Source organism: Triturus cristatus, chromosome 2_2 (assembly GCF_964204655.1).
Source record: "Triturus cristatus chromosome 2_2, aTriCri1.1, whole genome shotgun sequence".
Classification (NCBI taxonomy): domain Eukaryota; kingdom Metazoa; phylum Chordata; class Amphibia; order Caudata; family Salamandridae; genus Triturus; species Triturus cristatus.
In genome coordinates, this window is record NC_140582.1 from 453,905,571 (window position 1) to 454,049,749 (window position 144,179).

Genomic DNA, 144,179 nt, shown 5'->3' on the forward strand with positions numbered 1-144,179 from the left:
TTTGATGTCTCCTCAATACTTTTTGGGCCCTTGCCTGTCCAGGGTACTTGACCCACCTATGCGAGTAAGGTGTCATTTTTAACGGGAGACTTGGGGAACGCTGGGTGGTAGGAAATTTGTGGATCCAGGCAGATTCCAGAACTTACCACCACAGAAATGTGATGAAAATATGCTTTTTTTGACAAAGTTTGAGGTTTGCAAGGGATTCTGGGTAACATAACCTTGTGAGAGACAGACAAGTCACCCCATCCTGGAATCCCCTGGGTATCTAGCTTTAAAAAATGTATAGGTTTGCTAGGTTTCTCTAGGTGCCAGCAGAGCTAGGGTTCAAAATCTACAGCTAGGCACTTTGCAAAAAATCGGGTCAGTTTTCACTGTGACAATGTGGTGTGTCCATGTTGTGTTTTGGGCCGTTTCCTGTCGCGGGCACTAGGCCTACCAACACAAGTGAGGAACCATTTTTCTCGGAAGATTTTGAGGAATGCGGGGTGGGTAAATTTTGTGGATCCACGCAGATTCCAGAACTTTCCACCACAGAAATGTGAGGAAATTGTGTTTTTTTTTTACAAAGTTTGAGGTTTGTAAGGGATTCTGGGTAACAGAACCTGCTGAGAGCCAGACAAGTCACACATCCTGGATTCCCCTGGGTGTCTAGTTTTCAAAAATGTATAGGTTTGCTAGGTTTCCTTAGGTGCCAGCCGAGCTTGTGTTAAAATTCTACAGCTATGCACTTTGCAAAAAAAGGGCCAGTTTTCACTGTGAAAATGTGGTGTGTGCACGTTGGGTTTTGGGCCATTTCCTGCTGCGGGCACTAGGCCTACCCACATAAGTGAGGCACCATTTTTCCCGTAAGACTTTGATGAATACGGGGTGGGTGGAATTTTGTGGATCCTCGCAGATTCCAGAACTTTCCACCACAGAAAGGTGAGGAAAATGTGGTTATTTTCACAAAGTTTGAGGTTTGCAAGGGATTCTGGGTAACAGAACCTTATGAGAGACAGACAAGTCACCCCATCCTGGATTACCCTGGGTGTCTAGTTTTTAAAAATGTATAGGTTTGCTAGGTTTCCTTAGGTGCCAGCAGAGCTAGGGCTCAAATTCTAGAGCTATGCACTTTGCAAAAAAAGGGGCAGTTTTCACTGTGAAAATGTGGTGTGTCCACGTTGCGTTTTGGGCCCTTTCCTGCAGCGGGCACTAGGCCTACTCACACAAGTGAGGCACCATTTTTCTCGTAAGACTTTGATGAATACGGGGTGGGTGGAATTTTGTGGATCCTCGCAGATTCCAGAACTTTCCACCACCGAAAGGTGGGGAAAATGTATTTTTTTTCACAAAGTTTGAGGTTTTCAAGGGATTCTGGGTAACAGAACCTTATGAGACACAGACAAGTTACCCCATGCTGGATTCCCCAGGGTGTCTAGTTTTTAAAAATGTATAGGTTTGCTAGGTTTCCCTAGGTGCCGGCAGAGCTATGGTTCAAAATCTACAGCTACGCACTTTGCAAAAAAAGGGGCATTTTTCACTGTGAAAATGCGGTGTGTCCACGTTGCGTTTTGGGCATTTCCTCTTGCGGGCACTAGGCCTACCCACACAAGTGAGGTACAATTTTTCTCTGAAACCTTTGGGGAATGTGGGCTGGGTGGAATTTTGTGCATCCACGCAGATTCCAGAACTTCCCACCACAGAAATATGAGGAAAATGTGTTTTTTCTACAAAGTTTGAGGTTTGCAAGGGTTTCTGGGTAACAGAGCCTGGTGAGAGCCAGACCAGTCCCCCACATCCTGGATTCCCCTGGGTGTCTAGTTTGTGAAAATGTATAGGTTTGCTAGGTTTCCTTAGGTACCGACAGAGCTAGGGTTCAAAATCTAGAGCTAGGCACTTTGCAAAAAAAGGGTCAGTTTTCACTGTGAAAATGTGGTGTGTCCACGCAGCGTTTTGGGATGTTTCCTCTCGCAGGCACTAGGCCTACCCACACAAATGAGGTACCATTTTTCTCATAAGACATTGAATAAATGCGGGGTGGGTGGAATTTGGTTGTTCCACGCAGATTCCAGAACTTTCCACCACAGAAATGTGAGGGAAATGTGTTTTTTTTTTTTTTAAATAAAGTTTGCGGTTTGTAAGGGATTCTGGGTAACAGAACCTTACAAGTCACCCCATCCTGGATTCCCCTGTGTGTCTAGTTTTCGAAAATGTATAGGTTTGCTAGGTTTCCTTAGGTGCTGACAGAGCTAGAGTTCAAGATCTAGAGCTAGGCACTTTGCAAAAAAGGGGACTGTTTTCACTGTGAAAATGTGGTGTGTCCACGTTGCGTTTTGGGCCCTTTCCTGTTGCGGCACTAGGCCTCCCAACACAAATGAGGTACTATTTTTCTCTGGAGACTTTGGGGAATGCGGGCTGGGTGGGATTTTGTGGATCCACTCAGATTCCAGAACTTCCCACCACCAAAATGTGAGGAAAATGTGTTTTTTTTTACAAAGTTTGAGATTTGCAAGGGTTTCTGGGAAGCAGAACCTGGTGAGAGCCAGACAAGTAACCCCATCCTGGATTCCCCTGGGTGTCTAGTTTTAAAAAATGCATAGGTTTGCTAGGTTTCCCTAGGTGCCCGTAGAGCCAGGGTTCAAAATCTACAACTAGGCACTTTGCAAGAAAGGAGTCAGTTTTCACTGAGAAAATGTGGTGTGTCCACGTTAGTTTTTGGAACCTTTCCTGTTGCGGCTCTGGGTCTACCCACACAAATGAGGTACCATTTTTCTAGGGAGACTTTGGGGAATGTGGGGTGGGTGGAATCTTGCGGATCCACGCAGATTCCAGAACTTTCCACCACAGAAATGTGAGAAAATGTGGGTTTTTTTACATCGTTTGAGGTTTGCAAGGGGTTCTGGGTAACAGAACCTGGTGAGAGCCAGAAAAGTCACTCGATCCTTGATTCCCCTGGGTGTCTACTGTTCAAAAATGTATAGGTTTGCTAGGTTTCCCTAGGTGCCGGAAGAGCTAGGGATCAAAATCTACAGCTAGGCACTTTGCAAAACAATGGTCAGTTTTCACTGTGAAAATGTGGTGTGTCCACGTTGCGTTTTGGGCCGTTTCCTGTCACGGGCACTAGGTCTACCCACAGAAGTGGGGTACAATTTTTCTATGAAGATTTTGAGGAATGCAGGGTGGGTACATTTTGTGGATCCAAGCAGATTCCAGAACTTTCCACCTCAGAAATGTGAGGAAATTTGTGTTTTTTTTTTACAAAGTTTGAGGTTTGCAAGGGATCTGGGTAACAGAACCTGGTGAGAGCCAGACAAGTCACACATCCTGGATTCCCCTGAGTGTCTAGTTTTCAAAAATGTATAGGTTTGCTAGGTTTCCTTAGGTGCCAGCAGAGCTTGGGTTCAAATTCTAGAGCTATGCACTTTGCAAAAAAAGGGCCAGTTTTCACTGTGAAAATGTGGTGTGTGCACGTTGGGTTTTGGGCCCTTTCCTGCTGCGGAAACTAGGCCTACCCACATAAGTGAGGCACCATTTTTCTCATAAGAATTTGATGAATACGGGGTGAGTGGAATTTTGTGGATCCTCGCAGATTCCAGAACTTTCCACCACAGAAAGGTGAGGAAAATGTATTTTCTTCACAACGTTTGAGGTTTGCAAGGGATTCTGGGTAATCAATCAATCAATCAATCAATCAATCACTGCATTTGTAAAGCGCGCTACATACCTGAGAGGGTCTCAAGGCACTGGAGGGGGGGTGCTACTGGTCGGAGAGCCAGGTCTTGAGGAGTCTTCTGAAGGCCAGCAGGTCCTGGGTCTGTCGTAGGATGGTGGGGAGAGTGTTCCAGTTCTTGGCGGCGAGGTAGGAGAAGGATCTGCCGCCGGCGGTGGTTTTTCGGATGCGGGGGACTGTGGTGAGGGTGAGGTTGGCTGAGCGGAGGCTTCGGGTGGGGGTGTGGAAGCTGAGTCAGTTGTTGAGGTAGGTGGGTCCGTTGTTGTGCAGTGCTTTGTGTGCGTGGATCAGGAGCTTGAAGGTGATCCTTTTGTTGACGGGAAGCCAGTGCAGGTCTCACAGGTGGAGTGTGATGTGGCTGTGGCGGGGGACGTTGAGGATGAGTCGGGCCGAGGCATTCTGGATGCATTGGAGTCGTCTCAGGAGCTTGTTTGTAGTTCCTGAGTAGAGGGCGTTCCCGTAGTCGAGTCTGTTGGTGAAGAGGGCCTGGGTAACGGTTTTTCTCGTGTCGAGGGGGATCCATTTGAAGATCCTGCGGAGCATACGGAGGGTGTTGAAACAGGACGCGGAGACGGCGTTGACTTGCCTGGTCATGGAGAGAGTGGAGTCGAGGATGACCCCCAGGTTGCGTGCGTGGTCCGTGGGTTCCGGGGCTGTGCCAAGTGACGTGGGCCACCAAGAGTCGTCCCAGGCTGATGGGGTGGGTCCGAGAATGAGGACCTCCGTCTTGTCTGAGTTCAGCTTCAGTCTGCTGTCCTTCATCCAGTCGGCTACGGCCTTCATTCCTCTGTGGAGGTTAGCTTTGGCGGTGTGGGGATCTTCGGTGAGGGATATGATCAGCTGGGTGTCGTCGGCGTAGGAGATGATGTTGAGGCTGTGCTGTCGTGCGACGTGGGCGAGGGGGGCCATGTAGATATTGAACAGCGTCGGGCTGAGGGAGGATCCCTGTGGGACGCCGCAGATGATCTCGGTGGCTTTGGAGCGGAAGGGTGGGAGGCGGACGCTCTGGGTTCTGCCGGGGAGGAAGGATGTGGTCCAGGCCAGGGCCTTCTCTTGGATACCAGCGTCATGGAGGCGTGCTGATAGGGTGTGGTGGCAGACCGTGTCAAAGGCTGCTGATAGGTCCAGGAGGATGAGGGCGGCTGTTTCGCCTTTGTCCATCAGGGTCCGGATGTCGTCAGTGGCGGCGATGAGGGCGGTCTCGGTGCTGTGGTTGCTGCAAAAACCGGATTGGAAAGGGTCCAGGATGTTGTTAACTTCGAGGTAGCGGGTCAGCTGTTTGTTGACAATCTTCTTGGTCACTTTTGCCGGGAAAGGGAGCAGGGAGATGGGCCGGAAGTTCTTGAGGTCCTTGGGGTCCGCCTTGGGCTTCTTCAGAAGGGCGTTGATCTCGCCGTGCTTCCAGCTTTCTGGGAAGGTTGCTGTCTCGAAGGAACAGTTGATTGTTTTCCGGAGGTGGGGCGCAATGGTTGCGCTGGCTTTGTTGAAGACGTGGTGAGGGCAGGGGTCCGATGGGGATCCGGAGTGGATGGAGTTCATGGTTTTGATGGTGTCTTCGTCGCTGACGCTGGACCAGACGGTCAGGCGACTGGTGCGAGTGGTAGTCGCAGGTGTGGTGGACTCGGTGGTGGGTGCGGGGGGTCGGAGTTGAAGCTGTCGTGGATGTCGGTGATCTTGCGGTGGAAGAAGGTGGCCAGGGAGTCGCCCAGGTCTTGAGATGGCAGGATGTTGTTGGTGTTGGAGCTGGGGTTGGAGAGTTCTTTCACGATGCTGAAGAGCTCTTTGGTGTTGTGTGCATTGTTGTCTAGGCGGTCCTTGAAGGCGGTCTTCTTGGCGGTCCTGATGAGCTGGTGGTGTCTGCAGGTGGCGCTCTTGAGGGCTGTGTAGTTGTCTGGTGTTCGGTCGTGGAGCCATTTCTTCTCCAGCTTCCGACAGGTGTGCTTGGAGATCCGGAGGTCCTCGGTGAACCAGGCGGCTTTCTTGTTGGTGTGGTTGGTTGTAGAGGTCTTGAGAGGGGCGAGGGTGTTGGCGCAGTTGTTGATCCACTGTGTGAGGTTGGTCGTGGTGGTGTCTGCGTCGGTGGGCTTGGTGGGGTCGGTGGGTGGTCTCAGGGCGAGGGTGGTAGTCAGTTGGTCCTCGGTGACCTTGCCCCAGCAGCGGCGTGGTAGCTGTTGGGTGCGGTGGTGTGTGGTGGGTTTTCTGAAGGTGAAGTGGACGCATCTGTGGTCGGTCCAGTGTGGTTTGGTGGTGTGGTTGAAGGAGACGTGGGGGCTTGCGGAGAAGATGGGGTCGAGTGTATGTCCAGCGGCGTGAGTAGGTGTCATTACGAGCTGTTTGAGTCCGAGGTTGGCGAGGTTGTCGATCAGGGCGGTGGAGTTGGCATCGTTGTTGTTCTCGAGGTGGAAGTTTAGGTCCCCGAGGAGGATGTAGTCCATGGAGGCGAGGGCGTGGGTGCTGACGAGGTCGGCGATGGTGTCACTGAACTGTGGGCGGGGTCCGGGAGGTCTGTAGATGAGAGTTCCTCTGAAGGTGGTGTTGGGGTCGGTGTGGATCTGGAAGTGCATGTGCTCGGTGCTGGTGAGGGTGTCATCGGTGTTCGTTGAGATTTTGATGGAGTCTTTGTGGATGATGGCGATTCCTCCTCCCACTCTGTTGGTGCGGTCTCTGCTGGAGATCTTGTAGCCCTGTGGGATGGCTATGGCGATGTCTGGTGCTGAGGTGGCGTTCAGCCAGGTCTCCGTCAGGAAGGCGACGTCGGGGCGGTGGAGTCTAGGAGGTCCCAGAGTTCGATGGCGTGCTTGCGAGTGGAGCGGGTGTTGAGGAGGATGCAGCGGAGGTGGTTGGGTTCTCGGGCTGGTGGTGTGGAGGGTGGGATGCTGGTGAATCTGCAGTTCCGGCAGGTGAAAGGCCCCTGGGTGCGTTTCGGGGTGGCCCGGTTGCAGGGTTGTTCTATTCTGGTGTTGAGTGCGTGGAGGGTGCTTGCGTCGTAGTGCAGTCTGGCATTGCGGGGGGTGTGGGGTCCAGGGGTTCTGGCGCTGGGTGCGGTCCAGGCGCAGACGGGCGCAGACGGGTTTGCCTTCGGCGCGCCCGCTGCGCGCGGCCGTTTCTCGGCCTCCATATGAGGGCAGAGGGAGGGAGGAGCAGCTGGGAGGTGGGAGCGGGGCGGCCAATGGGAGTGAAGGGGGCGGGCCACAGGGGCACAGCGGCGGGAGAAAACCCGGGGAAAAAACGGCGGGAAAAGACGGCGGGAGAGGGACAACTGAGCACAGGGGTACAGAAAGCAAAACACAGGGGCACAGAATGAAAAAACAAAGTGGCACAGAGTGCCAAGCGCAGGGGTACAGAATAAAAAAGGGAGCGAGCAGTCAGGCGGCAAAAGCGGCAACAGAGGTTCAACCCACAGGGGGCTGCGTGGCGGATGGGGGGAACGACCTGCCTGGTGACAGGGTCACAGAACCTTATGAGAGACAGACAAGTAACCCCATCCTGGATTCCCCTGGGTGTCTAGTTTTTAAATATGCATAGGTTTGCTAGGTTTCCCTAGGTGCCCGTAGAGCCAGGGTTCAAAATCTACAACTAGGCACTTTGCAAGAAAGGAGTCAGTTTTCACTGAGAAAATGTGGTGTGTCCACGTTGGTTTTTGGAACCTTTCCTGTTGCGGCTCTGGGTCTACCCACACAAATGAGGTACCATTTTTCTAGGGAGACTTTGGGGAATGTGGAGTGGGTGGAATCTTGCGGATCCAAGCAGATTCCAGAACTTTCCACCACAGAAATGTGAGAAAATGTGGGTTTTTTTACATCGTTTGAGGTTTGCAAGGGTTTGTGGGTAACAGAAGCTGGTGAGAGCCAGACAAGTCACACATCTTGGATTCCCTTGGGTGTCTAGTTTCAAAAATGTATAGGTTTGCTAGGTTTCCTTAGGTGCCAGCAAAGCTAGGGTTCAAATTCTAGAGCTATGCACTTTGCAAAAAAGGGCCAGTTTTCACTGTGAAAATGTGGTGTGTGCACGCTGGGTTTTGGGCCCTTTCCTGCTGCGGGCACTAGGCCTACCCACACAAGTGAGGCACCATTTTTCTAGGGAGACTTTGGGGAATGTGGGGAGGGTGGAATCTAGTGGATCCAGGCAGATTCCAGAACTTTCCACCACAGAAATGTGAGAAAATGTGTTTTTTTTTTCATCGTTTGAGGTTTGCAAGGGTTTCTGGGTAACAGAACCTTATGAGAGACAGACAAGTCACCCGATCCTTGATTCCTCTGGGTGTCTACTGTTAAAAAATGTATAGGTTTGCTAGGTTTCCCTAGGTGCCGGAAGAGCTAGGGTTCAAAATCTACAGCTAGGCACATTGCAAAAAAAGGGGCAGTTTTCACTGTGAAAATGTGGTGTGTCCACGTTGCGTTTTGGGACGTTTCCTGTCACGGGCACTAGGCTTATCCACAAAAGTTGGGTACCATTTTCCTCTGAAGATTTTGAGGAATGCGGGGTGGGTAAATTTTGTGGATCCATGCAGATTCCAGAACTTTCCACCACAGAAATGTGAGGAAATTGTGTTTTTTTTATATAATGTTTGAGGTTTGCAAGGGATTCTGGTTAACAGAACCTATTGAGAGCCAGACAAGTCACACATCCTGTATTCCCCTGGGTGTCTAGTTTTTAAAAATGTACAGGTTTGCTAGGTTTCCTTAGGTGCCAGCAGAGCTAGGGTTCAAATTGTAGAGCTATGCACTTTGCAAGAAAAGGGCCAGTTTTCACTGTGAAAATGTGCTGTGTGCATGTTGCATTTTGGGCCCTTTCTGCTGCGGGCTCTAGGCCTACTCACAGAAGTGAGGTACCATTTTTCTCTCAAGATTTTGAGGAATGCGGGGTAGGTAAATTTTGTGGATCCACGCAGATTCCAGAACTTTCCACCACAGAAATGTGAGGAAATTGTGTTTTTTTAAATAAAGTTTGAGGTTTGCAAGGGATTCTGGGTAACTGAACCTGTTGAGAGCCAGACAAGTCACACATCCTGGATTCCCCTGGGTGTCTAGTTTTCAAACATGTACAGGTTTGCTAGGTTTCCTTAGGTGCCGGCAGAGCTAGGGTTCAAATTCTAGAGCTATGCACTTTGCAAGAAAAGGGCCAGTTTTCACTGTGAAAATGTGGTGTGTGCATGTTGCGTTTTGGGCCTTTCCTGCTGCGGGCTCTAGGCCTACTCACACAAGTGAGGCACCATTTTTCTCGTGAGACTTTGATGAATACGGGGAGGGTGGAATTTTGTAGATCCTCGCACATTCCAGAACTTTCCACCACAGAAAGGTGAGGAAAATGTGTTTTTTTCACAAAGTTTGAGGTTTGCAAGGGATTTTGGGTAACAGAACCTTACGAGAGACAGACAAGTCACCCCATGCTGGATTCCCCAGGGTATCTAGTTTTTAAAAATGTATAGGTTTGCTAGGTTTCCCTAGGTGTTGGCAGAGCTAGGGTTCAAAATCTACAGCTAGGCACTTTGCAAAAAAAGGGGCATTTTTCACTGTGAAAATGTAGTGTGTCCACGTTGCGTTTTGGGCCGTTTCCTCTCGCGAGCACTAGGCCTACCCACACAAGTGAGGTAAAATTTTTCTCTGAAAACTTTGGGGAATGCGGGCTGGGTGGAATTTTGTGGATCCATGCAGATTCCAGAACTTCCCACCACAGAAATATGAGGAAAATGTGTTTTTTCTACAAAGTTTGAGGTTTGCAAGTGTTTCTGGGTAACAGAACCTGGTGAGAGCCAGACCAGTCCCCCCCATCCTGGGTTCCCCAGGGTGTCAAGTTTGTGAAAATGTGTAGGTTTGCTAGGTTTCCTAAGGTGCCGACAGAACTAGGGTTCAAAGTCTAGAGCTAGGCACTTTGCAAAAAATAGGGTCAGTTTTCACTGTAAAAATGTTGTGTGTCCACGTTGCGTTTTGTGCCATTTGCTGTCACGGGTACTAGGCTTACCCACACAAGTGAGGTACCATTTTTATCGGGAGAGTTAAGGTAATACAGAATTGTAGAGCAACTGTTATTACCTATTGACTTTTGATGCATTTCTGCCTTCCAAATGAAAGACAATTTGTAAGAAAGAAGTCTTTTTGAAAAATGTTCTATAATTCTCATGCTAGTATCGATACTCACAATTTCGGAACTGTGCAAATAGCTACTGTTTCTAAATTCTATATTTTGTTCCAATTTCAGAAATACATAGGTGTCTTTCATCCCAATTTTTCACTATATATATTTCCCCAAATTTATTGCTATATACCCAGTACTTAATAAAAAACTATTGCAAGACGCTGCTCAGTTATTGGCTCTGGGTTCGTCGGGTTCTTGTTGAGCCTACAAGTCCTATATATCCCCACAACCAAAGAGGTCCAGTGGATGTAACGGTATATTGCTTTCAAACATCTGTCATAATTAGAAGAAGTTACAGGTAAAAACATTGTCACAAACTGCAATTTTTTCACCTCATTTTTTATTTTTTCCTATGTTCAACTATTAGTTTCTATAAAGAAACCTTGAAGGATCCACACAAATGACCCCTTGCTGAATTTAGAATTGTGTCTACTTTCCTAAAATGTATAGCTTCCATTATTGTTTTCATACCCATTTATACCATTAACTGGAATAAGGTTGGAAGCACAAAAAATAGCAAAAATAGGCTATGTCCCAGTAAAATGCCAAAACTGTGTAAAAATTGTTGGTTTTCTGACAAAAGTCTGTCAGTCCCTGAAAGGTGTGAAATTTGTGATTTCAGCCCCACAAACCCTTTGTTGATACCATGTGCAGGGAAAAAAACAGACGCTTTCATTTGTAGCACTTTTTCCCATTTCCCCACCCCCAAACAAATTAGCTGTATTTTGGCTAATTGCTGGGTCCCCTCCAGGAGAATCCACAAAGCCTGGGTACCTTTAGAATCCCCATGATGTCAAATAGCCAAAAAAGAAACGCTTAGCACGGGGGAGGCCTAGCAGCGAAGGGGATAACGAACATCTTCGTACTTTCCCTCATCATGTATCAACAGCTGAGGAATCACACAACCTTATAGCTCTGTTTTGTGGACTTTAAAGCCACATTTCACAGTGTAAAATGTGAGAAACTATGGGCAAAGATAGCCATTTGAAAATACCACCACCTCTATTAAAACAGATGCAACTTCTGTACACTAACACTTGGGTAAGGATAAAAGTTTGGAATGGAACACTGCTTTCATGGAAAATTGGCACACACATAGGTGTAAAACAGGGATGTGTTTTTGCACCAACGGTGTTCAATAGTTATCTACCCAATTAGATAACACAATTTAATCTGGTCAACTCCCACTCCCCACAACTGGGGGCATTCCAAGTATCTAGACTCCATTATGCTGATGACCTGATTTGAATAGGCAAAACAGAAGTCAGTTTCACAAACTGATGGGCACCCTAGTACTATATACTTAGGGAAATGGATTGGAAATAAATCTGGCCAAGACAAAGCCAATGGCAGTAGGAAATAGATGAAATATCATTCCAATGTGGAATTTGGGTGGAGCTCAGATTAAAACAGTGATGGAATACCAGTGCCTAGGGGTTCTGCTCGACAATAAAGGATCTCTCACAACACATCTGAACCAACTTAGAGCCACGCGTTTGGCCCTAATGGAAGCTTTTTAAATGCTATTTAGATCTCTCAAGGGGCAGTCGCTTCTCCTAATGCTAAAAGTATTATCCACCAAAATCTTATCAATATTGACATACGGCGGCAAAGCAATCTGTGGGAGCAATGCCAAAATCCTAGACCTCACAGTTGCAAAAATATACAGGTATATCTTCGCCCTCCCCAGAAATTCATCACTGGGGCACATAAGAATGGAGTTTGACCTCACAAAACAATCAATAGCCAGGCGGTGAGCATTTATAAAAGCATGCTTCAGGTTGAAAAATGCAACAGAAAAACCCTAAATCAGTATCTTTGTCAAAAAATAAGAAAACACCCCCAAACTCTCGTGCAAAAAGCCACCTCGCCCAGTCACTTGCCAACCTAAACTTAAAGCCACTTTGGTAACTTCAGTGCATATACTCCATTTTCAAGAATTCAGTAAACAAGCTTTTGCCATCCCAATCCTAGGTCAAGGGCAAGCTCACCATCTCTAAACTCCCCCACGATTGGATGGTAATTCAGAGTTATAAAAAACTTGCACCTCAAACATACATGGAAGCAGGCTTCTCGATCTATTAAAAACAAAAATTAATGAAACACAGATTAGGAAACAGTCCTTCGCTTGACCATAATCCGTCTTGGTTAAAAACACCAGCAAATGCGGTTTGCAGGCTCTGTAGGACAATGAGAGAGGACTTCATCCATTTTGTTTGCATTTGCAAAAAACTGCTAAGCAGTCGGAGGGCCACATTGCTCCAGCTATTTAAAGAGAGGTGCATTTGTTCATGCAGACCAGCTATATTAGTTTACTTTGAGCCAAAGGACATAAGACTGATCTGCTAATTTGTGAAATTTTTAACAACTGTAAAATTGAATTTAAAAACACAAGAGCCAGCAGGAAAGGGGGGCTCAGGCTATGAAGCAGTATGAGATTAGACAGTGGTTTTCTGGTGAGTGGTCTTTTTTAAATTCTTGTCGCTTTTATACATATGTTGTGATAGTGCGATGATTTTAATTCATTGTGCAATAATGTATGGCTGACTTATTAAAATCAAAAGGTCTTGGCTAATGCCAGACTTAAAAAATAATTGGGCCTAAAAATAATGGGCTTCCTCATAGAACTTGTTCATCACCTAACAATAAGAAATGGACACTAAAAGTTAAATGTATGTTTGTGAATTCCAAATACTGATAAGCAGAATCAGTAGTTGTAGATTTTTACTGATATTCGAAACAGATAACTGCCTGGCACTTTGGGGAAGGGAAAGGAGTAAGAAAGGAGTGCAAAGATGAAGGAGCGATTGGCCAAATTTCATGGCACTTTTTTCCTTGGAAACACATGGAAAATTGCAACAAAAGGAAGGATTAAGTGCATTTCCGTGGTGTGAAAGCAAGGAAACAACAACATAATTAACAGAGATGTAATCTTGTAAATCTAATTTACATTGTGCCTATATGTTAGTGTACCTTCTCAATCAATCAATCAATCAATAAATGTATATAGCGCGCTACTCACCCGGAGGGTCTCAAGGCGCTTGGGGGGGGGGGGTCTGCTACTGCTCGAACAGCCAGGTCTTGAGTTGCTTCCTGAAGGAGAGGTGGTCTTGGGTCTGACGAAGGTGGATGGGGAGGGAGTTCCATGTCTTGGCTGCCAGGTAGGAGAAGGATCTTCCTCCCATGATGGCTCTTCGGATGCGTGGAACGGCGGCGAGGGCGTGGCAGGTTGAACGAAGCTGGCGGGTGGGAGTGTAGAAGGTCAGGCGGTTGTTGAGGTACCTGGGGCCCAGGTCGTGGAGGGCCTTGTGAGCGTGGGTGAGGAGTCGGAACGTGATTCTCTTGTTGACGGGGAGCCAGTGCAGGTCTCTCAGGTGTACGGAGATGTGGCTGTGACGGGGGATGTCCAGGATGAGTCGTGCAGAGTCGTTCTGGATGCGTTGGAGTCTCTTCTGTAGTTTGGCTGTGGTTCCGGTGTAGAGGGTGTTTCCGTAGTCTAGTCGGCTGGTGACGAGTGCTTGTGTGACCGTCTTCCTGGTTTCGGTGGGGATCCATCGGAAGATCTTCCGGAGCATGCGTAGGATGTTGAAGCAAGAGGACGAGACGGCGTTGACTTGTCTGGTCATCGAGAGGGAGGAGTCCAGGATGAAGCCCAGGTTGCGTGCGTGGTCCGTTGGTTTGGGTGCGCTGCCCAGGGCAGGGGGCCACCAGGAGTCGTCCCAGGCAGAGGAAGATGGTCCCAGGATGAGGACTTCCGTCTTGTCTGAGTTGAGTTTCAAACGGCTGTTCTTCATCCACTCGGCTACTTCTTTCATCCCTTCGTGTAGGTTGGTTCTGGCGGTGGCTGGGTCATTGGTGAAGGAGAGGATCAGCTGAGTGTCGTCGGCGTAGGAGATGATGTTGAGGCTGTGTTGGCGTGCGATGGCTGCGAGGGGGCTCATGTAGATGTTGAAGAGGGTGGGGCTGAGTGATGATCCTTGTGGTACGCCGCAGATGACTTTGGTGGCCTCGGATCTGAACGGGGGGAGGCGGACTCTCTCTTCTGTCTCTGTTCATAAAACAGATAATTTGCACGTCTGGTTTATGTGGTTTATCCAACTTGATTCTCATGCTATGTATCATATTTTTGCTTTTGTGTAGCAGGTTTCTAATCAAAATCTTCCCTTCTGGATAAATTAAGAATAATTAAATAAATCAAGGTGTGAACTAGTAGTTAAGATGCTGACTTTAAAATGGGTTTCTCTGGGTCAAATCCTCTGCTCGCCATTTGTATGAAAATCATGCAAAACTGGGCAAATCACTAAGAGACTCATTTAGCGTATGGCTGGCAGCTTACAACATCAACGATGGCCTTCCACTACTTTTTGACAAAAGACAGTCTACCATGCTTTAGGATCATCATCATGTCTATGGGAACCGGTCTGTTAAAAGTGCTCCCATTAGTGCACTTCTAGCACTCTCAGCCAAAAGGAAATGCCATCCATCTTTTTTTTTGTTTTGTAGACAAAAAAACAAAGTGGTTGTTTATATTTGCAAAACAAAAAATGAATGGCCCTGATGCAAAGGGAGCCCAGCACTATCATAGGAATCCTAGCTTCCCCGTCTTTAAATAAGCCTGGTGGGACAGGAGAATATAACATTTTCTAGCCTACGCAATAAGAATTTTCAATTCTATTAAGGACATGGAGACAAGGATTATGCTTCTCTTTCTTTGCTTTAATTTGACAGCAGCCAATAAGAAATGTTAAAGTGAAAAGGCTACACTTCCCATTAACACCCATCAACATAGTCACGTGCACCAATCATATAGCCATCAGTCCTATGTAACACAGACCACCATCTTATGCCCTTTTTCTTTGCCAAAAACTGAAATCAACTCTTCATAACTCCAGAATGCTTCAACGTTAGGACATCCAGCCAACTCAAAGAAACCACAGGACTTAACCGGAGTCCATCTTAAAGAACTTTGCTCCAGGGTGTTGAAGACCTCGTCTTTAGGCGACAATATCCACAGAAGCCATTAACCGCCGAAGTATAACTTCCGACCATATCCCGAACTCATTCAAGTTTACTTCTGATCACTTCCTATGAGGAAAAAAAAAGCAGAATCAGTAATCACTGACAACCATAAAGTAAAAACTCCATAACATAGAACTGGGTGGGAACTTATAACATAATCCATCATTATATCAATACAGTATAAAAACATATGCATACTTATTCTAGGGTGGGATAATACTCACTTCTGTGTCCTTAATAGAATTGGAAATTCTTATTGCGAGGCTAGAATTTTTTTTATTCTATGTCAGGACCGAAGGCTTTGATTATGCTCGTTGAAAGCAGTGCCACTACCACTGAAGCCATTTCCACAATAGGTTTATAGTAAAAAGACTTAAAAGTGGATTTGGATCACCAGTCCGATGCTTTCAGTATATCATTCAGCTGTGACCCAAATGTTAAAGGCATTGAGGCCATGACTCCTCTAGCCAAATGAGCACCAAATATGGAAGCATCAATCCCTGTCTTTGAAAACAGCCAACACATCCACCTGGCCAAGGTGGCAGCTGCTACAGGTTTAAAAGGTTTCTGTAACGCAATTAACAATTTACTCCCAATGTCAGAACGAAACTCAATAGTACCTACCTCATAAGCTTTCGAACATTGTACAACACACAATTTATTATCACCAAGGAGCACTGGATAAGAAACAGACCGAGAATTGGATTTCGCCTTCCTGGTGATGGTAAATGAAACTCCTGCTGGGGCGTATACCCTACTTGAGAGATCCAAGACTCGTACATCCTAGACTCTTTTGCTGGATATTAAACATAAAAGCATCGTCAATTTGGCTGACAATTGCTTGTGTGATAAATATTTATTTTCCGGCCAATTCTTTAAGGACTATATTAATGTCCCACAAAGCTGAATAGCTTGGTTGAGGGGAATTGAATATCTCTCATGAGCTTACACACCACCGGATCCTCATCGATGGACTCACCTTCCAATGAAAAATGTCCAGCTGAAATCACAGATCTAAAGTTATTAACTGACTTGGAATCCATACCTGAAGATACCAAAGAAGACAAAACTAATAACTAGACAGCAATCAGCTCCAATGGGATCTGCACTCTGTTCACGGCACCAACCACACCAGTGACTCCAGGCTGAGGAGTATTGTTTATGTATGCTTGAGGACCACACCTGTCTGAAGAGGCCCCAACATTCTGCAAAATGCCTGACAAACTCCATCTCTTTCGTAAACCCTCCATGCCAATAGGAAGAGGTGCCTGGAGAGGATTAGAGGATGAGGCTGTCCCACTGGTCCAGCAACAGGTTCCATCCAAACGGAATCAACACAGGCCAAACACAAGTTAGCTCGAGGAGCACCAGAAACAATGCTTGCGCTTTCCAAAATGGAGTCATCAGAACAATTCCCGCTTTCTGACGCCTCACCTGGGAAAGAAACCTGGGAATCATCATCAACAGAGGGAACACATAGCTCAGGAAGGGGGACCAGTCCTGAAGGAGAGCATCCGTCACTTGGGCCTCCAGGTACAGACAGTTACTGAAAACTATTGGGATCTATCGTATGATGCGATAGGGGCACAGATCCACCATGCAAGGACCACACAGGCGATAAACTGTGTTGAAGATCTTCGGGTGAAGTCTCCAACCAATGTAATCCCAGAGGTGGCAGGAATACCAATCTGCAATGAGATTACATTGCCCCAGAAGATACTCTGGCGCAACCGAAATCCATTGCTGGAGACAAAAATGCGGAAAGTATTTGGCTATCTCTGTGAGGAGGTGTGTTTGGTTTCGCCCAATTTGTTGACATACCAAACTGCAGATACGTTCTCCATCCAAAGAAGGATGCATCAGTCTGTCTTCCCAGGGAGAGATTCCTTATTGCAGAAGAACCCACTAGGAGTTCCAGACAACTAATGTGTAGAGAGACTTCCGACTCTGACCAGCGGCCCCTTGTGGGGATGTGCCCACATCTTGCACCCAAACCCCAGCAGCTGGCGTCCGATTTGATAATCATCTTCGGAACAGAGTCAAAGATCACCCTGCCATTCCAGGCTTCCATGTGATCTAACCACCAAGACATCTCCATCATGGCCTCCTTCGACAAGCTGACCTGGTCTGAATATTTGAGGCCCTTCTAGAGGTGTTTAATCTTTAACCGTTGAAGGACACAGTAGTAGAGAGGCACTGGGAAGATGGCCTGAATCAAAAATGATAGAAGTCCTATGAGCTGGCCTATTGATCTCAATTATATTGTCTAGCTGCACAAAACAGACCTCAATTCCTTCTTGATGTTCCGGATCTGCTGAGGGGAAGGACTAGCTGTGCTAAGACTGAGACTATCTGAAACCCCTGTAACTCTAAGCATTGAGCTGGGATAAGAACAGACTTTTGGGCATTGATAATGAATCATAGGTCTTAAAGGAGACAGATCACCCATTCTAAGTGTGTTAAGATGGTCTGAGGACTCTGTGCTATAAGAATAATGTTGTCCAGATTGACGATCAAGAGCAGTCCCTTTGACCGAAGGGTTTCCACCACCGCCCTTATTATCTTTGTGCTGCACCAAGGTTCAGAGGAGAGGTCAAAGGGGAAGATTTTGAACTCATAACGTTGCCTTGGTCACAGAAACTTCAGAAAATGACAATGAGGGGCATAAATTGTAACAGTCAAATATGTGTCCTGAAAATCCAAACGCACCATCCAGTCCCATTCTTAAAGGATGTCCCATAGAAGATGGATATCTCCATCTTGAAATGCCTGTACATAATCCAGGCATTGAAATCTTTCAGGGTTAGAGCTAGTAGTGACCCACCCCTTTTCTTCTCCACAAGGAAGATGGAGCTGAGAAGACCACAAGTGTGAGGAATTGTTTAACCTATAGCCCCCTTCTCTAGGAGAATTTATATTTCTGATGTGATGAAATCTCACTTTCGTTGAAAAAAAACATTTCTTTGGGCAGGGAGCTCTGGTAAGGGGTGTCATAGAACACCAACCGGCACCCTTCTATGTACTCGTTGACCCAGGATTCTATTGTCAACCTTGGCCTCTTGCGTAGAAAAAGACTGGTTCTGCCTCCCAAATAATCCTTTGAAAGAAGAATAAGTCTTACCTGTATCTCCGGATTCTTGGGAGGAGTTTTGTGCCCCTCGGTATCACCCTGTTCTTAAGTGGTTGTTTCGCAAGGGGCATGTGAAGGGTAAAAGGTAGAGTTGTAGGTGGTTTCTTGCCCACCATCCCTACCTCATGGGTAGTAATCACCCTGTGCACCTTGGTAATAACCTTGGCTGGATGCACGCCCTCTGAGATGTCCAGCCCTGCCAAAAAGGGATTGGTGGAAAACTTTCTTGAGAGACCCCTGGGTTTAATCGAGTGTACTATACATTGCTACAAACTTGGTCAATTCCTTAAGAAAAGTTGCCCCAAATAGGAAACCCTCCAGTACTGGACCCACATCAGAAGATGCCAACTTGTTCTATTTGGGGTCAATTCTCATGAGAATCGATCACCTGTGCTCTGTAGTGATTGTGCCGTTTGCGTTCCCTACTTACCGCATGACTTTTTGACAGTGACGGTTGGCAGGTAACAGGGGTCGAGGGCGGTGGGGGAACACATTTTTTTTTCAAAAAGCACTTACTTTTTGCGGTCGCCATCTTTCCTCCGCATCGGTCCATTCCCACGCCACCTTCTCCTCAGCTTCGGCGGAAGCAGGAAGCAGACAGGCTCCCTCCCCTAAGCCAATCACAATGCTTCAATGCATCATTGTGACTGGTCTGAGCGCCACGGCCTAGCGCTCGGATGGGGATTGGGAGCCTGGGCATGTTCCTCACCAGACTGTGTAATGCAGCCCGGTGGGCAACATGCAAAGTGTGCATGACTGTTTGGCCGACCTAAAAGGGCTGGCTAAACAGTCATGCACACTTAGGGAGTGCAAACCACTCCTCCCCATGTCAATCCAGCCATTCCCCACCCAAACCTATCCCCGCAGTGAAAAATAAAGTGATAATAACAGGGTTATTATAATTTAATTTTCCTTTCTACCTCTCTCAGAGCAGTGGGGCAAAGCTCTTCCGCCCTAGGGGAGGAGTCGCCCCTTTGGCCTGGAAAGTATGTTCTTGGATCTTAGTGAGAGGGTCAGTGACGTCCAATAATTTGTCCTGACAATTGTACCTGTCCCTGTCCAGTCCATTCTTGGGATCCTTGGAATACTTTTTAAGGAATGTGACCATAGTTGGATTCACCTCGGGGGTTTCGGTCACTTTGCCGAGAAGATCCAGCATGGGGCATTCAGAGTGCAGTCTGGCCCTGACCTCCTTATCAAATTTTTGCCATATGTGGGACGGCACATAATCAGCTACCTCTCGCGGAGGGAGCCAGTCGGTGGAGCGAGGGTGGATGATGTCACCTGGCTCAAAATCAAGCACCTTGGGGTGTTTCTGGGACTCACTGTGGTGAGTTTTGGCCTGTCTTTTGCTGGGACCTGGCTCGTTTTTATGGTCAGGGCTACTGGAACCCAAAGAGTCTGAATCCTTACATTTTTAAGAAGGAGAGAAGACGTTGACAGAAGGTGCGCTATAGTCATGATCCCCTGAAAGAGAGTCTGCCAACTTTTCGAAGGCTGCTGAGGTTGGTCCCCTTCCTGATTTGGCTTTGGTTTTGCCTTGTCCAGGAGGAGAACAGCTATCAACCCCAATTAGAGAGGGAGGAGTTGGGATCCATCCTTGCTGGCGGGTATAACCTAACAGGTGTTGTGTAATTGGGCCCAAATCCCTAACTAGGGCCTTGTTCATTGACTGCTGGACACTAGAATCCAGCACTTCGACCAAGTCCTGCTCCAGTGCACTTTCAGGGTCTTCATAATATTGGTTCATCTCCACTTCAAATGGGTCTTACAGGGCCATAATGCTGCAAAGCAGTCACCAGTTGCACCTCAGGAGAGAATGACCAACTACTGAAAAGTAGCTTCAAGGGAGGAATGTCACAAGAATAAAACCCCAGGCAGGCACCAATGAAAATATATATTTAGAAAGTGGAGGGAACAGCCTGCTACACTCTAGGTGTAAGCCTTCATTAATTAATCTGAACGCTGGATAATATCACTATCAGGACGCCTCACAGGGAGAATCACAGGGCCAGAGGCACAGGCTGGTGTTCACGAGCCGCCAACTCATTTGATCCAGACGTATTAATGAGCTTGGAAATCTGGGAAGAAAAAGCACACATGTGTGCTACGGCCTATGAAAATAGCAATAGAAATAAGGACTTGTGGCCGAGTAGGCCAGCACATTCTTTCTCCCTGCTCCCGCTTCACCAAATTAGGCTCCTGCAGCGTCGCCACTGAGCCTAGAGGCCGGAGCACTCAAAAAGCACCACAAAGATCAGGCAAACACTGTTTAGTTTCACAACAAATTAATACAGTTTGCACAAAGTAACATTATGGTCACGCGCTCTTCAATCAAAAATCATTATCTTGCGGTGTCCTGCACTTAAAGCGCATAGCCTGTGTGCACAGTAGCATTAGCAAAGTTTGCATTAATAAATGTTATATAATGTAGTGAAATAAGGAATAAGACACTGAAGGAGCGGGTTCCACTTTCTAGATTTACTCTGTAACCCTAGACAGATGTCTCTTTTTGTCTGCATGAAAGTGTGGAGGAGATGAAATAGTTAGCCAATCAATCATTACTGTTCCAACTAACTATGACTCTGAAGAATCACAGATTTCCAATCAAGTTTAGTAAGTTTATTACAAAGCCAAGAAAAAATAGACATACAAGCACCTCAAGATGAGGGTGTAGAATTCTTTGGAACTAATACAAAGCCAAACCTAAGGGTGAAGTTAAGACGGTGCAGCATGCACAGAATAATCAACTCCAGAATCGGGATACAGAAGATGATGGCTCCCATGCCCAAGTTCCCCGTCATTGGGGGTTTGTAGGTGAAAACCATTAGTCTATCCCTACACTACCACTAATGTGACATCCCTACTTAGCATTTCCCAGACAAGTTCCGTAAAGGTGTCAGCGCATGAAGGCTTCCCAAGAAGTTCACTCACGTTGAATGGGTCGAGTAGCATAACGCTACAGAGCTCGTTCTAGGATGCTCTCTCTCTCAAGGCAAGGCAGAAGTCCCCGGACTCTGTCCCTAACTTCAATACATGAACCTGCAGGTAGCATCCCATGATGCAACGCAACATTACACCATCCAAGCAAGCCACCCCCTTGTAGGTAAGTTTCCACGCAGCAGCGATGCTCCCAAGCCTTGGCTCGATGACCTTGATTCCCAGGCTCTCTCTCCGATGAGAAAGTACACTGTCCCTCATTATCAGCATCACTGTTTAATGTATCTTCTCCTCCCTAAGCCTAACTCCTAAAACAAAGACATTATTCTAACTAAAAAGGATGAATTTTTCCACCTGCAACAGAAACATGAGAAAGAACAAATTTCACATACACACGAAATTCACTAGCGAATCTAATACTAGAGCTTAAAGGGAAAAATACAATTCAGGCCTACAGAAATCGGCCAACATAAGGAATGACACGTAATTTCATAAAGCACATGTATAAATGAACGTTATTACTGAACATGATCAAATCAGCACATTACATAAGCACATTATTTGCAAGAATATTCATCAGCTACATATGTGAACCCTACACATTAAGAAGAATTTCGTCTAGCCTCATATAATTGCAATGTTGATTTCTTCACGTTTATACTGAAATATACCTAGCACTTCACTTTTCAATTTATCACAATACACAATCAAATAACCCCATGTTAGAACAATACAGGATTATATGAGGGTGCGAACTACCCATGATTTTTTTGCACCTCTACAAATGGAAGAGCAAAATTGCGCTCTACGACATTTAACTGGTTGTTCAGTAGCAAAGAAAGAAGACATAAGATGGCTGTTTGCTGTTAAATTGGGCTGAGGGATCTATGATTGGTGCATGTGACTGTTGATCGGTGTTCATGGGTATTGTAGCCTTTTAACTTTAACGTTTTAATTGGTCGGTTTCAAAATAAAGTAAAGTGAGAGAAGCATAATCGGAGCCTCTCGTCCTGACATAAAATCTACAGCTCTCCATTGCTTCTCCCCTAGTTTACAGAACTATGGGACGTATGTATCAAAAATTCGATTAGCCATTCTCAAAGTGCGATTTTTTGCGAATTGCATTTTGCGAATCGCTAATCGCGATGTAAATAAAAAGTCGCTAACTTTTTGCAATTCCTTAAAAATCACAGAATATTCTGAGAATCCTGATTTTTGAGATTCCTTAATTGCGATTTTCGCAAATAAGAAATCGCAAATGTAAGGAATCTGCAATTCAAGTGCAGCTTGATGACATCACACCCAGTAAGTGGGAGTGATTTGCTGCACCTGATTGCCTGAGGCAGAGTCAGAGGCTGTAAGGAGAGGCAGAGGAGTGAGCACAGCATTGAAACTGCTACAATGGAGTCACAGGACAAACAGAAGGACAAGGAGGGTGCAGGAAGAAAAAGAAAACAGAAATTCAGTGAAAGGGAGTAGGAGATGCTTATTGAGGAGATGGTGTGCAGCCATGAACTCCTATTTGGCAAGAAGGCACTCCGGGTACCAGAGTCCAGGAAGAGGAAGATCTGGCTGTACATTCAAGAAAAGGTCAATGCAGTTGGTGTGACCCAGCACACGGTGGAGGAGTTAAGGAAGCGCTGTTATGACATGCGCCAAAGGTCGAAGGAGAAGGTGGCAGCCAGGCTGGCGGAGGCCAACAAGACCGGGGGTGGAACATCTACTGCCACCGACTCAACACCCCATGAGGAGTTGGTGGAGTCAATCCTCCTGTCCGAGCGCGTCAGTGGTGTGGCTGACATAGACAGCTCCGACCATGCATCCACCAGCCAAGGTAAGATGCATGCCAAATGCAACCGCACACATCACCATCCCATTCACACAGTCAAGAATGCACCAAACACAAACTACACATGTCACTCCGGTCCACTTTTACCAGCACACACAGCAATGCATCATGGGAGACATAGTCAGATGCATAACAGTGAGGCAATGAGACATAGCAATGTTAATGCAGTATGTGAATTCATGTAAAGGGGAAAAGTGAGAGATAGCAGTTAGCCAATACAAATGTAAAAAACTTTATTGAGTGAGAAATGCAGACAAAGTCACAAAATCATATCTTCCCCTTTCCATCAGCAGCACAAGCCAGGACACAGGAAGACAGCGCAGGCTGCGAGGAGTCCGAACATTTGGATGACCAGGCAGTGCCACCAATGCCACCACTGGAGGATGAAACACAGTCCACAGGGAAGGAGGATGTACAGGCAGAGCCAGGGCAGCGTGTGACCCAGGTGCGTGAGCAGCACACACCCCAACATAGGGAGCTATGAGCAGTCAGACGCAGGTCAAGGGTCAGGACCAGCTGTGCCACTGACGAAGATACCACATTGTTCACAGGACTGGAGTGCAGCATGCTGCAGATTCAGCGCCTGCAACACAAATCAATGAGGTCCATTAACCGTCAGCTATGCAGAATGAACAAAAGCCTGCGCTACATGGGGGTGGGCATGATGGGCATGGCAGGTGCCATCCGTGAACTCTGTGCAACATTAAACAGGGACCAGGCAGCCAGGCACAGGGCTATCCAATGTTCAAACCTCCGTCTGCACAGCTACACCAAGGCGGTGAACTGCCTGTGCACTGCCACTAGCCAGCTGACACATCGCAGCGTCAGCATGCAAGTGGAGATGTCCCACTGCTGCCACGACATTGCAAAAGGCCTGGCGCAGGTCACCACTGCCGTTGAACAACTGCAGACAGAAAAAGCAGGTGGCACAGTACTCATGGCCACAGGGGAGAGTGAGGAGACATCCAGTAGGAGCAGTATCACCCCACCAGTGCCAGATCCACAAAGGCGCAGTGGGAGACAGGGTGCAGCACCTGTGGACCCAAGGGAGGGAAGGCAATCAGAACGGGCTGCAGCAGTCCGTCCCAGAAGGAGGTGAATTTGGAACAATGAGTCACGCAGATGGGTGAGGAAACCCATTCCTACAAGACTCAAGACTTGCCTGACTACCTGCACTGTGGACCTAACATGTGCTACGGACAGGGACACTCATTGTGTTGGTCAGACTGTATGACGAACTTTCATCCTGCAGTTGAAGGTGTGAATAAACACAGATCTGCTACAAAATGTATGTTGCCTCATGTCATCATTACTCACCTAGAAGTAGTTCTGTGTGGTCTCAGCCCGTCTCTGCCGTCCGGCAGCTGCCCCAGCTCCAACTGTTGGTCTGCCAGGGGGACCTGGGCCATCATCATCCGACGTATCAGTATCACTCAGTTCTATTGGGATGCCTTTTTTCATTGCTATGTTGTGGAGCATTGCACAGGTAGCCACAATCTAGCAGCAGGTCTCAGGGCTGTATTGGAGTGCTCCTCCACTTTTATGCAGGCAGTGGAAACGGCTCTTCAGGATCCCAAACGTCCGCTCTATTACACAGCGCGTAGATTTGTGTGCACAGTTGTATCTCCTCTCCCTTGCATTGGCTGGATTTAGGTACGGGGTCAGGATGAAGTCCTGCACTGCATATGCACTGTCACCTGCAGGGATGGAAACAAGAGGTGAGTCAATGTCCCACCCCCAAAGATGTACTGCATGTAGGGATGTGTGCCATGCATTTACCTAGCAGGTAGCCCTCACCAAACTCGCCAGAATTCAGACGTCTGTGTATCCCACTATGTCTAAAGATGAAGGAGTCATGAGTACAGCCTGGGTATTTGGCTACAATGTCATTGATGATATGTTTGGCATTGCAGATGACCTGTATGTTCAAGGAATGGAATGATTTACGGTTTCTGAATACATATTCATTGGTTGATGGGGGTGTGAGGGCCACATGGGTCCCATCTATGCAGCCAATTACGTGGGGAATCGTGCAATCTGGTAAAAGTCCAGTTTTGTTTGCTGTAATGCCTGTTGTGTGCTGGGGAATTGTTTGTGATGTTGTAGCCGCTGTAGCATTGCATCTAAGAATGCGTGGAAGAAGCTCGACAGGCAACTCTGTGAGAGCCCAACTGCCACTGCTTTCACCCCTTGAAAACTCCCTGAGGCCAGTAGGTGCAGTGAGCACAGGACCTGCACATGGGTGGGAATGGTTTGGGTCCTGCGTTTTGGATGTTCCAGATAGGGTTTCAGCTCCTCTATCAGGTCTAAAATGGTCTTTGTGTCCAGCCTGAACTTCTCATGGATCTCCTCCTCAGTCTGCTGGAACAGAGTGATGCGCACTCTGAAGATCCGTTCCTGTCGTATCCTCCTGTGTGCTGCTGCCGCCCGAATTCACAGCCTCCTGGCTATTACATATAGCGCTGCCATTGTGGAAGTCCCTTTTGCATTGTGGGCCTGTTTATATAGCTTGCATCTGGTTACCAACTGCATTCACTTGGTGGTAATATTGAAGTGCAAATTTGGGAATTTTCGAAATTCGCAATTTGAGATTTTTTCATACATTCCTTAGCGAATTCTTAAATTGCGATTTCTCAATTTGCGATTTTCGCAGCCTGCATATTGCATACTACGAATTTGCAGGGATATTCGCAGATTTCGGGCCTCGCAAATTAAGAAATCAGAATAAATTGAGGTTTTTTAATTTGCGATGTGAAAATGTGTCATACATCGTGTTTCTCATTTCGCATTCGCAAACGCTGTTTTTTTGCGATTCGCAGCGTTTGCGAACGCGAAATAGTTTCATACATATGGGCCCTCAAATACTAAGACATACATGGCTCCCTGTGCAGGAAAAAAAACTAATTTTAAAGTAAATTCAAAGCTTGCTTTAAACTATTTCTTAATTGAACTAGAGTTAGCAATCTTAAAGGATCTCAATGGTAAGATACTTCGGCAACCCGAAAATCTATGAAAGTTGTACATTTTCCTACGTGGCCTTTGTAAATCAGTAAATTAGTCCCCAAAAAAGGAAATATAAGATGTCTACTCGCCTATATGTATACTATTAAAGTGATGCCCACCTCCCCCTCCCCTAAAAAAATATGCAATATTTAGCCAATATTGCAAAAGGAAAATGGAGAATTCCGATCTACAAAAGCAGTAAAGCGGGCAGGTATTTGTGTAATAGGAGTTTCTGTAGGAGGCGGGTAAAAGAGAGGATCTATTATCCACCTTTTCTACGTGTTCACGACGAGACGAAAGAACATTTAGCTTGACCCCACCCGACCCTCGCAAAAGGAAAATGGAGAAGAGAAAGGCGGGGCCGGGATCGGCCCGCCGTAAATATGGTGGGGCACCGACCCCCTCCCCCCCCCTCGCCTGTGCACCCGGCGGCGCGTGCCACCGCGTCACCATGACGCGGTGGGCGCGCCGTGTCCGGGATTGGCTCGCGACGGTGACCCCCATGGCCCGGAAGCGATTAATGCGCTTCCGGGTCATGGGGGGGCTGGGGACAGGCCAGTTAGAACTGGTCTGCCCCCAGTATTATGATAAAAGGCTGGGGAGCGTGGGACTCGGTCTCTTTGTCCCGCGCTCTCCCAGCATCTGGACGCAGCCCTAGGAGGCTGCTCAACTACTTTGTTTATTTTTCTCTTGCTGCAGGTTCGTGTTCGGAGACGAAGGGAGGACTTTCCTGCCAGTGTCTGTATTCGAGGTTCCAGGTCTGGAGGTCGCGACTTGGCGTGTTTCCTGGCGGTGACTTGATTTCGAAGTCGTCCTGGCCAGCGCGAGTACGGCGGAATCAGTGCAGCTGTCTGGCATCGGTGGGCGGCGGCACGAGTTGTCGGGAGAGGCTCGTGAGGTTTGGTGCACGGCGTGCGCACGCGCCGATAAGGTATTCGTCAAGGGGGGGGGGGCCCAGGGGGCTGATCGTGCGGACCGGAGCGCGTAATCGGGTGTTCCTGAGCATCGAAGGCTATTGTTGTTATTGGCAAGAGCCACTGTGGTGCAATGGTTTAAAGGCTGAGACTCTTACTCGCAGGGTGTTAAAATTAATTCCTTTTACACTGATTATTTTGTGGTGAATTGTGCAAGTGCATGTTAAGACGATTCCTGATCCTGTGGGTGCAGGCAAAACATTTTGAATTTTCGTTGGCCTCATAATAGCATCTAGGGGCATACAAGTGAATGTTGGGGACTCTAATTTAATTGGCATGTTTTTGGGGCACATTTGGTGAAAACGTGTTTAATATTTTGCTATAGTTGTATGTTTGGCGCACATTTCTCCGCAATTACAGTGTTACCGGCCTTCATGTTTGAGTGTTAAGGGGGGCAGGTACAGTGGTTGCAATACTGTGATCGTAACATTGCGCTAAGCCTGTGTTGCTTGTTTTTCCCCAGGTAAAGAGCAAGTTGAATTGAGGTTTGGCAGGGATATTGAGGGATAGGCGTGTGGGTCATAGCATAGCATGTCAGGTAAGCGGGGAACTAAACGTTCTCGCATGGAGCATATGCTGGAGGCAATGATGCGTAGGATGGCGACTATGGATAGGAGATGGGGCAAGGTAGAGCAAATGGGACATAGCCTAGCTGAGCTCAGGCAGAAGGTGGAGGATCAGGGCAGGCCGTCCGGCAGGCCCAAGCGGACAATAGTACCCCCAAAACCGAGGGGGGAATTGGAGGCTCTCCCCAAGCGGGTTAGACACAAGAAGGGGAAGAATCAGGACCCAAAAATAGTGGACCCTTTAGAGACACCGGGAGGGGGTGGTCCTTCTGGGCTCCCAGTAGTGAAGAGATTCCTGATTTGTGCCCAACGTCCCAGGGTCAGCCGTGCCGGTATCTGCACCAGTTCCGGTGTCTCCAGCGGCTGAACCGGTAGTGCCAAGTATCATACCGGTTGTGCCCCCAACATGCCCCAATGCTCCAGTCTTGAACCCTGTGGCCCCGGCCCCAGTATTATCACCAGCAGGGGGTGGGCAGGTGCCGCTGGAATTAGCCACTCAAATAGCTGCAGTTCTTCCATGGTTAGGAAAAGGGGGGGTGTTGCCCTTGTCGGTGGGCGCCGATCCTTTGGCAGAGGCACAAAGAATGGTGGCAAAGATCATGGCGGCCCGAGCGGGGAACAGAGCCTGGGAGTGGATAAGGCCCCGCAATCACAGCCAGGGCTCCAGGAAAGCGACAGTGGAAAAGCCAAGACGGCGGCGTCAGCGGGTAAGGAGCTGGCTTTACCATTGTTGGGCGCCGGGGTGTTACCTTCCAGGAAGGAATATTTAGCGCGGCACGTTGCGCGAGATGTGAAAGAATTGATTTGGTCTGGGGCGTATGTAAAAATGTTTTCTTTGTTGGTGGACTACAGGGAAATGGAATATGCAAAGAGGCAGAAGGATTGGATGCTTCCCAGTGAGTTGTGGGCGGAAATGTCAAGATTCAGGGTAGAGGAGACACTGACAAACTGGATAAGGGCATTTTCTGTGTTTATGGCCATAGCGGCGGAACGTACACCCAATATGCAAGCAGAAATGGCATGTTACCAGAGCAGGGTGGCGATGACGCATGATAAATATGGTGGTGTGGGTTGGAAGGAATATGATATGAACTTCAGGAAGGCGAAAGAGTTTGACCCTTCACTCACATGGGACCGGGTGGATTCTATTTTCTGGTTTGACCAGTTTGGTCCAGGGCAGCCGGGCAGTACAGGCCAGAATTGGGGCAAGGCACACATTTCGCCGCCACATCAGCCCTTTCGGCCAGGGCACACCGGGGGCTCGGCACCGGGTACTGAAAAAGGGGGAAGGCGAAAGGGAGTGTGCTGGGATTTTAATAGGAAGTCCTGTACCAGAGCTCAAGGCACTTGTAAATTCAGGCACGCATGCGCCATATGTAATCACCCCTCTCACCCAAAGTCAAAATGCCTTAAGAAAGGGAACGCCTTTTCAGGGACTAGAGGGGGGAAGAAGCAGGACTGAGGAGGAAGGAGAAAAGGTAACGCATTAACCCATTGATGTCTTTGCTATGAACCCCTGGTTAAATCGGTATCCAGATCATGCCACAGCTAGGATGCTGCAGAAAGGTTTTTTGTATGGTTTCAGGATACCAGTTGGAGATTACAAAGGGACATCGGAGTGCAAAAATCAATTGTCTGTCAGATCAAACCCAAGGGTTGTAGTGCAAAAGATTAAGATGGAATTGGGCTTAGGGAGAATAGCCGGTCCGTTTGATGTCGCCCCGGTGCCAAATTTTGTCTGTTCTCCCCTAGGTGTGGTACCAAAAAAGGAAGAGGGGGAGTTTAGGTTGATTCATAATCTATCAGCGCCCAGAGGCAAGTCATTGAATGACGCCATCAATGAGGAACTTTGCAGTGTAAAATATGCTTCATTTGATCAGGCGGTAGAGATGTTGAGGGTTTTGGGACCAGGGGCCTGGCTGGCAAAATCAGATATTGAATCTGCATTCCGACTGTTGCCGGTGCATCCTTTAGACCATCACCTGCTAGGTTTTTCATTTCAAGGACAGTTTTACATGGATAGGTGCATGCCCATGGGTTGTTCGGTTTCCTGTGCTTACTTTGAAAAATATAGTTTATTTCTGGAATGGGTTTTCAGACAAGTGACAGGGCATCATTTTGTGATGCATTATCTTGATGACTTTCTCTTTCTGGGACCGGCGGGCTCCCAGGAATGTTCCGTGGCGTTGGAGGAATTCTGTGTACTCATGCATACATTTGGGGTCCCCCTGGCTCAGGGGAAGACAGTGGGGCCAACAACCACAATTGAGTTCTTAGGCATTGAAGTCGATTCAGTACAAGACTGTTTTAGGTTACCTGAACAAAAGATAATGAAATTCCGTGCAGCTTTGCAAAAGTGTTTGTTGAAGGATAAAGTGACGTTACATCAGTTGCAGCAGGTTGTAGGCCAGTTGAATTTTGCACTAAGGGTGATACCTATGGCTCGACCATTCTCTCGTTCCATCTCACAGGCCATGACAGGCTTACACGAAAAACACCATCACACACGACTGTCATCTGAGGTTCGCCAGGACAAATGCGGATTTGGATTGCATTTCTGGAGGGTTTCAATGGCAGAGTAGTGTGGCCCGGTCCCCCCACTACTTCGGCTGAGTTAGGTTTATGGACTGACGCAGCGGGTAGTGTGGGATTTGGTGCCATACTCGGGAACAAGTGGGTTGCCCAGCGGTGGCCGGGGTGGTGGTTCAAGAGTGGTTTAACAGCCAACATAGGTTTTTTGGAGCTGTTTCCCATTTGGGTTGCATTGACGGTATGGCCCCAGGATCTGCAGAATCAGTCTGTAATCTTTTGGTCAGATAACTTGACAGTGGTGGAATCCATCAATCAACAGGCGGCAAGGTGTAAAAGGATTCTTCGCCTGTTGAAAGAGATAGTGCTGTTATGTATGAAACTGAATGTACAGTTTAAGGCTAAACATGTCCCGGGAGTGCGGAATAATGCTGCTGACGCACTCTCTCGCTTCAAGATGCAGGTTTTCAGGGAACATCTACCATCCGCAGAGGAAACATCAGCACACTTTCCCGAAGTTCTTTGGCAGATTGGTGCCCCCAACTACAGAACCTTGTGGCTGCTAGCCTAGCTCCCAGGACCAGGAAAGCTTATGAAGGGGCGTTTTGGTCTTACTGTACTTTTTTGGGTCAGGACTGGGAGGATAGATGGGATACGTCAGGCGCATTCCTCTTGTTTTTAGACAACTTACATAAGGGGGGGCGCACTGTGGCGGAAGCCAGGCGACATGTAGCGGCAGTTTCCTTCTTTGCGCAGATCAGAGACACGAATGATCCCACAAATAGTTTCATTGTGAGAAAGGCATTGAAGGGGTGGTGACGCATCCAAGGTGCGACTCCTGACACCAGGCAGCCGATAGGGTTGGAGCGGCTGATTGCGCTGCTGACGGCGCTGGGCGCCATATGCAGTTCAGTGGGAGAGACTCTATTATTCAGAGCTGCCTTTGCATTGGCCTTTTATGGGGCATTCAGAGTGGGTGAATTGGTGGCACGCAACAAGCAGGATGGCCAGGGTGGGCTCCTAATGGAGTACGTGAAGATACAAGGTGACATTTTGCTTTTGACCATCAAAAAATCAAAAACTGATCAGGAAGCTTGGGGAGAAGGGGTGATTCTGCATAGGGCGCAAAATAACCCGTGTTGCCCGGTAATGCATCTTGAAAATTACCTCAGTCAGAGGAACAGCGCGTTGAGTGAATCATTGTTATTACATGCGGACGGTACCCCACTTACCATGTACCAGTTTAAAAAGGTATTGGACATGGCAATCAGCAAGGCGGGCATGGATCCAAAGGTTTTTGGAACGCATTCTTTCAGGATAGGGGCTGCCACTGAGGCAACGGCTAGGGGGTTGCACTCCAGTAATGTACAGTGGATTGGACGATGGGCTTCCAATAGTTATAAGCGTTATGTGCGGCTGCACATGTTGTGATTACACAATATGATTGTGTACTGATGCTTCCCTGTCTGTCGTTTTCTTCACAGTTTCTCAAACCTGTCACGCAGGGGGGGGAACTGCCATCATTGCAGCAGCAACATTCTCCTCAACAATCAGCAAAGCTACAGGTCACAGGGACACGTAATGTGTGGATTGTGGGGCATTCATATGTACTGCGTATGAAATCTGTTTTCCTTGCAGGTAACTATGGGAAAAGGGCAGAGCAGAGGGGTTTCACAGCATCTTTCCATGGAAAAGGGGGCCTTTGCCTTAGTCAGTTTAGGGGCTTTATGATTGATCTGCTGAAGAGACACAGTCCTCCTCCCACTATCGTTATTTTACACCTGGGGGGCAATGACTTGGTGATGTTGGGCAGGAGGGTCTTGTTTGAGAACATAATCTCTGAGATTGGTTGGTTAGCCAAGGCGTGCCAGGGTTGCTACATAGTTTGGTCGCACATGATACCCAGATTTAAATGAAGAGGGGGGGACTCTGTGAGAGCTTTGAACCGCTCGGTAAAGAGTGTCAACAATAAAATAGGGAAACTGTTCAGATCTTCCAAATTGCAGTGCATTGCACATGGGTGTGTCAGGGGGGAACCGTGCTTCTTAAAAGACGGGGTCCACTTGACTAGCTTAGGTAATGACATAATGTTAGAGAATTTCAAGGCCTGGCTAGAGGGTCTGAGAGAAGGGGCATGACCTTTCTGAGGGATAGGTTGGGGGGGGGCAGATAGTTGGGCAACTATGCTGGCCTGTGGCCATGACTAGTGAGCAGTAAATTTAAGGTCCTTAGGGGGCGGCCTCATTCTCGGATGGGGTCGCCCAGGGGGAGGGACAAGGGGTCTCTCCTATAACTCCAGGGGCAGTACATCCGGTTGGCTGGATGGGTGCGGGGAAAGGGGGGAGTCACGCTTTCTTTTAGGCTGGTTGGCCACCCCGCACTGGCATGGACGTCACTAAATGGCGCAGAGTGCAAGACCCGTAAAAAAATTGGCATGGAGTTCAGGGAACGTATGGGGGTAACCGGGGGGGGGGGAAGTACCCTCTCGGTAAGCGGGCCCTCTGCGCATGCACAACCCTACGGGGGGCGTGGTAAATTGATAAGGATGTGACACCAGTTAATGACCTTGCCGTAGGCCCAAATAGGATACGCAGAAAGTAATTAATGTATGATTATGATCATTATGTTAGATTCGGATAGGAGAACTATGTATTAGAGATATGTTGAGGTTAGCCATCTGAAATCTGTGCATATGAATTGTAATCAAATGTCGTGTTATGTTTCTGTGTATAAATTTGTGTAAATAATGTTTATTTCTTAAATTGTAATTTTGTTTTCATATTTTAATAAATACGGCCGGGGGTTGTTCGACCCCCGCCTCCAAAAAAGTCATTACCTATCATGTCCCTCATTAAAAATTGTGTTTATGCGCAGGGGGGGAATGGCAAATTCGGTAGTCCCAGACCATATTCCGATCTACAAAAGCAGTAAAGCGGGCAGGTATTTGTGTAGGAGGCGGGTAAAAGAGAGGATCTAATCCACCTTTTCTTCGTGTTCACGACGAGACGAAAGAACATTTAGCTTGACCCCACCCGACCCTCGCTTCTGGTGAGATTTTCTGTACCATCCAGCCCGAATTATCTATATGCTGCTTACTCCCTTTGTTGTGTTACTGTAGCGCTCTAGGTGAAACAACGCGGTCCTTAAATCCGCATTCCAGGTCCTTGCAGGAATGCCATGTTTGCAAACGAAATACGAGGAGGAACGAGCCGGAGACATCACCTGACAGAAGCATTTCCCAAGAACGGGCGCGTTTATCTAAGGCTTTTTTTCTTGGAATGTGCTGACAACTGGCAGAAAAGTGTCCGCGACATGCGCGAAACATTTTGCACCCTATAAAAGTCAAATAGCTTAAAAGCAGCAATGCTGGGGAGGAGCGAGGAAACTCGACGGCACGCCGGACGTGAATGACTCTTGAAACAGTACGTACGATAGATAAGGCCGTGGGCCCAAGATAACACGGTAGCAACGCATAAAGCTGTCAGAAGGTTGGGCTACGGAGGTAAACGGACAAAATCAATTTGAGCATGCCACTTATGGACCGTGAAGGGGTTATGGTTTACTGTGCCGCTGGGCTGGAAAGCATTTGTCTCTGTCTTGTTGTATTTCCTTAGCATTAGGTGCAATCTACCCGCAGGCCTCTCTCTTGGCTCCAGCCAGACTCTATGCCTGATTAATGGCAGCTGGCGCGGCGTCCCACCCTCTCCCCGTTTAATAACGTACAACCTAAAACGGGGGATTTGCCGGGTTTTCTGAAAGGTGACATGGCTAAGCTTACTTGTAGGGGAAACAAGTAGCATCGTATACCCTGCTCCACTGCCGGATCATACATATAATAATATACACCAAGCCTTCAGGGAATCAGCCCGGCAGCCACGAGCAGAGGTTTACGTCATCATGATTCACAATCATGACAGTGATATGAAAGGGTGGCACTATATTCTGGGTTTCCCTCCTGATAATTTATAGAAATTTGATACAATGTGTTGGTGTTTCAAAGCACGGTTTGTAGGGATGGGCATAATTTGCTTAATTCCCTGTAGTGTAATCTTGCGGAATTACCCACAAATTCTGCAAGATTCTGCCGAATTACACATGAAAAGTAGTTCTGCATTTATCACTGTTTTCTTAGTGCAAAGATGCCCCCTCACCTCCAAAATGGAAACAAGGATGTATTTTGACCTAAGAATAGCAGTAAAGGCTACAGAAAAGAAATAGCAAACACAAGCAGCCGCTTGCGCTCCCTAAATATGCAATTGGAGTAGGATATTCCCCCAATTCACTCCCAGCATTTAGGCCTGGGTTCTTGGCACAAAATGCACCCAGGCATCCAAAATGGAGGTGAGGATTCATTTTGCGCTTAGAAAATAGAGCTAAATTCAACAGAACATAAAGAGCAGCACAGGTAGCCACTTGGGCTCACTAAAGTGCTGGCATTGAGATAGCTTTTGGTGCGTTGTCAGCCTCTTGGAATAAAAAATCAGGAATAAAAACTACAAATCAATAAACATAAAGTAACTTTGGATCAGCCCTCTTCATTCATTTGTCAGTTCAACTGTCATTGGTCTTTTGCTTCCACCCTTCACAGCCCACAGCATGGTTTAATGAGTGAGCCCACTTTAACTATAAGCTCTCTAGTACTCTGATTGTTGGCTTTATTCCTAAACACATGTGCTTTTATCTACCTAAAACTTTGTGCACCTAAGTGTCAGGTACTATACCTGGTCAATTATTTTTCTTTCTATTTGTTATCCTTGATTATTTTTTTTTTCAGTCACCTTGTGTGTTTAATCTATTTCTTCAGGGTACATTAATTCAAACCCAAAAGTACATTTCCTTGTATCAATATGAATCATATATTTCTGTGATATGCATTAAATCTATCAAGAGTTTCCATACTCATACTAAATACACCTGCATGCTTCGAAACACTCTAACAATGGAGCCGATTCAGAAACACATTCAATTGTTTACTAGAAGTAAACTATTATGTACTCTTAGAAACCTTTCTGCATCTGCCCCAACACATCATACTCCCAATTAGTAAAAGTGCAAAGAGGGCACAGTCCATTCAGTTTATATACATTGTAAAAGAATATTCCCTGAATATTCCCATTTTCCCCCATTTTAGGTATTTGCGTGGTAATTCACAAATGTATGTCAGAGTGTGTAAGAAAATACTACAGGAGTGGTATTAGGTACTACAAAATACCCTTGTGAATAGACCCCTTCGGTTAGAGAAAGCATGAAAGTCTGCTTTGGAAATGAACAGATTTGCTTGCAGTTTTGGGAGTTATCATTGGCCGGGATGGTGCTTCTGTATCATGGTATGGAGACATTGATAGGGTGCCTAATTGAAATGGGATCTGTTGTATCATCATCATTATAATAATGGAATGAGGGCTTCTCAATATGCCTTCTACAATTTTCTGCTATAATACATCAACCTCTAGGCAGGGTACCATACCTTTAATAGAATGGTACAAACAAGGTCTCAGCAAGGGCCTAGCTCTACTAGGAAAGTGGAAAATGCTGAAGAGTCATTACAGCAAGAACTCACATCACAAACTGTGTCACCAGTAACATTCAAATAAATCCAGGATTTGTAAAGCGCAAGAAATCACCCGTGAGGGTCTCAAGGTGCTGAATTGCAGACACAGAGAGATAAACCAATTTGCCCAGAATCACAGGATGTTGACGCCGACCCCGAAACTCAAAACTGGTTCCACTGGCTCTGAAGTCGGCAGCTCAGGCCGTAACCACATCATTTCACATTGGTCAAGCTTAATAGGCCCTTAAAGATGACGCTATAGGAGACCTTGCAGGATTTGTCCCAAGGTTATTTTTTGAGAATAAGTGTACTATTGTTTCTTTGAAAGCACATTGGGCCAGTAATACTGGTAGAAGCCTGATCATTTTAAAGTTCCAATACATTTTGCTTAAATGTACAACATTCATATGGACATTAACATCTGTGAGGAAGGAAAAAAAATAGTGTTTAACGTTCAATCTCTTCCAACCCCGTACTCCCTCTGCATCATCCCGACGCAGCGAACGCTATTATAAACCATCCAAGAGTCATCAGCAGTCATTTTTCTTATCTCAAGCTTCTGCCTGTTCATTCATATTCTTTCCCTCATCATGGATTTCAGGGCGCTCATGAATGTTGAGCACCAAGAACTGTTTTTGGGAAAGGATAAAAACGTTAAAAATATATTGCATAATTTAGGGTGTGAAGGACAGCCCGCCATATGCCAGAGTGGTGGAGGACATTATATTTGCCACCCTAGTCCTACTCACTACTCAAGTACATACTCATGGACATTTTTTTTGCCACTACCAGGAGTAATAGGTTCAAAGAGTGAATACTAATAACTGTTTCAGAACAGAATATTGAATCCATGACTTTCTGGTAGTGAGCAGTAAAGTCACATCAAGGCATCAACCACTTCACTGACCACTCGCATATTTTTTGTGTGTGCCATACAAAGTCATTCATGCCATCAGCCATGGGCCCCACAACACTCACATCAACAAACCACTGCCATTCAAGGGCTCATCACATTCATATGCCCATAGGACTGAAACACCAATCGTACCACCTCTAACCTCAGATAACTTACTTACAAACACACCTCCAACAAATCACTACACACATACTGCCAGCCAACAACCACCCATACCGCCAGCTACTTATCCCACCAACGAGTGGCCACACAGTGGTCACTGTTGGTTGATGCCTTCTTTTTGGAGGCACTTCTTTCTTTGCCATCTGCCTTCCACCTGAAAAAAGATATCCCTATAAAACAAGCCTAGGCTAAGCTTTTATTACTTGTTCAAGTCTCTGTCTCAATCAGAGTTCTGACCCAGATAGATTCCAGGTGCACCTTTACTAAGTCCTCCAAATGGCTGCGTGCTCTAGTCTCAGGAAGATTTGTCTTTCATGACACCTTCAGTTTACTCACTGCACTAAATCCAACTCCATTTGTGGAAATAAGTTGGAGGTGTCAGAGGATGCCCTTGTGGCCCATTCTTCAGACAGTGTGAGCATATCTACATGATAACACTGGGCTAAACATGTTAGGGAAGACTCTCCTAAATTCCCTAAGGAGCATTTGCAGAACGACTAATGGCCTTGGATTATTGGGCACAGGGTACTTCATCAAACGTTGTGCATGTCTCTTCCACCGTTATGTACAGTGCATTGACTGTAATGCACTTGTAATACAGCGGACGGAACATTCACCACATTCTGATGGAGGATAAAGGTTGCAAGCAGGCCAAAAGCAGGGCCGATTTGTAATGCTTTTCCAAACTAGATTGAAAAATATAAAAGACTCCTTGTCTAGTCAAGTAGAGGCCTGTGGAATCCTTTAAAATAATATACTATTGGTCTGACAACTCAACTTCAGTCAGTTTCCCAAAATTCAAAATTGCGTGGTACAAAGTGAAACAAGTTGGAACACACAGACCTGGCTAAGGATTGACAGTAACACATAGTCTCCTGCCTCTTGCCTTTCTGATAGTAAACTCCTCATCTACAATTTTGCTTGCTCTTTTTCTATGTTGCGGGAAGTTGGCAAAGTGCCAATCCCGAATTCCGTTGGAGTAACAGGGCAGGATCTTTGGGCAATGCGGAGCTCCACCATGAGGATGCCACAGGTAAGGAAATCCAAATAACAAGCACCAGCATTTTCTCGGGAACAGTTTAAATAGGATTGCGCTGAAGATGGCAAACATTCTCGCAGGATGGAAAATTCTGTGAGAGCATGCTCTCAGCAATTATGCAGGTGTTGGTTGAATGTTAGAGCAATGGGCAATTGGTCTTCTTGACCTATATTCGCTTGACGGTCGATTGGACATTGGTCTTCCTGACCCTTGAGGCCTTTGCTGATAGAGAGACAGACCTGACAGTACACCTCTCCCAGTACCCCTCCCACAGGTTTGGGCTTGGGGGGATTTCTCTGGTGGAAGGTTCGAATCAGCTTTGAGGCATGAACATGGCCAACAGGCTCCCAGGTCCTATCTTCCAGTTCATATCTTTCTAGTCAACTAGATAGTATTGTCTGCCTCTAATTTTATTTTAGTACAAAATATGTTTTACGTCAAAATCTGTGTGATTGTCTACTGGAATGGGTAATGGTTTGGCTGGAATGTCAGTTCCCTCAGCAACAGGTTCTATTAAGGAGGTGTGAAATACTGGGAGGACTGCTAATGTCGTGGGTAGCTCCAATTTTACTTCCTCTTTGCCCACAGCTTGGAGCACCTTGAAGTCGCCTACATATTGTGGTTCAAACTTTTTTAATCCCCTTAAGCAAAGTATTTAGTAGGTAACCAGACTTATTGACCAGGAAGAATGTCTCAGCTTGGTCGACGATGTTTATCAGCATACTCTTTGTATTTGTTCTTAGCAACTTTTAGATATTGCTGTACCAGGCTTTGGATTTTTCTTAAGTGTTCCTGAAATTCGGATACTACTGGATTAGAGTGAAGTATTGCCAGGTCTAAGTCTACATTCTAGGGTGTATTCTATTTGCCCAGTAAACAGGTGACTAACCTGTTGATATGTGAACTGTATCGTTTTAAGTAAATTCTGCTACCCATAAAATCTTGGGCCAACCTTCGTCGGTATGGAGGAGTTCACACCGTAGGAATTACTCCTGATTTACTCTTATATTCTGGCCGTCTGTTTGAGGATGGTGACTGGAGGAGATTCTGGAATTTCAATCACTTAATGAAAAGACTTCCAGAACTTGGACACGAATTGTGGCACACTGTCCGAAATTATCACAGCATAAATTCCATGTAGTTTGACAAAGTTTTGCAGGAAAACTGTCGCCAATTTAGAGGAAGTAGGTAGAGCATTAAGAGGAACAAAGTGAGTGATTTTGGTTAAATGGGTACTACTGCTGAGATGGAGGTGAATCCTTCTGTGGACCGAGGGAAGTCTATGATGAATTCTAGTAACAAGGTGTGGCATGGCTGTGGTAGAATGGGTAATGGTTGTAATAGACCGACTGGGACCTGGTGGGAACCTTTACACTGCGCACAAATGGCACATATCTTCACAAATTCCTAAGCGTATAAGGAAATTAATGGCCACCAAAAGTGTCTCTGCAGTAAGTCTAGGGTTTGTTTCTCCTCTGGATGACCTGCCATGGTACTTGAATGACACCAGTCCATTTGCTGCCTTTATAGTTCTTTGTTTAGTAAAAGTACTGCATGGTTTACGTAACATAATTGAGATTGAATGTTTCCCTTTTTGTCTTGAATCAGTTGTTGAACCTCTAGGTCAGATTGACTATGTTGTATTTGGGTTAAAAACTCTGACACTGACATGGCCCTTAAAATGTTATCTGGAGAAATGATACCAGAAAGATCAGAGACAGTTTCAGCAATTGTATAGTCATACCGGTAAAGAGCGTCAGCCTTCCTATTTATCTTTCCTGGGAGCAACTGATTTAGAAAATTATAATCTCTTAAAAATGAGACCTCGTTAGTTGACGGGAGGAGAAGGTCCAAGCCAACTTGAGGAATTGTAGGTTCATATTTTGTAAGAATTGTTACTGTGTGACGTGCCCCAAGCAAGTAATGTCACCATTCTTCAAAAGCATTCCTGTTATCTACTGAGCAGTTTTGTTCAGCTTGATTTCATTTTCGTGAAAGGATGACCACTGGGTGCAAAAGCTCAGTTTGTTGATTCTGTTGTGGCAACACTCCTCCTACTGCATACTGCAGCTTGTAAGGCATCCACCTCAGCAATAAATGTTAACTCTGAATTTGGGTGTGCAAGAATAGGAGCACTAACAAATTCTTCGTTTAATTATAGGAAGGCATTATCTACTTCTTCATCCTAATGAAATGTGGCTCCCTTTTTTAACAATTTTGTGATAGGGGCTATAGTTCTCAAAAAATGCTCAATGAGTCTATGATAAAAAAAATTGCAAACCCTAGTAAGCTTTGTACTTCTTTAACTCTTTTGGGAGATTTCCATTGGTTTACAGCCTCCACCTGTTTGAGGTCCATTAAAATTCCAGAGGGAGTTATAATGAATCCTAAAAGTTCGGTGTTTTCAATAAGGCGTTTGACGTAAATTTGGTTTTCAAACAAATATTGTAAAATTTGCCTAACATGAGTAATGTGCTCTTCCTTAGAGTTGGAATAAATAATGATATCATTGATATAGATGGTAGCACACTGGTCTATAAAATTGTGCAGGACTTCATTGATAAAAACTGGAATGCTGCTGGTGCATGCCATAGGCCAAATGGCATAACCAAGTATTCGTATAGACTGAATGTGGTATGGAAGGCGATATTCCATTAGTCATTCTCTCTAACATGCACCAGATGCTAAGCACCTCTCAGGTCCAGTTTGGTAAAAGTGGTCACCTTTTTCACCTGGCCACTGTGATTCTGTTTAAAGCCCTATAATAAATACAGTTTCTGAGATTGCTGTCTTTTTTGGAAAAGAAGAATAAGGGCAGCGATGGCTGGAGAGTCAAATAAAACCAATTTCCAACACCACATCCAGGTATTGCCACAGATGATTATTTTCTTCGTCAATAAGTGCATAAATGCGATTGCTCAGAAGGTTTTAAACTGTTACTGCAGCCGTATGGTCCGTGGAAAGGTAATGTTGTTGCCTTAACTTTATCAAAGACGTTGGCAAAATCCTTATAAACCTCAGGCTAGGAGTAGGCCTGGGCTTGCGGAATTTGGGTAATTTCACGTTCCACGGAGAATGCGGAATTGCCCAAAATTCTGCATTCCGCGGCTTCGCGGAATTTTTTGCTTGTTCGCGTTCTCAAAATGCGTGTTTGCAAGATATTTCTACCCGAGCACGCAAACAGCGTTCGCAAACAAGAAAAAAGCATCGCGAAGAAGCAATTCCGCGTGTTTGCGGAATTACTGCGCACTCGCGGAGATTTTTTACCGTTTCGCGGAGCTTTGCGCAGCGCGACTACGCAAATTCCGCCTACCCCTAGCTAGGAGCCCTTTTGCACAGTAATACCACCCAAGGTAACTTCAAAATATCTTCACGATGCATCCAACAATGTTCTTGACAAAATGGGAATTGTAGCCCTAAGACCTTAGAAGACCAGTTTATACTGTAGTGTCTCTCAAGCCATGCTGTCCCCAGAATTGTCTTGAATTAGGGGGCCTTGGTCAAATTAAATTGAATTACATGGAGCATCTGTTGTGTTTTGTTAAAACAAAGAGTTTGGTCTTCTTTTTTTACTAGTCCAGATGAAAGTTTGCTTCCATCAATCATGTGTATTACTTTAGGAGTCTCTTTATCCAGGGTTGGAAGTCCCAGACACTTTACAAAAGTGATGTCTAAGAAGTTATCAGTTCACCATGAGTCAATTAATAGTTCTATCTTTTGGCCTTGAGACTGTAAAACTGCAGAAACATAAAAATGTTTGAAAGTGGGGAACTGACTAATTTGAGCTAGGTGTTGAGAACTCTCTAAAACAGCTAATCCAAGAAATCTGGTTCCCTGGATTTCCAGGACAGTTATTTTTCCAAGTCATTTTGTGGTGTCTGAATTTTGGGGTTTCTCTTTGGGACTTACCTTACAGTCCTTTAGGAAATTGTCACTCTGTCCACAGTACAGACAGAGTTTATGTTCTCTACTGCTTTGTCTTTCTTCTTTGGACAGCGGTCCACGTAGAGTTCCAATTTGTATGGGTTCGGGGTCATCTGGTCCTTTTACTTCAGCTCCCTTCTCACATACCACCATGACCTTGGTTTCTGTTTTCCCTCGATCAGAACATCTTTCAGTTATTTTATTGTTAATCCTGCCCACCAGGTCTATATTTCCTCTCAACTTTCAAGTGGATTACGTACCTGGGCTAAAACATCTTTGAGCTCGTTTTTCACTCCTCTGTAAAATAGGATAGTTCTCATTTGTTCTGGCCTGTCTGATTCAGTTTCAAGTCAGTTGAAAGTCATTAGATAGATCAATATATCTTTATTGCCTTATTCAAGTCTGAACAATTGGTTATCTACTGATTGGTGTATGGCAGTCAAACGGTTTTATCATCTCGGCTTTGAAGTTGTCAAAGCTATATATCAGTGGGTTGTTTCTTTCAACAAGTCGTTTAGACGAGGTGGCTTCCATGCCACCCAAGTAATAAAGCAAAAAGGCGGCCTTAGACTGTTAATCTGGAAAGTGATTGGGTATAAACACAAAGTGAAGCTGGCACTGATTAATAAAGCTGACAAACTTAGTGGGTTCGTAAGACAATCTTTCCGGTGCAGCCAAGGGAACAGTGAGTGGGATAGTTACACAGATTACTATAGCCTTAGAGCTCTATCGGCCATTAAAGGCCTGCTCCAGCATTAAAGGCCCGAGCCAAAGGGGAGGGCATTTGACAAGGGAACTGACCTTTAATGGCCGGTAGAGCCTGCTATGGAGGGTTGTAAGGCTATTAGAACATTCCGCCCCTAGAGGGCAGAATGTTCTAATTTGTAAAACAAAGGCCTCGCGGAGGCAGAGGGGGTTGAAATCCCCATTGGAATGTTGATGCTCCGGGTTTCTACCAGCCATTAAAAGCCTGGAGCACTCCATTATCTTCAATCAAGCGTCCAGCATTCCAGTGTTCTAATAACCCTTGGTTCCCTCCACTACCTGAAATAATCTGGACTGGGGGAGTTTTGGGAGAGAAAAGGTTGCAGATTTCAACAAAGGTTTCCCGAAGGTCTTATGAGGTACTGCTCCCCCCATGGGTATTCTACTGAAATAGGTATGTGATCTTGCAACTGATATTTTTGCTGTGAAAGGGTGAGTGCCCCGGTTTGAAGATTCATTATCATGTTATCTATGTCCCCTAAGGTCACATTCTGTGACTTCATTTCTCTTGGGCAGGATTTAAACATGGGCCTGTTATTCTGTCAAGACTGGTAAAGTTACCTGGTGCTTTATCACGTGGGAGCCAAATGGGATCCAGAAATCTTGCTAAGACCCAATTTCACTTTAGAAAACTCCACCTGTCACCTTGTACATGTGATGGATATGACGTGCCTTTAAAGGGAGTGAGGGCACGGCTGAAAGAGAGGGATCTCTGTTGGCCCTCTGGATGGATCAGGTCCACTCTCAGGTTTTCTATTTATATCTCTTTCATCTATTTCATTAGTGGGTTCTTAGTCTTGATTGTGTGAAGTAGTTTTATCCCCTGAAATGTCAACGCATAATTAATATCTCAACCCCTCATGCACCCCTTACTTAATCTGTACAAACTCTTATTGGGTTTACCTGATATATCCTCTTTCCCCTCTTATGTGTTGGTCACTGAGTCACCCTGTTGCTTGTTCTAGCAGGGAAGTTGTCTAAAACGAGACATGCAGAAATTCTTATGTTAATATGGAAAAAACGATGCTAAAATAAAACGACGATACAGTCATTGATCAACGAAATTGCTCCTTTATTAACGAATTCGCCCATTGTGAACACCACATCAACCAGACTCACAAATATGTAGTCAGGGAGGCTCTGAGACTTAAGCCAGAGGTCACTGATTGATAGGTCACAGGTGGGGGTCACACGTAGCCGGCTGACAAACTTACGAACAGGAAACCTTCGATCAATCCCAAAGATAGGTGCAGTGACACTACAATGGTCCAAGGAGATTGGCCCCAATAAAGTACAGATGGCCGGAGGGGTATGTGTGCTCCCAAAACACCATGAAGTCAGATGCCACATAAGTTAGGAACATATAGCTAATCAGGACACAACACACGCAGTGAATACGTGCTCCCCATGCTGGACATCTGGGTACGATAGCCACTGGCCACATTGTGTCCACGCAAGTTCGAGGCTCATCTGTACTCTCCATTAGACAATTAATTTATGAATCCAAAGGCATATTACATTCCTTACTATTCATGGATCACTGGAAATTTTTTATTATCTACGATGAATTGTACAAAAGAGGTCGCAGACCAATTGTAAATTGAGACAGTCCTTAGACCCTGTGTCTGCAACTGTTCTCCCAGCCGCTCTGTTTAATTAAATAAACTGTTCCTGTTTTGCCAAACGCATCTTGTCTCATGTTTTTTCAAGGTATTTCATGTTCAAGCAACACTTAATCAGTTACTGTCTCCACAATGCAAAGCAACTGTATGTTTACGACTGACCTCCAAAACTACCTGCTGGCTGAGCAGAGTGACTAAGTGTAATCAGTGTTGCATACAGTTATTCAGCATTCTATCATCAGTAATGTACACTGTAAAACATGTATGAATGCGCCATTTAGCATACACTTGCAAACTTATATTTTTGTCTTTATTGGTTTCTTATAGTTCTTTGTCTCCCTATTCCTAGCATTGGTAAGTATCACTTAGCATCATCAAACTCTTTTGGCTCTTCTGAGTATTTGCAAATCAAAAGTTCACCAAGTAAGCTTAACAAGCATTGGTAAATGCATCAGGTTTCACCTATGTGATTAAAAATAAAAAATTAATGGGTAATTTTTAAGTTGGTGAGCAGTCGTGCAATATAAGTTAAATAAACTTCTTAAAAGTGTTAGGACTTACTTTTTGAGAAAGCACTTTGCTTGCATACATACAAATGTACTTCTTTTACCTCCCCCAAAAAAACGTTTTGATGATGGAAACACCAACGTACACCCCTGTCATGCCAGAAATAAAGATACAATAGGCACAGAACATATCAATGCCCAATTTAGATGCAGTAGGTTAATTAGACTTCTGCGACACAGAGGTGGTTCCTTGGCAACATTGATTAAATATATGATGTCGGGAGAAGGGCTTTAACGTTAGCAATACATTTGCAATTAAGGCGTGTCACAAACAAGTCTTCTTGGCAAACAAACAGTAAATGCCTGCGCTCAGCCTTGAGAGAGGGTGTTATTGCTGCCAGCGACCCCTTCTGCAAACATTTTACGTCTCTTTGCACGTTTGAGTGATGATAAAGCCTTGTCATCCACACTGTAAATGCATGCAGCCGGGCACTGTATATGGTGCTGATGTCGCTGGGGCTGTAATTTTATGAGCCGGGCACATGCAAACACTAGAGCGCTGCCTTGATAGAATGACACCTCTAGATAGCCCAGTCAAGTAACCAGGAAGTAAAATCAAGCAGCTAAAATCACAAACAATTTAAAAAAAAGATGCAAGTAGTACCCCGCATGCAACAAGGGACAAAAAAGTGTATAAGTTCAGTAAACGTATGCCCCCCAAACAGAGTGTCAGGAGAATGGTTCCCATCAGCCCCCAAACAAAGTTACCTTCCCCGTTCTGCGTCGTAATTTTATGGTCTGGGCACATGCCAAGCATTTCGATACCTTTGGATTCGCGCCTTCTTAAATTGCTTTACAAAAAGAGCAAAAAGCAGCAGGAAGAAGTGATAGGGAGCACAAGCAGTGGGGAAGGGTAAAGCACCCTGCGGGAGCAAGAGGGCAGGGAGATTGCAAGCCCAGCAGCATAAGACGACGGAGCACATACTCATTTGAAGTGCGGAGAAGAAAGTATAATGCTCACTGCATTTGGCTTGCGGAATCTGCAGGTCTTGCAAACTCTGCTGATGCTGCACCATGCACGCTACCTGCTTTTCACCACTGCAGAATTTATTACCGCTACTGAGTTTGTGAATGCAGCTTTGAGCGACTTGACAAGATTACAGCGGCGGTGCGTCCATTGGGGCGCAGGGGCGGAGCCCCACTTACCACGCGAACGCACGCACGCAAAACAAATTGCAAAGCAATGATATTATTTATTGCGGCGGACTCGGACATGATGAAGGGGGTGGGGCCGGGGGGCGAGCACTGACACAGTTGACAGACAGCCGGCTCGCAATTTATTTGCGCATGCTCGAGTTTGTCTCACGACAAGCACGAGCATGCGCATTCGCCGCACTGTCTGCCACTGAGTACTACTGAGAGGAGGGGGCCGAGAGGCCGAGGGTTGCATCATGCAGCAGCCCCGTCTCTCGGTATCCGGGCGAGCCCTATCCGTGCTCTTTCGCCAATCCAGGGCAGGCGCTGCTAATGCAGCGTCTCTGGATTGGCTGAGAGCCTGATACAGCCTCTCAGACCCCTACGAGTAACTGCATTGGGTGCCGCGCAACTATGGCCAATCACTGTGGCTTATGTCTGAACACAGTGACAGTGATTGGCCATGAGGTGCGCACTCTATGCAGTCTGTGTCTCGTCATCACGCACGCGGTGGTGCCACACTGTCTGCATAACCTCGTGGCGGCGGTGCGTACAGGACCCGTTGTGTGACTCGTGTGTCGAGACAATTGAATTCTTGTGTACTCTACTCTGTTGTCCCTGTCCCTGACTTGTCCATTGTGGTGAGTACTGCAGTCTGCGACTGCACAGCTCATTATCATTGATTTTGAGTAAGTAGGCATTCCGATGATCCGATCTGGCCCATTCCCGATTCCCATATACATGCCTTGCCAATGCCAGCATTAAGAGCAAAGTGGGAGATTTTAAAAAGAAAAGCGGGAGATTGGGGCCTTGAATCGGGTTAGGGTTACTGACTGTGATGTGTGTGTGGGCTTTCTTTGTAAGTGTGCACTGCTGCAGCAGGATCGGATCGGATCGGACACATTTGAAACAGCGAGCATCCATTCATATATCATAGAGTTGCTTGTTGTGTAACTTGTGTCACACCGTGTGACACAACAAGCAAATCTATGATCTTTAAGATCTGCAGTCTGACTTACAAGGCTCTAAGGGGAAGTGGGCCTCACTATCTTCGTAAGAAAGTGGTCAAATATTCCTCTCAGAGAAACCTTAGATCCAACTCTCTGGACCTCCTTCAAGTTCCCAGAATCCGCCTCACGCGGACGGGGGTCAGATCCTTCTCATTCTTGGCCCCTAACTATTGGAACAAACTTCCGTTAGCAGTCCGTAATACTCAGTCACTGACTGCCTTCAGGAAGAAATTAAAAACTTTCCTGTTCTAATCGGTTTTCCGGTCATTGTGGTTACTTTTTTCTCCCGCATTCTCCCAGTTAAGCGCCTAGATGCCCCAGGGTGAGTTGTGCGCTCTATAAAAAACCCCTACCAATACCAATACCAATACCAATACCATGATGAATGGATGCTCGCAGTTTGAAATGTCCGATCCTCCGATCTCACGCCGGACCGACCGGACTGCAAATGCAATTAAATAATGGATTGGCTGGGATTGGCTGCGTCATGAGCAAGTATGCAGTTTGTTTTCGGAGGAGTCCGGCAATAAAGATCTGGCGCATGTGAAAACACTGCATCTGCTTCTATTCCGGGCTAGCTTTCTTCAGAGTCCTGTATCTTCCCCAGAACTGCGCTGTGACTGTGACTTAATACTTTAGAAAGTTAAACTCTCCAGGGTGCAGATATTGTCAATCGATTATTCACATATTTCAAGGTACAAAAGAGGCTGACAGGAAAAAAAGGCGCCAACTCCTCGCTCGCCTGCCATGTTAGAAGTGATACCAGGAGACCAGTCTTTTCAGAGTTACCCTGACACACGTGTTATCGTCACTGTTTCTTATTCTTCACTGACGCTATCTGACAGCACTGAATGCAGGAGATTTTTTATTTAAAAAAGTCAATAATCCATGCCACAATATCAATGCGCATAATGGAGTGCAGATGTTTCAAAACAATTACTTTTAAATTTGTTCGTTAACAGCAGACAAGACCGAAGGTGTACGTTTCTTCACTGGTAGTTGAGTGGGCCTTGCACACACTGCACTGGAAGTAAATACGAAAGTGACCCTGTTGCAATCTGTCGATTTCTTACTTAACAAATGGTCACTTAAAATGTTTATTAAAGGGAAAGAAACAGCACTGACTGGACTGATGGATGCGAGGAAGTAAAAACGGTTTTTTTCTGTCCTTTCACATCCGTTTCCTGAAAATGTCTATTCCCTGTTCATTTCAAGAGTGTTAACTCCTTAATTATCTTCAGAGAGTTTACACATTTGAACTCCTCTTCTATGAGCTCTTGTCTTAACAATGTTCTCTAGAAGAACGAATAATTTTTTAAAGAATGTGCAGCGCAATTCAGAATTGTGCACGAAAAAGATGCAAAACCTAACAATTAGGATTTTTTATGAGGGTTGAAATCGGATATGTAATTACCAAAGTGGAAGGCCAATTATCGCATTACTGTGCACCTTACACTTCCCAACAACGCAGGTAAGGGAAACGGATTCGACTATAATCTGCAGGAAAAGGTATTCGTAAGGAGTCTTCCCTCGTTCGTTTACTTTCCTCACTCTAAAATGAAAACACATTTTCAATGTTTAAAATGTATTATTTATCATGTAGATAAGTCAAGATCAATGCACAATTCGTTTTTTAAATGAGAGAGGTTCTAGACTATAGAGCGGCCGAAACTAACGTACATTAGTCTCACATGTCATTTATTTAACTTGAACTGGCTGTCTGAACTCCTGTGACACTCACTTTATATTAGTATTTTATTACTTTATCCACCTTGGCATACCCATCTTCACACCCTTCCTCAATAACCTAACACCCTTTCGCATTCTACACCTGATAGACCTGTAGTACCTACTAGTCCCTTCTCACCTATATCAACTGACCGCACATCTTACCCCTCCCCTTCCAGATAACCTCCTGATCCATTGGTCCCCCTGCCCACTGATCCTTACAATTTACTCACCTGCTCCCACATCCCCGTACCCCTCCGTCTTTCATTGCAACCTCCCCCTACCCAAGAACACACCTGCCACCTCAATATATTATGCAGTATTTATTTTACAGATTATTTATTTCTGGTGCTTTTTCTATACAAGGTATTTCCAAGTTGTCAGACGGTGTCTTCCAGAACAGCAATGCCACAGCACATGCCTCACACAAAATCCGACCCAAGCCAGCTTGTCACAAGCTCAATAAAAGACATAGTCACTTATAACGCTAGTTTGCTGCGCGCTCACTTTAGGCAGAAAGGCAATTAGTCGAAGATCACACATCGCCAATTTCGAGTAAATAGCACTTAATGAAAGCAGGCATGTTTTCGTGTCCATAGCAAACTCCCATCAATGTCTTTAGCCCCTCGCTGACATTGCTTGTGTACACTGCGCCATCCCTCTGTTTCCCATGTCACAAGCAACCTCAAGTTTCCCTGCGGCTTTGTAACCTGCTGGCACCCCCACCTCCATGAAGCTAAACTCAGCTGGTAAACACATCAAGCCTTTATCAATGAGCTGATTTTTTCATGTAAATGCCCATCCAGGGGCTTATTACGGAAGCTTTCCACCAGGGCAAATCTGTTTTGCTCCTTGTGCAGCATAAACCTACCCGATGGCAAGGTTGCCCAGTGAGTTAATACTTCTGGAAACCCTGACATCGCACCCATGTCAGTAAAATGTTTATTATTAAATGTTATTTTCAGCACTTTTGAATCATTACCATTTGCAAACAGGAAGAGACTGCTCGGTTCAATATCTCCCAAACGTGAACAAACGCTTCTCTCAAAAGCAATTCAAGTGGGCATAGTATTAATCGGGTTACTGTCGTCATGTGTGGGCTAAGGGCTTTGTAATTGTGCTGCGCAGGATCGGACATTTGAAACGCAAATGCACGTTTGGTTTTCGTACATGCCAACATTTGAGAAGAGCAAAGTGGGAGATTGTAAAAAAAATCGGGAGAATGGGGCCTTGAATCGGGTTACTGTCATGTGTGGGCTTTGTAAGTGTGCTGCAGCAGGATTGGACATTTGAAACGCAAGTTCACGTGTTTTTTTTATCACCTTTCAGAAACATGGAGCGCAATGGCAGGCAGAGAGAGAGGGGGATGCAAGAGTTGTGCTGAGATAACGCTTCTAAACGTGTCTTTAGTAGAAACGTTTGAATTTAATCTATTATATTCCATAAAGATACTGAAAGCTAAAAATCATATCATTATTACATTTAAATGTAAGCAGGTTCCAATGGATAATTTTAACGTAGCAGACTAAAAAAAGTCTGGTTTCCCCGAACATCAAACAAAATAAATATTTTAAGAACACTGTAGTTATTTTATGTTAACTTGAAGAGCTGACGCTGGTAAAATTCATTGGGATTACTTGTATTTTAAAAGCAATGCTTGTCTAGTTACAGCACGTTATTTTTATTTTCAGCACCTTCTAAAGCTTGACAACCCTTACCAAATTTTTGGTCATTTTTCCGGCGAAGAACAAGACCTCCTTTGCTGCTCTTTCACCCCGGCTACGACCCAGCAAACACCAGAGTTAAAGGTAAGGAAACTGATGCTATTTTTTTTAGATTGGAGTTAGAGGTATGTGTGTGGTCACTGTACATGGTGGTTGGGGTAGGCACACATTCTGAACATTGTACCCTCAGTGGATGGAATTTACTAACAGCCTTAGCCCTGTGATTTGGGCAATAACGGTTGTTAACAGCACTATCTATCCCTTGCCTTGTTCAAGGCCCTCAAGCAGTGTCTGTTTCAGTGCCTTCAGCAACCACTATAGCACACAGAGGCAGCAGACAGTAAGGCTGTATTTTTAGCAGTCATGTTGTGCAAAGGGGAGCTGTTGGAGATTTATTGCGATACTGCACAAGATATATGTATTTATACTGCAATTTGATATTATTGCACCGCACCTTATATGTTGTACTTTGATTATTGGCAGGTTTCTTTAATATATATTGGTAAGGCCAGCATCGTCATCATGAATACAGTACAAGAGCTGATTACAAGGTCATTCCAGGCACGGCCACTTCAAGAGAAAATAGATTTAAAGCAATTGGGACCTCATCGGCCTGACCTAAAACTACAGCAAACGTCCCAGGACAGAGGAAAAATGTCCACACGTACATTCTCAAACGCCTGGTACACAAAAGCTGATTGGCTTACAGGGTGCCCTTTAAGAAATTCTCTGTTCTGCTTCCCCTGCTTGCTGTTTGGTGGTGAGTTTTCTTGGACAAATCAAGGAGTAACAGACTTGAAGCATTTGTCTGAAAAAATATAGAAGCATTCACGCACAAGAAAGCATATGGAAAACCTGACTAGACTGGGAATGTTGGGGGAAGATGCTCCGATTGAGCAGCAGATAAGTGATGCATACCGCAAAGCAATACAGAAACACAATGAAGCAGTTGATAGGAACAGACAGATTCTATCCAAAATAATTGATTGCATTCGTTTCTGTGGTGCTTTTGAACTGGCATTGCGAGGCCATGATGAATCGGAAGGTTCCCCAAATCCTGGAATATTCAAAGGCCTTGTGGATTTAAAAGCAAGCATAGACAAGGATATGGAAGCACATTTAGCACGTGCTACAGTCTTTAAGGGCACCTCTAAAACAATACAAAATGAACTTCTTGAGTGTATGCTCGAAATTATGAGAAGCCATATTGTGCAAGAATTGCAAAACACAGACTTTATGGCTATTCAGGCTGATGACACCACTGATGTGGCCACTAAAACACAGTCCGTATTAGTGTTTCGATACATTGACAATGACAGACAAGTTGTGGAGAGGTTCTATGGTTCTATGGTTTCACACATTTAAGAGACTCTAGTGCAGAAACCATTACTGCAGCTATACTGCGTCAACTGAGCTTAATTTTTCCAGAGCTGCCTAAAAAAAAAAACTTATTGCGCAAAGCTATGATGGTGCGTCCGTAATGAGTGGAAGCCTTAGTGGAGTTCAGAAGAGAATTCGAGATGTGTACCCTAATGCTCATTGTGTGCACTGTTACGCTCACCAACTTAATCTTATTATGCAACAGGCAGTATCAAAGATCACCGAGACACGAATTTTCTTTCAGGATATAGGAGGCATGGCAGCATTCTTCTCGCGTTCCCCCAAAAGAACAGAAGCACTTCATGACATTGTAGACAAAAGCACTCCAAGGGGATCCTCAACTCGTTGGAACTTTAACATCCGTACAGTCAACCTAATCTATGAACATAGAGAGGACCTTCTGAAATGTTTTGAAGCCATAGAAGCCAATGATGAGTTTGATTACAAAAGTCAGATTGAAGCCCATGGCTTTGGTAGAACACTACAAGACAGAGTTTCAGTTCTTACTGTGTTTATTTCATGATATAATGGTAGCTGTCGACCTGTTATACAATCAGTTACAAGCACGAGAGATAGATACTGTCAAAGTGCAAGTATATACTACTATGTTTGTACAAAGCATAAGCAAAGTGAGAGATGGGGTTGACAATTTAGACAGCAAACTGCCAGAGAAATCTATTTTCGCAAACCGCAGGAAAAACATCACCACTATGGTCCGAATTGCAAAGGAGATCTGTGACATTGTAATTGTGCACGCACAAGAGCGTTTTTCTTTCACTAAACATTTGGTGAGTGCCACATTATTGCAAAGTCAACAGTTTGCCAAATATGATGAATCCTTCCCGGAGCGTGCTCTGAATGAGGCTGTGGGAGCTTATCCTATGCTCAATAAAGAAGAGCTGAGAACTGAGTTGACTGTACTGTACGGAATGCCTGTGTACCGGAAGGCCACAAGTGCCTTGTCTTTGCTGGCTTTAATACATAAACTTAATATGGAAAAGTCACTTGGAGAGACAGTGGCTTTACTTAAAATTGTCATAACCACTCCTATGACAACAGTCGAGGCAGAACGATGTTTTTCAGCCTTAAAGAGGATTAAGACATTCCTGAGAAACACCATGCTTGAGGAAAGACTCAATGCTTTGGCAATGCTCTCTGTAGAGAGCAAGCTAGTTCAGAAAATCCCGGACTTTAACACTAAAGTTATTGAAAAGTTTGCTGCTCTTAGAGAGAGACGTGCTGATTTCATTTACAAAAAGTAAACCATGTTGAATGCTGCTACTTTGCAACCAGTTTAGTTTGTTAAATAAAAAACATCTGTGAGTGAGGTACTCAGAAATGCATTGTATCTCGAAGTCTGTTATGAAGCTCTGTGGTTATACACTGAATAAGCAGCTACCTATGTTATATGACATCTCTTTATTAATGTTATAACTGCACTTTCACAATTGCTTTATTAACCTTCCTGCTTTCTCAAATTTGCTTGAAAATGCACCATTTCTCTTCTCTTTTTTAAAAATTTTGTCGGGGGGAGAACCCCCCCGAACCCTCCTTATAGGGGTTTGAACTCGCTCGCTACGCTCGCTACGCTCGCTCGCAACGGTGAAGTATACCAATCATTTTACGCCTTACCACTTTAAAATGTCACCAGCCGCCACTGCAAGATTATGACAATGAGATAAAAGAGTGGGTGAGGGGAGGGGCAGAGTCTGTTTCTGTTCCCTTACATGCAAAACCTTAAATAAAACATAGTTCCACAAAAGAGTATGAAAACAGTACTTAGAAAGTACTGCAAAATGTCATGAGTGCTTTGAGGAACATTGGTTTTTTTTTAACAATGTATGTGAGTATTGTGATAGAATGTGCAATTATGCACCCCTTTTCCAGCCTCCACTGACGTAACTCGAAGGCATTATAACAACCACCATGCCTGCTGAACAGATGAATACGACATGGCTGAGTTGTGCAAGAATCATTAGAATATTAAAGGATAAAGACATTTTTCGCATTTTAGGCACACATAAAATGCATGAATTGAGTAAACATACTTACAGCAGCTGACATTGGCGAAAGCTTGAATGCGAATACAGACTGGCAGGAAGATGAAAATAGGAACAGCAAAGTGTAACATATAGAATGGTCTCCCAGTTCAGACTCCTTTCCAGCAAACCCTTGATCAGAGATTATCTTCTAGCCCAGAACATTTTCTGCAGAGCAATCACGTTAGGGATTAGCTATCCTTAATAAACCTGGTCAAAGTATACCTGATGCTTATAATGAAAAATCGTGCTATCATGATTCAATGTTCAGTTAAACATGTCGCGCATGAAAATCTCCCGGCATTCACCATGATTGCAGGGGCATATACAAAACAGTGTGCTGTGAATTAGCTGCCCAATACATGGCGGTATTATAAGCCTGGTATGCTATTTTGAAATGTTTGCAACCTTCTATTGTGCAATGTAAGTCCCTTTTGAACTATATTAAATACAATAGATTTCACAAGCGCTGTGCAGGCGAAACCTAAAAAGTCAAGAGTTGCTCAATTTATAAATGTGGTTCACTTTCATTTCGATTCCCCGGGCCTATTTTTTGCCCCAGTCCAAACCTGCTAACCTGCAATTTACATTCTCTAATCTCAGAAATGAAAGTCAATGCATCCACTCATCTCTTGCTACTGTGTGTAACCCCTAGGTCAATATAATAGGAAAAGTTTTAATTTTCTATGCTCATCATTTATACAGCAGTTCAGTTTTCAATGACCACAGTGTTGATTTTAAACTATTGAAAAAGAGAGGCCTGTTTTATACCAACACATGTTGCTTAATGTTTAAAATTTGACTCGGGTAAGCCATATTAAAATAGTTTAAAACATTTATAGTTTTAGTGCTTGTAAAATTGTTATCCTATAAGTGCTGCACTTACAGCGCACCAGAGCCCTGTTCTAAAACAGAAAACAAACTAAAAGATTTATTCGCCATCCTCACACTCCTTCCCACACACACTCATCAGGCTTTGTTGTTGATGTTGTTTATTGGGCACGTTTCCTTAAAGCTGCAAATGAGGTTGGAGGAGGCAATGTATTCAGATAGGGGTAGCGAGGTACAGGATGGAGGAATGGACAGATAAGTAAAGAATGTAAGAACAGAATGTAGGGTGATAAAATGAACGCGATGAAAGGGATAGATATACGGCAGCAGCATAATGTGAAGAATAAATAGGAGGGAAAGTGTACTTAAGAGTGGAAGACAATGAGGATATAATAACTCACTTCAGACGTCCGGTAAATTATTAAATAATTTATTGGTCAGAGCACATAGATTAGCTTCCTGACACTATTGAAAACCCCTAAACTTCTAGAGTAGAACACTTCCCTCACACCATTCCTAGACTAGATCACAATGCCAGCATATGCATACACTTCACATCATTACATTCTCCCCCTTTGAGAAAAAGAGAAAGAAAAAAAAGAAAAAGAAATCTTTTTAACAGTGTTCAATCAAACAAACTGATTTTTTGATAATTCTTTCAGAATTTCTGCTTAATTGTTTGTCTTGAGAAACATTTGGCTGAATATTTCCACAGTCAGTAAGATTTGCTTTCTAAAAAAATGACTTATTTCTTGTTATTATTTTATTTTCATTTTCCGCTGTTAGTGTTGTTCCACTAATTTTTGTTATTTCCAATGGCATTGGGTGAAATCTACTTTGTGATTTATTTACTTGCTGTTGTCGAACCAGAACCAGATCACCTACTTGATATTCTCGATTCTGATATCGTCCTTTGCTTTCCACCTAGTATTTAATTGTTTCTTTTGCATCCTTATCTTTCTTTAGTACTTCACTATGAATTTCTGGCAAATTTTCTGGCAAGTGTGGTAAACGAGTATGTCTTGGTTGACTAAACATTAATTCTAATGGACATTTTCCAATAGACGTATGTGGAGTGTTTCTATAATCTCTCAACACTTGGCATTACGCTTGATTTATCGAAACTTGTGTCAATTTCGCTCTTTGCACAGCTTTCTTAATGGTGGCCATCAACCATTCCACCATTCCTTTAGCTTGAGGCCACATAGGAGTCACTTAACGATTCACAATCCCCAGATGTCCGGTTTTCGCTCAATCTTTCGCTCGTTAGCGTACTCGCTTTCACCTTAATCCAGGAACACGCAAGTGCTCCTGTTCTGGTACTTACCTTATTTTACTCATTGCCCTTCTTGGGAGGTGCTCACCCATACAGCCGGGACGGAATTACAACCAGCGGAGAGAATTTCGCTTTTCAGACCATCTGTCCATTAGCCCTGAAGAAGTCGTGGGTTCCCACCCTGACAAGACATGTGTTGGCTGGGCATCTGATCACCGATAAAAACCGCATAGAAAGAAAACGCCATTTGACTACTGTTATAGTTGTGTCTTTGTTAAGTGCAGTAATCCAAACTGTTGACATTATCACGTGTGCACAGGTCATCTGTAATACACAATCCCCAGATAGTTCATATATTTTTTTTTAATTAATTTCCACTGAATGGAGGACCATTATCAATTTTCAGTATAATAGGTATTCCCTACGTAGAGAAAATGTTATCAAGGACTGGAAGTACTACTGAAGTCGATGTTGAAGACACTACTTTAGCAATAGTGAATCGAGAATATTCATCTATTATGGCTAAAAGATAGTGTTCTGAATCCAAAGGATCATAGAAATCTGCTGCCACATTAACCCATACAGCATCTGGCAACTCAGACATATGAAGTTCTTGTGTTTCTCTTTCTCGTGATGTACATTGACATATGTGACATGATTGAATTACTTCTTCCACTTGCTGCTCTAGTCTTGGAAACCACCGTTTTTCTCTTGAGAAGTTTTTAGTGGCAGATATACCTCAATGACTCTCATGAGCTAAATCAATAACTCACCGTTGTAGACAGACTGGGACAATTATCTTGTTTCCTCTAATCCCTGAAGAGGCTACTGATAATTCTGATTGTATGTTCTTAAAGGCCAAAATGTCACTCTTTTTCACACTTGGCTTAAAATGACTTGCACTATTTATCAACCTCCAGTTATTTTCATGTATAATTGTAATGACTTCTTGAATAGTATCAGCCAAACATGTGGCTTCAACCAATTCCTTTTCTGAGATAACTCCAGGTATTAATGATTTTATTAAAAAACAGATGTCCTCTTCTGTCTCTAATTGTTGTCTTGTCTTTGAATCAGAAGGATGTCTAGACAAATAATCTTCTGGATTATATTCTTTTCCAGGTTTATGAATTATTCTAAAATCGTAATCCATTAATCTAATTCCCCATCTTTCTATTCTTGGAGGCATCTTTGTCTTTGGCTTTCCAAAAATGGAAGTAAGAGCTTGGTGATCTGTTATTATTACAAAAGGCTTTCCATATATGAAGTCATGGTAATGTTCGCATGCCCATACAATCGGCAACATTCTTTTTCCGGCTGAGAGTATTTTTGTTTAATTTCTGAAAGACTTTTGCTGCCATGAGACACTACATGTTATGTTATGTTATGTTATACACATTTATAAAGTGCATGGCTGCCTCAGCAACAGGGCGTCCCAGCGCTGGCAGACAGGTAGCAAGAGGTACATATCTTGGAGTTTCTCTTCCAGGCTTGTGTTGTACCAGAATAGCACCTAGCCCTACAGGACTGACATCCACTATCAATTCTATACATAGATTTGGAGCAAAGTACTTTAAATTTGCTGCCATAGTTATTTGTGACTTTATTTCCTTGAATGATTGTTTGCAACTTTCATTCCATTCACATCTCCGACCCTTTCTTGTTAATTCTCTGAGAGGAGAGCTTAAAGTTGCGAAACCTGGGTCAATCAGGGTCATCAAAAGCTCCCCGGTAGCACCCACCTCCATAGAGTGCATAAGTTCACCCTTTAAAACCTCTCTGCCCTGGGATGCATCCCTCGCTCGGAGTTGTGGGGCGGAGTCTCTACCACCCCTGGATGGTTACCTGCTTCCGGTGGACACAGCGCAAAGTGGGCCAGCAGCACTTACTCTTTCAGGTATGCCAATGCAGGCTCCCAATTCTGTTACTAGCAGTGTCATGGCAACCGAAGCCGTAACTATGGCCGCTTGAAACACCTGTCCGAGCGCTGGGCAAACCCTCCTATGCGGCGGCCAAGTTAGAAGCAGGAAGGCATGCCTGTACAGCACGCTCTGATGTTTGAGAGGTTTGAGCTCGTATCTGCTACCTACTCCAGAGTGACTTTACACATGCACTGCAGCTTCGCCTGCATAGCAACGGAGTCCTTAGACAATTAGATCTCATGGGCTACGTCATAATTGCTAATATTTCTGTGACCAGAAAAAAGTTATAGTTACTATGAAAACTCCTGTAGCTGCTAGCAAGATAAGGAGTACGGGTTCACGGAGAAGCAGCAGAGGAGATGGCCCTGTCCTAGTGCACAAAAAGATGCTATATCGCATCAGAATGCATCGGTTTCACCTATGTAATGAATATGTATGAATTCTATCAATCACCGTCTGGGAAAGGAAAGAGCTCCCTTGCAAGTATCACAGGAGTGGAGAGGATGTGGCTGCTGACATGAAAGCTGGCGATCCCAGTTCGAGTCTCTGTGACCCAACATCCTGTGATTCTATTCAAGTCACTTAATCTCTCCGGGTGATAAATTGTTATATAATATGCTGCAAGAGTACAAAGCAAAAAGAGGAAACATTTTATGAAAAAATAGTTCCACCAAAGCGGATGTTAACAGTATTTTGGCTATGGGAAACTGATGAGAGAAGCAAAGGAGGAACAAGCATTGAGAAATGCAGGAAAATATGCTACAGCCAATAGAAATGGAGGAAATGTAAGTAGCACTCACAATGAGAAGCCAGGAAAGAGAGGAAAGAGAGTAGGCGGGATGTAAGTCCCTTTTAAGTTTATATTAAAAACAATAGATTTTGCAAACACAGCGCAATAGCTGTGCAGGCGAAACCTAAAAAACACTCTAGCATCTCTACCACAAGTTTTGAAAAACAAAATGTTATCGGTAATGGTCTAAAGATGCTGCTTATGTGATAGACTGCGCGTTACCACTCAAAGTTGTTCTTTCACTGTTTCTTTACTCTCAGGTTTGTAGAATCATGTGATGGCTGTGAAGCAGAAGGGCGGAATCACTGGGCAACACAGAGCCCCACCACAAGAATTCAGCAGGAAAGGAAATATTCAATTAACAAGCACCAGAATCTTCTTGGGTGCAGTTTTAATAGGACTGCGTCCAAGATGGCAGATGTTCTCACAGGATGGAAAAATCTCCAAAGAACATGTTTCCAGCAACTTTGAAGGTACTGGTTGAATGTTGGAGCATGCTGACCATGATCACACCATCTGGGCATTAATTTGACTGCAAATGAAGGTCGATGGGCAACTGGTCTTCCTGACCAATGAGAGCTTTGATGATAATGAGGTAGATCCAACAATGGCAGAAGTGGCCTGACCACTGGGGGTTTGGCGACTCAGTAAGGGCGGGTGGTCACCCACAAAAAATGACAATTTGTGCCCAGTGGGGGCTTAAAAGAAACCCAGGCACAGGAGAGTCAAAAATAAAATGTGGTTTCCTTTCCCTGTGAGAGCTGATCACCCTGTGCAAGGCAAGGGACCCATTGACCCCCCTCCTTCACCCTCCGGCACAAGAAAACTTCAAAAATTAGTTGGAAGCCCTGGGAGGGTTGTCCCATGCCTCAAACCCCAAAGAAATATTTCCCTGGAACCCAATAAGGATTCCTGGTCAGGGATCACAGTGCAGCCAGGATCCTTAAGCAATAATTATTTTAGGAAAGACATCACTAGAAAGGGGAGACTCACTCCTTTCTAGTGATGGCTTTATGGCATCTCTACTCCCCCACGGAGGGGGGGAGATAAATTGCCCCAGATGCATGGCCAGAGCACTCATTAACGTTTCCTCTATGCTATCTGGTAGACCAACGACGTCAGTGCACTGTATTGTCAACTGACATCATTGATCAGAGTGGGGGGGGCTAACGCAGAAGCAATTCTGCCTCAGCCCCACCTCTTTTTTAAAGAGCGGCATCTCCAGTGGAAAGTCTGGGGGACCGATTCACAGAACTAACTTAAGACAAAATCCTAAACTTACTACCATTTTGGTATTCACAGAATGCACTTGCTACTTTTGGTATTCACAGAATGCACTTACTACTTTTGGCATTCACAGAATGCACTTACTACTCTTGGTATTCACAGAATGGGTTTACAACTACTAACTTTACGTCTGCACTCGGGCCGGAATTGCCGCACCCAGAGCGGGAATTCCGCTCTCGGGCCGGAATCTCCACTCTCGGGCCAGAATCTCCGATTCCGAACCGTAATACACATACTGTGGCCGTTGATCATTTTCCTCAAGGGTAAACACCTGTCCAAGTGCCTACCATCCCCCACCATGCATCAGCTGACATACTGCAGCCAATCCCAGCCCTGCATCATGTATGAATGCAGAGCAGACACATACAAACCCTTTCAACATGTCACTGAATGTGTTTGTTGCTCTGCCCCTTGTCATGCGGCAAAACTACTTGAGGAGGAGGAGGAGAGCAGAGAGGATCTTCAGACAGAGGATCAACCTATTTGGAATGTCCAGCCAAGATGTCAGGGCCAGGTACCGTTTCCCTCCAGAAGTCATCTTGGAGATGGTATGTGAGTGGGAGCAGGAACTTGACTCTGTGATCTGCTGCTCCCATGCCTTACCAGCATATCTTAAGATCCTGTCTGCTCTCCATTTCTTTGCCACTGGGTCATTCCAAGGGGTCCCCAGTGACCATGTGGGCATTTCACAAGCAAGCTAGTCGCGGTGCCTGCATCAGGTACTGAGATGCATCACTGCTAGAGCCCACAACCACATACAAATGCCCCATACACTGGCCAGGAGACAAAGGGCAGCACAAGACTTCTATCTCATTGCTCATTTCCCACGTGTGCTGGTTGCAATTGATTGTACCCATGTGGCCCTTCAGCCACCCCGCCGCATTGCACACATCTTCTGCAACAGACACTGATGGTATTTCATCAATGTGCAAGCTGTCTGTGATGCCAGTGGAAGATTCAGTGATGTGCATGCAGTGTTCCCAGGCAGTACCCATGACAGCTTCGTATTCCGCATGTCACCTCTTGCCCGGTGGATGGCTGTGGGAGAATTTGGAAACTTGTGGCTACCGGGTAAGTACCAAGCACTAAAAATGAGGGATATGTGTTATTGAAATGTCTGAATGCCACCCAACATTAACCATTGTACAATAAGAATCATAAAGCTACATACATGGTCTCAACAGACACTGCATGTACTGAAGTATAGATCATGTCCTGTGCAAATCAAAGAGGGAAATGTAACCAACTGCCCTTTCTTCCCTCCTCAGGCGACGCTGGGTATGCACTCTCCCCACAACTCCTCACTCCTTACAGGCGTGCAAACACTGTACCTCAGCGTAGGTACAATAGGGCACACATACAGACTAGAGCCATCATAGAGTGCACTTTTGGTCCGTTGAAGTCGCGATTTAGATGTATTGACCATACAGGGGGTGTGTTGCTGTACTCCCCTGAAATCGTCTGCAAGATCATATTAGCCTTTTGTGTTTTGCACAACATTGCTTTAACGCATGGCTTACACATACCTCTGGAACCTTGGCTAGCTCTGAATCTGGGAAACCGGGCCATTGTACATAACCGAGGTCATGGTATGCAAGTCTGTGATCAGCTCGTTGCCACGTTTTTCACATGAGCAACCTGTAGTGTCATAGACAAAATGTGGTTTGCTGTATGTTGTCAATGATGAAACTCGGATATACACGACTGTGTCAATAAATTCCATCCTGAGACTACTTTGCAAGCCACACCAACTGCATCTAAATCACAGCTGTTGACAGTAGTCAAAAGGTTGAGCGTGCCTCAGGTCATGTGCCTATGTCAGCGATCAGTGTAGTGGATGTCCCTAAAGAATCTATTCACACAGATGAAAAACGATACATGTTCTGAGAGACCTACCTGGACCTTATAAGGATGGGTCACTTAATCATAAAAGGGCATAACCATTGCTTTCTCAGACCTGTGCCCTCAACAGATTTTGCTCTCCCACAAATGATGGGCCCACAACGTGAGTGATGATGTCATGGGTGAATCAGGCACCATGTGTCTGTGTTATACAGCACTGCTCCACCCCAATTTTCCGTAACACAACACACAGCTCTTGTAATGAGCACTCAATATGGACTACATGTACCATAATGCAAAGTAGGAGAAAACTAAACGGGTTTGATGTTGTGTCAGCCCCCCACTGTCTGCGCAGAAATGTAATTAAATGGTTTGTTCCCCCTTTTGTTACATGTTTATGATTCTCACCTGCACTGTCATTTCAGGTTTTTCCACAACAGAACATCAGGATGGCAGTAGATTTGATTAGTGATTGTGGATGGATCAGGATGAATACAAAATGGCTACCAACAATTTCCTGTGATGAATTTCCTGTCTCCCACTTCCTGTATAACATTTCCTGTATGAAATAATGCATTCTGGATCAATTTCAGAGGTATTGGCCTGAAAACGTAACTTACAATTTCGGGTCTTAATGCGCTGATGCGGACCTGCCGCTCCGGAACCGGAAACTACGTTCTCGAGCCGTAATCTCCGAAAATGAACCGGAACACATTATTCCATACAGGAAATGATTTACAGGAAGTGAGAGACAGGAAATACATCACAGGAAGTTGTTGACAGCCATTTTGTGCTCATTCTGAGTCATCCTCTATCACAGATCAGATCCTCTGCCATCCTGCTGCTCTCATTTAACTTATTTGCCACAAAATGGCTGAGGGTTAAGCGGAGAAAGCACCCCCTTTCACTGAAAGGGAATTAGACATCTTGGCTGACGGGGAGCTGTTTAAATATCCTCAGCTATATGGGAACCCAGAACACCAGCTGAGCAATGCAGCCCTGGTCAGGCTATGGAGCAACATCGGGGAGCGCTGCAGTGTAGTGGAAGTCCACACCAGGAGTGCTAGGGCATGCCGCAAGCACTGGGAGGACCTAAAACGCTGGTCCCGGCCCAAGGCTGAGGCGCTGGTGGGCCAGTCTTCCCAGCACCATGTGCATTGTACTCGCCTCTTCCCACTGTACAGGAGGGTCCTGCGAGCAGCTTGGCCGACCCTCCATGCTCAGCTGGAGGAGCATGAGCAGCAAAGACCTGGTAAGTGCATTATATGCAATATGTGTCTGGGAGTAAGATGTGAGTGAAGACAGTGCTGTACCATTGTGTGTCCCATGCCTCCATTCACCTATTCCGTGTCCATGCAGCAGTTATCAAGAATAAAAAGGCACACTGTGGCATATGGACTGTACAGGGCAGATTGCATTTTGGGAGTTGTAGTTTCTTCATGACAACTGGGTAAATGAGCCACACTTGTGCATTTGTGTTGAAATTTGCTCGGCCAGCACCACTTCCAGTGAACCAAGGGAATCATTACTGATGTGTGCATTGGATGAGCAATGGTACAGACACTGTCCAGTGTGTGCATGGCAGGCCAAAGGCTATTGGATACTGTGACTTGAATTGCATTTGTTGAGTTTGGGTTCTAATTGAGACAGATCATCATGTGCCATGGAGTCAAGACAGACTTTGAGATCCTTGCCTCACTCTTAAGTGTTTCTAAATTTGCAAAGTGTGCCCACTGACACACGTCTTACCCTCAGTGGCTTGTTTGACATTTCACATGTACAGGTAGCTGTCACAACGACCCACCACTGGTCACCGGTGTACTGCACTACCTCATCAGTCACCAAAGCCAATATGTGGCACTGGATTTTCAAATTTTGTGAGGGGACATCAAAAGGCTAGACTCACAATATAGCAAAACAAATAGCACAGACCCTATGTGGATGTGTGACCCACATTCGGCATTTGTCTTGTCCTATACAATGCTACACAGCAGATGACATTTGTCCAGACGTAAAAGAGCTGCGACTCCATATCACTGGCCAATTTCAATTAAATCTGGACTCTCTCTGTTCTCCTTTGGTGGACAGGTTTTGGAACCTGCACATGTAGCAGTGACAGGACACACAGATCACAAGAATGCCAAAGTTGAGGGTTGTCCAATAAGTTGTGTAAGCCACAAATATTCATGTGAGATGTGTCAGACTCAAATCAGGAGATGACAGTGAACATACACGTAATGTTAGCTCATAAACACTGACAACTGTATAGTGTGATCAGAGGAAAACAAAGTCTGACCTTGACTCAGCTATGTATGTGTCTCGTCCTGAATAAAACAACCACTTCATCATGATTTTGCTAACATTTCAGCTGGCACAGCTGGTCAAATGGCAGAACAGTAGGACCAGGTTCGGAGCGAGAGGCCATCAGTGCGCCGGCGGCTACGACCTCTTTCTACCAGTGAGTAAGAAGAGGATGAGGAGGGACCCTTTAACATCTGGAGGCAATGGGATTGCGCCCACCCGGACCAACAAGGAACACGACTCTGGTGCAACAGCCCGGGTGGAGGCTGTGGACATTGAAGTGGGGGGAAGAACCCGACACCTCTGGCCAGGGGGTGGTGGAGGGCTACTCTCCTCCAGACTATTCACCTGTGGATTCTGTCGAGGTGTCCCCGGGGCAGGCCAATAACCAACCTGGGCCTGCCATCAGCCCCTCCCTACCTCCAGAGGCCCCCATTACATCGGGGACTCCAGCTGCATCCCCTGCAACCAGTCCCCCTCATCGTAGCTGCCTGCTCAACCACAACATTGGCTCCGGACCTGAGGCACCACATCCCTCCTGTCCCACCCAGGCCCCTCCCTCTGTTGTTCCTCCTGTGGCTGTCCCAGAGGACTTGATTGAGGTGGATTTGTGAGGGTCAGCCAGACATGTCCGCTCGCATCATTCTGCAGATGTGTCTGGAGATACACATGATACGAGAGGAGATTGTCCGAGCTCTGGCCACCCTCACTACCAGCGTCAATTCCATGTCCACAGCCATGTTGTCTGTTGTCTCCCAACTCCCTTCCCATACCACCATCAATGTCTCCCCCTGTCCGTTGACCCAAACTGTTTCCCCCTGTACACCTCGTGTGTCCCGAACCCATGTGGTGCCTGTTCCTGCAACGGCCAGCATTGTGCCTGCATCGAACTCGGAGGATCTGGACATTGTGGTAGTAGAGGATGACCAGAAGGACACTTGACTTTTTGACTGATTCATCTTTGTGGACAAAAATGTATTTTCCTCTTGTAAATAGACTGGTTTCCCTGACGCTCCCTGACGTGTTATATTTTTGTTGCCCCACCCCAATCCAAGTTCCCTTCTCCATCTGCATTAAGATCATCATTTGTTTACCTTTCTCCCTTCCAAACGGATGGTTGTTCTTATAATCAATCATAAATATCTTTGAAGAATCCTATTTACTTTAACTTGTTTGACTTCATTGTGAATGTCTGATACAGAAAATGGACACGTATTTGGTGAGTCATCTGCTATGCACATTATGGCTTGTTGCAATGATGGGTTGCACTTGTAACTGTGTCACACACACATACTTCCTCACATCTCTAGGCCACCTACATCATTATACAGGACATGATACACAACAGAATCTTACTTGGGAAGATCTTTACACATATTCACAGTGGTCAATTTGTTTTTGGGATATTGTCAATGGTGATCGTGCTTGCAACATCGCAAATGGTGATGATCGCTGTGAAGTATCAGGTCTGGCTTGTCGCCTACGTGTAGGTGGGTGTTGTCCATGTGCCTGTACAGGGTGATCTACATGTGCAGGGGCAGATGGTGTATGCACAGTTGATGTTTGTGCCTGGACAAGGGTTGGTTGTGCAGGTGGTGGGAGTACCTGTAGAGGGGTTGGTGGTGGTTGTGCAGGTGGTGGGAGTGCCTGTACAAGGGTTGGTGGTGGTTGTGCAGGTGGTAGGAATGCCTGTACAGGGGTTGGTGGTGGTTGTGCAGGTTGTGGGTGTGCCTGTACAGGGGTTGGTGGTGGTTGTGCAGGTGGTGGGAGTGCCTGTTCAGGGCGCCGATGTGGATGTGTACCTTTGCTGTGGTCCTGTGCAATTGGTGGTACAGGTGTGTGGATGTTCTGTCCTACAGGCAGTTATGAAGACTCCTCTCCCTGCGCTGACCGTGAAGGGAGACTTCAGATCACTTTCAGCATGCCCTCCATCATCTTCATGGCCAAGGCATGGTGTCTTGCACTCTCTTCCCTTTAGATGGATATCATGTCTCTCATATTCCTGGACATGTCCTGCCAAGTTCTATCCATCCTATCCAAAACATTGCTCAGTCTGTCCACCACCTGAGGGAATTGGACCATGTTCTGCAGGGACTTAGACATGTCTGACAGGGTAGCCCCTATGGCACGAATGTCCTGCCACACATCTGTCTGCTGTTGAAAGAAGTCCTGCTCCCACTCACCACCATAGCCAGGTGCAGGCCCTCTCTGCAGGTGTCTGACATGGATGGGACCAGCAGGTCCAACAGCAGGGGGGGTGTCAGGTGGAAGCCTGTGGGCAGGAGAATGGTGCCCAGGGAATACCTGCACCACAACAGGGTTGGTACTTCCCACAGATGGTGGAGATGATGCCGGGGATACACTGTATAGTGAAGAGCATGTAGGGGAACCACCATGTCAGTCCTGGACGTGAGAGCTGTGAGGAAGTGATGTCTGTGTTGGGCGGCGTGAGAGCTGTGGCTGGTTAGCTCTATGCTGGGGACAGGCAATTATTTGTTTTTGAGGAGGCTGACGAATGTTGCTGGGCGGAGGATGTGATGCCATGAATGATTTTGGCAATGTGGTAAGATTGCTGTCAATGGCATCCGAATCATCATCCCCGGAGTGGATGAACATATAGTCACCATCATCTTCCAAGTCTTCGTCCTCAGGAACTTCCTCCTCCTCTTGTGCAGTACTTGCTGCCAACATAACTACCTGGAGATTCAGTGGATTTTCCCCTCTGATTGCCCGTCGGCACACACTGGTTGTAGGTCCGTCATCCTCATCCTCATCATCCCCTGGAACACAGAGGTTGCAACCGTATTAATGATTGACTGGCATTACATGTGGTGTAGCACAAGGGTTGGATTAACTGTACTTTGCATCAACAGATAAGGATCATGTGACCTGGTTAGGGTACCACCACAAATGACAGCTCACACCATAGCACAGAGGTGTTACACGGAGATGTACATTGATACAGGCAAACTCACCAGCTCCAGCCACAACTTTCTGTCCCTTCGCGATCCCCCCTGATGTCAACAGCTGAACCTGTCTCCTCATTGATGTCATTGACATAGCTGTCCCCGATCCAGCAGCTGTAGAGGGAAGTGTCAACATTCTCAATGATCTGCATTACTAATTGACAAACAGGCACATGTGACACTCATAATATGTATGTCACTTTGTAAACAACAACTGCTGATTCCATACAGAAGGGGATCTTGATCTCTGTCATGGTTTAGTAATCTAAGATAGTGACACACTTTATGCCAGAATTACCTGATGGACAGGTGTGAGAGGGTTTCACTGCTGCAGCCAGGATGTCATGCATTCCCCAGGATGGGGTACGCTGCACTGGTGTCATCCTGTCAGCAGCTGTGATGAGACATACATGTCCACATTTCAGTACAACAGATGGTAGCTATGAGCTAACATCTCATTCTCAATAACCATTGATCGGATAATCCAAAACAATGTGCACCATGTTTCCCTCATGGACTTTACATGTGGGCCCCTGCTCACATGCAGCAGTTGCCAGCTGTTACACCTCCACGCAGCACAGACATCAGTAAGATGACACATCAAAAGACATACTTGTATGTGAAGGTTAATGATATTTCAAGGAAGGGGATAAATGACCCAGACTCCTCCGCATTACACTGATTTCACCTTCACCATTAAGACTAACAGGTTTCATGAGTGTAATGTTGTCTGTTGACAAGTCAAAAGGTGTTCATGTGTGAGATGTGCAATAGTCAGGTACATAATGTTGGTCATTTGTGCTTCCTTACCCATGAAGTCACAAAGCTCATTTTTGAATGAGAGAGCGCAGATTTCTCATGTCCATCCTTTGAGTGTCCTCTGTTTGCATACCCTATTTCTAACATCATGGTAGTATTTAGCTGACAACGGATGGTGTCTTGCACAGCAGACATTCTAACCTCATATGCCAACCACTCACCTATATATGTGAATACAGTAGAAGAGGAGGCAAGCAGAATGCAACATTTGGTAATGATCCCACATTGCGGCTAAGTTGAGAAGCTTTGATGCTTTCTACCTGCACTGGATTAGCGTGTTGCTTTTCAGCCAAGTGATTTGAAAATGTAACTGCATGAAGATCCAGCTTAGCAGCCCACACACCTATCTCAAAGGTACACAACTGGCATCAGTGTGAGCCTCATCCATACCAATTTCAATATGATTTTACTATAGATTTTTTGCTAGGGAGTTTTCATATCATTGAATTGCAAGCCAGTTTTGTTTTGGACACTTCATATGACACATTGTACTATTTTATGTCCATTCTGCACTCACTTGACATACATTTTGTGTCATCCTTTCATAAGCCACCAAAGTCCGATCTGGTATGTGATTACATGCCATATGTGAGCATATTGTGATTCAGGACAACAGTGTTGTACAACACAAACAACATAGGATGGAGATTAAAGGCACATTCAATGAGCATTCAGGTTCATTATTATTGGGTTTACTTACCATCGCCCAGCACCCGCCCAGTGTGTGGTCCCTGACCAGATGTCACAGCCAACCTTGTAGCAGAAGTCAGTGTGTGTCTTTGATTCTGGGAGGACCTCATTGTACCTACAATGATAAGTGTGTTTGCAACTTTACATTTCTGCTGCCACATGTGATGCACTCAATTTCAGGCCCAAAGGATGAGCACAAGCAGTTGTGGGCACCACCGTTGCAGAAGTGTGTAGGACTTAATATCATGAGTGATCCCACATATAACTTATTATGGGCCCACTACATAGAAGCGATGTATATCAAAATGACATGACTCCGAATCCTGAAGTAAGGTCCACTATCGTGTTTTGTTGATGGCCAACAATCAAGCCATCTAGTGTAAGAAGTACATGACCAGCTGGGTGGACTGGGCGATTTCATGTATAGTGAAAACATTCTAAGTTGGACAGTGGATGCATTGTCAATACTACTGACAGTGGTATCTCACTTCTTGTTCATCATTGTCATATTTGTTAACATTTGAATTCTCGATTAGGTCTACAGAAACTATTAAAATATCGTGGGGACACCCTTTTGACTAGTTGTGGCACTCAATTGTAGGATTGAGTTCCCAGGTCTGGGACTGTTGGTGGAATACATGTTATGTCCACCAATTACAAAGGTATGATGGGCCAAGACATATTATATTTTGTCTTTCAATATTCACATATGTAATTTGCTAAAGGTGAATGTCCATTGACAAATCCAATAGTTATTAAGCTAGCTTTTCTTCTCCGGTTACCTTTCATATTCGGGCACTATATGTCCCCCTGTTGTCTCCTGACAATGTATGAGAAGAGAGAAAAGTAACCAAATGGGAAATGTACATGTGGAACTTGTCAGGCATCTCCCCATATCTTCTGCATGCTAACAGTGTTGTGAAGTACTGCCGCAAACTGGGCAGGTAGGAGCAGTGGGGCGTTGGGGATGTAATGGTATGACAGGGTGGGAAATGAACAACGGAATATGTGAATGACATATTTTGATCTGAGGATTCTCACCCCTCCTGCTTTGTGATTTTGGCTGGCACAGGGTGAGTTACTTCTTGGATAATTTGTGGCATATTTACAGACCCCTTGCATAACATTTAAGCCACCGCTGCGTCACTTCTGTGACACAGCGGCGGCGTCAACCATGCGCCACGTTGTGACTTATTTACAACGTGAAACATCTAGGGAGATGCGTCACGTTGTAAAGCCCTGCACAACATTAAACCTGCATCAGATTTAATGTAAGCAGGGTGGGTATTCCTTTGGGAAATGCCTCATAAAAGTGATGCCGTGAAATCTACAAGATTTCACTGAGTCACTTTTCAGAGGCCGATGCGACAAAACCTTATGCCTGCGTGAAGCAGACGTAAGGAGTGGCGCAGCACGTTAAGTATGGGCGGTCCATGAACCTTGTTAGAGTTGCGTTTCACTTGCGACACAACTCCAGCAAAGCGCCGTCCTTACGCCATCAGATGCGACACACATCTGTCTATCCCTGCGCCATGGTGCAATGCATCCGTGGTGGCGCAAGGTTAGAATTGCGTGTCGCATCCTTATTAGCGCATCCCTGCTAATATGCAGGGATGCCCCAGTCCTTGTAAATCTGCCCCCTTGTATTTTCCCAAATCATTTGTCAGTTGATTTTCATATGCTCCGCAACCCCTTATGTTTTTGACTCAAACGCATCTGGATGGGTGGAAAGGGCACTTTGTCAATTGCTACTTAGCAGGGTTAGGTATATACGGCATCAGTACTGTGCCCATGTTTTCAATAGTGGGAGAGGGATTTGCCATTTCTTATTCAAAGGATTCTTGGACTTATGGTGCAACATACAGAGTGTAACACATGAGTCTCTGACTGACTATATTTTTATATACACTTTGGGCTACTTCCTTACTCACAATGGCAGTGCAACACAGACAATCTTTTTCTTGTCATCTCATTTACCTGGTACCACGTTGTGGACATAACTCACAGGCAGCCCATGGACCATGTGGGGGTGGATTGTGGTGAGGATATCCTCCTCTAGTGGGGTGAGATGGAGGCAGGGTCCAGGGTGTGGGATGTGGGGTGAGGATCCTGTTCAATTCAATCCTGGAGTACTTCTCCTTCACCCTCTACTTTTTATCCTGCCACTTCTTCTTGATGTCCTGAACTTTGCGCCTCTCCTCCCCCAATGCTGTGACAGCAGTGGCTAATTGCTGCCATAGAGCTGCCTTCTGTGTGCCACTGGTGCAGTAAGGTGGGAGACCATGTAGGCGTTTGTGGTGCCTCACTATGTACTCCACAAGCATGGTGGTCTCCTCAGTGGTAAAGTTCTTCTTCCTCCTCATTTGTTCCATTTTCCTCTGGCAATGTACAGCGATTGTAAACACGAACTCTCTGTGGCCAAACCTGTTCCTTCAATGTGTGCTGCTTTTATATGTTTTTTGGTGCTGGTCTTGCAGTTAGTGTCAATTGACTTCAGCTGGAGCGTGATGAGGGATGGTAGGCACTTGAAACATTCATCAGGCCAAAATGGAGGTATTCTGGTAGAAAATCGGGAATTCCGGCCTGGAAGCGGGAATTCCGGCCCGGGAGCGGAGATTCCAGCTCGAGAGCGGAACTGCCGCTCCGGGTGCGGGAATTCTGGCCCAAGTGCAGACGTAAAGTTAGTAGTTGTAAATCCATTCTGTGAATACCAAAAGTAGTAAGTGCATTCTGTGAATGCCAAACAGAAGTAAGTGCATTCTGGGAATACCAAAAGTAGTAAGTGCACTCTGTGAATACCAAAAGTAGTAAGTTTAGGATTTTGACTTAAGTTAGTTCTGTGAATCGGTCCCTGGATTTTCACTCCAGCCCCATCTCATGATGAGACGTTCAAATCAAACACACTATAGAGGTAGGGCTCATGTTGTGAATGTCTCGTCAACCGCTCTAAAGAGGATAAAATTTAAATCAACCACCCCTCTCACATTTTTATTTACTTTGTAACAAACTTGGTTATAAATTATGCTGTTAAATAATTAGGGCCCGATTCACAGAACTAACTTAAGACAAAATCCTAAACTTACTACCATTTTGGTATTCACAGAAGGCACTTACTCATTTTGGTATTCACAGAAGGCACTTACTCATTTCGGTATTCACAGAAGTTAGGAGTCCTAACTTTAGGACTCCTAAATGCCTTCTGTGAATACCGAAAGTCTTAAAATTAGGATTTTTCTCAGTTTAGTAGTAGTATAGTTAGGACTCCTAACTTTAGGACTCCTAAATGCCTTCTGTTAATACCGAAAGTCTTAAAATTTGGATTTTTCTCAATTTAGTAGTCCTAAGTTTAGGACTCCTAACTTTAGGACTCCTAAATGCCTTCTGTGAATACCGAAAGTCTTAAAATTAGGATTTTTCTCAGTTTAGTAGTAGTATAGTTAGGACTCCTAACTTTAGGACTCCTAAATGCCTTCTGTTAATACCAAAAGTCTTAAAATTAGGATTTTTCTCAATTTAGTAGTCCTAAGTTTAGGACTCCTAAGTTTAGGACTCCTAAATGCCTTCTGTGAATACCGAAAGTCTTAAAATTAGGATTTTTCTCGGTTTAGTAGTAGTATAGTTAGGACTCCTAACTTTAGGACTCCTAAATGCCTTCTGTTAATACCGAAAGTCTTAAAATTTGGATTTTTCTCAATTTAGTAGTCCTAAATTTAGGACTCCTAACTTTAGGACTCCTAAATGCCTTCTGTGAATACCGAAAGTCTTAAAATTAGGATTTTTCTCAGTTTAGTAGTAGTATAGTTAGGACTCCTAACTTTAGGACTCCTAAATGCCTTCTGTGAATACCGAAAGTCTTAAAATTAGGATTTTTCTCAGTTTAGTAGTCCTAAATTTAGGACTCCTAACTTTAGGACTCCTAAACTGAGAAAAATCCTAATTTTAAGACTTTCGGTATTCACAGAAGGCATTTAGGAGTCCTAAAGTTAGGACTCCTAACTTCTGTGAATACCGAAATGAGTAAGTGCCTTCTGTGAATACCAAAATGAGTAAGTGCCTTCTGTGAATACCAAAATGGTAGTAAGTTTAGGATTTTGTCTTAAGTTAGTTCTGTGAATCGGGCCCTTAGACTTTTTGGGACTTTTTGATCTAAGGTACCAATTTATTTTAATTTACTTATTTTAAGATTAAGTTTATCATTAAGTTAGAAAAATAACATTTATCATTAAGTTTATATAAAGAATTATAGAAGTTACTTTGAAATTTAAATTTACATGATCACAAATGCCTTTTCCCTGCTTTCTACTGCTTCTGGTCTTTACTGATGAAGGGCTAAACCCAGAAACATGTGTCTAGCGATAACAGAACTACCTGCACCAACTTTTTTGAAAGACTACAGCAACTTTGATGTAAGCATACTGCATTTACCAGAATGCATGGGGTGAACTGTGCTGGGATGAGAGGCAGTGTCCTTATCTGTAAAAGGCTCCATTGAGCCAATGAGCTAACAAGCTCACCTAGGTTGCACCTGTGTGCCTGTGGAATAGTACTGTGACCTGTGAAGACTTAGGCAGCATTTCAGCAACCCCAGATGACTTTTTATCTGCCCCCTGCTACTTTTGCTCTCTACTGATAAAAGCCTAAACCCATAAACACGTGTCTAGGGATAACAGTACTACCTGAACCAACTTTGGTGAAAAACTACAGCAACTTTGAAGTAAGTGTACTGCATTTAGCAGAAGACAATGGGGGGAACTGTGCTGGGATGAGTGGCAGTGTTCTCCCTTCCCCCTTGAGTTCAAAAGACTTCCTTGAGCTAACAAACTCACCTAAGATGCACATGTGTGCCTGTGGAGTGGTACTGTGACCTTTGAAGATGTGGGCAGCATTTCACCAACCCCAGATTACATTTCTCTGCTCTCTAATACTTCTGCTCTCTACTGATGAAGAACTAAACCCAGAAACACGTGTCTAGAGATATCAGCACTACCTGCACCAACGTTTGTGAAAGACTACAGCAAATTTTAAGTAAGCGTACTGCATTTACCAGAATGCAATGGGGTGAACTGTGCTTGGATGAGAGGCAGTGTGCTCCCTCCCTTCTTGTGTTTTAAAGGCTCCCTTGAACCAACGAGCTGACAAGCTCACCTGGGATGCACCAGTGTGCCTATGGAGTAGTACTGTGACCTGCGAAGACTTGGGTAGCATTTTAGCAACCCCAGGTGGCTTTTTATCTGTCCTCTGCTACTTTTGGTCTCTACTGATGAAGGCCTAAACCCAGAAACACATGTCTAGAGATAACAGCACTACCTGCACCAACTTTGGTGAAAAACTACAGCACCTTTGAAGTAAGCGTACGTCATTTACCAGAATACAATGGGGGAACTGTGATGGGATGAGAGGCAGTGTGCTCTCTTCACCCTTGTGTTGAAAAGACTCCCTTGAGTAAACGGGCTCACCTAAGATGCACCTGTGTGCCTGTGGAGTGGTACTGTGACCTGTGAAGACGTGGGCAGTATTTCACCACCCCAGATGACATTTCTCTGCTCTCTACTACTTCTGCTCGCCACTGATGTAGGGCTAAACCCAGAAACACATGTCTAGAGATAACAGTACTACTTGCACCAACTTTGTTAAAAACCTACAGCAACTTTGAAGTAAGCCTACTGCATTTACCATAATGCAATGGGTTGAACTATGTTGGGGTGAGAGGCAGTGTGCTCCTTTCCCCGTTGTGTTTCAAAGGCTCCCTTGAGCCAACAAGCTGACAAACTCCCCTGGGATGCACCTGTGTGCCTGTGGAGTGGTACTGTGACCTGGGAAGACTTGGGCAGCAATTCAGCAACTCCAGATTACTTTTCTCTGCTCTCTACTACTTCCGCTCTCTACTGATGAAGGGCTAGATCCAGCAACACGTCGCTAGAGATTATAGAACTGCCTGCACCAACTTTGTTGGAAAAGTACAGCAACTTAAAGTAAGCATACTGCATTTACCAGAATGTAAGGGAGTGAACTGAGCTGGAATGAGAGGCAGTCTGCTCCATCCCCCCTTGTGTTTAAAAGAGCTCCTTGAGTCGACAAGCTCACCTCAGATGGACCTGTGTATCTGTGGTGTGGTACTGTGACCTGTGAAGACTTGGACAGTATTTCAGCAACCCCAGAAGATCTTCCTCTGCTCTCTAATACTTCTGCTTTTTCAAATGATGAATGGCTAAATCCAAAAACAAGTGTCTAGTGATAACAGCACTATGTGCACCATCATTGTTAAAAATAAAACTGCAGCAACTTTGAAGTAAGCATACTGCATTTACCAGAATGAAAAAGGGTGAACTGTGCAGGGATGAGAGGCAGTGTTCTCCCTCCCCCTTATGATTAAAAGGCTCCCTTGTGCCAACGAGCTGACAAGCTCGCCTGGAATGCACCTGGGTGCCTGTCGAGGGATACTGTGACCTGTGAAAACTTGAGCAGGACATGGGCAGCATTTCAGCAACCCTAGATGATCTTTCTCAACTCTCTATTACTTCTGCACTCTACTTATGAAGGGCTAAACCCAGAAACACATGTCTATATATAACATGACTATGAGCACCAATTTTGGTGAAAAACAACAGCATCTGTGAAGTAAATGTACTGCATTTACCAGAATGCAATGGGGTTATCTGTGCTGTGATGAGAGACAGTGATCTCACTCCCCCATTGTGTTTAAAAGACTCCCTTGAGTCGATGAGCTGTTGAGCTCATATGGAATGCATCTTTGTGCCTGTGGAGTGGTACGGTGACCTGTGAAGACTTAGGCAGCATTTCAGCAACCCCATATGACTTTTCTCGGCTCTCTACTACTTCTGTGTTCTACTGATTAACGGCTAAACCCATAAACATGTGTCTAGAGATAACAGCACTACCAGCACCAACTTTCTGAAAACTACAGCTACTTTTAAGAAAGCGTACCGCATTTACCAGAATGCAATGGACTGAACTGTGCTGGGATGAGAGGCTGTGTGCTCCCTTCCCGGTTATGCCTAGAGGTACATTGTATTATAGCCTACCTCCATTGTTTTCTATGGAACTATGTTGCACTGCCAGTGGTTCGCTATAAGCAATGCTTGACTAACTCCAAGGCTTGCTAAACAACATTTAAGCCTGTTTTGTCACTATTTAGGCTATACTAGAATTAGAAGTGTCTTTTTGGGATTTTCTTACGTGGGTGTGTGTTTTGTATTAGTATGTCCCTTGCTCAACCCCTCCTTAAAGTTCTGTTACCCAACCTATTTTGTAGTAAGTGCTTCCCCTTGTCCCTCCCACTTTTACTATTAAATCCTATGTTTACATGTTCAGAGATCTTTGCCAAGTTGCAGAAATCTCTGTACAGAAAACGTGGGAAAGGTGGAGATCTATGGCCGTAGGTCCATAAATTGTTTTAGTAGCACTTGATGCAGTATTACTGGAGTAATGCTATATGTACTCTAACTGCCTTTTGTGAATTGTGCCCTCAGCTTTAGGAACTCCAACACCATAGATTGGTGCACAAGTTGACTTACGGCTGAGCTTATGTGAATGCCCTGGTAAATGATCTCCACATCGCTGCTGATTAATACCTTGTTAATTCTCTGATATTACTAGATCTGTTGGCAGCAACTGACATTGGTGACTATGGCTTTGTAATTGGCAGACTTTAGGAGATTGGTCTGGGAGGCCCTGTCTTCATCCTATGTCAGTCCTTTCTCAATAGAGGATCGCAATCCAGCCCTACATGTCGAAAGGTTTCTCCATCACCTTGGGAACAACTCAATAATCAACAATTTAATTTCACCCTAACTATTCAAAATGTTGTTGCTTTGTTTGGCAACCTCATCCATTGTCATGGCCAGAGTTCTATGCTTACACAGATGATCCCCAGATCATCTGTCATTTAGGTGACAAAAATACCATTGCAGTGTAATTCTTCCAATGCATGCTGGGGGCAAGGAAGTGGATAGAGATAAATTAGTGTGAAGTAAATTCTGATAAAATTGAGAATAAGGAAAATCTATTTTTTGGTAAGGAATAATCTCTGAAACTGTAGTTTCATTCTGTGCTTTATAAATGTAATACAAAAAACTATTCCATTCTGCTCTCTGGGCACTGCTAATTTGTTTTGAAGTTGTTTTAGATCCTTCAAATTAATGTGGCAACAATACTGGTAACTTACGCCAAGTACAACCACACGACATTCTGAGAAACTTACACTGGCTACCAGAAGTTCTGTTCAGTGTACACCAGTCTCTTTTTGGTAAATCTGCTACATTCCTACAGATGTCTTGCAGAAGCAATGTATACAATAGCAATCTCTTCATGAAATAAAACCTTATGTAAAATTCTTCCTTGGAGCAGAGTTGACATTCAGAAACACTGAAAATATGGCTTTTCCATCATCCAATTATTCATGTTTTGGCTCACTTGCCCCTTCTCTTCCTATCTCTGAGAGACCCTAACAGTGGTTGGTGCATGATATAATGTTCGTTAACAAAAGAAGCGTTACTTTTTCAGGGACTGAACAATCATGAAGGACATATATTCGGGAATTGCAGAATCATGAATGACATAAGTACTTTTTGTAATGTTTCCAGCTCTGTTGTGAGGTGCTATTACTGCCCTTTTAGCAGCAGGCCAGCCCTACAGAGACATGCCAGTAGGCATCCATAAAAACTAAAACATTATTGTCTGTGATGTTGCGGTACAAATCCACAGCATCCCTCTAGGAATAGCTGGTGCTTCCACATTAAGGCCAGAACATTCCTCCAGGGAAGTGTTAATTATCCTCCATTTAAACACCTGCTACAAAATGACAGTAATTGCCCTTTGGAAACTGCTTTACAGATATATATATACTGTTGCGAATCCATTAAGTTATACCAGTCCTGCTGGGAAGTGCCTGCACAGTTTAATTCAAAGTACAGTAACCATGCTAACAAGTGATGCATTATTTAATAAATAGTTTGGCAGCCTTGCTGAGAAGTGCTGGCACTGATTGATTGCAGGTATAGCAGTTCAGTGTCACCACTGTTCTAATAAAACATAAAGGGCTGTTCATAAAGTTAAATATACACATGTATATTACTTATGTGTATATTTACTTCTGCACCTAGGTGTAACTGTACTCTTCTTGCTATTCGTCCTTTCCCAGTGCAGACCTAGATGTAGACTTAAATGTTGCCACACTCTCAAATCAGGGGGTTGAAACTTCTACAACAGGATTTGCACATATAGGTGGAGCTCTCCGCCACAATGGATAAGATCTCCCTATTGAAAAGTATAGGGAAAATGATAAAAGATTATTATTAATTTGAAGAAAAAAAATATGAAATCAATTATCATGCATACGTTTTAATGTGTGTGTGCCTCTCATCACTTATTTACATTTTGGGTAAACTTAAACTAGCCATAAAACACAAAAGCCAATGAAACTTTGCATTGAATAATAAGAATATTAAGAACAGATTTTGCAAGATTTCAGTGCACGATTCAGATACATATCTACGTAAGTACCATGTAAATTAGTTATTATATCAAAATCGAATCAACATCAATCCATAGCAGCACCTTTTAGTTTTTGTGCAACTTAAATGTACTTTGTTCTTATCTTCTATGCATAAAATAAAAATCTACAAACAGCAAATATCATTGTTGAGATTGTTAAAATCCTTGCTAGATTAAAGGCTGTCAAAGAACTTTGCATTCCTAAAAAAATAGTAGTAGCCATGTTTTTCTAATTCAATCATACAGAGGATAAAACAGTACACAGTTCACTGGGGTTTCTAATTGGTAAATGCAAAGACTGCAATTGTTTCAGTGGCCTGAACTGTTAGTCCAGTTTATGGTGAAACTCAATAATGAAAATATGTCAAATATAAACTTAATATTTATTGCCTTAGCAGAGAGAGGCTGTAATAAATCCAATAAATCCAAATAAGTTTCAAAACAAGGGATGTGCTTGTACAATACAAAACTTTAAGTGAAAGTACCATAATCCTTGCCCAGCAGTCTTTCCCTTCCACATTGTCTCAATATATTCTCTGTAATCTGTTCAGGTTCATTATAATAGCGTGACAGCCTCAACTTTAATAATATGTTATGAACATACAAAAGTATTTTTTTAATCCCTAATTATGAGTATCTCACTGAAGGCAGCTCTTTAGGTTAATAAGACATCATTTGACTATATCCTGCACCACAGAGTCAAAGGAATACTTCTAATGTCAAGATCTATCAGAACTGGCATAGTCAGTGCACTTTTTGGAAAACTAAAGAGGGCTTAACTAACTATATATATAGATATATATATATATATATTTATATATATATATATATATATATATATATATATATATTCACTGAAAAAACCATGGGTTTCACACACGTTATAGTTAGGAATTAGCATTTAAAAAAACTTAGAAATTCAATGAAAAAACCAAAGGTTTCACACATGTTATAGTTAGCTGGACATTTCACTCGTAAAAAACCAATGAAAGTCCCCCGTTATAGTTAGTTCAGCTAACTATAACTCGCGCGCCCACAATGCACTACTGATGACGTCACATATTACATCACTCATGACATGGTCAGTGACATCACTCATGACATCACTGATGACATCTCAAATGACATCACTGATGACATCATCCAGTGAATGTGTGTTTTTCTGAAAATTAAATATGTTTTATATATGTATATCTCAAGGTCGATGGAAGAATAAATGAGTATATAAGTGTCTAAATTGATGATTTATTTTTGAAAAATTGATTGTATTACTGACTGATTAAGTGTATCTTTTTGAATACATGGCTAAGTGAGTAATGTTTAAATGTGTAAATACCTGTATCAGTCTCTCACTTTGTATATAAGTGGCTGCATGGGTTGGTGAGTAGCTACATGAGTGTCTATATAGGTTATTAGTTGGTTTTTTGAGTATCAGTATGAGTGTCTGAGTGTCTTCATGGTGCGGTGGGGGGTATTACGTAGTGCATAGATGCATGAATGAGTGACTCACTGTTTGTATGTGTTGAAGACAGCATGTGTGCAGGACTGTATGGGTGGATGAGTGTGTGCATGGGTGTGTTAGTGAGTGAATGACTGTCTCAATAGTGTCTTCATAAGTAACTACATATGTTTTAAACTAGTATATGTGACTATTGGTGTTTATAAGTGAGTACATGTGAGAGTGAGAGATTGGTAGACTTCCTGTATGAATAAGTATGTGTTTCTATAAGTGATTGTTTAAAAGACTAAGTATGTGTAAGTTTCTGTAAAAGTAAGTGTGGTGGTGTGTGTATAACTGTATATGCAAGTAAATGGATGTTTGATTCTTTATTAGCATGAGTGACTATGTGTGAGTAACTCTATGGATGAGTGGCATTGTGTTACAGGATGTTTAGGTGTATGAGTACATATGATGTGTGAGTACATGTATGAGTGACTGTATAGGATTGTTGGTGGATGAGTGGATGTGTATGTGGATCTTAGAATTACTGAATAGGTTGTTGTAACTGTTATTGGTATGTCCATTTTTTTGAAAATTTCAGTCTCTATTTTTGAATGTTTGTATCAAAGGTTATATTAGGGTGAGAGGACGTCTACCACTCTGTCACAAGGATAATGTCATCAGTGATGTCATTTGAGATGTCATCAGTGATGTCATGAGTGATGTCACTGACCATGTCATGAGTGATGTAATATGTGACGTCATCAGTAGTGCATTGCGGGCGCGCGAGTTATAGTTAGCTGAACTAACTATAACGGGGGAATTTCATTGGTTTTTTACGAGTGAAATGTCCAGCTAACTATAACATGTGTGAAACCTTTGGTTTTTTCATTGAATTTCTAAGTTTTTTTAAATGCTAATTCCTAACTATAACGTGTGTGAAACCCATGGTTTTTTCAGTGAATTTCAAAGGTTTTTTAAATGCTAATTCCTAACTATAACGTGTGTGAAACCCATGGTTTTTTCAGTGAATTTGCAAGGTTTTTTAAATGCTAATTTTTTTTTTTTTCTTCTTTTTTTTTTTACATATTTTTATTTTAATTTTCTATCCTTTTTTAAAGACTATGGTTAAATTTTTAAAATTCTACAATATGTTTTTATTTTACATTTTTTATAAAATAAACAGGTAAAATTTATTAGCAATACATTTTTTCTTTTTTTTCTTTTTTTTTTTAGTGCGCGTACGGTAAGCTTACGGTAAGCGTACGGTTTACGCAATGTCCGTAATTTATCTACGCTGTTTGCGTATAGTTACGCAATTTGCGTAGCCGCGCGTACTCCGCGTGGGGCGCGTACGCGTGTACGCTACACGCGCACGTTACGCGGAAGTGTTGGGGAGTGACTGTTATGCGCATGCGCGCGAGCGCGTGTCTTTTTTACTAGCATGCGTACTTTTGCCGTAAGCGCACCGTAAGTGTACGGTGGGTCATGTGATCATGAAACACAACTTTTGATTGGTTGAAACTACTTTCAGTTCTAGAACTCTCCTACACCACACCCATTCCCCTCATTTCTGCTTGTGATCCCTTAGGAGAAGGAGCTGGGTTGTCTTTGTGATACGATGGCAGAACAGCAGAGCTCTTCTGAGAGTGAGGCTAGCAGCACTACCTTGAGGCAGAGAGCGAGGAAACAAAAGACCTCTTACGTATGGGAGTATTTTACTTTTCCAGAAGGCCAGCAAAAGGTAAATGCACCCTTAGTGACTTGTAAGCTGTGTAAGCGTGTACTTTCAAGAGGGAATCCTGACAGGAAGTATTCCTTTGGGAATCACACCATGATGAGACACCTTAAGGATGTACAAAGAAGGACACATGCTCGACTTACTGAAGGTAACCCTTCAGTAAATCAACCAAGCACATCCACAGCAGCTCAGCCTGGACCATCATCTGCAGGGCCGAGTCCTTCTTCTGCAGGTCAGGTGAGCCCTTCATCTGTGGGGGGAGCATCTCCTTTTTCTGGTCCTCTGGAAATTAACCCTCGGTTTGCGAGGGTTGAAGTACGGTGCGCCACTTGTCATGATCTAATTACTTATAGGGAGACCAGTATTTCCCTAGTGAACTGTAAAATAGATCAGCACACTTGTCGTACCGTCTAATATTCCCAATCTTTCTTTCCTCTGTCCCGGCATGAACACAACGGCTCTTTTAAGAGCCAACCTTACCTTTCATCTATTTTTTATATATGTTTTTAAAAACGTTTTTTTTTTTTTTTTTTACCGTACGCGTATTTTTTTTTTTTTTTTTTAAAAACACTAAAAATCAATTATCACATTACAAGGTCCTTGAGAGACTACAATTAAAAACTGAAAATGTGATTGTAGAGAAGTGGAAAAAAGGGACCATGATATTATTGACTTACCATACCCACTCAAAAAAAGATTTATTCATTTAAATTTTTTTTTAATTGCTTTCAAAATGGTTCTAGTTTTCGAAAATTTTCTATCTCAATCTGAAAAAAAAGAAAAAAGTATTAATATTTAATAAAACATTTTATAATACAGTACACATATTTACATATTTTTCAAAAAATATTTTTGCCTTTTTTTTGCTGTTTTCAGAAAATATTGCATTTCACTATAAATTGTGAAAGCAATTGCATTCATCATTTAACAGCAGGCAAAAAAAAAATTAACAATCTCAAAGATTGTTTTAAAAAAGCCCACAATCTCTTTTTGCATAAACATAACTTTATAGAAATGCATAATATTCTTAAAAAATATCATCTAATATCAATACTTATTTCTTTAAAATACCGTCTGATATTTTTGTTTCAGAAGTATAATCACAATAATATATCTCAAATAACTCCACAATACATCGGGTTCCATTTCCTTTAGGCCAAATAGTAATTTTAAAATTCTTTTTTTGTTAAATTTCCAATGGTAATCCAATAAAAATCTAAAGTTTAAATTGTACAGATGTCACCGATTCTCTGTAACATTTTGGTTTCCAAAAGATTCATTAATAATTAAATAAGTCCACAATAGAATTGTTTACCTTTCCGCATGGCCAAATAGTAATTTTAAAAATCTTTTTTGAAAAAATTTCCAATGGCAATCCAATAACATTCCAAAATTTAAATTGTGCAGATGTTACCGATTTTTTCTAAATTTTTGGTTTTCCAAAGTTTCCTTAAAAAATGGAAAAATTCCACATTACAATTGGTTACCTTTCCATTAGGCCAAATGATAATTTGTTAAATCTTTTTATTTGTAAATGCCAAATGGTAATCCAATAAAATGGTAAAATTGTTTTGTCCAGATGTTGCCAAATCTCTCTAAAATTTAGGTTTCAGGAAGATTAGATAGGAATTTGCTAAATCAAAAGGCAAACGTTGCTTAAAAATCAATTGGGAATCATTACACAGTGTCCAGCCTTTTTCACATTTAAGATAAACTGTGTAATGACCAGAAGTTACAGTAGGTCCATCATGGAAAATTATTGCAACTGTTACAAAAGTTTTTCCTGAAATTGATAATTGCTGTCCTGTAAACTTCTTTATTAAAGTATCCAATTTTGAACCATCAGCTCTACATCATTGCATCATTAAAATTACATACTGTCTGTATTCCTTTAAAATTAATGTTGAAAACATGTCAGATTTACACTCACCGCATTGCATGCTATGATTAGCATCTTTAACTAATTTAGCAAAAGTGACTGTTTTACTCTCTGGCAATGTTAAATAAATAAACCTTTCAGAATCAACATTAGAGCCACATATATTATAACAGTTTTCACAACTATGTTCCCATTTATAAGAGAGACCAAATAAATTTTCAATGGGAACCCCTTCTTCTTCCAGTACCTGAAGAAAATAAATCAAGAATTCCTGTGCGTCTTGCTGTACATTTTGAGAAAACTGTGTTCGTCCTGAACATACATCTAAAACTTTTCTAACTTCAGTAGCACTTTCTATTTGAGTTTTATCATTACTCAGCTTTTCAAAAAGGAGACTCAGCACAGAACAGAATCTTTTTCCCTGATTTACTATTATCTGCTCTTGCAAACTTTCCAGATAAAATGCAACATTCAGCACTACATTAGCGTAGCAGTTGACACCAGAGCTATTTTCAAAATAACATCCTACAACCTGTTCTTCATTTTCCTTATTCTTTTTGCTTGCAATTACATCACTCCTCTTTTTTTTCTTCCTCTCTACATCTTCATTACAGATATTCTCATTTCTCCTTTTACGAGAAACTACACGTTTCTCCAACACAGGATACTGACCTAAATGAGGAGCATAGCTTCTTCTTAATCTATTATACTCCTTTACACAATTTGTATCAGCACTAACATTTGAATCATCAAAGTCTATCATGAATAAACCTGATAATGTTTTCACTCGTGACAAAGCAACATATGCCATACCTTCTTTGAACACAGTTGAACCAATGTTCACAAATGCACAATCTACAGTCAATCCTTGAGACTTGTGAATAGTTACAGCATATGCTAGCGAAAACGGAAACTGCTTCCTACGTACATATAAGTCTTTCACAAGCATGAAACGAACTGAACAACGACAAATGTCTTTAACTTCTTCTATCTGATCAAATTTTATTTTTAAACATTCAATTCCATCTTTTTTCTGATAATTAATAAAACCCACAACTCTTCCCATAGCTCCATTAACTAAACCTTTTTCAACATCCAAATTTCTCCTTAAAAATACTCTACAGTTCATGCAAACATATAGATTTTTTTCTAATCCAGCTGTTTTGGAAATGTTCTTCTCTAGTGAATCCAATTTATTTTTCAGTGTGCCTGTTAATGTGACAGTAATTCTTCCATCCTCAATTTTGTCCACTGCTTCCAATTTCCTGATATCTTCCTTTTCCAATTTCAAAAGCTCCTCATTGAATATTGAGAATTCACGTAGAGTTGGCATTAAGCAGGTGACACTTGTGTTTTCTGCAATGTTCTTGTATATCTTCTCTGCAACTATTTCTTCCTTTGGAAATAAATTATGTAGCAGCCGACTCTGTAATGCTTTTTTGCCAGCTTCAGTGAGTAGTCCAATTCTGATATCTTTCAGAATACTTCCATATTCTTCATCGTTTGCTTGCCTCATATTAGTAGTAAGTTCCTTGTACTCAAAGAAGGACCAAATATTTGTATTACCGATGCTTCCCAATGACTTCTTCGTGTCTTCATGTGTCACAGTATTAAACACTGGTTGTCCTTTAACTGGAGTAAGTTGCAAAAGATCTCCAAAAACTATGACGTGTTTTCCTCCAAATAACACGTCATAGTCTGTCTTCAGAATTTGCTGCATTCTTAAATGCACAAAGGCAAGCATTAAGTTTGATGCCATGCTCACCTCATCAATAATGAGAACTTGCATCTTCTTCAATACTCTTGAAACTTCCAAGCATGCTTCTCCAGTTAGCTTGTTGTATTGTATTTTGTTCTCATGCTCCACTGGTAACATTAGCAAACGATGTAAAGTGATTCCTTTTATGTTATATGCTGCTAACCCAGTTGGAGCAGTAACCACACAAGACAAAGTAGAATCCGTTTTTTGCTGTAGGTAGCTTCTGATGACTTTTATTAGGAAACTTTTTCCAGTTCCAGCTTGTCCGCTTACATACATCCTGATTGGATGAAATGATGTGCATGAGCACTCTTTTTTTTCATGTAGAAATCCGTGATCAATTTTTTTTCTGATCTCTTCATAAATTTGTTGCTGCTCTTCGTTCAGTTGTCTTTCCAAATTTTGTAAGTCTATAAATTCTCCTTGAGCTTGATTCATAGCCGTTTCCACTTCATTCATGGCTATTGATGCTTCATTTTCAACGATTGGTTGTCCTAGGGGATCTTGACTGAGTGTTCCTGAACTTTGGCTGTCCTGAGAACTGTCTCTAGCTATTTCTGCTGCAATTGTAGTTTCCTGTTCAATTTCTTCATTTAACATTTGCAGATAAGTTGTGAATGTATTGCATTGTATGCTGTCTTTGCAAGCATTAAAAGAATCCTCATAGCTTTGAAATTCTCCCAGTAGTTCATCCTCTGTACGCCATGGTTTAAACAGCTGTAAAAGAGCCAAGTAGTAAAATTCCTTTTTGTCAGTAGTGTCGCAACTCAGCTTCCGGTGATTTATCAAACTTCCTTTTGTTTGCTTCACCAAACATCCTTCCTCACCAATGACTTTATATTTTCCATTGTTGATGTCTTCTGCGGCTTTCCGTGAATAAATGTAGTTCTGCAGCACTTCATAGAGACACATGTTCTCCAGATGATGACTTCTCTTGGGATAATATGTGTCCAACATGTTTGATTTCAAAATATCTGTACTTTCTGGGTCATTCTCGGCCAAATATTCAATTTCTCCAACAGATTTCAGTACCCGATTTCTCATTGCTGCAAGGCCTAAACTTGCCCAAATTATTCTTCTTGATTTCGAGTAGAGACTTGCAGAAGATAACCTATCTGAACATTCGTAGGATCCAATTTCTCGATGCGATAACATCTTCAAACTGAAACTGTACAGCTTCTTACTGACAGTTTTCTCGTGAGAAATCTCTTCCCACATTTCCTTCAATTCTGTTTTTTCTGATTTCGTAATGTAAGACGTTACATATCGAGCAACAGCAATGGAATTGTCAGCTACATACTGTATATCCATGTTAGCGTTCCACATGGATAAAATCACTGGGTTGTAGTCATTTATATTTTTTGATTCTTCTTTCTTTTAAGGTTGTAGGTATTCTTAGGTGATTTTCTTGTGATAGTATGTCTCACAGATTACATAAAACTGTTAACTCTTCCATTTGAAAGAACAGGTCTAGGAAATCCAAATCGACATTTAGTGTAGTATTTATCTTTGCTCTTGTATTTCCGTCGACAGTATTTTCCACACCGATGACTTTGGAAACGTAAAACTTGCTCCTTTAACTTTTTCTCTTCTGTGCTTTTTGGTATAGCACATGTTGCATATTCTTCAATGTAAGATAACACTGCTTCATCAGTATCTGTTCCAAACTTTGGGGCATTCTTGATCCACAACAGCATATGAATATGAGGAGCACCTCTTGCCTGGTACTCTTTTCTCCAAAAGAAATCCACTACTTCTCCTAGAGGTGGATTTTTTTTATTGCAGATGAAGGACATCATAGCCTCAAATCTATGATTGAAATATCTGCAAACATTAACCGGATCCAATGAGCACAGTTCTCCTGCTGTCTTGTATTCGATGTTTTTAATGTTTGAATTTGCCTCTCGTAGAAAATCCAGTAAATCATCCCAAGCATACTCCGCACAGCTTAGGGTAACGAACCATGTTGGTGTTCCTAAATTCCGTAACATGCATTTTAATTCACCATGGCGTCGGTACCAATATTCATTTGTCCCACGCTGACAAGCCATCAGATTGATCAGTTGTGTTTCCAAATGATCATCTCGGTGCTGCACTTTCTCCATAAAATCCTTAGCAGACACATTTTGCAAATGTACTCCACTTTTTAAAATGTGATTTACTGCATAAGACAATGCAGACAAGTCGCTTTCAAATAAAAGATGGAACAAATAAGGAATACTTTGTCGAAATCTGGGATCTTCAGCATATAGTCTTGTAGTCCGATACTCAGAAGCTGGAATCTGTTCTGGACGTTCATCGTATCGTCCTCCTTTTCCTTTAGGAAACAGCTGGGGAAAACATCGAGCTTCCAAGCTCTCCTCCCATACACTCACGGGAGTTCCTTTTGCTTTCTTCATCTGAAATAGATCAATATTGTCTCCCATAACTTCTTTTGAATGAAGAGGATGTATGCTAAAATGTTCATAAATTTCTTCTTCCTTTGACTTGTCCACTTTTTCAATTTGTCCAGTTGGTGTTTCTGTGTCTTCTTGTAAATCTTCTTCTTTTTCTTCTTCTATATAAATTGATTCATACCATTTGTTATTCCTTTTCAAATACAAATTTGCTCTTTGTACTTTCCGTACATCTACCAGCTCCTGCCAAATCTTCTTATTCTTTGTAGGTACACCATTAACCAGAATAATTAATGGTTCAGTTTCCAAAGTATCCGCATCAATAGTTTCCATATTGTTTTTCAAATCCAAGGGCAAATACACCACTCTACCTTTTAAACCTCTCAGTAAATCTGAAGGAGGTAATTTACCAGTTTTGGGCTCCATACGTACTATGGTCTGGAACGGATGAACACATTGAATGAGTATAGACTCATATGTATTTAATTCAGAAAGTTCAGCAGGAATAGCATCCAATTCTAAATTATTATGTACAGCTCTGGTCGGCATTCTATTTTCCTCTAACTTGTTGTAACAGTATTTACAAATACGCTGAACTTCACCCAATTCAAAACAATTTTCAAGAAATATATATGTGGCAAAATCCTTCCACTTATAATTATCTTCATTTTCACTCTTTCTGTAGAGATCAACATACCTGGTTTGTTTTCTATAATGAGTTCTGCGGCAACAAATACAAGTAATATTTGGTCTTTCATTAGAGATTATTGCAAATTTTGTTATGTGATCATTAAATGTCTTACTTACAGAGGGTTCTACATTCTCTTCCACTTCTTCCTCATTTACTGTGTCCTTCTCTGCACTGTTTTGTTCAGGACCAAAGTAACAAAACTTAATTTCATCAACAACCTTCTCTACATCTGATACCGTTCCACGGAACAGAGCCCTATTCAATTCATCTAACTTTATTGCTGGACTTTTAGCAAAATACAACCGTCTCACAAACTTTCTCATTTCAGTATGATGAACAGCCAGCATCCTAAAATGATGGAAAACACTATTACACACTTTTCTAGACAGACAAGCCAGAGAATGACCCTGCAAACCAGTATTCTCTCTCACTCTGCATGGATCCAAACTTTGAAGCACCTTAATCTTCTGTTTTACACTTTTTTTTACTATATTCTCTTAGAAACTCACAAAATTTATCAATAGATTCCTGACGCACAGTGCAAATACTACTACAATTCCAAGTGTACACTGGGGCTTTAGGACGTCTCCCCATAGCCTCATCCGCCATCACTTGTACCTCATCTCTTGGAACCATTATCTCCTTCTCCATTATGCAACCATTTTTCACTTCATAAGCACGACCTCTGGTGTCAACTGCATGCAGCAAACTATTACTTTGAAAATAACTCTCTTCATTAAAAAAAGGTTCACTACTTGAACTATGCATCCATTTTCCTAAAAACACTTTAGAAAAGTTTGTTCTGTTCACTACTCTTTTCCTTTTGCTATGTGATTTCAGTACATTAACCATTTTGTCTAATGTACGCATCCTATTCAAAATTAAAATGAATAGTTTCCTTTTTAATTCTAATGCCTTTGCTGCAATGGCTTCAATTTCTTTTTTTCTCTTATAATACTTAGCCTTTTGCTTATATTTCTTCACATCCTTTATCAAATTGGACATAACTCTTCTCTGAAACATTTTTCTACGTATCTCTTTAAACGCTGTTTTTCTGTTTAAGTTAATCTTTTTAGTTGCAGAAGGTATATTTGCATTAACTAAATTCTCAATTTTTTCCTGTCTTTTTCGATTGAAATCATTCTTTCCAGTACAGACATTTTGTACATTTTTCCTTTTTTTGAATATGTTCTTTAGAAAATTTTTTGTCTGCTTACCAGAAGATTTTTTCTTTTTCCCAACATGAGCATCTTCAACTAACTTAGGTCCTCCAGTTGTCTTCAAATATGGGTTTTTTTTGTGGTCTTTTTTTACTCTGGATTTTGTAGGCATCTTAAATTTTGTTCACTGCTCTTCAGCAATACCTGAAAAAAACTAAAAAAAAATTCCTATATTTTATTTAAATATATTACTACATTTGTTTTCATATTAGTCACAAAACGAAATTTCTTTGCCAATTTGAAAGCACACTTACTACTCTTTTTTTTGGCAAGTGATAATCACTTTTACAGACTGACACATTATGAATCCACTTTTCAGATTTTTTAAAAAGCACATGTCCAAACTGCTTTTTCAGACCAGAACCATTTGTAACCTGGGTGACTGCCTACACTCCAGCAAGGGCAACCAGCCTTAGTGATGCTGAATGTATTTGCATTACTGACTGAAACCTCAAACCCCACTCGCTTGTGAATACTGTGCATGATTCCACATGGTAAGCAGCTGGCTCTGTGCTAAGAGTCTGCTTCTGCACCAAAAAATGGCTCCCCCTTTCCATCTAATGCAACTGTGAAATCACCAGAGCAATACGCAATAAATCTCTGCCTGTAATTCCTATTTGCACACAGAGTCATGTTTTCACATTAGTCACAAAACGAAATTTCTTTGCCAATTTGAAAGCACACTTACTGCTCTTTTTTTTGGCAAGTGATAATCACTTTTACAGACTGAACCATTATGAATCCACTTTTCAGATTTTTTAAAAAGCACATGTCCAAACTGCTTTTTCAGACCAGCACCATTTGTAACCTGGGTGACTGCCTACACTCCAGCAAGGGCAACCAGCCTTAGTGATGCTGAATGTATTTGCATTACTGACTGAAACCTCAAACCCCACTCGCTTGTGAATACTGTGCATGATTCCACATGGTAAGCAGCTGGGTGTGTGCTAAGAGTCTGCTTCTGCACCAAAAAATGGCTCCCCCTTTCCATCTAATGCAACTGTGAAATCACCAGAGCAATACGCAATAAATCTCTGCCTGTAATTCCTATTTGCACACAGAGTCATGTTTTCACATTAGTCACAAAACAAAATTTCTTTGCCAATTTGAAAGCACACTTACTGCTCTTTTTTTTGGCAAGTGATAATCACTTTTACAGACTGACACATTATGAATCCACTTTTCAGATTTTTTAAAAAGCACATGTCCAAACTGCTTTTTCAGACCATCACCATTTGTAACTTGGGTGACTGCCTACACTCCAGCAAGGGCAACCAGCCTTAGTGATGCTGAATGTATTTGCATTACTGACTGAAACCTCAAACCCCACTCGCTTGTGAATACTGTGCATGATTCCACATGGTAAGCAGCTGGGTGTGTGCTAAGAGTCTGCTTCTGCACCAAAAAATGGCTCCCCCTTTCCTTCTAATGCAACTGTGAAATCACCAGAGCAATACGCAATAAATCTCTGCCTGTAATTCCTATTTGCACACAGAGTCATGTTTTCACATTAGTCACAAAACGAAATTTCTTTGCCAATTTGAAAGCACACTTACTGCTCTTTTTTTGGCAAGTGATAAACACTTTTACAGACTGACACATTATGAATCCACTTTTCAGATTTTTTAAAAAGCAAATGTCCAAACTGCTTTTTCAGACCAGCACCATTTGTAACCTGGGTGACTGCCTACACTCCAGCAAGGGCAAACAGCCTTAGTGATGCTGAATGTATTTGCATTACTGACTGAAACCTCAAACCCCACTCGCTTGTGAATACTGTCCATGATTCGACATGGTAAGCAGCTGGGTGTGTGCTAAGAGTCTGCTTCTGCACCAAAAAATGGCTCCCCCTTTCCATCTAATGCAACTGTGAAATCACCAGAGCAATACGCAATAAATCTCTGCCTGTAATTCCTATTTGCACACAGAGTCATGTTTTCACATTAGGCCCTTAAACGAAATTTCTTTGCCAATTTGAAAGCACACTTACTGCTCTTTTTTTTGGCAAGTGATAAACACTTTTACAGACTGACACATTATGAATCCACTTTTCAGATTTTTTAAAAAGCACATGTCCAAACTGCTTTTTCAGACCAGCACCATTTGTAACCTGGGTGACTGCCTACACTCCAGCAAGGGCAACCAGCCTTAGTGATGCTGAATGTATTTGCATTACTGACTGAAACCTCAAACCCCACTCGCTTGTGAATACTGTGCATGATTCCACATGGTAAGCAGCTGGCTGTGTGCTAAGAGTCTGCTTCTGCACCAAAAAATGGCTCCCCCTTTCCATCTAATGCAACTGTGAAATCACCAGAGCAATACGCAATAAATCTCAGCCTGTAATTCCTATTTGCACACAGAGTCATGTTTTCACATTAGTCACAAAACGAAATTTCTTTGCCAATTTGAAAGCACACTTACTGCTCTTTTTTTTGGCAAGTGATAATCACTTTTACAGACTGACACATTATGAATCCACTTTTCAGATTTTTTAAAAAGCACATGTCCAAACTGCTTTTTCAGACCATCACCATTTGTAACCTGGGTGACTGCCTACACTCCAGCAAGGGCAACCAGCCTTAGTGATGCTGAATGTATTTGCATTACTGACTGAAACCTCAAACCCCACTCGCTTGTGAATACTGTGCATGATTCCACATGGTAAGCAGCTGGCTGTGTGCTAAGAGTCTGCTTCTGCACCAAAAAATGGCTCCCCCTTTCCATCTAATGCAACTGTGAAATCACCAGAGCAATACGCAATAAATCTCTGCCTGTAATTCCTATTTGCACACACAGAGTCATGTTTTCACATTAGTCACAAAACGAAATTTCTTTGCCAATTTGAAAGCACACTTACTGCTCTTTTTTTTTTGGCAAGTGATAAACACTTTTACAGACTGACACATTATGAATCCACTTTTCAGATTTTTTAAAAAGCACATGTCCAAACTGCTTTTTCAGACCAGCACCATTTGTAACCTGGGTGACTGCCTACACTCCAGCAAGGGCAAACAGCCTTAGTGATGCTGAATGTGTTTGCATTACTGACTGAAACCTCAAACCCCACTCGCTTGTGAATACTGTCCATGATTCCACATGGTAAGCAGCTGGCTGTGTGCTAAGAGTCTGCTTCTGCACCAAAAAATGGCTCCCCCTTTCCATCTAATGCAACTGTGAAATCACCAGAGCAATACGCAATAAATCTCTGCCTATAATTCCTCTTTGCACACAGAGTCATGTTTTCACATTAGTCACAAAACGACATTTCTTTTCCAATTTGAAAGCACACTTACTGCTCTTTTTTTTGGCAAGTGATAAACACTTTTACAGACTGACACATTATGAATCCACTTTTCAGATTTTTTAAAAAGCACATGTCCAAACTGCTTTTTCAGACCAGCACCATTTGTAACCTGGGTGACTGCCTACACTCCAGCAAGGGCAACCAGCCTTAGTGATGCTGAATGTATTTGCATTACTGAGTCCAACCTCAAACCCTTAAACTATTCTTTTTTTATACCAGTACACCTTAATTTATTGTGAAAACATAGTCCATATTATTTTACTTGTTCCTCACATTTAAATTTCTCCCAAAACAGAAAATAATAAACACAACTTCAACAAAAAGAATTGCATTTCTATTATTCATTTCTTAATTTACCATATACATCCCCTCTCAAACTCTAAACTCACCTTTAAAATTAGTTAGTTGTGAAAGAAATGTGGCACTCAAACAGCAGATTATCAGAGCCAGGATCTCTGTTCTTTACACCTCTCTCCTCTCAGCAGAACCAGATAATGGCAAACTTTCCCTCTCTTTTTCCACATATATACATGTTAATTTCAAATCTCAGTGCTTCCCCCTTTTTTTCAAATGTAATCACACATTTCTATTGGTTGAAAACCAACCCTTTTCCAAAAGTACCCTTCCCCCAACTTGACTTCTGCCTAGTACCCTTCCCCCAACTTGACTTCTGCCTGCTACCATAGCAACAGCTCATGGAACACTGCTGTGTGGAGTTAGGTCAGAAGTTCGCCAAACAATGTTTCAATTCCACAGAGCAAGAGTGCTTGACTTTTCAAACCTAACAGCAAATCCATAGTACTGTTCTTTGGTAACACATTTTTCTGTACCAATACAAAACATGCTTCTATTAATTTACACATACAGCCTAGTTTTTATTCTAGAATGGTATGAAACAGCCAATCAGTTCTTTTTTTTATGAAAAAAATATGTATGCCTCCATTTCCAAACTGTCTTTCATTTCTTTTTACCATTCTACTGAATTACACCTCCTGAGTGCATCCAGTTCTCCTTTGAAGATGTTCACAGTGTGGATTGTAGGGCACAGCTATGTCTTCTGGAGTGAAAAGTTTGCAGAGAAAACAGGTATGGTGAGAGACCTTGCTTTGCCAAATGTAGACATTAAATGGATTGGTCAGAGAGGGTTAAAGTGGCACCAATTGATGCCATAGGTGAAATCCTTCATGCAAAACCAACACCCTGACCTCATAATAGTGCACTGTGGTGGCAATGACCTAGGCACTTTGACTGGGGTAGGTCTGGAAATGCTTATGAAGGACACCTTTGCACAACTGTTTTCACTTTTCCCTAAAACTGCCTTTGTGTTTTCTAACATATGCCAAAGGCAAAAATGGAACTGGTCCAATCATTTCTGTCCGCAGATTGACAAAGCAAGAAAGCACGTCAACAAATCTGTTTCTGCTTTCCTCTGGGACTATGGTATGGGTTCCATTTACCACAACAACTTGCGTTACGACATGCAAGACATTTATAGAGGAGATGGTGTGCACTTCAATGATGAAGGGAACAGAGTCTTCCTCTTGAACCTTAGACTCTGCATCGGTACTTACTTGTAGGTACCACTTAAAAATCACTTCATAAACACAACGGCTCTTTTTAGAGCCCCCTAATATCTAAACACTTAAATCTGCATTTCATTTCTTTTTTTATTTCTTTTTTTTACCGTACGCTTACCGTACGCGTACCCCGTGATTTTTTTTAAAATCAATAAATGTTTTCTTTGTACTTTTCTGTCCTTCTTTGACCCCCTTACAAATGTTAGGGGGTCTGTAACTCTCCTCCTTGCCCCCTTTTCTTGTTATCACTCTTTTTTTTCTGAGTGAAACACACGAAATGGCGGCCGCCGCTTCCTGGTTTCGACCGATTCGAATGTTTACTAAGATCTAAGAGCCAATCAGAATCGCGCTCGCGCACGCCACCGTACGCGTACGGTAAGCGTACCGTAAGCGCACCGTAAGCTGGCTCAGATATATATATTGATTTAAAGGCTATTTTCTCAGAATCTACTGAACAGATTTACACCAAACCTACAAAAGGCACTTCCTTGACCTGAGGACTACCTCTCTGCCAAATTTCTAGTAATTCTGTTCAGACGTTCGGGCTGTAGCCCTGTCTAAAGGTCCTATGGAAAAATGCATGGGAAAAACGCGTTTTGGGACCCCCCTTTTATCTCAGCCCCCGCTTGACGAATCCCCCCGAGACTTTCAGGGAAGGAGCGGAGCGTAGCGCCCCACCTATTTTGAAAAATTTGCGAGGATTCGTCGACCGGCGCCAAAGTTATTCAAAATAGAATGTTGCGGATTTCCTATGGAAACGTGGTCCTAACTATAACTACCTACTGGCGACCGCCAGTAGGTAATATATATATATATTTATATATATATATATATATATATATATATATATATATATATATATATATGTGTCCAAAAGAAGAGAAGCTCTCGCTTGAGGCGCCACACCCAGCGTGTTAAGTCCTTTATTTGGTTAGACTGTAGAATACAAATCGATGCTTCCCCAGCAAAAGTTCATTGCCATACGCGTTTCGGGCTTCCTCGCCCTTTGTCACTGGCATACAGGTAGGTTACAGCAAAAAGATTTTCTGCGTGCTCACAGCGTTTAAATAATTACCACCCTCATGGGCGTGTCCAAATTGCATCCTGGTATATGTAGTCAAACGTCACTATAGTAGAACTCGCTGTATCCTTAAAATGTTTTCTTAAATGTCTTTTACAACCCCTAGTGGGTTGCTGGTGGCAAGAAAGGATTGAATTCAGCATACTTCCGTACAACCAACTGCTCACGCCGTTCCATTTGCGCTGTTTGTTCACCGGCGCGGAACTGCCCTAATAAGCAGCGGGGCGCCTCTCGACCGGAGCAGGCCGATATACATCCAAAAGAAGAGAAGCTCTTGCTGAATTCAATCCTTTTGTGTTTTTGCAGTTTTACATAGTGTAGACTTGTCAGGTATTGGAGTGCTTTACATGAGCATTGGTTACATCACACAAGACCAAATTCATTTTGGTTGTAGACATGAGGAGATTAAGTGATTTGACCAGAATCACAGAATGTTAAGCTGAAGCAGAAACTCCAACCTCGTTCCCCAGTTGCAAAGTCTGCAGCTCTGGAAGTAACACCACATCCTCTCCCCTAAGTGCAACATTTAATCAAGTGGTCAACTGGAAAAAACAAGCATTGGCATAGCCAATAGGTCTCGCCTTTGGGACCTTATAAGTATTTAGCCATGCAACAGTTGCATAACTAAATACTGATAAGGTCCCAAAAGCGAGACCTATTGGCTATGCCAAGCGGCCCTGCGGCCGCAAAAGTGATCACGATCGCGATCAAACATCAAAGCGGCGAAAGTAAAAGTAAGCTCGGTCAAGTGCGGCGCGCGTGCCCGCGCACATGCACTGTAGCTCTAGGATGGCCTGATAGCACTTTTTGGAGCCCTCACAAAATGTCTCGCCACACCAGCGCATGCGCTGGGTCAGGCGAGACCTAAAAACATAAGGATAACAAATAATTTAAAAGTGCTTTGTCGCTATTTGAAAACTCAGAAAATATGTCCTCATTTTAGTTTTTTAGAGCACTAACCATAATTTTAATGCAAATAAGACCCTCTCAAATATGTAATTTCTAAAGGAAATGCTCTAGGTATTACAGTTTTGATTACATCAAGATGAAGTCAGGCGTTCCACACTTTTGTCATAAATATAGAATGTTAGCAATCAAGTTGTTCATTAGGATACTGTTGAGAGGCAGAGGCCAGGGGAACGGACTCTGAAAATTGAAGGCAGGTAGGTGGGTGCAGAGGCAACAATTTGACCACACTTGGCAGGCAGGAAGGGCAGTGGCAGCACAACAGACTATGGAGGGCAGTGGAAAGGGGGGCAGGGGCAACAAACCAACAATACAGGACTGGCAAGAGAGGCTGTGGCAATATAATAGACCATTGTGGGCAGAAAGAAGAGGCAGTGGTAGTAGAACCATACATGCCAACAGACCCGATTCAGCCAGGAAACGTCCAATGTTTTTAAGCTCAAATGGGCTTTATTTGGTATGTCTCCTGTCTACAATCTCCTCTTTTTCAATGTAACTCAAAGGGGGAAATCAATACCCCAGTTTTTTTTCAAAATCTCCCTCTTACCAAGTTCAAAATGTTCGCAAGTATGGTACATTGGATCATGGAAGGCAGGAGGAATTGGGGTAGGGACATGGACTCGGATAACAGAGGACAGGAGGGACATGGAGAGGAGCACCAAACTGACCCTACAGGGCAGGCATCAGGGTTTGCACCACACAGGGCATGGGGGACGGGAGTGCAGCACAACAATCCATAGAAAGCAATAGGGAGGGGACAGGACCATGCACATGGACAACACAGAACAGAGGGGAATGAGGCAATGGTAGCTTGCTGACCATAATGGACAGACAGGAGAGAAAGCTGCAGCATAACAGACCAAAAAGGGCAGGAGGGACGGATCAGGGGCATTACAATGGAACAGACACGCCAGGAGGGAGGGAATAGGGGTCTGCACATGGAAGCAGAGGGCTGGGGGCAGGGGGGCAGGGCAGGAGCAGCAAGATGACCATGGAGGTCAGGCAGGATGGGCACTAGAAACAAGACACACCATGGAGAGCAACAGTGAGACTATGATGGCATACACACAGACCATGGAAGGAAGGTGGGAGGGGGTCAGGGGCAGCTATCTGACCACACAGGCAAGGTGGGAGGGGCCGTGACAGCACAGAAGACCATGCATGGCAAGCACGAGGGTTAGTGGCAGCACAATGGCTATGATGGGCAAGAAGGAGGGTGCAGGGGCATGCACAAAGGACCATGGAGGATAGAAGGGAGGGTCAGGACCTGGGCACAGACAAGAAAGTTCAGGGGAAGGGGCCTCACATCAGACTGCACGGGGCAGGCAGGAGGAGCAGTTGAAGCACAACAGACCAGGGAGGGCAGAAGGGTGTGGCAGTATAATGGACCATGGAGGACAGGAGGAAGGGGATAGGGGCATGGCATGTGGATAGGCAGGGTGGAGGTGGCAGGAACAGGTCACAGTCATCTGACAATGCTAGGCAGGTGAGAGGGGAGTGGCAGCTCAACAGAACACTCAGAGTAGATAGGAGTGGCAGGTCCATGGAACATGGTGTGCAAAAAGGATGGAGCAGGGACATGCACAAAGACATCGGAGGGCAGGGGGAAGGAGAATAGGGGCAGCAAGCTAAGCACAGAGGATAAGCAGGAGGTCAATGATGGGGCATAGAATTGGGCAATGGAGGGCAGGAGGAGTGGACTGGCACATCATGCTAAATGGTACAGTGGCAGCACATCAGACCATGCATGGCAGGAGGGAGGAGGCTAGTCCATGGATTCAGACAACAGAGGATAGGGAGGAGGTGGATCGGGCAGCAAGCTAACTGTTCAGAGAAGGTGGGTATTAGGAACTTTATTGTTTTTAAAATGTGTGTCTGTGCGAACTACTTAAAATATGAACAAGTATGCAGCATAATCTCAGTTTTATTCAGGAAGAAGAGGACGTTTGTGACTGTGACTCTGGGCTCACTTGGCAGAAACCCCCCCTGACCCTCTACCCCATCGCAAAATGTAATGCCCGTGAAAAGGCTAGGTGAACGCAGTGTTATATAGAACATAGTCCTGAGAGCACGATTGAAAATGAAAACTAGATATAGTGTATGGTATAAACTATGCACCAAAAAGTGTGATATAAGATGAACCAGGGCGAGAAATATAATATGCAATACATTGTGCGCAATGACAAATTCATTGGAGAGCGCGAGATAGCACAGGCACTAGCGCGTGCTATGCGATATGCGCCTTGGAGTGTAATATGCACAGGGCAGTGTTGTGTAACCTAACTAGTCTCTAAAGTTGTAATATAAAATATGTGCTGGGGAGTCTAATGTTGCATATGCACTGTGACAAAGGTATGGATCCCAGATTGTAATATGTATGGCATAGCGCTGTGCGTTATAACATAGGCATCGAGGAAGGCACGTTAGATGGGGCAATATAACCCGTGCGAAGGCAAGTGTGGCATGACATATTCACGGGGTGGTGTTACAGTGCACATGGGCTAGAGAGTGTCATAGCATATGCACTAGCTGGTGGAATACAACACAGAGGTGTCAGGCACTCGGCGAGCACTGGTGGGTGTAACACAGCATTGGGCTCAGCCAGGAGTGCGCTGTGACTCTCAAGTGAGGTTCGTCTCCTTTCCAGAGAGTAAAATAAAAAGTATTACACATCTGGCAGTGGATGTGTGTTTTATTAACCGTGAGGGGGGTTTCTTGCATAGTTTTGGTCGAATTTTTGTCGAATCCCCTTTGAATGGCTTGGTGTGCGTGCGTATTATATGTGCCCGTCAATAGCTACCCATTTTTGTATAAATAAATGACAAGGGTGTCTACTTGGAGAGTACCCACCAGCGGGGGCGCCGGGATTAGGCATGGTAGGGCGTCAGACACGTCAGAGCTTCACTAGCGGTGTAAATACATTCCACGTGGATTCGTCGTATGCATAGTCGCCTTTTAATGAATATCACGCAAATCGTCATGTTGATAGGTACATACGGTTTGTCCAGCATGTCCTAGGTGTTTCTATAAATATATATTTTTTTAAAATAATAAAAAAGAAAGGACGGCCCCGGGGGATGGGGTCCCTGGGGGCCGTAAGTGGCCTGATGAGGGGGGCAATGCAGTACCCTCCTAAAGATTTTTTTTTTTTTTAAAAAGGACATGCCCCGGGGGTTGGGGTCCCCGGGGCTGATTAAGGCCTTGGGAGGGGGGCAGGCCCTGGGGTCCCCAGGGCAATTAATTAGAAAAAAAGGGGGCCACACAGCCCTCCTTCTTAAAAAAATAAAATAAATAAAAGACCGGCATTGCACCAAAGGCCACGCCCCCTCCTTGCAGCACTCTGCAAACGCACCCCCTGGCCAGTTGTAAGTTGGGGAGTTAATTCCCCTTCAATACTGAGGGTCCCTGAGGACCAACTAGCCCAACAGGTATCTCCAGTATGCGCCAGGGAGCTGCGTTGCAGACAGGTGTTCTGAGGCCACGCCCCTATTTACACCTCTCTGCAACGCAGCTCTTTGGCGCTTACTGGATGTACCTAGTGGGCTAGTTTGACCCTAGGGACCCTTAGGATTCAAGGGGACTTATTCTCTCAACTTAGAACGGCCACAGGGTGCATTTACACAGTGGTGAAGGGAGGGGACGGGGCCTGAGGTAACGTGTACAACCACGCCCTGTGGCGCGTTTTAAGTTGGGGAAATAATTCCCTTTCAATCCTGAGGGACCCTGGGGGCCAACTAGCCCACCAGGTGCTTCCAGTAAGCACCACTGCTCTGCGTTGCAGAGAGGTGGTGCAGGCCGCGCCCCTTTTTACACCTCTCTGCAATGGCGCTTACTGGAGGCACTTAGTGGGCTAGTTGGACCCTAGGGACCCTCCGGATTCAAATGAACTTAATCTCCCAACTAAAAACGGCCACAGGTCTTGTTTACACAGTGGTGAAGGGAAGGGACCGTGCTTGAGTTAACGTGTGCAAACACACCCTGTGGCACGTTTTCAGTTGGGGAAATAATTCACCTTCCATCCTGAGGGACCCTGGGGGCCAACGAGCCCACCAGGTGCTTCCAGTAAGCGCCACTGTGCTGCGTTGCAGAGAGGTGGTCTAGGCTGTGCCTCTTTTTACATCTCTCTGCAACGCAGCTCTGTGGTGCTTACTGGAGGTACCTAGTTGTCTAGTTGGACCCTCGGGACCCTCAGGATTCAAGGGGACTTAATCTCCCAACTTAAAACGGCCACAGGGCGTGTTTACACAGTGGGGAGGGGACGGGGCCTGAGGTGATGTGTGCAAACACGCCCTCTGGCGCATTTTAAGAGGTAGTTTTAATCCCCCTGCCCTATTATATACTAGGGGCTTACAGAGGAGGTCATGCTAATCACAGGGGGGCCCCAATGCATAGTGTTCCCTAGTGTAAGTAGGTGTTTTCATTGTATCCGAGTGTCTGTTAACATAGCACTGGCTCTAGGACTGGTTAGTCAGGCTCAGTTACCACCAGTATCCGACTGAAAAAGATGAGGGTACAGGATGATTTTGCAACAAGGGTTCTATCTGCTCTTCTGTTTGTTCTTTCTGCACGTTATACTTCTTCCTGCATTTTTCTTCATCTTTGAGGACTTCTGTTGCTTCATTCTGCATTTCTTTTTTTTCTTTCTGTGCATTTTTTCTTCTTTCTTCACATGTCCTATCTCTGTAGGCATAGTTAGAAATTAGCATTTAAAAAACCTTTGAAATTCACTGAAAATACCATAGGCTTCATGCACGTTATAGTTAGGAATTAGCATTTAAAAAACCTTAGAAATTCACTGAAAAAACCATAGGTTTCAGTGGCGTTATAGTTAGCTGGACTTTTCACTCGTACAAAACCATTGATATTCCGCCGTTATAGTTAGTTCAGCTAACTATAACTCGCGCGCCCGCAATGCACTGCTGATGACGTCACATATTACATCACTCATGACATGGTCAGTGACATCCCTCATGACATCACTGATGACATCTCAAATGACATCACTGATGACATCATCCTTGTGATAGAGTGGCAGACCTCCTCTCACCCTAATATAACCTTTGATACACACATTCAAAAATAGAAACTACAATTTTCAAAACAATGGACATACCAATACCAGTTACAACAACCTATTCAGTAATTCTAAGATCCACATACACATCCACTCATTCACCAACAGTCCTATACAGTCACTCATACATGTACTCACTCATCATATGTACTCATACACCTATACATCCTGTTACACAACGCCACTCATCCATAGAGTTACTCACACACATAGTCACTCATGCTAATAAAGAATCAAACATCCATTTACTTGCATATACAGTTATACACACACCACCACACTTACTTCTACAGAAACTTACACATACTTAGTCTTTTAAACAATCCCTTATAGGAACACATACTTATTCATACAGGAACTCTTCAAATCTCTCACTCTCACATATACTCACTTATATACACCAATAGTCACATATACTAGTTTAAAACATGTAGTTACTCATAAATACACTATTGAGACAGTCATTCACTCACTAACACACCCATGGACACACTCATCCACCCATACAGTCCTGCACACATGCTGTCTTCAACACATACAAACAGTGAGTCACTCATTCATGCACCTATGCACTACGTAATACCCCCACCGAACCATACAGACACTCATACTGATACTCAAAAAACCAACTAATAACCTATATAGACACTCGTGTAGCTACTCACCAACCCATGCAGCCACTTATACACAAAGTGAGAGACTGATACAGATATTTACATATTTAAACATTACTCACTAAGTCATGTATTCACTAAGATACACCTAATCAGTCAGTTATACAATCAATTTTTCAAAAACAAATCATCCATTTAGACACTTATATACCCATTTATTCTTCCATCGATCTTGAGATATACATATATAAAACATATTTAATTTTCAGAAAAACACACATTCACTGGATGATGTCATCAGTGATGTCACTGGCCATGTCATGAGTGATGTAATATGTGACATCATCAGCAGTGCATTGTGGGCGCGCGAGTTATAGTTAGCTGAACTAACTATAACGGGGGAATTTCAATGGTTTTGTACGAGTGAAAAGTCCAGCTAACTATAACGCCCCTGAAACCTATGGTTTTTTCAGTGAATATATATATATATATATATATATATATATATATATATATATATATCGCCCACACATCCAGAAGTACGACCAGAATGCTTGAAGAATCGGGGGTGAATAATATGACGTGTTAAAAAAACATGATGAAAATCTTTATCAAATATGCCAATATGGACCTAGAGGACACACATAAATCTATCAAGGAACTGGAGGACAAAATTCTGCCAGAAAACAAAGAAGAAGCCATAAAATATAGACAAGAAATGGAGACAAGATTGGAGAAATATGAAAATGATATCCAACAAAGAAAACATAGAAAATATATCAGAGATGAGACCGATTATCAAGAAGGAAGAATCCTCACCTTCGCAAAAAGATTTGACACACTAAAAATGAATTATAACAAAAACATCAAGCCAACTGTAGTGGAATCCACAAGTGAATCAGATGTCAGCGAGACTGAAGCTGCAAGTGGCTCAAATCAAACTAAAACAATTCCTTTTTTAGAGGAGATGCGCCTCATGCACCTTTATCAAACGCTGGCCAGGGGACGAGGGAGAGGAAGAGGCAGAGGGCGTGGAAGGGGTGATTCAAAATCTTCCAGAGCGCAAGAAAAAACAGATGCTCCCAGCGAAAGAAAACAGTACCCCTTGCGCAATCTGAGAGCACGCAAATAGATGATACAAATCTCATCATAAACTTGTCTAACTATGCTCTAACAAAGGAAGAACAACAACTCCTTAATAAAGGCTTGACATTTTGTCCAGAGAGACACTTTGATTATACGAGCACTAAGATTGAGATTTACAAATATGTGAGAAAATTAAAACTAACTAACATCCACATCAATTGCCCTAATGTTGACAAACTGACAAATGCACCTCAAAATACATCTAAGACACAAAGTGCATTAACTGTGGAACAGATTCCAGACTTAAAAAATCTACTTGATTTGATGTACAACTTAGATGACAGTACGACCACTGAAATACAAGTGCTCAATGAAGTGGGTATAGACACAACAAGCCGCACACCGAAAGGGTTTAAAAATAAATCAAAATATTGTCCAAAGCTATCGCCTGGCAATAAGGTTGACCAGTTTTCAGAGGCTGTGATGCATGAATTGGACAATCTACAAAAAACATGTAATCCTGGGAAAAGAGAAAATGTGTCTACTAAGGAACGTAAAACAATGAAGACATTAAAGGACAATACTAAAATAATTATAAAACCCGCGGATAAAGGTGGCAACATAGTCATACAAAATCGGCAAGACTATGTAACAGAAGCCCACAGACAACTGCGAGACACAACAAAATATTCACAGTTGCAAGACAATCCAATTGATGGGATGAAACTGGAACTGGAGAAGAATCTTGTGACATGGAGAGATGTGGGCCTAAAAAGTCAAACTGAATATACATTTTTGAGGAATGCACAATAGCAACAATTTATTTGCTTCCGAAGACAAACAAGACATTTTCCAATCCGCCAGGACGCCCCATCGTATCCACATGTGACTCGTTATATGAAAATGTGTCTATATATGTGGACTACTTCTTTGCACCCATGGTCCGGAACCTTAGCTCATATTTGAAAAACACAGGGGAGTTTGTATGGATCCTGGCACATACATCTTGGAATCAAAATTACGTCATGGCTACAATTGATGTAGTATCGTTATACACTTCAATCCAACACAACATTGGATTAGAAGCATGTGCATATTTTCTCAAACAAAGAAACATCAAAGATCAAACAACATTGCGGTACTGCCATGGGCTTTTCTTTCTCACCCAACTATGCTAATCTTACCATGGGGTGGTGGGAGAAGGAGATTACCTGGGGCCCTGAAAATCATGAAGAATTGGTCAAGAACATATTGTGGTCCCGTTACATTGACGATTTATTTGTCATTTGGAACGGTGATGAAGATGATTTTCTGCCTTATTTCAATAAATTGAACGAGAATAACATCGGACTAGCATTCACTGCTACAACCAGCAAGACTGCTATACATTTTCTTGATAAAACGGTCTACATAGACCAGGGACAGAACCAGACCACGCTCTACAGGAAACCTACGGCAATTAACAGCATTCTCCATGGCAGTAGCTTTCATCCAAAATCCCTCAAAAACAGCATTCCGTATGGAGAATTTGAACGGATTAGAAGGAATTGTTCTAAGGATGAAGAGGCCAAGATCAAAATCAAAGAGAGTGCAAAAAGGCTACATAAAAGAGGATACTGATCTAGAAATCTAAATAAAAGTTTACAAAAGATTGCTACAGTGACTAGGATGGACACCCTTATTCCTAAAGTTGATGCACAGAAAGAACTCATTGCATCAGGCAGCAGGATACCAAGACTTATTCTAACTTACAGCAAGGAGAGCCCACGTATTATGAAAATTGTGCACAAATACTGGCATCTCCTGAGTAATGATCAGGATATTGGCAAGATGATTGGTGACAGACCACAGGTAACTGTCATGCTGGCTGGACGACACACAACTGTGCTTTAATAAATGTAACAAATGTAAGGCCTGTTAAGTTGCCGTGAATAAAACAGAGTATGTTGACCACGAAGGAAATCAGATCAAGATCAATAAAAGAATCACCTGCACAATGCAATTTGTGGTCAATATCATACATTGTGTATGCGGTAAAAGATATGTTGGCTCGACTGTGTGTATGTTGAAGAAACGGATCCTTGAACATATCCGCGCAATAAAAAACAAAGATATGAACTATGCTACAGCCAGACATATGGCGCTATGTCAGAACAATAACTGGAAAAGTATTGAATTCTATGGTCTGGACACCATTCCTGCTAATGAAAGGGCAGGAGATAGAAAATTGAAATTAAGACAATTGGAGTCCAGATATATTATCAAATTATGAACTAACTGGCACCTGCATCATGCAAAATACCCCTCGCAAAAATTGCGATTTGGTAAAATAGCCGGTAACCAACCGCAAAACAACACTTTCCAATGCATCAACCCCAATAGCGAAAATCCCTGAAAATCGCAAAAACTGCTCCAGCTAAATTAGCGATTAGCAAAATAGCGATTATATAATAGCGAAAACCAAAATTGCTCCTGCTAATAGTGATTAGCTAATAACGAATCGCAAACCAATGCATCAAAACTCGCTAATAGCGATTTTCCCCAAAATCGCAATTTAGCAAGAGCAGAATAAGGGGAATCTCAACCAGAAGGTAAAATTGAGGAATACAAAAAAAAAAAACACATTGCATCACAGGTGCAACCAATCTGAAATGCTTTCAAAATGCACCAGTAGACCCCGTAAGCCATTCACAATGGCAGCCCTCTCCGTGCTAGCAAGGAGCATGAGGATAAATGCAACAGCCCAATGCAGACGGAGGATACAGGAGGGGGTATTCCGAGTGCACATAACATTGCTGGGCCAAAATGAGGAAGAAATATATGATAAGTATCGTCTGAATCGTGCAATGATATCGCGCCTCACAGCAGATTTGGAACCCCTACTGCAGCACCAGACCCGTAGGACCAATGCCATTCCGGCACACGTCCAGGTCCTTTGTAGCCTGCACCTACTGGCGTCAGGCAGTTTCCATGGGGTCGTAGCGGTAGCCGGAGGTGTATCCCAAAGCGCACTCTCACGCTTCTTCCGGAAATTCCTTGAGGCCAAGCTGACAATGATTCAAACCCATATCACCTTCCCCACAACCCCACAGGAGTTGAATCAGACCAAACTGGAGCACTACCAGGTGGCTCAATTCCCACATGTCACTAACTGCACGCATGTCCCCATCTGTCAACCCTCAGCCAATGAGTACATCTTCCGAAACAGGAAGTCTTACTACTCCATCAATGTCCAGGTCGTGCGCAATGCTAAGCATATAATAACGGACATCGTAGCCCAATTTCCCGGTAGTACACATGATTCGTATATATTCTGCCACAGTGGCATCCACAGGCGTCTGCTCGGCGGTGAATTTGGAGAGGGACACCTACTTGGTACATACATATACCTATTTGTGACATTATTATACCAAAGGCGATTGCTTTACTGTGGCTAACCCTGTGCCTCCCACCCTGTAGGTGACAGTGCATACACCTTGCGCGAATCCATCCTGACCCCTTACCTCAACCCAGCCACACCACAGGAACAGGGCTACAACGCGGCACACATTAGCACAAGGAATGTGATTGAAAGGACATTTGGAATACTAAAAAGTCGCTTCAGGATCCTTCACAAGACTGGTGGTGCTCTACAGTACGACCCCGAAACCTGCTGCAGGATTGTGGCAGTATGTGCCATGCTGCACAACATTGCCACAAGAAGAGGCATACCAATCGAGATGGACGAGAATTACAATTATGGTGACGACCAACCACACAAACAACACCGACAGGCACATGTGGAAAACACAGCGGAAAGTCGGAGGAGACGTGCACACATCACACAACAAATTTCTGAGGTAGGTGAAAATGAGCCATCACAAGAAGTTGCGGATTGAGAATGTTTTATTTACATGTGCACATGTAAAACGAAAGAAAAATGTAGAGAAAATCGTGACGGTGATTGCATAGGAGGATTAAGTCCAAATAAAGGTTTCCAACGGCACTGGAGGGCAATCACAATGTTGAAAGGGCTAATGGTTACGCCACCATGGCCTGATTGGTGGATATGCAGGGCTAGCACCTGTTGCCACACACCCCCAGCCTCCTGTCGCATGGCTCTGCAACATCAGCATGATGTGTGCTTGTGGATGTGGAGCTGCGCGAACTGCGCCTCCTTCTAGTGCTCACTGGCACAGACACACTACTCAGGCTCGATGGCTGCTCACTACCCTCCTCCCCTCCTCCCCTTCCAAGTTGCTGGCAATCACAGTCCCAGACTAGAGGTGTTCCACGGCAGTGGTCACTTGGACAGAAATGGCCCAGATCAATCTGTAAAAACACGGAGCGCCGTGCCAATACTGCAGTGCGGTTGCTCAGCTTGGTTATGGCCCTGGTATTGGATGAGGTACGTACCAAACTCTGCCGATGCCCCCTACGCCAAGAGCGTTGTCCTGCAAGAACTGCATGGGTGAGCTCCTGTAGGTTATGGTTTGTCTGTCGGTTTGCCTCCGCAACAACTGTAGTGAGGTCACGCACAGAGTTCGACATAGTGCTAATGTTTTTGGCGAGCTTTGAGATCTGCATGTTGATGGCGCCCAAGTGTCTCCCCTGCAGGCGCTGCACACAAAGCATCTGCGACTCCACGCCGCCATATAGATTTGGAGCCAGTTCTACATCGGCTGCAATGCAGGTCCTGGGCCTGCGCCCGCGTCCTAGTTGGAGCAGTGCTGGTGTTGGAGCTGGTGAAGGGACCCTTGGCTGGCTTGGGACTGTTGTGGGTGCTGGAGTTGGCTCTGGTTCCATTTGTGGCAGTGCGGGTATGTGTGCCCTGCGTTTTTGTGGTGGGGGTGGTGTACATTCAGGCTCCACAGGGGTCTCTACATCCGTCTCTTCAGGGGTCTCAGAGATGATGAGCCGGTCACTGTCCTCGGAGTCCACCTGAGCTGCATCTGTGTGCGAAACAGTGCAGTGTTAGCATTGTTTGTTCCAAAATATGATTCTCACATGGCCTACTTCGTACATAATAAATCACTGATCTAAACTAACTGTCTGACGTGAGGTGTTGTTATGTTTAATTGGGCATTGATGACAATCCATGGCCACTTGGCGCACATGACTACAACTCCCATGATGCTTCTTGTGTATGAGGGAATATGTGGAATGGACTTATCACTGCACACTGTGATTTGCCTGGGGGGATGTGCATGGATGTATAGTCCACATAGTATTAGCACTTGCATGCATCTTACCTGATTGTGTACTCTCTGCGCCGGAGGTATCCAATTGGGTGACTCCCACAACTGCCTCGCGCAAAATGGTCCCCTCAACGAGGTCCTCCAGGGCAGTGTTGGATGGTGCTGTCGATGGTCCCCCTCCCGTGCCAGCTGCTTCCTTCACCCTTTCGGCAATGCGCTCCTTGGCACGCTTCCTGAGGTCTTACCACCTCTTTTTCAGGTCTTTTATGCTGCGGTGGGTGACTCCAACAGCATTCACTCTCTCCTTGATGCGCAGCCATATTTTGCGCTTCAGGGACAACTTGCCAAACAGTTTGTTGTGGCCGCTGCTCGCCCCCTCTATCAGGTGTTTAAGTTCCCTGTCCGAGAACTTCATCTTCCTCTTCCTTTGTGTGGCACTGGTCCCAGCAGCATTTTTGTCCATCCTGGCTAGGTGTACAGTAGCAGGATTCTGAAGGTGAAATGTCTCTGCTCAGCTTCAGTGCTCTGCCTCCTCCTCCTCTGAGCTCTTCAGGGCACTGTATGAAGCATGGACTGAATGACTTCCTGGTTGTGATGTCATCAGCCTGCTTCTTACGTGACTGGCATTTTGCGAATTCGCTAATACCGAATTCGCAAATGCGAACTCGCAAATACAGAAATTGCTATTTGCTAGTTTGTGGGTTGGCGACTCGCAATCATGTTTTCGGTATTATTTTAGCGGTTTTTAAGGGATCGCTAATATTTACCGATCCGGTACATGCATCTCATTTTGCGATTTGTTATTTGCGATTCCTTATTTTTCGCTAATAAGGACTCGCATTTGCGATTTTTGAAGCATGTGCACCTTTGCCCCCTCGGGGTCTAAATAATGATGAGGAACTTTATGTCCATCTGTAATTGCTTCATTTCTGGATATATTGAATATATTTTTCTATTCACAAGTGCTAGACTGTGAATATGATCATATCTTTGAAAGACTTTTGATGCTGTTTTGTATTTGACTGAGATCACGCTTTGCTTTTTCTCCTCCTTTTCTTTTGCTTTCCTTCTTTTTCCCCCTTCCTCTTTTCTGTCTACAATTCTGCTAATCGCCTTAGCTTTTTCTTTGTGCTGAATTCAACAACATCCAAATGTTGCCCATTACCTCTGTTTTGCCAATAGATGCGCACAGGAGACACATTTGAGATTGCTCAGTGTCTCTGGTGTAAGCATATTTAGAGAGCATTGGTGTATCCGGTCACTTGACCTGGGGTTATTATCTGGAGAAGGTGGGCATAGTATCTAAAGAGTTACTTAACCTTTAAATGTTTAGAACACAGTGAGGCTTTTTGAATTGTATTAAAAATGATAATAGAGTATGTATTTACGTAATGGATTTTGGAAATGTGGGGAAAAGATTTTTTAATATTTAGAAATTAGCTATCCATGTAATAAGTTTGCAGCATACAAAATTTCTTACGATTAATTATTTAATTAGTTGTAATGTATATGGTACAAGTGTCTGTAAAAATGAGGATTTGTCTGAATTGTTTGCACTACGTTTCCCAGAATGCCTCATTGTGGGTTGTACTGGGCAAAAGTATAAATAATGCCTTATGGGTAATATTCCTCCAACCGTGAGCAAGGCCCCTGTGGCTGAAACGCGTTGGTTTGTCTTACAGACGGAGGCTTAATGGTGGATTGTAAATAAATCAATGAACTCTAAATCCTGAGTGCGGCGCAAACTTTGTTTAAAAATATATATATATATATAGGGTTTTTATTCTCAGTTTTTCCCCCTTGAACCACCTTGATCCTGTGCATTCCCAAGGGAGTGAGCGCCCTGATTGGCTGGCTGCAAAATAAAAGAAAATGTTGTGGTGGCCATGACAGAGCTTGGAAGCTTAGTCCCCTGTACTGCAAAAGCATTAAAAAAAATATATAGCTGGGCCTGGTAGTTACCCTGCCCACCTAGCCCTTGTGGAGGGTCCTTGTGGAGGGTCCTAGTGGAGGGTCCTAGAGGGACCCCTCTTTGGGCAAAAAAAAACAAACTTGTTTTTACTGCGATCCTGCAGGACTCCACCGTGATCGTTAGAAAAAAATAGCTCTCGCCATTTTGGATTTTATTGAAATGACACCGGGGTGGCCCAGGGCCCAAGGGTCAACATATATTGTTAACTGAGGAGGAGCCTACTACAGCCCAGGTACCTCAACCCCCAGACCCTGCTAAGTAAAAGTAAGTGGAGAGGTGCACACAGCTCCCGCCTTGAGCCATTTTCAACCCCAGGGACCGCATCCCCCAGGGCCAATAGTTTTAAAAAGGGGAGGGGCCACACAGCCTCCATACCAGAGCCTTGAAATGCCCTGGGGAGCCCATCCACCGGGGCTTGCTCAGTGACTGTGTCCCAGGGAGGCTAACACAGGACACAGTTTTCCTACCCACGGAAGCATGGACAGTTAAGGCATATCTGCTCCCACCTTGCGGGAGCTTTAAAAATTACCCCACTGGCTGAAAGCAGACATTTGTTTCCCTGCCTGGGTTCCTGCGGGCAGGGAAACTCAGATGGTTCTGCCCAGCGAGAACATGAAAAAACATCTGTTCCTGACTTGCAGGGGCAATGACGGCTCCTGATGCACTCAGGATGGGTGCATGCGTGGAGCCAGCAGCACCGCTGGCCTCCCCGCATGTACCCATCCTGAGTGCAGGGCTTCCCCTATGGTCCCCAACACAGGACCCAATTACGATGCCAGTTAGACAGCAATCGACAGGCCGTCTGTGGCAGTCTGTCTGACATCTGGGGCCACGGTCTGACTGCCAGATTACGATACCGGCAGTGAGAGCGCATCGGGCGGGGGGAAAGACCACCACCTCTGACAGGCTCAAGAAGTCCGTCTGTGTGGTGGTCAGATTTGTAATCCCTACAATGGGGCGGTGTCTGCGGATGCACTAATGTAGGGATAAGAAGGTCATTTTCCCACAGTCCTTTTAGTGCGGTCCGGACGCCATGACAAGGGTGTCTGAAAGTGACTTTAGGGGGCCCCTATGGGCCTCTGCTATGGGGCAAGGAGGGCACATGTGGTGCCTCCCAAACATACATGCACCGTCTGCCAGGCACCACATGGTGCCTGGCACTCAGTGCATAGATGTTTGTAAACATACCCTTTACTAGTGTGGCATGTGCTGCGGACCTTTTTTGGCTGGCAGCACAAGCCGCAATAGAAAATGGCATGTTTCTGACCGCCGTGTTGGCGGTCGCATTGTATTTTGGCGGGTGGGACCTCCTACTCCTTGTCAGGCGGCCTCATTCCCTCTTCGATGTTGTAAAGAGGCCCACAGTTATATTTGGTCCTGGGCGATGGGGTCTCCCTGGCCACTATTGGCTTGTGGCAGCCAGCCGGCCATTCTCCCCTTACAATTAAAAAGAAGAAAGGCCCCCGAGTATGAGATGCTTGAGGACCTTGTAGCTTGGGAAGGGGGGGCCACACATTCCCTCCCATTAATAAAAAGAAAGGCCCGGGATTGGGGTCCCAGGGCCTATAAATTCTAGGGGAGGAGGTGGCATGCCTCTCTCTCCTTAATAAATAAAAAAAAGGCTCTGGGGGATGGGGTGCCCGGGGCCATAAAGGATGAGGGAGGGGGGGCATGCACCCCTCCAAAAAAATAAATGAGATAGGTCTCACGGGATGGAGTCCCTGGGGCCATAAAGCTCAAGGAGGGGGACAGTGCCACCTGTTCCCCAATAATTAAAAAAAGGGTGTCCCAGGTGGGCACCTGGACACCAAAATAAATAATAAATGAGTAGTAGGAGCCGCTCATTTATTAATCACTGCTCTTTCAAGAGCATTCCATAATTCTCTGCAAAGGCTCTTTTTGTACATATTGTTTTGGTCCTGGTGGTAGCTAGAGCTTTATGCTCTTCAGCTAGAGTGCAAGGCCCTCTTGTGTTTGATTTTATGATTGCATTTTGTGGGTTGAAAAGTGTTAAAAGAAAGACTTGTTGGTTTTATTAAAAAAAAAAAACAACAGTATGTCTCTTAGTCTTTCTTTAACATTTTTCAGCCCACAAAATACAATATTAAAAAAAATGCTAAAAGAAAGACTTACATACTTTTTTTTAAATTAAAACTTTATTAAATGTTTTTATAATAGTCACAGTTATTAAACATTAGATTGTGTAAAGTACTAAAATAGAAATATGATACATATCCACCCATTGTGTTTTCTGTCGCACAATTTTTATTTTCAATGGGGTGTGTGCGCAACACCCCCCCTAATAGGGGCCAACTCACTGTACAATATCTCCCATGACGAACCTATTTCTCGCTTTTTATTTATCGCTTTGTAAATTGTAAGCTAGTATTTTAGAACCTTTTAAGGAATTTGACCGTGTGGTTACATGTTGCACAAGCACTTTATTATCTACTCACTTAAATAACATTGTGGGGCCGGGGGTGAGCTAGAAGGCCAAATGAGTTGACAATGGACTTTTGCTTATAACACATGTTTTTATCTCCTTGGATGGTATTTCCGAGGGCCCTGGTTGTGATAATGAAATATACCACATTTTTTAAAACTGTTTTTAATCAAATGTATGCCATTTTTATTGTGTGCTCTTATGACTATTTTTAGTCGAAATAAAGCTTTTTGAGAGTGAGAGTGAAAATAGACAATAGATTAAAAATATTGGTGATTTGTGGAGAAAGATGTTAGGTCTGCTTAATATTTCTTGATATGCTCACCCCTTGAGAAAGCCAAGAGGCTTACTTTTTATATTTTGGTGTTATTACTGAGTGCGGCCAGGACCTGCAAAGACCAACCACACGCTCCGCATGCAAGAAGGCCGTGCCCGGCATTGGATAGGCTACTTGCAAAGGGTTGGGTGCAGGGCCTGGCCACAGGTGCATGTGCGTTGGGGGGTTGGCTGCCCACAGAGGGTTGGCTTTACATATGGTAATCACTGTCCCCAAAAAGGTGTGCGCGCCTTTCTTCCTGTGAGCGCGCACTCCTGTGTGTGGAGCGCGCACACACAGGTCATCCCAAGAGAGAATTTGCGCCGCCGTTTTAAAAGGCGAGTGGCGCAAAAAGCACTTCCTTGATCAGGTTTTGCCAGAAGGAGTGCAGGTAAGGCTGACTTGGGGGCACTTGCTGTTTGTTTTTGGCAGAGCGCTGTGCGGGGAAGACTGTGGGCTTTTGTTTAAGTATTCATGTTAATCACAGCCCCTTCATGAGCTGTGATTAACATGAATACTTCTACAAAAGCCCACAGTCTTTCCTGCACCACGCTTTACTAACAAAGGAGTAGAGCAAGTCTAAAAACACAGCGTGTAAGTACACGCTGTGTTTTTAAACTTGCTCTACTGATTTGATGAGCTTAATGTCCTTTACCCACTTCCTCAAGCAAGACAATACAGCTATTCTAAACAATTTAGACGCAACATTATTGTTGCGTCTAAATTGTTTAGAATAGCTGTATTGTCTTGCTTGAGGAAGTGGGTAAAGGACATTAAGCTCATCACGTGTGGGCAAGTGGCGTTCCACCCTGGTCTTGGTACTCTCCATCAGATCTTGTGTTTAATGTGTATTGTAAGTACACGCTGTGTTTTTAAACCTGCTCTACTCTTTTGTTAGTAAAGCGCGGTGTGTGGTAGACTGTGGGCTTTTGTTTAAGTATTCATGTTAATCACAGCTCGTGAAGGGGCTGTGATTCACATGAATACTTAAACAAAAGCCCACAGACTTCCCCGCACTGCGCTTTACCAGTGCTTAATTTGTAAAATAAGTGCCGGGCCCAAAAGTACCGCCTCCCCTATTCTGCCTTTCTAGCTCTTGATCTTGGTCAAAGTATGAAATGTAAAAAAAGTCCCGGTGCCAAAAAATGAATGCTGTCGAAAACACCTGCAACCAAGGGCTCAAATGAAGAACTTCTTCAGCCTTTCCTGTGTATGTGGCTGCACAGACATGGGTGTATAGCTCAGTGTGACTCCTGTAGGGAACTGTTCAGGTATGGGGCTGTGTGCTTTGTAATGTAGAACCCTGTGCTCTCGGGCACAGACCTCAGGCATCCCTTCTGTGCTGTGCTAGAGTAGTGTGCCTGCATAGACAAGGCTTTATAGCTCAGGGGAGCGCCTGTTCCTGTGGAGAGCTGTCTCGGTAAGGGCTGCTTACTACATAGTGTAGAACCCTGTGTTTCCCGACACAGACTGCAGGGCACCTTTCCCTGTGCCCAGGTGAAGAGGTGTACACAGATATCCTGCTGTGCTAGACTGTCTCTTCTCCGGCTGTCCTGTGTACATGGCTGCACAGACAGCGAGGCTCCAGTTCCTGTGCAGAAAGCTGTATGAGCAAGGATAAAGACATTGTGGACTGTGTCTGCAGAAGGTGTTGTCTGGGAGGGGGGTACGGTCGATAAGTGAGGCTCAATTCATCCTGAAATTGGTTACATGAGGTTAATTGTACGGCCAGACCTGTGGTCACAGTGAATGACATGAACATGACTGAATTAGAAGTCACATGAGCTACAGTGAAATAAAGAGGCACTATTTCTGAGCCCTTATTACCAAGTCAATGTTTCATATAGAGCGTTATGCACATTTATACAGTTAATGAAATAAGGTCTAGCTGCTATAAAATAATATACACGATCACCACCATTTTAAACACATCAAATCTCGTGTCTGGGTTCCGTGTCTGTAAATCTGCCCGGTGGCCTGTACTACCTATGTGATGTGCTGAGGGACTGCATCTCCTGCTGGCATTAGACAGAGGACTTTTATTTAACCCCTTCGGTGCTCATGACGGAACGGTTCCGTCATGAGCGTCGGTTGAGCTGTGCTCATGACGGAACCGTTCCGTCATGACCACGCCCGCGCAAGCAACTGTCAGCACCGCGGGGGAATCCGCCCCGCATGGAAGGGGTTAAGGGGTCGTATTTAAGGAAGAATGCACGTATGGTGTAAATGTGCATGTTTTCTAGAGTGCATTGGATGTTTCTGTAAGTGGAGGAGTCCGTGTTTCTATAGGTCTATTGTTGAGTTCCGCCTACATTTAAAGGTTAAGCTTTTAAATCTGCTTGTTCTGCATCTGCAGAAGCGCCCAACCTGTGACCCCCCTCCCTCTTCATTGCCAGAAGCTCTCATCTCCGTCCAGAATTAATATAACACACAGCTGTACTCTCTGTGCAACTTGTGCAGGCTAAGAAAATGTATCTGGAAAGATTGGCGCACATAAGTCAATAGACCCGGCCCTGAGAAATAAGTGCCGGTGCTAAACACCGGAAACCACCGGCACAATTTAAGCACTGCGCTTTACTAACAAAAGGTTAGAAAAGCAACCAATTGTTTTTTTTCATGAACAAGAATGAACATGAACATGAACAAGAATGTATTTTGCTCAGTGCAGAAAGATTTGGAACACCGTTTTTAATTGTAAAAACAAATTTTTTAAACACATCACTGTATATTAAATTTGGCATTTATGAATGAAAAACACCAAACGTGCTGTTTTTGACTGATAGTTTTATTTTGTCACATGTTTTAATTTTTGGTTCGTTTTTGTAGTATTATTGGCACTCATCTGCCTTAAGCCCCTTAACGTGGGTTGTATGTGTGGAAATGCACCGTCTTTTCAGTTTTTTAAAGCAAAAGTTTGGAATGATATTTGGCGCTGTGCACAAGCGCGGTCTAGTTCCTGGAGCCCTCGCAATGTACAACTAACTCTATATATTACATCACTCAAGACATGATCAATTACATCACTGCTAATTGACTGCAACATCTGAAATTACATCTTTGATGAGAACACCGCATGGCGGGGGCACGAGTTATAGCATCGATACCTAGACCCTTTGACACTTCCAGTGGGACCCAGGGCAACCCCTCCCAAGGGCCAAAATGTTCAAAAAAACTATCTGTGCCGTGGATACAGCTCAACTTCTGTGGGTCCCAATGGGCCCCTCTGTGTTGCAAGCAAGACTACAGTGAGAAACACAGTACTGCAAGACTAAGCAAGCTTCACAAACTGAAGCTTGCACAGTCTCACAATACCGTGGGTTGACACTAACATGGAAGTACCACGGTATCGAAATACAAAAAATATGAAAGATGTGGGGTGGGGGGGGGGTGTTTGGGATTGGCTGCCCATGGTGAGGTTGGGCACAGAGCCTAGACACTTTCCAGGACCTGTGGCCAAAACCATGCCACACACTGCCAAAAGCAGTATGTGGCAGGCCATACCCCATGGCCAACCCCAAGCTTCGCAAGGGTGAAAGCTGAAAAAGACAAACAGTAAAGTAGCTTATAGTTTGATATGCTAATAAGATCTTAGCTTACTTTAAAAACAAACAAAAATAGAAATGAAAGCCTCTAATAGCAGTAGTGCTAATGTTGTGTATGTATGCTGAAACAGGAGAAATCAAACCTGTTCATCTGGCAAGTTTGTCTATTCCTAATGTGGACTGTTTTCCATCTAAGTTATGGGTGCAGTTAGTTTATGGTACATCTGTCCATGTTTTCCATTGCAAATGCTCAGAAGTGCAGATGCTGTGATTTTAGAAGAGGAAGAAAGAGCCTTGCTGAGACATTCTGCTAATATTCTAGCAAAGAAGTCCTTCAGCAGTAATGTGGAACAATAGCTTAACTCTCCCATTAAAAGATTAGCAGTTCAAATGGGAAGTGCTGCTAGTGTCCCTTTGAACCTGTGCACTTTTTGACCTGTTGCTCACTTCCAAAAAGTTATATAAATATAAAATATAATTTATGCATATGGCTCTGACACCAGGCTGTTTTAAATTTTAAATATAGAGATAAAATATACCTTAATACTCATAGATAAAAGTTGTTAATTTAAAAAAATTAGATAATCCCATCAGTTGCATCAGTGCTACTCGCAGGCTGTGCTAGTGTCTATCTCCCATCTCGCTTTGCTTTGCCTGCTCACATATTTTGTAACTTTGAGTAGCTCCACATAGCCAAAGACAAAAATAAGAAACACTAAGGGGCCTATTATGATGGAGGTCAGAAAGCCTTGGACCTCTGGTCGAATGCTTTCTGACCCCCATCGTCAGTTTAAATTCCGACCGGCTAATTATGTATCAGCCGGTCATAATTGAAACCGGCCAGTCATTCTGGCTGGCTTCCGACGGCCCAACGGCCAGTCAGAATCGGCACGTAATCCTAAAGGACAGGCCTTTCGCCCTTGGGATTATGATGCACGGTTTCCAGCATGGTTTCCATGCCGGCCTGTCTGGCACGGAAACCATGTCGGAAAGCGTGTTTGGGGGACCCCAGCATGGCCCCCTTGTGTGTGCAGCTTCCAGTTGGGGGCCGAGTGGGCACCTATGGTACCCCCAGTTGAGCCCTGATGAACAACGCCTCCCATTTCCCTATGGGAGCATGTTTTACGGACGGTTTATGGCCGTGATGCATGCTCCCATAGGGAAATGTCGGAATGTGACTGAAGTGTTCGGTCACATCCTAATGAGGCGGACCAGACTGCCGACCGGAGGTCAGTCGCTCCCGCTTATGAGACGGTGTCGGGCGGACGCAATTCCACCGGACTTTGTATTCGCCCCCTAAATGTGAAGCTGTAATGCAGACATCACTTCAACAAACAAAAATGTTTTTATTGCAATGCACAAGATGACAGGTGACAAATAGCCCTGACTTGGGAAGCATCTCTCCTCTGGTAAATGCTACTCTTGACTTTACAGTCAAGCAGGGTCTGCCAGCTGCCCATGGATTGGCAGCTGCTGAGCAAGCATTGGCCAAGATCATCGTGTACTCACAAGTGCTGGCACTGAACCTTGATCAGTACATTGTCTTAAACCAACTGCCCTGGCAGAGTTCTCCTTGCCCCAGGGCACTTGTCTACTCTGCCAAGGTGGAATTCGTCCTCAGTGTGCTTGCCAGCTCTCAGCTCAACCTGACTGGCCTCAGCTACTCTTCATACATTTGCATTGTCTTCTGCTGGACGGTGCTTGTTTTTCTATCTCAAATAAGTCTGCCTGAGCTCAGTCTTACAGAAGGATGTTTCTGAGAGTGGCCCTGTGTGTTCATGGAGCTGCGTAACTTACAGAGTGTGACACTGTATGTGCAGGGTGGGGGAATACATAACTGACAACGTTTAGCACCCCGTATGAAGGGGGGAATATTACTGGCTGAGTGTGGCACCATGTGTGCAGAGGTATACATGTCTGGCAGAGCATGGCACAGTGCACAGAAGGCAAGGCACTGTATACATTGCTATTGTTTCCCTGTGTTCATATAGGACTACATTGCCTGTAGAGTGTGCAGGGGCAGGGGAATGCCTAACTGGCAGTGTGTGGCACTATTTGTATAGGAAGCTGCATAGCTAGCAGAGTGCAGCAATATTTGTGCAATAACACAGGGTGGCATATCAGACAGAGCACTGCACTGTGTTTGCAAAGGCATGGGACCACATGCTTGACAAAGTGTGACAATGTATAATGAGCTTATCAGTCTGTAAATGGCAGAGATAGATACAATGTGTGCAGATGCCTTCATAGTAGTGTGGCATGGTTTGTGCAGGGGACAGCATAATTGGCAGAGTGGTACTGTGTATAAAGTTGTAGAGGAAAAAGTAATAGGTAGACAGTGGTGAGTGTGCGTGCGTGCAGGTGTGTGTGGTTGCAATCTAAGTAAAGTTGTGTTTAATTAAAACTTGTAGCCAATATTACTTTCAGAAGAGATGTGACTGATCACATCAGTGTGGAAACAGTTTGTGAAAGTGTAGTTGATAGTTGACTGAAAAAGTGTTGTGTATTTTGAATGTACTTTCTGTAATGGAGACCATTAAGGTTACATAGACATAATTTCATGCTTCTGAGGATCATGTAACCTTGTTTCACTAAAAAACCTTATGGTGTATAACAGTTTTTATGAACAAATACAAGGTATTGATATGGGTACATGTTTTGCCTTGCATATGAGCTGGTGGGAGAAAAGTTCATTCTGTGTCTTATGTATTTATTGTTTTTATGTGTGTTTATATGTGGTATTTCTATAGTGCGTACCTAGCCAAGAGACAGGGGAATGCTGTACAGGGTGAAAGACAAGCATACAATCACAAAGTGATAAGAAATGTTGCTCATTTGTGGACAATTAATGCATTGTGATGTAATGTTCGCTCTAGAGGTGCATCTTCAATTCCTTCCTAAATAAACGCAGCATTGGGTCTGTCCTTATCTAAACGGTTGTGTCGTTCCATATCCTTGATGCCTAGATAGTAAAGGCCTATAGAATAGGCCTGCTGCTTTAAAAAAAAAAATTACACTCCTTAATCTGTAGTCTGCTTTTGTCCTGGCTACCGGTGTCCTGATAGCCACCACAGATGGTGAGCCTGTTTACAAGGTAAGGGTGGCGCTGGTTGTGATGTCTGTGTAAATGATACAGCTTTTTTTTAAGATAGATTGAACCGGCAAATGGAGCAAATGGAGTTTCATTATGATGGGGATGATATGATCATATTGCTTCAGTCCTTAGTTGAGGTATGCTGCAGCATGTAGGATACCCTTTTGGGGACCAGTGTGGACTCTTGAGCCTATGGAGAAGGGTGTTGCCGCAATCCATATGTAGGAGTACGAGGGCTTAAATATCAGTTCTGAATTTACTTTCGGAAAGAAACAGTTGCACTTTCTTTAGAAGACAGAGCTAATACTAGGCCGTCTTTGTTTCTTTTAGCAATGTGTTCTTTGAGGGTGAGGTTAGTATCCAGGGTGAACCCAAGTGATTTGGCATACAGTGGAAGGTAGCGTTCAAAGTCATCAAGGTTCATGTCATTGAGGCTGGTTGGTACTGTTTCTTGTTTGTTGTTCTTGTTAAATAAGTGGAACTCTGTCTTGGTTGGATTGAGCTTCAGGTAGCTACTGGACATTCAGGTCTGAATGATGTGCAAGTAGTGTTTCTTGTTTTTTGTTCTTAGCAAATCAGAGAAATTCTGTCTGGACTGGGTTGAGCTTCAGGTAGGAAATGGACATCCAGGTCTAGATGATGTGTAGATAGTGCTTGAGGCGTTAGATGTCTGAACCTGAAGAGACTTCCAAGCAGTAATGTGTATCATTGGCATATTGGGTAATCTTGATGCGGATATCTGTGAGTAGAGCCCTTAGCAGCATGTGGAGGTTGATGATGACAGGGAACAGAATGAAACCCTGAGGGACTCCACAGGAGATAGGAACCTTTAGGGACCTGGAAGTTGACCTGTGAACAAACTGGTATTGGTTGTAAAGTTAGGAGGAGAACCAGTGCAGATCATTCCTCGAAAATCTCATTCAAGACTCCAGGATGCATTTGAGGGTGGGATGGTCAACTGTTTTGAAGGCAGCTGAAAGGTCCAGCACTATCAGGAGGTAGGGGGTCATTTTAATTTGTGGTCAGTAGGACATCATCTGTTATGTGTAGGGTAACTCTCTTTGGACTTCCCCAGAAATAGAGGTTATGAAGTTTGTTCACAAGCTGAATAAAAATTATTTAAATTTGAGGGATACAGCAAAAATAAGCAAAGCTGAGATCACTTTTCTGGATGCAAAAATACAAATTAACAATATGAGAACTGAAACTTTCATACAGAGAAAGGAAACTGTAGGAGGTGGCATTCTTTATGCTTGAAGGTTTAATCCAGAGGTCCTCAAATGTAACATTCCCTACGGTGAAATGCTGAGGGCTGGCAGGGTGTGCTGCACCTGGTGCAATCTGAGAAAGAACATGAGAAGAAAATGATCAGCATATACAGGGGTGTGGAATTTAATAAAATATCTACTTGTCCATGGGACAGGTCGCTTCATAAAGCTATTTGTCCTGTAACAAAATCCACTTGACCCTTTGGTGCCACATAATGCACCGTCAAAAAATGGCAGCAATCTCATTATAGAAGAGCTCTGAAAATAACCTCTCTGGTTATGTCAGGCTAATACTATAGAAGGATTTGAATTTTGCGGGTTTTCACCAGCTCTTCTCTAATCTTTTTCCATACTGAGAAAGGTTGGAAATTTACCCCTGACAACTGCAGAAGTAAAGTTTCTTCCAGGGCTGGGAAAAATGTGGTTGGATAAAAAGTGAACTTGTAAACACTCAACAGATTTCCGCTGGGGCAAAACTTCTCATTCATATTTGCTCATGCTAAAATGCAGTTCATCAATATTTTCTCCGATTTCCTGGCCTACTTAAGGAAATTCATGTGAATTCATGAAAAACTTAAATCTGCATTAATTTAAGGACATATATCATGGGTGCACTTTTGTGACTTTCTTTAATATTTGAGCCCCTAAGTAAATCAGAGTTAACCAAGACCTTTTGTTTTTATTTAAATGCTATCTCTACCTATCTATCGTCTGCCTTCGCTGTGTGTGACAGCATTCTGCTCTTTTACAAAGTATTTTTGTACAGTGCCAGGAATTTCTATGGCAATGTGGCCTTTTGAGACCAAATACTGGCTGTTAGGGTCAGATTGGCAGGGCGGGCAATCGGCCCGTGCCCAAGGGGCCTGTGGCAGAGGCCAGCTTGTGGGCCGATTTGTTTTAGACTGTGGATCATGAAACTCCAAATACCTGGGCTGGTTTTCCAATAGAGCTGCAGCTTCAGGTGAGAGGTAGTCTGAGCAGGCCACATATTAGGCCCATTAATTGTTATTTGCAGAATGGCAATAGGGCGTCAAGAGGACGCCATCATGTGGTGCACCTTCTTCCATCCCGTGTCTCAGAAGGTGTCAGTGAGCCTTTGAGAGAGGTGTGTGTTTTGACCAGTGCAATTAACAAGTCGTCGGCGCAAGGAGGAAGCTTTTGTCACCCACAGCAGGTTACAACCACCAGACAGACAAGCCTCAGGTGCCTGCTGCCAGTTTTCTCAGATTGAGGTTAGGAGTTTCATTCAAATACTTTGCAATGGAATTAGAGAAAAAAACCAAGAAACGCAAAAGTTCTAAATAACTTCGCAATAAAAAAAATCTGATTTGATTTGATGTTTTTGATATTTATAGAGCACAGCATTTACCCGAAGGCATCAAGGCACTAGAGAGAGGACATTTATACCACAGAATCTAGTAAAGTGAGAGAACTCCAGCTCACCGTTCAGCTATGAACAACCAGGTTTTAAGGGCTTTTCTGAACGGCAGCAGAAGAGGGATAGATCTAAGAGCAAGGGGTAGGGAGTTCCAGAGTTTGTTTGCTGCCACTGAGATTGCCCTATCCCCCCACTTCCTCATCTTGGTTCTTGGTACCAATAGTTGCTTTTTAAGTGAGGAGCGTAAGTAGTCTGCTGGGAGAATGCCATTGAAACATAGTCTTCAACCTTGAGGGGTAGGGAGCATACATGATTTGTGATTTGTGGACCATACAAAAAGATTTTAAAATTATGTGATGTTCAATGGGAAGCCAATGCAGATGCTCTAGCCCTTCTTGGCAGATTGTTTTTTGGGAATGTCCAGAATGCGTCTTGCCATAGCGTTCTGCAGTACCTGGAGTTTTTGCTGTAAGCTCTTATTATCAGCCAGGTACAAAGCATTGCAGTTGTCAAGTCTGGACATTACCAAGGCCAGTGCCACCTGGATCCTAGCTGATCGCTGGATGAGAGGAAAGATTTTTTTTAACATCCTTATGAGCCAGGAGCATGTAGAAATGGTATGATTCACTTAGACATTGAAACTAAGTTCAGTGACCATCAGGACTTCCAGGTTCTTAGCCTTTGCGCTCGGGACAGGGCAGCATCCCAGAGATTGAGGCCAGCAGCTGCTATTCCATTTGGCTGCCCCAGATCCAAATATCATCACCTGGTTTTTCTCCCCATTAAGTTTCAAGAAGTTAGCGGACATCCAGTCTGCCACTCTGGTCATGCATCCAAGGACATTTTCTGACTGTGAGCCCACCCTCTTAGAGATGATAACCATAATTTGTGTATCGTCCACATATGACACCACCTCCAATCCAAAAGAGTGGACTACAGTTGCGAGGGGTGGCACATACAGATTAAAGAGGGTGGGACTCAAGGAAGACCCCTGCGGGACTCCACAAGGTAGAAGATAGGAGTCTGAGTGAAAGGATTTTAAATTCACCCTTTGGGATCTCCCTATCAGAAATGAAGACAAGAGGGCAAGTGCTTGATGAGAGATAACAAGACTCCGGAGTCTGTCCAGCAGCAGGGTAGGTGAGATGGTGTTACCCCTACGCCTGATATAGTCTGTGACTGATATTAAAGCTGTTTCTGTACCATGATGCTTTCTGAATCCAAACTGTGAATCATTGAGACAAGAATAATGTTCTGCAGTTTCCATGAGCTGCTTATGAAGATGTAGTTCCAGGATTTTTGCTGGAGCAGCGAGCATAGAAATGGGATGATAGTTTTCACAGTCCCTAGGATCCAGATTAGGTTTTTTCAAAAGAGGTCTATTGATGGCTTGTTTCCAGGAATGGGGATAAATTCCAGATCGGATGATGATATTCATTCATTTACAGAGGGGTTCTGCTATGGTATCAGCATCCATATGTAGAATTGCGGGTGGACATGCTTCCAGAGCCTGAGAGCGTTCTCATAAGATGATGTACAAGCAGAGGTGCCATGAGGTCAGAGAATTTGAAAGACCTCTGTGTTCACTACCAGGCATCAGCGGACCGTCTTTGGTAAAACGTCAGACTGTCGGATTTATAGTGAACGTTTTTGGGTCTGACTGAAAATCAGTATACATGTCTGTGATCTTAGTTTGGAAAAAGGTAGCTAATTGATTACAGAATATTTGCAATGTGTCACATTCTGCAAAGATTGGGGGGATGAGAGCTGTTGTACCAATTGAAACAACTCTTTGGTGGATCTTGAGTTATCGATTATGCGCATACAATACTTGGATTTGTCTTCCACAAGTGCGCATTTATATTCCTTAACCCTAGCTTTATATAGAGTTCTGTCCTGATCTTCTAGAGTTTGTCTCCAAGCTCACTCAGCACGACAACAGCATTGTTTTAAGTTGACGTTGTACCAAGGAGCCGAGGGGCGGCATTTTTTCTGAGTATATGATTTGAGAGGTGCCACTATATCAGCTGCAGATTTTAGCCATGTGACAAAAGCCTCAGCCCCAAGATTAAAGTCCTCTTGGATAGTGCAGGGAATATTTTCTAGGGAGTTGATCAGAGTGGCGGCTGAGATACCTTTCCAGTTTCTAAATTTACTAGGATATTGGGAGGGTCTCTGTTCTCTGCTCAATGCTGGAAGAAGGAAATCAAACCGTACTGCACTATGATCTGACCAACAAATAGGTATTGTATGTTGGAAGGTAATTTGTGAGTCATTAGAAAAGATACCATCCAATGTATGACCTGCCTTGTGAGACTAGACATGGATAAGAAGAAATCACCTCTTTCATCATGAATGGTTGCGAACTGCAATTGTGGGCCACTTTTTGTTTGGGTATCCGGGCTGATTTTTCATCCCAATCCGACCTTTCTGGCTGTCTAGTAAGAATGCGCTGGCAAACACCACCACCCCTACCTGATAATACCCAGGTAGAGAAAGGAGCATAGTGCAGGCCTAGTGAGGAACCACACTTTGAACCAAAACTCTTAAGCCACCAAGTAAGCAAAAAAAGTCATTGGAACCCTCTCCAGAAGAGCTCTCTTGTCTCTTCCATCCAAGCATCTATCCATTCATCCTTTCACCCACTGATATCTAGCATTTCACCTTTACATTGTCATCTATTCATTCTTTCAACCATTATCCTTTCATCAATCTGTTTGTCCATCCATTTTTCCATCCGTCCATCCACCAATCCATATCCAAACCTACCCATCCATCTCCAAAGTTATCCATTTCAGCCATCTGTCCATCCTTTTGCTCATCCATACACCCACTCTTTCACTCCATCCATCCATCTATCCACCCTTCCTTTCACTAATCCATTGATTCTTTCATTCATCCATCCACCCACCCTTCCACCCTTCTACCCATCCATCCATCAATCCATCCTTCTACTTATCCATCCATCTATCCTTTTCACTCATCCATCCTTTCGTTCCCTAATCCATACACCCTATAACCCATCCATCCATTCCCCTTTCCTTCATTATAACATCCATTGTCCATCCACTATCCCATCACTAAACCATCCCTGTCACTCATTCATCTATCCATCTAGCCAGCCACACTTACACTCACTCATCCATTCACCCTTTCACACACACATCCATCCATCCATCCTTTCCCTCACTCACCCACCCTTTCACATTAATTACGAGCTGCAGACAGAAGCGGCCCATCAAGAGCTCCACTTCTAGTGTAGCTGCTAAAGAGGGGAGTTCATGAAGTCCCTGTTCAAACACATCCTTCCATCTCCAAACCTATCGACCAAACTCATCCATCCTGTCTTCCTTTCACTCATCCATCCTTTTGATCATTCATCCATCCTTTCACCCCACACATCACCCTGTTCACTCATATTCATCCACCCTTTCACTCATCCCTCCATCCATCCTTTCGCTCATCCATCCATCCTTTCACCCCATCCATTCTCCTTTTCACTCATACATCCAGTCAGCCTTTCACTTTCTCCATTTATGCTTTCACTCATACATCCACCCTTTCACCCCATCCATCTTCCTTTTCATTTGTATATCCATCCACCCTTTCACTAATCCCTCCATCCATTTTTACACTCAACTATCCAGCCATCCATCCATCAACCCTTTCACCCAGCCACCCACCCACTGATCCATCTGTCCATCCACCCACCCATCAATCCACCCACACACTCAGCCATCCATTCATCTACTCTATTTCCAACCCATCAATCCAGCCTTTCATTCAGCCATCCATCCTTTCACTCACCATCCACTTTCACCCCATCCAGCCACTCATTCATCTCTTCATTCACACTTGCACTTATCCATCCATTCTTAATGCATCCATCCTTACAGCCATCCTTTCATTCATTCATTCATACATGCATCTATCCATCCACCATTTCACTCATCCATCTATCCACACTTTCACTCTACTCCTTCATCCATGCATCTGTCCATCCACCCTTTCACTCATTTAACCATGCATCTACCCTTTCACTCACTCTCCCACCTACCCTTATACGTCCATTATGGGCCTTAGCGGACCTGCAGACAGAAGAGGCCCATCAAGAACGCCACCGCTGCTGTAGCTGCTACAGCGGTGTGTTCACAATGCTCCTGGTGCAGGCACAAAGTGAGATGAGAGGCCCAGCGCAAGGACAGAAATGGGGGTGGGTCTGAGGTCTGCATTAAAGCCCCATGGGGAAACTAATGAGCCTTAATGTATGCCCTGGATGACGTAAGATATGAGAGGCCAAGGGGAGCGGGTCAGGGGTGTCTAAGAGGGCGGCGGAGGGTGGTGGGGTGGGGTTAGCAGGTACAGGCACTGGGTGAAACAGAAGGTGTACAGGAAAGTCAAAGTGAAAAGTAGGGGGTGCACAAGGTGCATGAGAAGGGAAAGCAAGGGGCTTTACTATAGGCCCTGGAGGTGAAGGTGAAGGGGGATCTTAGGGCCATATAAGGTCCAAGAGTGGAGCAGAGAATAAAAGGCAGGGGTCAATACAGTTAAAGTCAGAGAAAGGGGCCAAGAGGCAGATAAGGCAGCCTCTTACATGCCAGTGCTGTGAATGTACTGGAGCTGCATAAGCTCGATGCTTGTCTCCTGCTCAAAGAAAATGAAAGGACCAGGGGAGGGCTCGGAAACCACACAAGAGCCTACGGAGCTGGCTGCAACTTTGAGCTCTGCTCTATCATGTTGTTTGCTTGGTGGAAATGTAAGTGCAGGCCCCAGCTTTTGCATTGACCCTTTCACTGCCAATAAACCGCTCAGAGCTACTTATTGACTGGCTGTGACCAACAGGGTTGAACAGCTGTGTATCGGATTACCATAAGACTGTCTACTTGTCCTTCAGACAAAATACAAATTAAAACCTCTTGCCCTTGTAAGAAATCTTGATGTCTCGGGAATCAGGAGATAAGAATTCCCCACCCCTGATATATTAACACAGTCATTAGAGAAGGCAAATCAGTGCTTTGAGCCGGTGTTTGCCGGTGGGGGGCACCAGCACTCTTTTTTGGGGACCAACACTTATTTTTCCTCATCTGACGTTTCCTGAGAGTAGGAGAGGGAAAAACAAACAAAGGGGAAAGGAGAAAGAATAAGATGGTAAACCATCCCAAAGGAAGAAAGAAGGAACCTGCAAGAGACTAGAAGTGTCTGGTAGTTCAATAAAGACACATGATGTGTACTCAGGGTTACGCAACCTTGGCATTCTTTGCACTGACATTTAATAGCACTTCTAAGCAGATCTTCAGCCACCAGCACTCTTTCTTTTACAAATACAGCACTGTGGCAAATGATTCGAAAAGAGAGGAGTTATTGTTTGGAAAAAAGAAGAGTTAGGAAAACCTATAGTATCCAACACAACAGGATATGAATAAACATTATAATTTACTAACTAGTGATCTGCTTATAGGCAGCCTAATACACTGGAGACCACAAATACCATGCAGGAAAGTTACATCAATTAAGGACAGATTGGCACACAATCAATTGAAAATAGAAAGGAAGGAATGGCTCATGAGGGGCAGGTTTTCAAGGATTGTAAGAAATGCAAGGAGTGCAAATTTAGCCAAGACTGTAAAGAGCATACTGTGGCAATTGAAGATCACAGCTCAATGAAGGACACAGGAGAGCTGAATAGTTGCTGAAGTAAGATTCTTTATTCCATAAGAAGATCCCATCCATCCATGATCTGAGGCTTACTAAAGTAACTGACTCAATATCAAACCATATAATTCTCTCACCCCAACAGTCCACTCCTGGTGACATAGAAGAGATCCATGATCTGGCTGACTCATGTTACTAGGTTACAGATTACAACCTATTTACCACACGCACTTCTCTGATACTTTGAGAATATATAAATCATTGCTGTGTAAACTAAATATGCTGTATATATGTTATGATGTGCATGCCTAAAGGGATATATTGGTAACATCATTCTTTAGGTCCACAAAATAAGGTTACAACATCTGAGAGTTATTAATAATGGAGATGGTAGTTACCCTGTAGCTCACCATTTCCCGAGTTTCCATGAAGGGAATGAAGACCCTCTGAAATACTCAGTTACTGACAGCGTTCCCAGACTGGCAACCATTGGCAATAAATAATTGAATATTTAGGAAACTGTAGTGTAGATATATCTTAGAATTAGATACTGTGAACTGCCAGGTCTGAACACAGAAGAAGAAATGTTTGTGCACCTTTAAATTTCTGTGATCTGTCTTTTTTGTGTGGAGTAGTAGCAGCTTTTAAAATGATTTTTAAACTTGTTCTTCACACACTGTTTATTTATTCTTCCAGACAGAGATGTTTCTTTCTTTTTGAATATATATAAATGTGAAGAAAATCAAGATGTTAGTGTAGGAGGCTGGCTTAGTATATGGTGCACGCTTATTTAAGTGAGGCACCCTGCACTAATTTAGACAAACCTTAAGGTGATTTTAGTGGTCTTAAACAACCATAGAAACTCTGTAAATGGTAGCCGTTAGGATCAGCCTTCAGGCTTAGTCCAGAAGAAGTGTAAAGCAGCTTGTTTTACCAGTACTAATCATATAGTGTAGCTTAAGTGAAAAAGAACCACACAGTGTAGTTATAAAATTATGTATTTATTATGAACACTCACTAACATATTGCAATATCTCCTCCCCGGAGATATAATCACAATACACACAATACTTCAGGAATAGAACGCGTAAGTAGCACAAATACACAGTGGTCCCCAAGGGGGGACGAAACCATATGCTAATAAAGTGGAGTGTGAACCTTGACCTAAGTCGACGCTGGACCCAGAAGACTTAGAAGAGCTGAGGACCCAAGGAACCACCCAAGGTAAGTACTTAGGAACCCCACGGAAGCTGTGTGCAGAGTGGAAACACGACCGCCTACTCAATACAAGTCAATGGGGAAGTCACAGTTGCAGATTTCAAGAAGTATGACCCTTCTCAGAGGACCCTGAAGAAACTCCATGGAAGATAGAAGGTTGAAGAGTCACCCCACCTGTGGATACCCTGAAAACCAGGATACCTACACCAGAGAAGCCGGGTGCATAGGTACGAATTGATGTTGGAAACCACCGTAGACCACAATGGAGGACTTCAGTAAAGATACCGCTGGCGAAGAAGGTGAAAGAGTCCGGTGGAACCCAAGGGTGAATTCAGGAAGAGAAGTACCTGCAAGCAGAGGGGACAGAGTCTATGCCACTCAGGAGTGACCAGAGGCATGGAAGACGAATGCCACTGATGTTGGAGGATGCAGGAGAGTTGACGGTGAACTTGGCGTTGTAGCTGTGCGGACCAGGTGACCCTGTGGAAGACCAGGAGCCCTTCAACTGTCCCACATCGGATGTCAAGAGCCAGGGGGTCGGTGTCTGGCAGAAGCACCAACAACCCTTGGCAGTGGCAACAAACGTGGCAGACGAAAAAGGTGCAGTGTCGGGACCAGCAAGGTCCAAGAGACTCACCATGAGCAGGTAAGTCAGAGTAGGCCCCAAGCAAACAGGTGAGCTCACTAGAGCCAAAGAAGACCCTCCAGAGGACACACAGGCCGGAGGCACAGGAGTCACAAGAGGACCTCAAGCAGCTCACCAATGATGCAGGCCCACGGTGTAGTGGATTTGGTGAGGATGAAGATCTTGGTAATAAGAGATGCTGGAGGCTGGAGCTTCTTGGAGCCTGAAGACCTCTGGTGAAGAGAGTCAACAAGCCTTGACAACAGCAAGTCGACGTGGTGCCCAAGGATACTGCTCCAGCAGTTCTGACGAGGGATACTGGCTTCAAACTTGCTGTGAAGGCAGTGCAGGCCTCTAGGGAGTTGCAGAACAACTACTAATGTTGCTGAACCTTTCGGACTCCATGGGACCTCAGGAACAGCAGACCGGTCAGCTTTGTGGCAGTACCTTTTGATGCAGGGGAGTGACTCCTTCACTCCAAGGGAGATTCCTTCATGTGTCTTTGATGCCTACAGGTCTGGAGAAGAACCTGTATGGTGCATAGGCACAGACGACGCAGAAGACTGGCAGGACGATGAAACCAGGAGCAGCAGGAGTCTTCCCGGTGCAGTGTCGGTTCCCAAAACGAAGACAACAAAAGTCCCAAGTGCCCAGACCGTTGAACATGAAGTGATTTCAGATCTGAATCTTGTCCCACAGCGAATCTAAAGACCCACCCACAGGTAAGCCCTTAAGTACCCTAAAGAAAGGGTTGGGATGATTCAGGGGTCCCTTCCAGAGCAGGGACAGAACAGTGGGGAGGATACTCCCATGTCCTTTGTCCAGTTTCATGCCAGTGCAGGAGCTAATGGCTCTCTGAACTGCTTCCAACTGGACTATGCAAGGAGGGCACCAAATGTGCCCTTCAAAGCAGTCTAGTGGTGCTGGAAAGCTCCCCCACCCTGACCCAATACACTAAGGCCTGTCTGGGAGGTGGTCACACCTTCCTGTGACAGGAAACCTATTGTCCTACCTTCCCCTGCTTGAGCATGGGTCAGCAGCAGGAGGGCTGAATCATGTCTGTGGTCGGCAGCAGCTATAGCTTGCTGTCAGACTCTGGAAGACTGATACCGGGAGCACGAAGGGCTTCCCGGAGGAGCCCCACAGTGCAAGGAATCATACCTCCAACAGCATTTACTGTGTTGAAGGTATGATTCCAACATGTTTGATACCAAACATGCCATGGTTTGTTATAGCCAGTTTAGAGTTAGCCAACACGTAATGACGCATTGCCACTCGTTATATCATTATGGCTGATGAACTTACAACACCTGGAGAATGGACTCCGAGCGTCCTGCCTTCAGGATTGACAGGCCTGCCTTCGGGGTGACTTATAGGTTTTAAGTGTAGTGACCTCAGATATAAGAAAACTTATATCTGTCATAAGTTGTGCTAGCACCAGCTTACACAGGCTGCAATTGCAGGACTGTAGTCACAATTTGAGTGGTCTCCCGTGGGTGGCATAATACATGCTTCAGCACATGAGGGACCCCTAGTGTACCTATGCCTTGGGTACCTTAGTACCGTATACTAGGGACTTGCAAAGGTACACCAGTAGCCAATCTGGAGGATACTTATGTACTCAGCATGGTCCAATTTAGGGAGGAAGCACAGAGACTAGCAGGATCCCAGTCAGACTAGTCAGAAAACCGAAAACACAATGGCACCAGCAAAAAGTGGGGGTAACCATGAAAGCAGATCCTACTTTCCTACAGTTAGTGTGTAGCAAATGAAATATATCAATTAGCCCTGATGACTTAGGTCATATCAGTATTTCTTTTTTCCATTTTCATGAAAATCTTGTGATCACTGTTGGTGAGATGGGTATTTATTATTGTAGTACAAAGATAGCTACTAAATACAAAGCATTTACTGCTGGAGCAGATTGAGCTGGTTGACACCACGAAGAATAAACAGTAATTTACAACCTTTCTCCAGAGTGTGTTCACTTTCATACAATTTATAAGGAAGGTAACTACCTGGAAGAACATTTGATATATGTTTCATCATTATGTTGTCGTCTTCAGAGATGTGAATACTCAACACTTTCCTAATTTGGAGCAAGTTTGCGTCACTTCTGATGCCTAAAGAGTTATTGTTCAAGATCCAGAAAGCACACATGGAGAGGCCCTATTTTTTTTCTTTTTTGAACATTGTTGTCTTCATTCTGATCGTGACATGGCTGCTGTTATGCTGAGAGCCATCAGAGGTGGTGGGCTTGTCAGCCAGATATGAGGTTTTAGTGCCATTTGTTATGGCTATGTAGATGATGCCATTACATAACAATGGGGTACCCCAGTAGGCCATTGGACCTAGGCAGTGTGATACAGAAAGAGTTGGTCCTAACGGATAATCTCTAGATACAGCAAATAAATTAGCATATACTGTACTACCCCAGGAGTCATACAAGCCCAATCCAAAGGAGAGGGGAAGGTACCCTTTCTGTGTAAAGGGAAGAGTATGTGTAGTATTGTGCTTCATTGGTAAGTCATGGTTTAATGTTAGAACTGTTCTTATGCTCTAGAACCATAGAATTGTATGATGTAGTTTGGGGTTCTCTTTGGAGTTAGTTCTGCTTGGAGACCGTTCCTGCTGGATGTAACCTGCGACGCAGGGGTTGGAATAAAGGAAACTTACGTTTCACTTCCTTGCATCTGCTGTCTTCTTTCTACGCTATACTATATAAATTTGGCGAAGATTGATGTTCCAACCCTGCCAACCTTACAACCACTACTTCGGTTCCACCCACGTCAGGCAACTCAAGATTTCTACTACATGTGTTTTGTTCACATATTCTGCATTAAGGTGACATAAGGGAAATTTCAGTGAGGACACACGCCGCCTGCGGTGTGTGAGTCAAAAATTCCCTTTTTCATGCCTCTTGTGGTCCCTGCTTTGTCCCTGTTTACCTTTGAATTCCTGCTGGCCGTTGCTTCATGCGCTGTTTCTTCAGACCGCAAAGATGAAGATGACAACGTTGCAGCTCTCAGTGTGAGTTCCATTCTTCGTCTGTTCGTCTCACGCTTCAACTCTTGTTGATCTCCAGGTACGTCAGAATGTACGAGGTCACACCACGTAACCTTACATGCGGCCATCTTAACTTTTTTTTTCTCTCTGGCTTTCATTACAGCTGTTTCCAGCAGTCACCATTCGCGCCTCTTAGCGTTTTCCTCAGCTGTATTTTCTATCGCTCTACCAACGCTCGCATCAGCTGCGAACAAGGAGGAACTGGACTATACTACACAGCAATGTTCATATACTATAGTTAACCCTGGGCGGAGTTTGTGGAGTTGCACTACGAGGAGCTACGTGAAGTGCAAAAAAAACTCCATCGCACTACCCGGAGCTCTGCAAGCGGCAGAGTTCCATAGAAAAATTCAGTTTGAGGTGATTTCACAGTACGGATGCTTGTCCGCACTGTGCAATCATTGCGAACGGCACCTTGCACAGTGCAAGCGGTCCCTTCTTTCTCTTTTCTGCCGCTCGAGTAGATTTTTACTCAAGAGGCAGCTTTCTCAACGCGAACAAGCAGTTTCTCATCGCGAGCGGTCGCGAGCATACGCAACCACTCGCAATGAGAATCCTGACCACCCCGCATTCGTGCTCGCCAACATGGTGAATGCAAGCAAGGAAAAAAACTCCGCTCCGCTGCCCGAAGCGGAGTTTTTCGGAGCTCGCGAGCTCCGCGGAGTTCACCGCCCAGGCCTAATTATAGTAAGAAGTTTTTTGGGTTTTTTTTTCCCCTGCATTTTGTGCTTGGCTTGCCTCATATTCATAGTCTTTTCTGATTGCAAACCTATAATGGAAGGGAATTCTGCTAGTACTACGTCAGTTGCACCAAGTCCTACACATAGTATGAATGTCAGTACTAACCTCAATACCTCCAAATACTTTTTAACCAGCCCAGGAGAACCTAATGTGAAATGGCAAGAATGGAAAGAATATTTTCTCAATTACATGGCTACCTTAGAAGACAATGGTAGTAGTATGTCACCAATAGGAAAAATAGAATTTGAATGCACTGTTTAGGACCTGAAGATCTCAGAGTTTACAACCAAATGCAGAAAGTAGAAAGAAGTGGAGATTTTGATGTTTTCAAATGTACTATTGCTGATTTTGATGATCATTACTCACCTGTTGTGCGCGTAGCAGTGTCTAGACGCATATTTTATAAACGTAAACAAGAGTCCAATGAGTCCATTGAAGACTATGTTTCTGCACTCAAAAACGTAGCTATTAAATGCAAATTTGGTGCATTACATGATGATATGATCAGAGACCAAGTTGTCATGTGTACTAAGAATACAAATATTCAGGGTTAAAGGGGAGGCATGTCTCAAGGATATCATCACATTAGTTGAAAAAGCGGAACTGTCTGAAAGATGTGCTAAAGCTGTAACTCATTCTAATGATGCTGTGTCAGTTAATAAGATCAATGACAATAAAAGAGGGAAGACTCCTTCAATTAAATACCAGAAGACATATCCTAACATCAACATGAAGAAGGAGGAGAACACTCTAAACAGTCATTCTGGTTTTGTATGTTATAGATGTGGTAGTACATCACATACTGCAAAGTTTGATAGATGTTCTGCGAAATCTGCTAAGTGTCTAGGATGTGGGATTATAGGACATTTTTCTAAAGTGTGTAGAAGGAAACGATATAAGAAGACTTGTGTTCCTTGTGTAACGGATAATAGCTCAGACTTGTCTGGCAAATGACTCTGATGAGTCCCCTGAGAATTCTGATATCATTTCCGCTGGTGTAAAGAAATATGTTGATTTAAATATTAATGGTGACGATAGCAACAAACCATTGTGCATGATCTCCTTTTGTGGTATAGTTCTACAAGTTGCAGCAGATTCTGGCTCACTGTTTACTATTATTGCTCGATCCATCTGGGAGGACAAATTTGCTAATACTATTGGTTCTTACTTACAGCCTTCTGATGTTAATTCAGAAAGTTTCACTGGAGAAAAAATTGAAATGTTAGGATATAGATCTCTTGTTTTTTAGTTCAAAGGTAGAAGAGCATTGTGTAAATTATATGTGGCTGCTGATGGACCTTCTGTTTTAGGATGGAAGGATCAATGTTCCCTAGGTATCATCCTTGAGCCTAATAGCCCTGAACAAGTGTTGGTTATGGGTGATGCTGAAGATACAAAAAAATAATTTCCTAAAGTTTTTAGTGGCGGTATTGGGAAATTAGATGGATTCACAAATAAGATTTGTGTTAAATCCAATGCTATGCCTAAAATTCATAAGCTACGTCACATCCCTCTCATTGTGCAAGATGAAGTAAAGAAAGTACTTAAAAAATTACAAGATGCTTGTATAATTGAACCCGTGGAAGCATCTGATTGGATTTCTTCAATTGTGATTGCAGACGTGCCAATGTAAAAATGTGCATGTGTATTGATTTAAGGTATTTGAATGATAAAATTATTATAGACCAGTTCCCACTTCCTAGAATTGATGAGATGTTCTCATTAACTAAAGGTGCCAAATGGTTTTCAACCATAGACCTCTCCTCTGCATATCATCAGATTTCTCCACATCACATGAGTAGATGCTTCACGACTTTTTGCACTCCCTTTGGTTGTTTCCAGTTTCATCGCATGCCATTTGGGTTGGTGTCAAATGCTCATGCACGAGTTGTTAGGTGATATGCAAGGAGTAGTGTTTTTCCAGGATGATATCCTCATTATGGGAGCTAACAAGAAAATCCATGATGAACGTTTAAGAAAAGTGATGAATATCCTACAAGATAAGGGAGTGATGGTGGTGTAGATTGGGGTGTACAAATTCTCCCTACTTCCACGGATAGAGTAAATTCACAGATACACGCACATACACTCATCATACGCTTGGGCCCATTTCACTAACATACACTCAGATTACTCTATTAGCACTGAACCTGTGGGAAGAAAACCTTCTAAACACCCTGCGTCTACACTACGGTCGATAAGACCTAATTGACACTGTCTTGAGTCATGATTTAACCAATAAGAATCAACAATAATCAAAATAGAGTACTCAATAATTGACAAGAAATAATAACCAACACTGTATTTAAAATTATGATTCTTTATCTAAAATTAGTTCAAATAGAAATCAACTCAAAGCAAATCATTATTTTCATAATTACCTATTCTAGCTTAAATGTCATAAATGGGTCATCAGGACAGGTCCCTCGATAAAAAGTCTCTTAGGTCACCGTCCTCGCAGCATCGATCCTCACCAACGCAAGTTCGGAAAGAAGTGGCTTCAGATTCCAAAATGCAACGAACAAACCCTCTCTAAGCTAACAATATTTATAATAATTTCAACAATAGAAGGCAACATAAAATGTTTTTGATATCCGCTGAACCGCTGAGCAAAGCGAGCAGGAAAGGATGTAGCATCGCTACATTTGGAACATCTCCGCTCAGGAAAAATCACAAAAATAAAAAGACGGAAGTATAAACTCAAATTTGCAAAAGTATCTTTTAAAATGTTCTTCCTCAATATCTCAGCAAAGTCACCACAGACTGGACAATGTTCATTGTATTTTATCCTTGTCCAAGGGCAGCTGGCAATACTCCCAGAACTGCTGTCCTCACGGAAGATTTTCTACCAGGCGAAGACTGTGGTCAGATGACTCTCGACCATGTTCAGCAAGGCCTTCTCATCAAAAATCATTCACTCGAGTGTAGGCTTTAAACGGTAGCCATTTTCCCACTAGGCCAAAATGTACCATCTTAATTAAAAAAGACAAAACAACGTTACCACAGCATAGTGATTAAACAGTGTTAACCCCACTAATACCCTTATGTGTATGTAATTATCTAGCCTTTGCAACACAAGAAAAGCATTAGTACATAACATTTAAAAAGCATTTTTCCATGCTTTAAATAAACAGCACTCAGCAACATTTATTAATAAAACATGCACATTTATTAATAGCAACGCAAAAGCATCCCCACGTATAATTTTCTCCTGTTAGTTTATATTGATTAGTCAGAACATTTACACAAAACAAATAATTAATAGTTAAAAATTAATATTTTATTAATCGACAAATAGACAAACCAGAGCTTTAAAAACCCAATAGATTTTCAACAGAAAACTCTGCTCCAGCAATCCCCCCTTTGGTGATATTATCACCAAATAAACAACCAAAAAAAAATTAGTCAAATTTTAATCCCAATTTTTAGGAGAAACTGGAAATGTCTTTTTCTTATACACAACACTAGACACCAGACTCCCTTTCATCATCCCTCTTTGTCTCCAAATAAACACTCTCCCTCAATTCTTCTAATTCTATTTCTTGTGGATCTCTTTTTCTTTTATTTCTCCTTTCAATATTTCTTTTAATCAATTTCTTTTTCCTTCCCTGTTTTTACAACACAAACACACTAATCTTAGTATCAATAAAGCAATAATTATACAAGTCAAAGGAAACAATATCTTACCTATAATATTACTACCTATTTTTGCAATAAAATTCTTAACAGCAACTACTTTATTAGCTATTTTAGTCCAAATACTCTCAGCTTCCAGTGGTACTAATTCTTCATGCAAATCAGTAATATTTTTGATATAGACCTTCAAGTCTTTGCTTTCGTCTGGAATGTAAGTGCAACAATGTTGAACTTTCAATATTCCACAAACTCCACCCTCCTTGGCCAATAAAATATCAAGGGCAAGTCGATTTTGCATAGACATGGCACGTACGGCAATCAATTCCGTATTCACCAAAACAAACCCTCCAGCGGTATCTGTCGATAAGCGATCCACCACTGTTGACAGTTTCCGAATTTTATATGCATTCAAAGAAATTCCCACTGCTGGAATTAAAGCTCCAAAATGTCACCCACTATTTCAGACCAAGTTTCTCTCTTAAAACGTGTTAGTAAATTAATATGTTCTACATCTTCTATTCTATCTACATGAAAGATCTTTGGAAAAACCAGGCCCACATAACACGTGCCATACCAATGGTCAGGCAACTTGTAATAAGCCTTGTTCCCACAAACATAATACACTCCTGGGAAAATTGGATCCTCTCCTCCTCTAAAACCCCATCCTGTTGCAATGAAGTATGTATCATGACACTCACTAATCCCAACAAAGTATGTATCATATTGGGATTTCCTTCTTGTAATGCACAGCTTACCCTTCTGTGGTGCATCTAAAGCTAAAGTTGGACTAGCTCCATTTCTCAATTCTTTTCCCATCTCAATGTCCCAAATTGTCTCACTCACTTTGTATTTCCCTGTCTTTTCATGCATGCTCAATCTCCTTTCCTCAACCATGTTCAGGAAAGCTTTCTCCTCTTCTTTCAAACTGCAAGTTAAATTATTCTTAAAAATGTAATCTAATGTTAATTCTTCTTTCTCAATAAAAATCTCACCAAAAATGTTAGCTTCTTTAGCTGGATTCAGCTTCTCATTCATAGGCAATTGCCCAAAAATACTATCTTTGTTAGACATCTTATAATCTATTTTCCCTAGCAAATAAAAAACACTACTTAACACACTACAAGAAATTCCATACGTAGCTGGTAAATGGTGATAAGTAACACCCTCTGAAACGGATGCAGGTAACTGCATACAAACATAGTGTTATAAAGAAGTTGGAATTGCATTGGAATGTTCGTGACAGGGAAAGGGTGGAACTAATAGGAGGAGAGGAGGAGGGGGGAAAGGAACGTACCAAGTGGGAGGATTACAACACATAGCAATCCCTTACTTCCATTGTCTTCACATATTCATACAATAATTTTGAAAAAACATTGCTAGAAAAATCATTAATTGACCTATCTTTATGCATGTAAGTATTACTAATTCTAGTTGGAACTACTTTTTGCGAACTTTTCTCTACATTAGTCTCATTCTCAGTATGTATTTCAAATGTACCTATTGAAATTCTAAATGTAACTAATAAAGCTAAAACACCCCATAGTAGCATTAATAATGCAGTACAGCAACAGCACATTCTACACCATCTTTTCAAGAAGGCACATCTACTTTGATTATTCTCTATGTTAGCCATTTTACTACTTTGACCTTGTCTTTTGACTTAGCCTTCACTACTCCACTACTGTATTACTCTTTATTTCTGGATTACTTCAAACAGCTGGATTTCAGACTTTCTCCTTTTCACTTTTCTCCAAGTGATTTCTTCAGTTCACTCAATTTGGATATTCATCACTTTTCACTCCTTCTTCTTCAGCAACATCAAATTGTATCAGATCATCAACAACATCCTGTGCATCCGACTCTTCTCCAATGTCAGTCAGGATAACTTTTAAGATTCCAACAGATTTTTCCTTTTCCTCAACCACTTTTCTCAAGATCCCCTCCGGATTGTCTCGATTCACTGTTTCTTCTTCTTCTCCTCCTTCAGACAGTGCCACATAAGACCATTCCGGTGATCTGTACTTTTGGTTGGGTTTTCTAATTCTCTTTATCTCCTCGGGTTCTCTTGACTCCTTTTGCTCCTTCCTTTTTACTTCGTTTTGACTCGACACCTCATTCACTTGTTCAGCTTTCGATGTATTTGCTCTTATCAGTCTGTATCTCAGCCTCTTTACTCTGTTGTTAGGCCAAAAATCTCCTCTTACAACCTTTTTCGGTCTTGTTTCTGTATTATTTCTTTCTCCAATCCAGGTTCTCTTTCTCAGAACTCGACCTTCTGATTTTTCATTCTCACTTTCATCCGATTCTGTTTCAAATGCCTCTTCTTCTTCAGCAGTTTTCTTTTGCTCCACAGTCTTTTTCACCACTGTTTGAGACTTCCCTACTTCTTTCCCTCCTCGAGTCTCCAACACGCAATCTTCTTGCTGTCTACTTGTCCCTTCACCTAGCTTATCAGGAATGTTCCCTACACCTCCTCGGGGGTCTTCCGCAATCTGTCCCTCTCTATCTTCTTCTGACCCTACTTCTTCAGGTATAATCTCAAGTGGTTCTTCAATCTCCTCCTCTTCTGATTCAGGAGTAATTTCTGTGGAACTGCTCTTTTCTCTTCTTTTTCCCCCACTGATTTTTGGAACTTCAGTCTCTCTTACAGAATCTGATCTCCCTTCTGAGATTCTCAATGGTTCTCTTGAAGTCTTTTCTGCTTCTTTTCCTGAACTTTGATTTTTTCTCACTGGTTCTGGGTCTTCATCATCACTGGAATCTGATTCTTCAAAATACTCCTTGCCAGTCCCATCCTTTGGGTTTGGAACTCTCAGAGTATGACTTGCATGTAGCCAGTTTTTCACACCAGCACACTTCACTGCAGTTGTCATAGTCAAAATAACTTGTCTTGGTCTTCCCCACCTTGGAACCAAGCAATTTCTCCTTCTGTGTACTTTAATCCTCACCCAGTCTCCTGGACTCAGATCATGAGCTTGCTTCTTCTCAAGTGTGGTAGCTTCTTCTCCAACCTGGTGAAACACAGAATGAACTGCGTCAGCCAGGCCTTTACAGTAATCCAAAATCATGTCATCAGTTATTGTCATCAACTTATTGACAGGCACATATGCATGTCGCATTGCGCGTCCCATCAGTATCTCGTGCGGACTCAAACCAGTAGTTCTATCTGGAGTAGATCTAATAGTCATTAGCACTAGAGGCAAGACATCAGGCCATTTCATTCCAGTGGCTAAACACATCTTACCAATCCTGTTCTTGATTGTGCCATTAATCTGCTCAACCACACCAGAAGCCTCTGGCCTGTATGCACAATGTAGCTTTTGCTGTATGCCCAATGCTTCACCAATCAAACTCATGAGCTCATTATAGAAGTGTCCACCTCTATCAGACTCAATCGTTACTGGAAACCCGTACCTAGGAATCAACTCTCTTAACAGTAACTTTGCCACTGTTATTCCATCATTTCTCCTAGTCGGATAGGCCTCCACCCATCTTGAGAACAAACAGACTACCACTAGAACATACCTCAGTCTGTTCACTTGGGGCATTTCAATGAAATCTACCTGCATTCTCGTGAAAGGACCACCTTCTCTACCTATCGTTCCCAGACTCACCACTGTCTTTTTCCCAGTGTTAAATTGCTGGCAAATCAAACACCTCTGACAGATGCTTTCTGCAATTGTCCTGAACTTTGCATTGTACCAAGTTTGTTTAAAAGACCTGATCATCGCATCCCTTCCCAAATGTCCCTGGCCATGATACATCCTTGCCATTGTCGACAGCATGGAATTTGGCATGACTGGTCTGCCATCTCTATAGACCCAAACATGGTCTGTTTCTCTTGGGGCACAACCTGCCTTGATCCAGTCTTTCTTTTCTTCCTTTCCTGCCTCATCCTGCAACTGTTTCACTTCATCCCACGTTTCTAGGACATTAGTAAACATCACAGAACAAAAAGACATTTCACCTTCTCGTTCCCTATTAATTGAGTGATTGTTCTTAGCACAATATTGTGCAATGTCGTTAGCAAATCTATTGCCAACAGTCACAAAATCATCTCCTTGTCCATGAGCAGCACATTTCACCACTGCTAATTCTTTAGGCAGCTGTATCGCCTTAGCAATTTCCCAATCACTTCAGCATTCTTTATTGGAGTCCCACTCGACGTCAAAAAACCTCTCTGTAGCCAAAGTTGGCCAAAATCATGCACAACTCCAAATCCATACTGACTATCAGTCATTACAGTCACCCTCAGATCTTTCCCAATTTCACAAGCTTTCGTCAATGCCACCAATTCAGCAACTTGTGCGGATTTCACTCCTTTCAATGGTGATGCTTCCATTACTTCTGAAACTTTGCACACTGCATATGCTGCACTCAGCACACCATCATCATTCCTCAGACATGATCCATCCACAAACAGCACATGATCACTCTCAAGTAAAGGAAGATCCCTTATGTCTGGTCTCGGTTTTGTACAGTAATCCAGCACATCCAAACAATTGTGATCATCTTCTGTCTTCACACCCACATTTTCAATATCTGGCAACAATGTCGCTGGATTCACATTCACACATCTCTCAAGAGTCACATTTGATGCTCCCAGAATGACTTTTTCATATTTAGTCAACCGACTATGTGACATGTACTGAGTTCTGCTTCTTGTTAAAAGAATTGCCACATTATGAGGTACAAATACCCTTACAGGATATCCCATTATAATTCCCTCACTCTGTTCCAGACTTCTGCATGTTGCAGCCACAGATTTCAGACAACCTGGTAAACCCACAGCTACAGGGTCAAGTGTCGATGAGAAGTACGCAATAGGCCTTCTCAGTAATCCATGCTTCTGAATTAACACTGAAAGTGCACATCCATTTCTCTCACTGCAGTACAATTCAAACTCTTTTTCATAGTCTGGCATACCCAAAGCAGGGGCTTCACACATTCTGCTCTTCAGCTCCTCAAATGCTGCCATTTGTTCTCCATCTAATTCCAATGGATCTGTCATCTCACTTTTTGTCAGCTTAATCAGTGGCTTTGCTATCAAAGAGAAATTAATTATCCACTGACGACAATAACCCACCATTCCCAAGAACATTCTCACTTCTCTCTGGGTCTTTGGGGCTTTCATTTCTCTGATAATTCTAATCCTGTCATCAGTCACTTTTCTCAGACCTTTTTCAATATTGTGTCCAAGATAATGCACCTCTTTCTTGCAAAATTGCAATTTAGCTGGAGATACCTTTAACCCTCCATCTGCCAGATGATTCAGTAAAGCTATGGTATCCACTTCACAAGCTTCAAGTGTCTTTGATGCCACAAGTAAGTCATCAATATATTGCACTAGTACTGAGTTTTCAGGCATGATCAAACTCTCCAATGACTTTTTCAATAACTGATTGAATATCGAAGGACTCTCTGTATACCCCTGTGGGATACGACACCATGCTAAAATACGCTGGCCAAACCTAAATGCAAAAATCGGTTGGCTGTCATGATGCAATGGAATTGAAAAGAAAGCATGACACAAATCAATCACTGTGTACCACTCAGCATCATGTGGAATCTGATACAAAATCACTGACGGATTTGGCACAATAGGACAACATGCCCCACAATTTGATTAACTTTTCTCAGATCCTGTACAATCCTGAACTTCCCATTAGGTTTCTTTAGCCCCATTATCGGTGAGTTACACGGGCTACTCAATAGTTCTCTCAAAACTCCTTGCTGAATCATTTTCTCAATAATAGGAGTTATTCCTTCAATTATTTCTGGTGTCATTTTGTACTGAGGAATGTTAGGATAAGTAATTCCCTCTTTCACTGCAATTTTCACAGGATCTACATTATTCATCAATCCCACATCTTCTCCAGTAAAATCCCAAACTGTCCTTTTTACTGTTTCTCTCAACTCTTGAGGCAAATCCTCCGGATCAAACACAGCATATGTACCAATTAACTCACTCTCTCTATTTTCTAGAGTCATTCGGTACAAAACATCCTCATCTGGTGTTTCAAAAGCTATTCCATCCGGTGTACAAAAAATTGTACAATTCATCTTACAAAGTAGATCCCTACCTAACAGGTTCACTGGACTAGTGTCACAGACAATAAATCTGTGCATGTCTGAAAATGTCCCTATTTGTACTCTTACTGGTTCAGTAAGACGTGTCTTGATTTGTGTATTGGCTACACCAACTACTTGGATTGCTTCATCCGAGAGAGGAAGATTTCTAATATCTGCTGACCTGACAGTTGATCTTGTCGCACCTGTGTCTACTAAAAAAGTAACACCTTCTTCATTTATTTTTCCATCCACAAATGGTCCTGCCTGGTCTATTTCTAGAGTTGCACCAAGTATGCACTCTTCCTCCTCTCTTCGGCACCGTCAATAATCACCCTCAGACTCACTCCCTTCATTCTTTAACCCCTTCCATGCTCATGACGGAACGGTTCCGTCATGAGCCACGGTTGAGCTGTGCTCATGACGGAACCGTTCCGTCATGGTCCCGCCCGCGCTCGAACCCTTCAGCACCGCGGCGGAATTCGCCCAGCGCTGAAGGGGTTAACAAGTACTGTTGTACCTGGTTAGAACGCCTTGGTTTGTTTACCTGCTCATCATTGTAGAATCCCGAATCCGGATTATACTTTTGTGACCCTCTATTCTGCGGCAAGGGCGGTTTTGGCTCTTGACTCTGCTGTTTCACAACAGAAGATTGTTGCTGCTGTTGATTATTCCCTTCGTTCTGCACCTGTTGATTTAAGTTTTTATTCTCATTATTCGCTAATGGTGGATTGGTACATTCAGATCTCCAATGTCCCAGTTGGCCAAAGTTGTGACACGGGAACTTCTTTTTGGCTTCCTCAAGATTCCCCTTTCCTTTCCCTGCATATCTAGGCCTATTCCCTTGATTATTTCCTGCATTATTCGCCTGTTCCGCTAATTGTGCTTCCTGTCTTTCCGCAACTTTCACTTGTGCCCACATTGCTTTCTCTTTCAGCTTTCTCTGTTTTGCTTCAATTTCATCACTGAAGTATTTTGCATGTCTCAGAATCTCATCTATTTTCTTACTCTGCCAGTCCACTGTATGTTCACGAATTCTCTCACTAATCTCAGGTCTCAGGCCATATACAAATCTGTATACAAAATGACTCAAATCCTTGTCACCCAGGTGTTCATCCCCACTGAATTGTTTAAAAGCCAGTATCAGCCTCTCATAAAAAGCATGAACCGATTCTTTTGCTTCCTGATGTGTTCGATCTATTTTAACCCAGTCTGTCTCTTTTGGAGGTACTTTATTTTTCAGGTATACGATCACCTGCTCATACTTTCTCATTACCTCTGGATCTGGTGCTCCTGTTCTCTGATCTCTTGGATATTCCTCAGTAGGCCAACTTACAACTATTTTACACTCAGCCCACAAATCTGCTGGAACAATTATATCAAACAGACTATTCAGGTCAATCCACAGCACTTTTGACAATTTCACAAATCTGTCTACCTGCCTATACCACTCGACGGGCTTTTCTCTCAGTCGAGGGAAATCATTCGTAAATGAT